The following is a 141,131-nucleotide window of genomic DNA, read 5'->3' as shown; positions in this document are numbered from 1 at the left end:
GGTCCAGGGGCGAGAGGGGGCCTCGGGGGAACCTGTTGTTCCTCCAGGGCTGGACCGCAGAACCGTGCTGGAGGGAGACAGGCACGAGACTTGGGCCTCCTGAGTGAGGGAGCAGGCAGGGGCTGCCCAGGCCATGTGAGGAGTTTGGAATGTTCTAGATTTTATCCCAAAGACACTGCAGAATGCTTGAAGATGGGAAGCCCTCCTACAACCTGCCCCCAAGCCTTCCCCTCCCGACTCCCCATTCTCTCTTCTAATAACAAGGCACCCAGATCCTCGGGTTTCCTGGTCTTTCCAGCTGTTACAGGTCTCAGGGAGCTGGGACCCCAGCCCCGGGCTTCCCTGAAGGGCTCTGAGACGAGGGACTGAGGGGTGCAGCGCTCACACAGGACGAGCGCCACCACCCTCCTCACTGGTCTCCCCTTTCTCTCCCTTCCCCCAGTCCATTCTCCACAGACCTCCCACCCCCGAGATCTTCTCACCAGGCAAACAGACCACGCCCCTTCCCATCACCCTCCCGAGGCCAGCCAGGCCTGTGTGGTCGGCCTCTGTCCCTCCCTCTCGTCCCGCCACTCTCCCCCGACACCAGCCGTCTTCCTCTTCCCCGAACGTACTGAGACGTTTCCACTACAAGGCCGTGCACGCCCATGCTGCTCCCCCTGCCTGGAACGCTCTGCCCCACCCCGAAGCCTTGCAGAGGTCTCCTTGGGGGCCCTCGGTGTCAGCTAAGCTGGCCTCGCCTCCAGAGACCAGAGGTGGCACCGCTTCCCTTGAGGGCTTGGTAGCGCAGGGGACAGTTTGTCATTATTTCGCATCTGTTTGCCACTGTTTACTGTCTGTCCCCCACACAGCAGTCCGTGAGCTCCTGCCTTTGTACCTGCAGCGTCTAGAACAGTGCTTCGCCCGGGAGGGGCCGCCAGCAAACACACGTCAAATGAATAAATGGACTTGTTCAAACCTTTCTGAGCCAAATTCTCCTCTTCCAGCAAGTGATCATCATGGCCTACCCTCCCCAGGGTTTTGGGGGCATGGAGAAACTGCATGAAGCTCTCGGAGTCAGGTATGGCCAGTGGTGGCAGCTCGGTGACCACCTCCCTTCACCCCACCTGTGGCCCCAGCTAGCATGACACTTGAGTGCAAAACTTCTGGATCCACCTGGCTTCACAGCCTGCTTCCTCCACGTCTGGGCTGGTGACCCTGCGCACTTTTGATGCCAAAGCTTCATCTGTACAAAGGATGCACTGCTATGGGGATAAAAGAAACTGATCCAATGGAGATCTTAGCAGGTGCCTGGCAATGGAGAGTGCCAGAGAAATGGCGGCTGGAGTTACGGAACACACTTCTTTCTGGCTCAGCTAGAATTCCTTGGAAAACAGCTGGAGGCAGAGCTGAGCCCTGATGCCTGATTGAGGCGTGTAGTCCCAGGCAGCAAGAGTGAGAGGAGGGAGGATGCGGAGCAGTGGCGGGCGAGCATCACCACGCTGGCCACAGCTGGCCAAGAAGATGCAGCTGCCTGCTCACTCAAGCAGGATGTCCCCAGCAAGGCCATAGGATCCCCGCATCCTGGACCAGTCCTCCTGCGGAAGGAGGCGAGAGTGACTCACCTCCTGACTCCTTCCCCTTTCCTGTCTCGCCTTGGTCAGAGGTCTGCCCTGCTGGGTGTTGACAGCTCCCCTATACTTTTCGGGTGCATCTGCCCATGGGGATGGCCACTGGAGAGACCAGAGCATCTAAGAGTCCTCTCTGTGTAAACCTGAGCCCCGGAGCAGCTGCAGCCCCAACTCTAAGGGCAAGATGGGGGCTCTACTGAAGCTGGACCCTCACCACGGGCGGGGAGGTCGGAGAGATGCTGAGGTGTGGGGATGTGACGACAAAGGGACAAGGGAGGTGGCTGGGGACTTATGATCTTGGGGACAGAATGCTCCTTTGCTGAGGAAAGCAGCTGAGGCCCAGGGAGCAGGTGAGGCCACGTGGAACCTGGAGTGACATGTAAACTGGGCTGGGCGCACACACCACGCTCCAACTCCATGGTGACCCACCCCACCATCCCCGCGACAGGCCAGGTGATCAAGCTTCCCATACCAAGCACAAGTTTGTTGTAAAAAACAAACAAATTGCTATTTCCCAAGCGCTAAGAACAGTGCCCTGCACTCAAGAAGCACCACCTAAGAGTTTGTAAATGTGCAAATAAATCTAAGTATTTTACAAGAAAAGGACAGGCACGGTTTCTGGCTTGCATTTTGTCATTTGGTGTATTTGATTTTTCCTTGGCCACAGTCACGTAAATGACTGCTCTGTCCGAGGTGAGGCAGGCGGAGGGCTTGCCAGCCCCCGCTGGTCCCCCGGCCCCACGTGGGGACCCGTCTCGCAGCCCCGCTCCCAGTGCCCTGGCTGGGCGGCTCCCGTCCCCAGTGGCTGAAGCTGCGGCCGGGGCGGCTTCGTTATTCCGGAGTCAGAACTAGTGCTGAAAGTGTAATTTAAACATAAAATAAAACAGGGGAACTCATTTATGCTGAGACTAAAGTATTTTCCCAAGTTGCCTGCAGGACAGAACAATAAAAAATTTATCCTTAATAGCATCTTGCTGAATTTTGCCACAGGAGAGCTTTTGTCTCCCCACCGGAGTTTGGAATGATTCCTGTCTGCGTTACATCCCCTTCCCCAGCCGGCCTCCTGCCCCCTCCTCCTCGTCGTCGGAGACGCTGCAGCCAGCCTGCCTTCTCTCCTTCCTGCCTCCGCCCCAGAGACTCGTCTGGACACTGGTCACTCCACCCCGTGCAACTCCGGGAAGGGAAGAGAAAAAACAGACAGCCCCATAATCAGCTTCCCCTGCCTTTCCCCGTCCTCCCGCTGAGAGATGTGTGAGAAGACAGAAAAACAGGGGGAAAAGGCCACGAAGCCAGTCAATTTCATTTCACAAAAACAAGTGCACTGAAAGATGCGAGGAGGTACGGGGAGGAGGGCGGAGTGAGTTCCAGAGCCAGGTGTATATACAGTGGTAACAACAGTTACACATTTAAAAGTCAACATATATTTATGAATGGGTATTATGCAAAAGCAGGAATTAAAATCTGGAGGGCCACCCCACAGACCTGTAACAGCGGCTCCTCTGGAATGGGGTAGAGAACGAGAAATAAGACAAGCGAAAGCGAGACTCCTGATTTGTGCTCCAGACACGCTTCTCCACTGTTTACACTTTTTATAAGTAACTCTTTTTATAATTTAGAAAAATTAAAAGGGGCCCGTCCAAACCATGACACCCACTGCGGCCTTTGAAGGCTTGAGCAGAGTTGCACACCTTCTACGGGAGGCTCTGGGTACGTGTGCTGTATGCAAACGCAGAGAAAGGCACCTCTGCGGAAACCCACCAAACGGATCTCTGGGGACGATGGTCACCACGCTGCTCTCTGAAAATTTTTGACCCACACCACTTCTTGACCGCCTTGAAATTGGATAGGGCCAGGTGACCACGTCTGGCCAGCAAGCTGTGAGCAGCAGGGCCCCGGGACCACTTTAGGCTGCATATTAATTGATGCCGGGCCATCCCCCAGAGTCCTTTTGCTCCGGCAGGACGACCAGCCACGTTCAACATGGTGGCTCCCCACCAACCTCGTCCTGACACACAGTCCCTGCCCAGCCCAGATGTCCATGTGTGGCTCTGAGCCCTGGAGAACTGGGGTCTTTGTTGTCATCCTTGTTGGAGAATAACCCAACCTCCCCTACAGGTGCACCACATCACCCCCGCCCAGGACAAAGCTTCAGGGTGGGCACCTGGGTAAGGGCCCCCGCCAGCCCTGTCTACCACCATTGGTCCCCGTTCTCTGCCTCCAACCACAGCTGCCTCCTCTGGTTCCCAGCAGGCTCCATGAGATTGAGAACCACAGCATCCAAGGTCCGAGCCCTCAGCAGAGGCTCAGTCGACATCAGTGGAAATAAATAAACGAATACATTTCTCAGGAAGCTGCAGGAATCCAAGAGATTGATGCTTCCTCGTCAAATCTGGTCCCAGAGGAAGATTTAACAAAGTTCTTTTTAGAAGATGGTATGGAGAGGTGGAGAGAAGATTCCTCAAAATCTAATGAGGCGTTGGGCACCATAAAGCCTTGGCAGTTGAGGCACAGGGACTTTCCTGAGCATGTGCAGCAAGGGACAAGTAGGGCTTACTCCGTGCCAGGCCCTATGCTGGGCCAGGGGATACAGCCGTGAACAAGACCATTGAGTTCACAGCCTCAGAGTGGCCCAGACGGGGGAGGAAGCAGGCATCAATCATGTCGTCAAAGGCATAGATGTAAAAGGATGACTGTGACAGAAGGATGTGACCTTGACATGATCAAACCTGATAAAACGCAAACCTTTTAAGACTCCACATCTGGCACAGTCCAGTGGAAACTTCATTGGTGTTTCCTCGGGCCAGTGCCAGAGAGCATTTGCATCAACTAAGGAACTTGCTTTGTCATGATTCTGTGTTCCACATCCACTGACGATGGCTTTATCTTCCAGCCTGGGGTTTGTTTAGGAGAAGAAATGAGCTGATTGCTCCATCCTCACAATAGCTATCTCTTATGAGAGGCAAGATCTGTGGCATCCTGATCTAATGTAAGAGCTTGATTAAGATGTGAGAGGAGCCAGAAGCAAACTGGTGTCCTCAGGGGTATCAGCCCACCAGCCCTGGTGGCCCTGACTTAACTCTATTTTATTTATTTATTTTTTATTTTTTTATTGAAGTATAGTTGGTTTACAGTGTTGTGTTAATATCTGGTGTGCAGCATAGTGATTCTATTATATATATATATATATATATATATATATATATATATATATATATATATTCTTTTTCATATTCTTTTGCCTTATAGGCTATTACAAGAGAGTGACCAGAGTTCCCTGTGCTGTACAGTAGGACCTTGCTGTTTATCCATTTTATATGTAGCAGTCAGTGTCTGCAAATCTCGAACTCCCAATTTATCCCTCTACTCTCCCCTTCCCACCCTGGTAACCACAAGTTTGTTTCTTATGTCTGTGAGTCTATTTCTGTTTTTTAAATAAGTTCATTTGGGTCATTTTTTAGATTCCTCATATAAGTGATATCATATGGCCTTTTTCTTTCTCTTTCTGGCTTTCTTCACTTAGTGTAATGATCTCCATGTCCACCCATGTTGCTGTAAATGACATTATTTTACTCTTTCTTGTGGCCGAGTAGTATTCCATTGTATAAATATACCGCAACTTCTTTATCCAGTCATCTGTTGATGAACATTGAGGCTGCTTCCATGTCTTGGTTGTTGTAAATCATGCTGCTATGAACATTGGGGTGCATGTATCTTTTCGAATGAGTGTTTTCATCTTTTCCAGATTTATGCCCAGGAGTGGGATTGCTGAATCATAGGGTAAGTCTATTTTCAGTTTTTTAAAGAATTTCCATACTCTTTTCCACAGTGGCTGCACCAAACTGCATCCCCACCAGCCGCGCAGGAGGGCTCCCCGTTCTCCGCTCCCTCTCCAGCGTTTATTGTCTGTGCGTCCCTGACTTACTCTAAATTCGCCCAGGTAACCAGCCCCGCCCTGGCGAGTGGGGCGCACGGGGTGGGAAGGGGGGGGCAGCAAGTCAGCCTTTTGAAGGTGGACGCTTCCCCCCACTGGAGTTACTGTGAGGATTAGAAATAAGGGGCTTGGGACACACTATGTTCCCTCCTTATCATTCCCCAGACGTCGGACCGTTTCCCAGCCTGGCTTCAGGCAAACCCGGAGCTGCAGGAAGCCCTCAGCCCCTGCGTCTTTCCAGACATCAGCTGAGGGGGTGCAAACATCTTAAGAGCAAAGGTAAACTTTGCATTCTGTGTCGCCACACGAAAAAGGAGGCCGCTGGCCCCGGCGGCAAACAGAGACTGCATTTACATGTCACCCCACGACCTCATTTCTAAATTCAAACAAGGTAATGTCTCCCGTAATGGGCTGTTGGGGGCCTCCCTGCCCTGAGAACTCATATTTTACCATCGCCTTGTTGGATCAGGATTCAGAAAGGGTGTATCAGCCACCTGACAAAGCATCGGGGCATCCCCCCTAGAAAGGCTATTGCCAGCTGTGAGCGCATCACGGTCGGTCTGGGGGGACCAGGCCATCTGCCTGCAGCTCAGCCCCATCCTGGGATCAACCCCATCTACAAGGCCCCCCTCCAGAAGGAATGCTCAGTGTAGCTGGGCCAAGGCAGGCACAGAAAAGGCAATTTCCACGCCAGGAACTGCCTCCCTTCCTCCCTGCCAGGGACCGATGTCAGAGAGCACCTCTGGTCCTGCCCGCACTTTATTACTGCAGACACTCAGGCCAAGGTTGGGGAAGGACATGGCCAAGGTCACAATGCAAGTCAGAACACAGCCAAGAAGAGAGAAACTCACCTTCTCACCACCCAGCACCGGCCAGCCCAGGCCAGCCCAGGCCAGCCTGGGGCACCGCCACCCCACCCCTACCACCACTGCCCACCACCAGCACATCACCCGGACTACTCACCTTTCAGGACCTGACGAAGGTCCTACTTCTTCCGGGCCCTTTGTGGCCATTCGGGCAGGCGTCAGGCTCCCCATCGGCCTCAGCTTCTCCAGCACATCACTGAGCCCTGTACTGGCCCTGCCTGGACACTTGTCCATCTCCCCAGGGCACAGGCCTCACAGAGAGTAGGCACACCTACACTCACAGACATGCACGCTCACACACAGGCACAGACACACACTCACACGCACACTGTGAATGAGGGGATGGATGGATGAAACTCTCACTTAGCACCAACTGCACATTCTTGATTTCACATGCCTGGATCTCTGTCCCACCTGGACCAGGCCGGCTGCTGAGAGGAAAAGGATTCTTTCGTCCTAGTGGTCCTCTGATTTGCTTTTGCTTTGTGACCCTGGCCACCCCTGTCCCCCGACCAAGGCACATTTCTTTGTCAAGTCGGCGAATGGAGCAGCCGCCCATCTCTCGCTCATGCAAGTGTTCGTAACTCCGCGCGGGCCCAGACTGCAGAGGCGGGCGGACTGCGCGGGATCCCGGGCCAGCTCCCAGCAGCTGTGTGACTCCCACCAAGTCACTCCACCTCGCTGAGCCGCAGTGCCCGCGACTGTAAACAAGGGTAGTGATAACTCCCTCATGGGTCTGTACGATGTTTAAATGTAAAATGAAAAGCTAATGAAAGTTTTAGAAGGAAACAGGAAAAATTTTAGGTTACCCTTGGCTCGGCAGTGGGCTATTAGGGAGAGCACCGGAAGCCTAACCCATGAAAGAAATCACCGATCAGCTAGGCTTTGTTGACGTTAGAAACGTCTGCTCGCTGAAAGTCACTGTTAAGGAAATGAGAAGACAAGCCTTAAACTGGGAAGACAAATCATGGAAAATATTTGCAAAAGACACATCTGATAAAGGACTGTCATCCAAATACACAAAGGACTCTTAAAGCTCAACAATAAGAAAATCAACAACCCAATTTAAAAGCGGGCCAAAAACCTGAACAAACACCTCATCAAAGAAGATACACAGTTGGCAAAAAAGCAGATGAAGAGATGTTCCACACTATGTGGTTCGCAGGGAAATGAAAACTAGAACAGCAATGAGAGACCACTACACACCTGTTAGCACAGCCAAAACCCGGAACGCTGGCGAGGACGTGGAGCAGCAGGAACTGACATTCAGTGCTGATGGGAACGCAAAATGGTGCAGCCACTTTGGAAGACAGTTTGACAGATACAAAGCCAAATTCTTCTCATGGGATCTGATGATCAAACTCCTTGGTATTTATCCAGAAAAGCTGAAAGCACAGCCACACAGACACCTGCACACGGATGCTTACCGCAGCTTTAGTCAAAATGGCCGAAACTCGGAGACAACCAAGATGTCCTTCAGCAGGTGGAAGGATAAATAAACTGTGGTCCATCCAGACAGAGGAACGTTATTCAGCACTTAAAAGAAATGAGCTGGCAAGCCATGAAAATACATGGAGGAACTTTAAATGCTTACTACTAACTGAAAGAAGCCAATCTGAAAAGGCTACATTTGTGTGATTGCGATTATATGACATTCTGGAAAAGACAAAATTTCGGGAACAGTAAAAAAAGATCAGTGGTTGCCGGGGGTGGGGTGGGAGGAGGAATGAATAGTCAGAGAACAGAGGATTTTTAGGGCAGTGAAAACACTATGCATGATACTATAATAGTGGTACATGGCACCACACATTTGCCCAAACCCATAAAATGTACACCAGGAGTGATGTGTCTACCACAAAATAGATTGGTCAGGGAAGAACTCATTGAGAGGGTGACATTTGAGCAAAGACTTGAAGGAAATATGGGGTGAACCATGCCAGCATCTGGGAGAAGAGTTCCATGCATAGCAAACAGCCAGTGCAAAGGCCCTGTGGCCAGTGGGCCTGGCACGTTCTAGGCACTGAAAGGACGTCAGTGGGGCTGGATGCAGTGAGTAAGGCATGTGTAGAAGGAAGTGAGGTTGGACCGGTGTCTGGTTTTATGGAGTCAGATCAGGTAGGGCCCTGAGCCCATTTTAAGAACTTTGGGTTTTACTGTGAATAAAATGGGAGCATTGCAGGGTTTTGAACAGTGGCTTGTTGTGCTCTGACCTATCAGTTGGATCCTAGAGGGGTGAGGACAGAATCAGGGACACCCGGGAGGGGGCCACTGCTATGGTCCAGGCTGGAGAGACTGGTGGCCTGGCCTGTGGTGGTGGCGGTGGAAGTGGCTGGCGTGGCATAATCTGCATAGATGCAGGAAGCAGAATCGACTGGATTTCCTGGCTGGGCAGAGAGGGTCTCTGCCGTGGGACGTGATCTTGGGGAACCTGCATTTCCCGGGAAGGCCCCAGCTGAGCAGGCTCCCTCAGCGTTGGTGCCCACAGCCCAGCACCCTCGGAAGGCTCCCTGGGAAAGAGAACAGGTGATGCGCTCCCGCGTGGGGCCCCGACCCAGAGAAGAGCCCCAGGAAAGGAAGGAAGCTGGTAGGCTTCTGTCCTGAGGAGAACATTCTGTGGCCATGAATCTTCATTCAGCCGTCCCCAAAGTGACAAACCTCTCCCACCTCCGGCTGCTGCCGCCCGGCAATCTCTGTGTTTACAGGATGTCTAGACAGCTTGGGGGGGTGGGAGAGCGGCGTCCCAAGGCGGTTCTCAGACCGGGCGCAGGGCTGTTTCTGCAGAGAACGACTAAGCCAAAAGGCAGAAATCTGCCTCTGTCTGGAGAGTTCATTAAATAGGAATACGCTTAATTCTTTTCTTTTTTTATCAGTTGGCAGCTTCCAGCAGATAAAGCTTATTTTATTTAAGCTTTCACACGCCTGGCGAGATAAATATCCCTGGATTCCAGTCTTCACAGGAAAAGAAAAAAAATTAAAAACGGATGAAGTCAGAATCTTGAGTAGGTTTCTCGAGACTTGAGCAAGGAGGGACCCACATGATTGGGGCTGAATTCAATCAACCCCACTCCGCCGTGAGCCTGGAGGGCCGGGCTGGGCCCGGGAAGGGTATAAGAGAACCTCTGGCAGAGATTGTGCTAGAGGGGACACGTCACCTGGCTTCTGTCCCCGAGGACTGGGAGGGAGAGAGACCAGGCTGAGGGGCTCTGGGTTCTGCCCCAGGCCGGCCACCACGAGCTGTGTACATGCCCACGGGTCACTTCACTTCCCTGTGCCTGTCTCCTCAACTCAGCTTCTCCAAGCTCACAGGCAAAATCTTGGACCAAGCCCCGGACCCAGAGAAGGCGAGCGTGTGCAGGGGAAAGAGACCGAGGATGAAGTCCTGCCGACAAACAGCACCTGGGCCCTGACCTTGGCCTCCAGCCTGAACCCAGGTGCCCCTCATGAGTCCAAGGCCCCCTCTGAGGTCCACATGGAGTTGGGGGCTGTGTGTTGGGGGAAGTTTGGGCTCCGAGCAGCAGCGACAGACCCGGACGTTGATCTCAGCAGAGAAGGAGCCTGTGGACAGGAGCCCCAGTGGGACACAGAACTCCTTAGACGGAAGGAGACTTGGGTTCCAAAAGGGAGTGGGGCACATCGTGATCCAACCACCAGGGGAGCCTGCCGAGTGACACAAGTGCTTGCCATGGGCTGGGGGGGGGGGCCTGCTGTGGCCGTGAGCGCTGGGCGGGAACCTCTGCTCACATCCTGAGCGACTAGGACGGCACCCAGGACCTTGGGCTCACACCCTGGGCTGTCAGGGCTGGGCTGGGACCCCTGGCTCATGCTCTGCCTCTAACTGGGGGTCCTGGGACATCCCCCCATCTCCAGCTCACACCCAGAGGCAAGCCCTGGACACTGAGTCCCTAGGAGATGTCCAGCCACCTCCACGGTGGATTCCCCAGATCCCAGCTGCTTTACGTCACTAGCTCCCAATCCCCAGCCTGTCAGTGGGGTCTGACCAAAAAGCAGAGCGATGCCTGCAGTGGCTACAGCAGCAGGCAGGACCCACATGTCCACCTGCTACTTACCCACTTGGAGTTTTGCGTAAAATCAATCAGAAAAAAAAGAGCCTTAAAAAAATAGAATGAGGGAGGGATGGAAAGGACAGCTCAGGGGTCTTTGCGGTGTTGGGACTGCTCGGTGTCTCGATGGTGGTGGCAGAGCCAGGCACCTGCACAGGTGATAGGAGAACGCTGATCCACACGAGTGCAAGGAACAGCATGGAATCGCAGAGCATGATGGATTCATCCCAAGTGTGATATTGCACTGTTGTTCTGCAAAATGTTACCATCGGGCAGAAACCGTGCAAAATGTACAAAGGATAGCTCTGGGTTATTTTTTACAGTTGCATTTGAATCTACAATGATCTCAGTAAAAAAAAATATATAAACTTTTGTTTAAAATTAACGCATTCATAATTTATTCCTAAGATTCAATCAAACTTTTATTCAAAAAAATATATATTAGGCATCGCGTTAGTCAGTGGGCCACCATAACAAAACACCATAGACTGAGAGGCTTAAAGAGCAGATCTTTATTTCTGACAGTTTCAGAGGCTGGAAGTCTGAGATCGGGGAGCTGGCAGGTTTGGGGTCTGGGGAGGGCTCTCTTTCTGGCTTGTGGACAGCCACCTTCTTGCTGTGTCCTCGATGAACACATCCCTTGTCTCCTCCTCTTCTTATGAGGACACTATTCCATCATGGGGGCCCCACCCTCATGACCTCACCTAACCCTCATCACCTCCCAAAGACCCCACCTCCTAATGCTATCACACTGGGGCTAGGGCTTCAACATACGAATTTGGGGTGACACAAACATCCAGTCCGTAGCAAGCACTCCCTGAACCAGGAGCTGCTGTAGAACCAGGAGGGCTAGCTGGGGGTGGACCACTGTCTCTCACGTCATTAAATCTGGTGGAGGGTGGGAGGGACAGACCTCAGACAGGCAAATAGGTGATTATACAGGATGCAGTCGCACAATGACAAAGCCTTTAAGACATAAATCACAGGAATATTTTGAAGGCTGACAACATGGAGGGCCTCCTTGAGGAGGTGACAAATGACATGAGATCTAAATCACAAGAAAAATCCAACCTGTGAAGGTTCCAGAAAGAGGAAACTGTGGGGCGTGGGCTATGAGGTGGGAATGGGCCAGCTCACCTGAGGTCAGAAAACACTGGGGAGCAGAAAGACATGGCACATGAGGAAGGCGGTGCGGGGTTGGCACGGCCAGCGCCGAGGGGTTTGCAGAGCCCAGGTGGATCAGGGGGCTTTGTCCCTGGTGACATGAGGAGTCCCCAAAGAGTTTTGGGCAAGGGTATGACATGATGAGGTTTTAAGGTTTTAAAAGATCTCTCTGACTCCCTGTCCCTTCAGCCCAGAGACTAGGATTGCAACTGGCGTTTATAAAGTGCCTACTCTGGGTCCACCCAGGGCTAGGTGTGGTCAGACCCAGGAGAGGCCCAGCCTCTGCCCCATCCAGCATCTGGTTGGTGAGACTGGACATCAATCACAGTCAGTACAAAGGGGAGAGTGAGGGTCCAGGGCCCCCGTCACAGGTCCCCGGCAGGGGGTCAGCGGCCTTGGCCCCCCAGAGGAGGGAGGACGGCAGGTGGTCGACCCATGAACACACAGGCCCCATCTGCCCCCAGCTCCACTAAAAAATCCCACCTCCCCAGGGACAGGCACATGTGGATCAAGATGCCACACACACCCCACAGGAAGGAGTCATCCCCAAACTGAGAGGTGAGCGTGGGGTGAGGCAGAGGAAGGCAGCCCCCAGCCTTCCCCATCTTTCAGGGGTGTTCTGGAGGGGCTACCCGGCTGCCCGAGAGGTCCAGGTGCTCACCGCATGGCGCAGAATTCCCAAAGTCATCCACTGGCAGCCAGATCAAAAGCAGAACAGAATTCAGACAGCTTCTCGTAGACGGTTTATTTCTAATTAATTCCTCACTGGCACATGCAGAATGTGCACTTTCTCTCCCTCCCGGCTCTTCCAACCCCATACATATTTAAGAGCTTGACAGTTTTCCTTGTGCTAAATATAAATCACGTTTTAAGCTGAGAGTTCAGTGTGAGTCGAGGGTCTTCGCCTGAGCATCCTGGGATGATTCTCCTCTTCTACTTCCTCTGGGCATGTGAAGGCTCCCTCACCCAATCACCATCGCCCAGTCTATCCACAGACCCAGGGGGTAGTGGGCATGTGTGGCTTTGTCTGTCTAGTATCTATCCCTTCTCCTCTGGGAACAGTGCCCCAGTTTTCCATTAGGCAATAGAGCTGACACCACATGTGAGTCTAAGGGTGGTGCCTGACCCAGATCTAGCCAATCAGAACACTGGATCCCTCCAACCACAGTGATTGGTTCAGGGATGTGTCCATCACCCAAAAGAGGCCAGTGAGAGACTTCTCTGGGACTTCTGCTGGAGCCAGAAGGATAGAGGCACTCTCTCTTTGCTTCAACCATTATGCAAATGAAAGGAAATTCTAAAGTTTCTGGCAGCCTTCTTGTCACCAGGAGGGGAAAGCTGAGCTGTGACTGAGACCAACATAGAGGAAAGCAGAGACAGTGAGAGGCTGAAATTTAGTCACATTGCTTGAGGTCCTTGATCCAGCCACTCCTGAAGCTTCCTCTAGTTACAAGAGCTATTTTGCAGGAGTAAATTCTCTTTCTAGCTTAAGCTAGCTTGAGATGGGTTTTCTGTTGCTTGCCACCAGGAGTCCTGGTACTACCAAGAACCACAGAACTGTCCTGTCATGGTTGTTTTGAAGGAAAAAAACAAACACAGACAATAAAGAGGAAAGTGTCTTGCACGCATGCATGCTCAATAAACTTTTCCACCCAATTTCTTTCTTTCTCCACAACAGGACTCCCAGGACACAGGACAAGAGTGGAGCCCTCAGAAGTCACATGACTGCATCTGAACTGCACACCCTGATGGGACTATGATGTTCCTGGATCAGCAGGAGTGGGAGGCGCCCCAGCCCAAGCTTCCCCAAGGCCCTCCCCAGCTTCACCCTTCTCCTCCCTCCTACTGTTAACAACATCAAACACCTTAGTGACCCTATTTGAATTTGACTATTTTTGAGCAAGGCACTATAATCAGACAGTAAACACTCACTAATCCTCATGAAATTCCAAAAAAAGTACATACCATAATTAACCCATTTCCCAAAGCTGATGGTCCTCATATTAACAGAGCCACCCTTTGATGTGGACCTACTGTGTGCCAGGCCCTTTGGTATACATTATCATGTGGGATCATCACTTCCAGCACCTAAAGCCAACATTGCCATCATGGTCCCCATGACAAGGTCAGGAAAACTGAGACTCAGAGAGGTTGAGTCACTCACTCAGAGGCACACAGCTAGTAGGGACTGAGACCTCCTTCCCTCATTTCCTGCACCTGGGCTCATGCCCACCCCCTGGTGCTGCCTCCCGTTGGCTTACCCCTAGCAAGACCCCTAGACTGGCAGGACTCAAGTTGTCCCCCAAAGAGGCCGAGCCATGCAGCTCTTAGAAGCAGCCTCACAGTGCATATTTTTAATAGTTTTCTTGCTGGGGAGGTGGAGGGGAATGTCCCAAAGTGGTGTTTAAAGTGGCCACCTGTTAGTCCAGGAGGAGACCAGGGGGTGACGTTGGAAGATTTTTCAGAACCCAGAAGAGATGAAAGCTTGAAATGCTTTGTGGGGACGGAGGGGGCGCGCAGGCCAGGGAGAGAGTGTCGACTCTGGATTCTGGGGGGGCAGAAGGTACGTCCAAACCCTGGTCCCGCTGGTGCAGCCCTTTCCGGGGGGCCTGGCCTGTCCCAGTGGGCGAAGGTGTGCTCTTCTCCGATGAGAACACCAGGTCACCAGGCAAGGGATAGAGCACGAGCGAGTTCCTCATTGCAGCTCCCAGGGAAGTAACTGCCTCAGGAAAGGATCACCGATGGACCCCCAAACCAGGACGTGAGAAGTTGCTGGGAGCACAGACTCTTGGCGAGGGACCAAAATATCCCCGTTCAGAATTATTCAAAGGGAAAAGAGAACCTTTCCCTGCAGAAAAGTTAGTGGCCACCATCTTCACGCGACCACACTCAGCATCCCCAAAAGCGGGACAGCACTTCCGTTACATTTTTATGGGAAATGAAGGAGAGGGAAGAACAAGGAAAATCCAGGATGGAGGATAGTCCAGAAGAGAGCTGGATTTGTTCACTTCAAAAAGTCGATGACGTGGGGAAGGAAGGTGGAGGGAGACACGTTCTAGGTTTCAAAAGGCTCAAGAGACGTGGAAACTAAACGCGATATGAGAAAGTGGTTAGATCCCGGTTCAAGAGAAAACCAACTGCAAGGCCACTTGGAGGATAACTGGGGACATTTGACTGTGGACTGAACAACAGATAGTAGGAAGGACTTACTGTTAATTTTCTTAGGGGAGACAATGGTGGTGTGGTCATAGAGGAGGACGGCCTTTTTTTTAGGAAATGCAGCTGAAGTGTTTAGGGACGAACTGTCACAATGCCTGCAACTTTCAGTTAATTCACACATGCACGTGTGCACACACGCGCGCGCGCGCACACACATACGCTTATAAAGATGCAGAAAACTTGGCCAAAAGTTAACCTTTTTTAATCTAGATGACAAAGGGCATTCACAGAGCCATCTTTCCAACTCTTCTGTAGATTTGACCATTCTCCTAATAAAAAGTTGGAGTAAAAACCCAGTGCCGTCACTTACTGTGGAGTGACCCTGAGAAAGTGAGTTTATGGCTGTGACTTCCCACTTCCTTATCCATCCAGTGGGGACAATGATAACCAGACAAAGCTCTTGGAAGTGTTCAGTGAGACAGTCCATGTAGAAATCTTGGTTTTAAGCTTGGCCCCTAAAAGCACTCAGTAAGCGCTAAATATTAGCGTCATTACAAGGCAGTACACTGAACTAGCCCTGGCTCTGACCCAAAGACTCCAATCAAACAGACTCAGAAAGCAGAGTAACCCTCTAAGACAGGAGGGCAGTGTTTGCACTGATCTCTTTCAACCAGTGCACTGACCCAAATTCAGTTCTCCTGGGAAACAGGCTACATGGGACCCCTGTAGGGCCAGGTCCCCTTGGAACCCATCCCTTTTTGACGATCTCCTAGGATCTTAGATTCTACTTAAGAAGACAAATGGAAGGTCACACTCCTTAAAATAATGCAACATGGTTATATGTTCAATCAGCAAAGAAGGGAAAGTTTGATCACATGTAGGGTTGGTGACCAGCAGAAGAGGTGTCCTCACATCCACTCCCGAAGGACTGCAGCCTGCCACGTCTTTCCCAGAGGGTAATTGACGGCGTGCAGCAAAATCCCTGGAAACACGCACGTCCTTTAACACAGCGAGTTTGGTTTCCAGGAATCCATCTTACAGAACGAAGGAGACAAGTCCACAGAAATACACAAGGATGTTCATCCCTGAGCCTGTTTGTAAGAGCGAAAAGCAGTAAGTGCCTAGATGCCCATTGGCAGGGAAACGCCAAAGTCAGATCCACCCAAACCACAGAATAATGAGAAATCATCAAAATGATGATGTAAAAAAACATGGATTGACCTGAAAAGATGCTCACTGTAGATCGTTCATGCGAAAAGCAGCAGTTAACAAAAGCATGTGTGCAAAGTAACATTACTATTGTTTGGAATTTGTGTGGGAATGTGCTTTTTGCACGCAGAGGAGTATTAGGAAGCTCAGTTAACCAAGTCGTGGACAGCCATCGGTGGCATATCATGCAGCTATTTTTAAAATGGGGGAGCTCTTCGTAGTGCTGACGTAGGAAGATCTCTAAGATGTATCGTTGGTGCAACCAGCAAGGTGGAGAAGTCTGCAAACATTACACCTTCTATGTATGAAACAGGACAAAAATACATGTTTGTGTTTGCCTGTAACTATACAGTGTTCCTTACCACCGAACTAATAAAGGATGTCACCTGTTGGGTGTGAGGAACTGGGCCAGCAGGACCAGGTGTGAGAACAAGGATTTACAGTACATGCATTTTGTACTGTTATTGTTCTGAACCATAAAAATTTACTACCTATTCAAAACTTGTTCTTTTGTTTAATGTGTCCAAAATAATTCTATAAAGACATATACTAAAAGGATGCTGGTGGTGGTTGCCAATTAATAAGAATCCTAGTAATTTTAATTTTCTTCCTTATGGCTTTTTAAATGTCTGCTTTTTTCCCTAATGAGCAGGCATTATTTTCACACCGAAAAACTTTTCAGACATTTCTATTCCAAAATAAAATCACAAAAACAGCCACAGCGCTTTTGTTTTTAGCATGCCTCCTACCCAAATCTGATCATCAAACCCTCCCCAGTGCACACACGCTCACACACACACTCTCTCCCAGGTTGATTTCCTGACCCCTTCGGCTCCTTAATTCAGGTCTATTTATTTGTGCGCAGGTATTGAACAAAACCCAGCAAACAGCTGGGGGCTCCCACAGCCAGGGACGAAGCCAGAACCATTTCCCAGAGCACAGGGCAGCGAGAGGAGAGCCGGACGAGATGGCCACAGGCCTGCAGAGTAAATAGGAAATGATCTCCTCCAGACAGACAGGAAAATCAAGTCCAAAACCGTGACAGCTGTGTTCCAGAAACTAATCACAATGGCGGCGTACTTTAAAAATAGGGAAACACATTTTCTAGGTCAAAGTGAAGAACAGCTTCCCCTCCACGCTAAACCATTATGGATGGAATCAGAGACAGACACAGAGAAATATTTGGTTACTTGTCTCATCTAATCCTCATGACAAACAAGTAAATAGTGTTAGAATTCTGATAAAAATAATCATAGCTAACACGAATGTGGTACTTCATATGTGCGGGCACTAGCCTAGTGTTTTAAAATACGGTAAATTTTCTAATCTGAATAATTCTGATTATTCTTAATGTATAGATATGAAAGCTAGGCACAGAGAGCTTTAGTAACTTGCCCAGGGTCACACAGCAGCTGAACAGTGAAGCCATAATTTGGCCCCTGGCCTTCTGGCTCCTCGTCCATGCTGCCACCACTGATCCACACCGCCCCCAAGTCCTGGGGAGGGAAAATGTCAAGAGGATAATTGTAAAAGCTTGCCCAACATCTCAGAGCTGGGGGTTCATGGAGCAAAGATTCGAACCCAAGCCTGTCTTACCCCAAAACCCCAGCACCCACCTGCTACATTATCCCACATTTCTGGTCCCAGCTCCTTCCTCTGTGAGATGGCGGTGACAGACCAGTTCATGTCACAGGTGCACATAGCCCCGTGGGATGTATCTGTAAGTGAGATCACTCGGTTTTATGCTCCCTGCCCCTACTGCCTCAGTACTGAAGAAAATCTGTCTTCACCGCTTTTAGCTAGGATTGGGTTCTGTTTCTCTTTAACAGGACCCGGCAGCTTCGAGTATCCCTTTTTCCTTCCTGAAGAGGATTCTGAACAGCTCATTGTCTGTCTGCCACCAACACACTGGAGTTCAACCACTCGACAAGCAGGCAACCTCCTTGAGGGCAAAAGATCGGAGTCTGCCTTGCCTCCCTGGGCTGAGAACATACTGGTCGCAGAGGGACAGGTGAATGGATCACAATGAGCCCAGAGCAGACGTGGTTCTTCGGAGAGCATCGCTCACCCGCCCTCCCAGAGCCATGGCCGCTGGCCCACGGCAGGAGCCTGCCAAGCTTGTCCTGCTCAGCCTGTCCCTCTCTGCCTCTTCAAACTCCACGCCTGAGCCCATCTGTCTGTCTGAGAAGCAGCAAAGCCCTAAAGCAGGTTTGAAGAGGTCCTTGCCACCAGCTGGCCATGCGGAGCATCAACGTGTGAAGTCAGAACCCTCCTAAGATCCACCCTGAGCTCCGAGGGTGTCCCACTGGGACAGACCCTAGGGGTGCAGAGAGGCCACCCGAGGCATGGACTAGAAAAGCCCGTGGCAGTGGAGTGGAAGGACCCACGTTCAAATACGAGTTCCAAAGCTGCTGCCCGTGAGCCTTCACCTCAGCTCAGGGCTCTGAGCCTCTGCTATGCGTGCAGAATGAGCGTCTAGACATCTGGGCACACCTGTCCCACCCCAGCACCCTGCCGGGGCACACCCCTGGCCACTGATCCCTGGAAACTCCTGGGCTGTTCAGACCTCTGGCTCTCAGTGTTTGGACCACATATCAGCACCACCTGGGAATTTGTCAGAAGACAGAAATTCTTGGGATCCACCTAGACCTCCTGACTCCGAAGCTCTGGGTGGGTCCCAGGAACCTGTGTTTGAACAAGCCTCAAGGTGATACTGATCCACCTTGGAGTCTGAGAACCACTGGTTCAGGGAACCCCTCAAGGAGAAAGGTGACAATGCCAGCTCTGTGCTATCTGGGCAAGAAGAAAGACAGAAATGTCAGAGGTCTATGTCCTGACCCGCCATGGCAGCTGCGCGGTGGGCAGGCTTTGCCCACAGAAGAAGCTGGGACCAGGCAGGTCTGTTTGAGTGAGCACAGTGGCAGTGAGGGTACCGGCATCCAGATCTCTGAAGGCCTGATGCTGGCCTGATGCTGGACTAACTGGACAGTCCGGGTCAGGCTCTCAGAGCTGATCCTCTAGTGGAGAAGTTTACCTGCCCGCTGGGCCTTGAAGGATTCTGGGACCCGCGGTGCCATCTCTGGGTGAGAGGCTGGGCCTGGGAGGCAGTCCCTGCTGCTCTCCCCCTCAAGCTAAATTAGGACCCTGTTACTTTTCACAGCCCTCTGTCGTTTCTCAGCGCTCCACGCCGCCCGCAGTCACAGACCCCACGCAGTCGTGTGCTATATCCTCCTTGACTCCCCCACGCAGGGGTCCCGTGTATCCGAGCACCCCCCGGGTCCAGCACAGTGCCAGGCACACAGAACACGCTCTATCAGTGTTTGCTCGATGCAGTGATGAGATAAATAAAATAAAGAGGATTTTGAATCTCCACTAAGCAAGGAGTGAGTGAAGTAGCAAACAAATTTGGCCAGACCGTGGGCTCTGATGGCCATGGACCCTGCAAAGCAAACCCAGCCCGGCCTGCTCGGTTGTGAGCAGACGCCTTCTCCTCAGGCTGATCCCAAGTGGAGTCGGCTGGAAACTACTCAAACCAGCCCCTCCCGGCAGACGGGAGCCATGTGACTGACATTGGAATCACTTTGGCCTTAGAGTTTTGAAAGAGGTTGATTCCGATAAACTGACCTGAATGTTAACGGCGTGGGAGTTTCATTGGTATTCAGACGGGAAGAAAGTCAGCCACTCAGAGGAGATGGTGCTGTTTAATTAGGTCTAGTAGTTAGCTTGGAATAAAGGCAACGTGCTATTGGGAACCAGGAAGGGAAACGAAATCTCCCGGGAACACACAGACTTCAGAGGAGCTGGCAACATAAGAAGCCAGGGGGTTAGAAATGATGGATTCGCTTCCTGAAAGAAGCAGCCCCGAGCCTCCCAGTCCAGTGCTGATGGCGTTTGCCCTCCTGGCTCCTGATTCAACCAAAACTGAGAAGGAGAAACTAAATAAGAAGGAATTGGTAAGAACTCAAGTGTGTGTGCATACCAAATGGGGCTACAGTTTCGGTTTTTAATCCAAGCAAGACAAACCCCTTCTAATGCTCATCTTAGCACATTGAGTCCACAACAGCCAACAAACTAGGAATGACTCAAATGCCCACCCAGGACAGAATGGATGAACTGTACACTGGAATACTACACAGCAATGAAAAAGCGCAAACCCCTGCCATGCATGAGAACGTGGAAGCAATGCAGAAAAGTAATGAGGTATGAAAAAGATGACACCAAAAGTCACACACTCTGTGGTTCCATTAATGCAAAGAAAAGAAAACAAGAGAAACTCATCTACAGTAATGGAAGGCAGACTAGTACTTACTGTGGCAGGAGGCACAAATGGGTATGAAATGCTCTGTATCTCAGTCATGGTGGAGGTTAGACGGGTGTCCATATGTGCAAAAGTTCAAAATGGAGACATGTGAGGTGCAAGAATGCATCAGGCAGCACGTTTTGCAAGACCTAAGCCCTCTGCTGTATGAATGTCATGCCTCAATTTAAATATGTATATTTAAAGAAAAGCCTGTTCTCAGTAGCGTGGCAGCTAAGGCGTGCTTCTCTGCCACAGCACTGCCTGGTGTCACACTCCCGACACGTGTCAGCTCGGCGCCCCGCATCCGCCCCACATCCCGCCCCACACAGCCGGCAAGCACGGCTCGGGTAATGGGAGCGATTAGCCTCACAATTATAGGTTGAATTCTTTGCAGTTGTCTCTCCAGTTTACAAAATAAATTATACATCCCTGCACTCTCTTTGCCCACATGGTTTAATCAAGTGGGGAGACTTGGCATTTCTTGCTCTGATTTAAGGGCTCTGAGGGGCAGGGAGACACGAAGACACTGCCGATTATGAACTGATTTGCTCCTCGTGAAATTACACAGCAAGTGTGATGCCGTCCCTGTGGCCACGCAGGCGCAGGAGGGAAAATGAATTAAGCTTCCAAGTTATAAGATGTGAAAATTGATTTGGGAACTCTAGCTGTTTTCAATTTTATATTGCCTTTTATTTTAAGAATGCTCCGGCTCTCCCAAACAGGAGTTTATAGGCAGATAGGAAAACATAATTAACACTTAAACTGACGCTCCAGGTCTCGGGAGGTGATGCTTTCGCTTGGATCTGCAGAGCGAGGCAGACGTGATTCCAAGCAGCCTTAAACAGGGAAACTATGAAACAGCGAACAATCAACAAAACATTAAAAATCTGCTGCCTTTTTTCAGTTTCTCCTCCCTAGCCTGTCTCTCTCCGAACTTTTATGTGGAAACTTCTTTCAGAAGGGAAGGAACAGTTGGTGAGACGATTCCAGGGACTTTTAGATTCAGCATTTGAGAGGAAACCGATCTTGTGAAGCAAAGAGCCCAAGGGAGATGGTTTTGTGTGTGCATCTGCAAAATGGGATGACAGCGTGGCAGGGAAATCGTGGGCTTAGGGACAGGAAGAGCTGCATCCCGGTATCAGCCTGGCCACGTTCCAGCTTGCACAAATCACTCTTGAGCCTCAGTTTCTTCATCTGTAAATTGGGGGTAATAGCGGTACCCATCTCCTAGGGTTGTTGGGCAGATTAAATCAAGTGATTCATGCAGAGCAGTAGCAGGGCTCTGGGACATGCAGCCAGTGCTGGTTCTTTTCATCATTACATCCTGTTGCCTAGTTTCCAGCAATAAACAGGTCGGGGGCCTGGTCAGAAACACGGAAGAACCAGGGCCCTGCGTATCACCTGGAGCAGGACAGCTATATGATTTGTGGGAGCCAGGGGAAAAGAAAAACGTGGGGCCCCTTGTTTGAAAAGCAGGGGGAGGTGCCGTTAAACTTACTGAAGTGCCTTCTTTTTTTCTTTCTTCTGTGATCTCTCAACTTGTGGTGTTTTCTGTTTGCTGTTCAAGGTCATCCTAAGTAAAGAAAAAACTGTTAAATTACAAGCATGACTTTTATCTTTAGATTATGCAACGTCAGTTTTACATGCAAATATAAAAGCAGCATTGAGCTCCGAGGCGGAATCACTGAAATGGTACAATTTGTATTTTGTAGCTTGGGCAGCACCCGTAGACCGGGAGGAAGCCCCGCACAAAAAGAACTCGACTGTTTTGTTTCACTTCTTGATACAGGCGCATCCTGCCCCCGTGCCAGCTCTGGCTCTTGGATGAGAGAGGAGGACAGTCTTCTCTCTCCCTTCCTTCTGTGGGTGGTTCCCAGCCTAAGTGTCTGCCGGTGCAGGGAACAGCAGAAGGAAGGGTGTGCGGGGCTCCGTGGTCGTGGGTGTTTCTCAGAGCGGCACTGCTTTCTCTCTGCGTCAGAAGTCAGTCCAGGCTCAGAGGGAGAGCCTTCTGGGTGTCGGCGCCGCTCTCACTCTGCCATGGATGGAACACAGGCCCCTGGAACTTGCCGAATCTCGCTGAGTTCCCTGGGGGCCCCAGGATTCTGCCCTGTGGAGGGGGCATCGTGAACACTACGTGGGGACGGGGTGGCCGGGAACAAGGACAGGCAGACCATGTGTGTCCCCTCTGCTCACACGCAAGCCCATTGTCCCATGAACTTCACCTACAAAACCCAAGTTCAAAGAGAAAACGATTCCACGTGTCAGATGGAGACAACAGCAGAGCATTAATCCAGGGAGGGCTCGAAAGGGGCCCTGCCGGTGGCGGCCCCCCTCCTGGGAGGCTTGCTTCACCCCTCGAGGGAAAGCCTCAGACTCCAAGCCAGTAAATGCTCGTTCCAAGGGCCCAGCTCTAGGGCCAAGGTGGACGCAGCCATGACCTCAGGTTAGACAGGCAACCTGAGACCCCCACAGGCTGTCTTGCTGAAGGTCCCACTTCCAAGGGGGCAGAAGCTGGGCTGGAGCTGCGTGTGTGGGTCCAGGGACCTTGCCTGCACCCCCAGGCTCCTTCTTCACATCTTAGGCTCCATCTTCTTTTCTTTTTAATTGAAGTACAGTCGATTTATAACGCTGTGTTAATTTCTGGTGTACAGCATAGTGATTCCGTTTCGTATATATATATATTCCTTTTCATATTCTTTTTCATTATAGACTATTACATGGCATTGAATATAGCTCCCAGTGCTATACAGTAGAGCCTTGTTGTTTATGTATTTTATATATTTTATTTTATTTTATTTTATTTAGTTATAGTCAGTTTACAATGTTGTGTCAATCTTATCTATTTTATATATAGTTGTGTGTATCTGCAAATCCCAAACTCTCAATTTATCCCTTCCCACCCCTTCCGCCCTGGTAACCACAAGTTTGTTTCCTATGCCTGTGAGTCTGTTTCTGTTTTGTAAATAAGTTCATTTGTGTCATTTTTTTTTAGATTCCACATATAAGTAATATCACATGATCTTCTTTCTCTTTCTGGCTGACTTCACATACAATGACAAGCTCCAGGTCTATCCATGTTGCTGCAAATGGCATAATTTTATTCTCTTTCATGGCTGAGTAGTATTCCATTGTGTATATATACCACAGCTTCTTTATCCAGTCAGCTGTCGATGGGCATTTAGGTTGCATTTAGGCTGTTGTAAATCGTGCTGCTGTGAACATTGGGGTGCATGTATCTTTTTGAATTGGAATTTTCAAGGAGGCACTACTATTACTCCCATTTTAAGCAAGAAAATTGAATTGCAAAGAGATGAAAAAATTAGATATCAAGAGTCAGGATTCAAACCCAGGACTGTCTGGCTCGAAAGCCCTTAAGGTTCTTGCACTTGAATGAGCTGATCGTGCAGACAGCAGGCTGCCTTTGACTCCAGTAGCCTCGGGGAGAGACACCCACCCCACCCCTCCCAGCCTGGGGACCGGCCCACAGCAAACTCGTGCCTTGGGGTGGATGACTCATTTTTTAATCATAAAAACAAACAGTGTCTGGGCCCAGCAGTGTGGCTCTTTGGGGGCGGGGAGGGGTGATGAGCAGGATGGTGTCTGCTGGGGCAGAAGGAAGGGTCCTGGCCTGGTGGCTCTGTCCTCGTTGCACCTCGACACCCAGTGAGTAATCACCCTGTGACAAAGCAAAGCTTTCCTTGCAAACAGCTGGTGGAGAAAAACAGACACAGGGAGACTTCTTCTCCAGTGTTTTCTGGTCTCTGGAGCTAAACCGGCTGTGGCTGTCCTCCCCCAGCCTCGGCAGCCCAGGGAGGGAGGGGCTCGCCTCCTCCCAGCCTCTCACTGCCCTGGCCCTCTTCTATCCGCACTCCGCGGCTACCAGCCGACCTCAGAACACTGGCCGGGTCCTGCTGCTCCCGGCTCAGACCCTCCTGCTCTGAGAAGAGGTTCCTTGCAGGGTCTGCAAGGCCCTGCACATAGGACTGCCAGATAAAATACCAGACAACCAGTTGAATTAGTTAAAATTTCAGATAAACAACAAATAATTTTTAGTATAAGTATGTCCCATACAATACTTGGGATATACTTGTATCTATTGTAATGTATTTGGCACTTACCTGAAATTCGAATGTAACTGTGCATCCTGTATTTTTTTTTTTTTTTAGTGGAGGTACGAGGGTTTGAACTTCGGACCTCATACGTGCTAAGCATGCACTCTGCCACTGAGCTATACCCACCCCTCAATCCTGTATTTTTATTTGCTATATCTGGCAACCCTTTTGCACACCTCTCTAACTTCGCCCCCAAACCCCCACAGTACTACCCACCCCACCCCACTTCTGTTCTGGAACTTACCAGGCTCCACCCACCACGAGGCCTGTGAACAGGCTGCTTCAGACTCCTCCCACTTGGCCTCATCCTTGTTAAATTCCACTCATCCTTCAGACCTCAGCTGAAATGCCACTGCCCCCAAGCAGCCCACCAGCCTCCCTGAGCCACACAAGCGCCTGGGGCGCACACAACCGCCCACCCCATTCATCACCTTCACACATCTGTATTTTACACATGGGGATGTGGTGATTGGACTCGTGTCCAGATCTCTGACCGGACATCCACTCCGTACGGGCAGGGCTGTATCTGCCTTGATTTGCTGCTATGACCCCAGCCCAGTGACCGACACACCGGACACTCAGTTAACAAGTGTGCGACACACAAATGAACCAGGACAGCAAAACTGGTGGATAAGCCCACCCAGGCCCAGGGCCTGATCCCATGCCGCAGCGTCCTATATGGTGCTGTGGCTTGCCACGTCCCGGAGGGCCATCCAGAGCCCGTAGTTTGTGTGGACAGTGTCCGAGGCACAGCGTCAACTCAACGGAGCTGGTTTGGGGAAATAAAAGGCAGAAATTCTGAATTACCACAAATTCTGATTTACTGCAATGAATCATTTTTTGTTAAAGTTTCATTTTCCTGGCAGGAAGAAAAGATGCCTTTCCCAGAGTTAATGTGGGGGCACTGGTGGGGATTGAAAACCTGGCCAGCACTAGCTCTGTGTTTCTTCTCCCACGAGCAAAGGAGAGATGCTTGTGAGAATCACCGTGGGGCCAACCTTTGGCCCTGCCCTGTAAAAACACATGCGTTTTCTCGTTTATCCAATGGTCCCTGGCATAGGGCTTACAGATGAGGAAACTGCCCAAGACATGCAGCAGGGAAGTAAGAGAACTGGCTGGAACCCAGCCCTGGAAACGTTCTCTCTTCCAAGAACCAGGTAGGAGATAAAAAGCCTCTCACGCACAAGACCCTGAAATTCAGCCAGAAGACTTCCACTCCTGGTAATGACCGAATGATTCCTTCAAAGAACATAATGATAAAACCTGAGCATAATGCAGGGAAAAACAAAACAAAACAAAAAAACCCAGCCAGCTGAAGGTGCTGGACAGGGAACGGAGAGGGTCTGGAGGGGCAGAGCCGAGGGACAGTCGGATGAAGCAAGCGCTTGTCTTCGCAGCTTTCGGCCTGAGGCTAAGTCCAGTTGGCTCCGTGCTGGCACAAGGCAGCAGGACCCCTGGGGGACGCCATCTCTCTGGCCCAGGTGACTGGAAGGCAGAAGCTGGAACACCACGACTATTTAAGAGAGCAGGGGAATACCATCCTGGGTGGGAAAGATTCAGAGAGGGAATCCTTCAATTCTGTCCACCCCATCCCTGAGGGACCCCGACCATTCCTGGAAAAAAAAAAAAAGAAAAAAGCAGCCCAAGTGAGATTAAGTTGTAAATGGGACTGGAGCTGCCGCCCTAGAAACAGAGTTTGAAGTTTGAACTCAATCAGCATCACTGCCAGCGGGGACATTCATTATACCCATGTGTATTCAATGGCTAGGATGTGACACATTACCACAACTGAGTGGCTTAAAAAACACACAGTTATTATCTCGCAGGTCACTGGTCACCAGGTCGGCAGGGCTGCACTCCTTCCGCTCCAGAGGCTCTGAGGAGATGTCTGTTTTCTTCCCTTTTTCAGCTTCCAGAGGCTGCCTCAATCCCTTGGTCCACGGCCCCTTCCTTATGTCACTCAGACTTCCACTTCCATCATCAGAATGCCTCCTCTGTCCCTGACCCTCCTGCCTCCTTACTATAAAGACCCTTGTGCACCAGGATAACCCAGGATCACCTCCCCATCTCAAAGTCCTTAATCGCATCTGCAAAGTCCCTTTCACTATGTAAGGTGACATCGTCACATCTTCTGGGGATTCGGATGTGGGCATCTTTGGGGCAAGGAGGTGGCTTCTCCTGCCTGTCCTGCTGGCCCCGCTTTCTCCCCCATCCCCTGTTGGAGTGCTTCCCTAATAAATCACATTCATGTGTATCCTTGCCTCCCCGGAGCTCCACCTAAGTCAAGGCAGTTGAAAAGGAGGGTCAGGGATGCCGGTCTCCAGCCTGGTCACCACTAGGCACATGTGACTGCTTACACTTACGTGTAAGTGCCTTACTATTATATGAAACTAAAAGTTCAGATCTTGAGTTGCACTATGGCAAATGCTCAGTAGCCTCCGGGGCTGGTCGATGCAGTGTTAGAGAAAAGAGAACGTGGTCGTTGTCAGAAGGTTCCATCGCGCAGGGTTGGTCTAGCGCTCAGGAAAGGCGTCAGGGCCGGGTGCGGACAGCTGATGGCCGTCCGTGTCTGGAGAATGAAGCCATACAGACACCCTGAGCCCCCAAATGTCGCAGCACTGGCTGTATCTGGTCATTCCGGACGCCCGGTCCAGCCACAGCATGCCTGCCTCTGCGTGTGCTTGGAACCTCTTGCTCTTTGCTAAGATGAAACAGATGACTGTGCGCTCCATGGAAAACCAGGAGGAAAGATGGATGTGCCACTTCCCCCTGCGGCCTGTCGGTCACATCATTAATATAGAGGCAGTGAACGAAGACAACCCTTTTCCTGTTGCCTGTGAGCTGACGGAGTCCGTACCTGCGAGCTGACAAGCACGTGCTTCCCGTGGCTTCCCCCCACCTGCATCCTGCTGATGCTGTCAGTCGGCGCCCGGTCGCAGCTCCCCTGACGGATAATGAGGCCACCTCGGGGACGATGGGCCACTAGTTAGAGTCTCCGCATTTGCTGATCCGTATCCGGAGCTCGGGTCCAAGGGGACTTGGAGAGAAATCAGCAGCCACGGTGTCATGGGCATATCATCTATGTCTTTGAGACTCAGTTTCCCCATCCCTGGTTGGGGGCAGGGGCTGGTACCAGAAATCCCTACCTCCCTAGACCACGATGTGACAATTAGATGAGTTGATGCGGGGAAGACGGTCACATGGCACCTCATACAACACAAGCCTTTAACAAACTGTAGTTGCCGTCGACATTGTTTAAGTACAGAAGACAGTTCACACAGAGTCTGTCACCACCTGGCCCCCGACCCTGGGGGCCCCTGAAGTCCAGAATATAACAACGCTACTTTGAATCAACAAGTTCAAATCTTCTAAGAGATTTTCCCCTAAACAAGAACTGATGCAGGAGGGAAGACATGGCTCTGGCGTCGCACAGACCTGGTACCCCTGAGTGAGCCATCGCACCTGGGCTTCCCACTTTCTTCAGGAGCAGCGACAATGCCTCCTGGGGGAGGGTGAGAGGCTCCACGTGCGGTCACCAGGGAAAGGAGGCGCTTCGTCACAGAATTCTGCCAGTGCTTTCCTGCAAGCGGAGTGCCCTCCCGTTGAGTGGGCCTTAGGGCAAACTTGCGTAAGGAAGCCTCCAGGGAACCACCGGTTCGTTTTCTGTCTGTGAGTCTGTTTCTGTTTTGTAAATAGGTTCATGTGTGTCGTTTGTTTTTTAGATTCCATATAGAAGTTACCAAAGAGGAAACGGAGGAGAGGGATAAATTGGGGGTTTGGGATTTGCAGATAATACTATATATAAAATAAACAATAAGGTCCTACTGTACAGCACAGGGAACTATACTCAGTAGCTTGTAACAGCCTATAATGAAAAAGAACATGAAGAAGAATATATATACGTGTAACCGAATCACTTCGCTATGCACCAGAAACTACACAACGTTGCAAATCAACTCTACTTCAATTTTAAAAAATTTTAAAGAAAACCATAAGAGGCAAGGAAAAAATCTCCAGGGAGCCCCTGATGGAGGAGCTGGGGCGCTGCTGGCTCATTCAGCAGAGATGGCCTGTGGCAGGAAGCCCAGAGGAAGGGCTGGGCTTGCGTGACGGCTGAATGTGTGTGCCGACACCAAGTGTAGAGGACTTGCAAAGGCAGTTCTGCTCTGTAGACTGCAGCATGGATAGAGGTGAAGAGACTTGTGGTGGCTCTCAAATCGGTCCCCCAGTTCTCCCTCCTTCAAGAGGTGGAGCTGCGTTCCTCCCCCTGGAGTGACAGCTGGACTTTGTGACTTGCTGGTAGCAGATGGAATGAAGAGGAGGTCACTGGGGCATCAAAGGCACTGCAGCATCCTCCTCGCTCTTTCTCTCGAATCACTCTGTCCGGGGTGAGATGCTGTCATGTCGTAAGGACACTCGTGTAGTCCTAGGAAGCGGCCCCTGTGGCAAGGAACTAAGTGCCGTGCCCACCTCCATGGTGTGAGCCGTCTTGGAAGCTGATATTCCGGCCCTGGTCTCAGGGGTCCGAAACGAGAAGCTTGCACATCTGAAAAACACTCGTGGCACAGCCACCGAACGGCTAAAATCGAAGACAGGCACTACCAAGTGCTGACAAGAACGCGGAGTGACTGGAGCGCCAAACAAGGGGTCAGCGTGCCCAGTGGCCGTCCACTCTGGACGACTGCTTGGCAGGATCCACTGAAGCCAAGCCTCCTCCTGCCAACAATGCCAAACCCAGGAACACGCCCGGAACAAATGCACCACCATGTACCAAAGGTGTGTGCGAGGCACGCACGGCAGCGCCGTGCGCAAGAGCCGGAAGCAACGCAAGTGCCCATCAGCAGCAGGCAGGATAAACTAACCGGGATCTGTTCATACAGCGAAACACTCCAGAGCAGGGCTTCCAGCCTCGGCTCTATTGACACCTTGGAGCGGATCTTTCTTTATCGTGAGGGACATCCTGGGCATTGTCCTCTATCTGCTAGAAGCCAATAATGTCCTCTCCCCAGTTGTGACAACCAAAAATGTCTCCAGATATTGTTCAATGTCCCCTCCTTGGGGCGGGGAGGAAATCACCCCCAGTTGAGAACCTCTGCTGTAGATCAACAAAAAGAAGGAAGGAAGGAAGGAAATTAAGGGAGGGAGGTTACACGGACACATCTCAAAAACGTTGTGTGAGCAAAAAAGACTAGATGCAAAAAATGCTCAGAAAGCACGTGGTTTCATGTATATGAGATTCAAGAACAGGCAAGGCCAAGTAATGGTGATTTTGTCTTGGGAGAGGTCACTGCCAGATGTTCATGAGGGAGGCTTCTGGGCTCTGGGAGATGCTTATACGGTGAACACATAGGTAAAAATTCATCACGCTATACAAATAAGAGTAATTAAGTTTACACTGGGTGTATTAGCGCTCAGTTAGAGACTACTTACAAAATAGACGTGGCAGCTGCAGCCATCTGTCTCCTGGGACCGCCTCGTCATTCCCAAGCCTGCTCCCTGGCACAGAACCCGGGCATCATCACCTGAGAACTCCTCCCTCCTGCTCCTCCTCTCCCATCCCTCGCCCCCATCTTGCAGGGAGCAGCCTCCCCACCAGACACAAACACCGCAGCCGAGCCGGTGCAGCAGCCGGGGCTGGGCCACAGCGTTGGCTGTATTTCTACCCCAGGAACCCCAGCACGCTCTGTAGAACCTACCTTGCCCCCTCCCCACTGGGTAGATAGGAATTTCTCCTCCTGCCTCAGACCAACCCACAGTTGACCCTGGGGGGATCTGGCAGGGTTGGCAGAGCCCTAAACTGTGGCCTGGGAGTCAGCAAGCAAAGCAGCCTCTCTAGATTAATCAAGGTGCCCTTGCAGGGTCCGGGATAAATGGCAGGTGGCCCTGTAACAAGACCCACCCACCCTGAAACATGAGAAGGTCCAACTGCTCCACTGGACGCAGGGAGTCGGGGGAGATATGTATCCATGAGGAGCACAGTGTGGACAGAGGGCCCAGAAGAGCCCGTTTATGCCCCATCCTTTCATTCAGCTGAGGTCTGAGTCCAGCCTCCATAGGAGGCACCAGGGATGCAACATCAGGGACGTCTCCAATGTCAGTATGCAAATGGCCAATGAACACATGAAGAGGTGCGCAGCATCATCAGTCCTCAGGCCAGCGCAAGCGCAGACCACAGCGAGGTGCCACGCCACACCCACCAGCATGGCTAGACTCAGAAACAGGGACGACAGCAAATGTTGGTGAAGATGGAGAGAGATCAGAACCCCTGCGCATCACTGGTGGGGACGTCAGATAATCCAACTGCAGTGCAAAACAGGCCGGCCACTCCTCAGAAGGTTAACCGTGGAATTACCGTGCGGCCCAGGAACTGCAGTCCTGGGCATGCCCCCAAAAGGACGGACACAGAGACTCACACGGAAATGTGTATGCCAACGTTCGTAACAGCATTACTCACACGAGCTAAAAGGTGGAAACAACCCACGTGTCCATCAAGAGAGGACCAGACAAGCAGAGTGTGCTGTGTCTACACGATGGAAGGTTTTCACCCCCAAGAACTTCTGAAGCGCCGACACAGACCACAGCATGGAAGACCCTCCAACACATTATGCCAAGTGAAAGAAGCCAGCCACCAAAGACCTCATATTGTGAGTCCTCTGATCCGAAACGCTCAGAACTGGCACATCCACAGCGACAGGAAGTAGACTGGTGGTTGCCAGGCGCTGGGGGCGGGGGGAGGCGGGCGGAAATGGGGAGTAAGGGCCTACTCGGCGTAGATTTCTACCTGCGGCCATGAGAACCTTTCGGAACGTGGCAGAGGTGGGGCTTGCACAACGCCGTGAATGCGTGAAACGCTACTGGGTTGTAGGATTGAAATGGTTAATTTTCTATTATGCGAATTTTGCCTGTTTTTTTAAATCAATGAGATTATCCCTGTTCTAAGGAATCCCAGAGGAAGCCGACTACTTGGAAGGCAAGGACACATGAAAGCCTGTTGTTCTGATGATTTATTGCTAAGTAACAAGCTACCCCAAACCCAGCGGCGTAAAACAACCGTCTTACTTTGCTAACAATTTATGGGTCAGAAACTCAGACAGCGGAGAGCAGGGGTGGGTTGTCTCTGCTCCACTATGTCCCGAGACTCAGCTGGGAAGACTCAAACAGCCAGAGAATCTTCTGGAGTCTTCTTCACTCACACGTCTGGCACCTGGGCCAGAGTAACTCGTAGGCGGGGCTCAGAGGGGAAGCAGAGCTCCTTCACTGCACCTCTCCACGCCACTCGGCTTCCTCCCAGCACGGCAGCCTCAGAGCCCGAGCAACCAAACAGAAGGACCAGGGCCACTTCCAACCTGCCGCGGGGTCAGATAGCATCGCTCCGCCACTCTCTATTGGCTGAAGCAGTCCTGTGCCACCCACCTTCAAGGCAGGGAACATAGACCTTACCTCTAAGTGGGAGGAATGCTAGAGAATTTAGTGCTGTGCATTTAAATCTCCACGCCCATCGCTAGTGCGTTAAATAACTCATGGCCCATGTATGCAATGGAATACTACGCCACTGCCACAGAGAGTGGAGCGGCTGCACCAGGTACTGACGAGGAACAGCATTCAAGGTGCAGATTTAAGTGAAAATAAGCAAGGGGCAGAGCAGAGTGTAAAGAACAGAAAGGAGGGGGGTAGATACAGCAGCAGCCGCCGTGTGCGCAGACTGTCTCTGGGAGGATGCACGGGGAATTAGCAACAAACACGTGTGCTGCTGGGGAAGGGAGGCGGGGGCTGGGGGCGCTGTCAGAAATGGAGAGACACGTCAGCTTCACTTTCTATCATTCTGCACAATCTTTTTTTATTTTTTTTTACTGTGTGTCTATATCATAGGTTCAAGGAAAATGTTTATAAAAATGGAAATAAAAGAATTAGATAAGTACTGCCATGGAAAGATGCCAGACATTGTTTTGAAGCTTACTTGCTTTGCTTAATATGCATAGTAGTCACATTTATAGACAAAACAGGATGATCCACGTACACACACTCACACTCGCCCTCCTGAAGGGCAGGAAGGGCACGCACCAAACTGGAGGGAGAGGTGCAGGGTTAGGTGGGGTGCGACTCCCTCATTTTACTGCTCGTGCTTCTGGACTTCTTTATCTTTTATAATATGAATGTTTGCTTAATACTTATGAAGATGTCTTAGCTAAGAAAACATCCAGCTTTAAACAAGAGACATGACCATATGGCATGATGTGTGCTAAGTGAGAAGGGATAGAGGAGGGCATCTAAAGGGAGCTGGCAGTCAGGGAAGGCTTCCTGGAGAAGGAGGCATCTGAGCTCCCAGAGGATGTTGTCTCTCCCCGAGTCAGTGGAGGAGCAGCCCTAGAGGGAGCCCCTCTGCTTGGTCTCACCTGCTTCTCATCCAAGAGGAGTAGGTCCTAGTAGGACCTGCCTCCTCTTCTTCCATTCAATGCTGCTGGGATGAGCTGGACCAAGACTGACTAGGGGAACCACTGCCTGTAAACAGGGGAGCCCCTGCTTCTTTCTCCCCTTTTCCCTGCTCTTAATAATAATAACAATAAACTCTGATTAATTAATTATCAGCACTTTGTGCCAGGTACTGCTGAAACACTTTATGTGTCTTGACTTATGAGTTACTATTATGATCAGTGCCCCAGTTTTACAGATAAGAAAATGGAGACACAGAGAGGTTAAGTGACTTGCCCAAGGTCACACAGCTAGCAAGTGGCAGAACTGGGATTTTGAACCCATGAAGGCTGGCTCCTCAATCCAGACCCTTACCCTCTCACTGGGCTGCCTTATCCTTTCAGGCACTCACGCTTTCCCCCAGTGGCCCCCAAGTCCCTTTCCTCCCCTATGTTTCTCCCTCTCTCCTCTCTCCCCACCTCCCCTCCCTCACCGCTGCTGCCAGGGTGGCACCCAGGAAGGTCAGCTTTCTTCCACAGACAACGCACATTTCAGCCAGCTCAGGTTCCTGAAGACAGGTTCCTCCTCCCAAACTCTTTAAAATTTATTTAGCTTATTAAAAAATCTCTCAGCCTCCCAACGTGCTGGAAGAGTTCATATTTAACCAGCATACACAGTCAACCCAGCCCATCCGGGCAGGGCAGCCGCATCCCAGGAGCATCACCCTGCCAGGTCTTGGGAGGCCAGGGCGACCAGAGCAGCCATCCGTCCCCGCAGAGTCAGCTCCAGCCAGCTGCGTTTCCGGCCAATGAACCTGCCATTCAAAGCCCCCTTTTTAATTAACTCCGTATCTCAGGCGGCCGGAGCACGTGGGCAAACTTCTGTCTGACTTCACTGCGCAGCCTAAGCACATCCCAGTTTGCTTTCTAAGAATAGAAGCGGGAGATGGGGGAGGGAGGAGGCTGGGATCTAAAAATGAATTTGCAGCCCAGAGCAAAACAAGCCAGCGGAGGAGAGGGGAGAGAAAGCAGCACACGCGCCCGCAGCCCAGCCCGGTGGGGGCTGTCTGCCGCCGTCCCCGTGTGAAGCGCGGGCCTGGCCGTCTGCCCGACTGTCTGGCAGGGACGGGGCGGGAGGGGGGTGCGTGCGGCGCACGCCGGGAGCAGGCAGCTGGGGACGCCCATGGGAGTCTGGATGTTTTCTGGGCTGCTTGGTGTTCCCCAGTCACCTGAAGTGGGTCACGGGCTCACAGGCTGGGCTCAGGGGCTCAGGAGAGCCCCAGGTGCCACCCAAGGGTGCGGGCATTCGGGAGCCAAGTGCCGGTGGCAGGGCAAAGAGTGAGATTCCACCATCGGGGAGACCCTTCCCCTCCTCGGGAAGGTGACGGAGAAAGGAAACCCGAGGCCCACTTAGGAGTTAATGTGGGTGGCATACTCACCTGCTAATTTTAACAAAACCAATAACAACAACAAGATGAACAGCTCCCGTTTACTGAGATGCCACGCTGTCCATCACCGCTCTAAACGCCTTGCCCGAGATAGCTCACTTGAGCCCCATGACGACCGTGTGTGGGGTGAGCTATTCCTGCCCCCATTCTACCGATGAGGAAACTGAGGCCTGGGGTCTGTTCCATGCCCAACATCCCACGCTCAGGAAGGGGTACCCCAGGATCGGGATCTAGGCGGGCCTCCCACACAGCCCTGGGTCCTTCGTCTCTCAGCAGCAGCCTCTCCCTGACAGCCCGTCTGTCTCTGGGGGCCCACGTCCCACAGCAAGGCCGCCCAGGTGTGGCCCGCCTCACTCAGGGCAGGGGTGCAGGGTGAGGGTGAGGCTCTTAGGGACCCTCAGACCCCGCATCAAATAACGAACTATGCAGAGAAGGCTCTTCCCTTTCCATCCTCTTTCCGACGAGATCTGCCCCAGAGAGTCTCCGTGGGGTGCTGGCTTGCAGCTTGTCCTTAACACCCCGAGCCCTTGCTAGGCTCCCTCCGGGGCCAAGCGAGCAGGCCAGCACCGCCTGCAAGTTCACTATACTCTGCTGCGCTTTGTGTTTGTTTTTCCATCTTTATGGAGAGTGACCCAGATTTTCCTTTTAAGGTTGTGATATTAGAGTTCGCTTTTAAGATAAACTCAGTTTTAAAAGTAAGTCAAATGTTTTAGAGACAGAGACTGAAATATTTATGGATGAAATGACATGATGTCTAGGATTTGTTTCAAAATAATCTGGCGTGGGGGCAGACTCTGAGTAGAGGTATAGAGGAAACAAGATTGGCTGGGATTTGGTTTTTCATGTGTTTTGTTTTACTTGAAGTATAGTTGATTTACCATGTTGTGTTAGATTCTGGTGTACAGCATAGTGATTCAGCTATGAGTTGAAGTTTTTTGAAGCTGGCTGATGGGTAGTATATTATTTTGTATTGTATTAAATATATTTTTCTATATGCTATGTATATAATTTTATAGAAAACATATGAAAATTGAAATATATCATTTTGTGTATTATAAATTATATATAATATATTAAATTACATTAACTATATATAATACTTATATTATTATATTATATAATTATATATTTATTATATATAACATACTGCAATAGAGTTTGTATTTTATGTATTATGTATTATGGGTACAGCGTGTTATGTTATTCAGGCTACTTTGGTATGTATTTAAACTCTTCCATAAATACAAAAGGTTTTTTAATACTATATAACAATGTTTTGTAAACTGTTTTAAAGAAAAAGGTTAAGGAATGTGTAAGTGGTACCCAGAGATGGCAAAAATTATCACAGGGAAGGGCAGATGAGCCAGGTGTACAGAACACTGGCACATGACTCTTCCCAACATTTACAAGTTTATTTTCCTCCCTGGGAAATGGGGGGGTGCCCCTCCTCCCCCAGGACGTTCCCCCTCTGGCTGCACACACGCCCCTGGTCTGATGTTACCCTTGCAGAACCTGGGAGGAAGGGCAGGAAGGAAAGCATGGCCTTTTTATCTTTCCCCTTCACGATATAAAAGTGCAATATTGCTAAAATGATCCCATCTGGAAATCCAAATGCATTAGGAGCAAACAGGCCTGGCTCAAGCGGGGGAGTGTCACCGGGCTCCGTGCCGAGGTCATTTGCCGGCCATGCTACAGGACCACCCAGAGGACCTCAGCTCAGAACTCAAGGGAGACAGACCTCCAGGTCCACCCCGAGCCCCACCCAGTGGAGGGTACAGCCCCTCAGTGGAGCGGGGCCAGGCCCTGAGAGGCTGTGGGCTCTGGGAGGCGGCCCAAAGGGACCACGCAGAGCAGAGACCATGAGCCCTACAGACAAAGGCAAGGGCGGCCTCAGAGTCCCCACCCGGAGTCCCAGATCTGCACCTTTCCCACCTCGGGCCTCCCCACCGCCCCGCCAAGTAGGGCTCCAACTGTAGCTTCAAACCCCAAACAGCTACAAAATGCCCCCCTTATCGGGGGCGTTCATTTATCCATGGTTTATTCATTCGGTTACTTAACTAACACTTATTAAGTGTCTACTGTATACAGGAGTTGTTCCACACGCTGAAAACACAAGAGGGAGAATGACACTTCGCAGGAGGCTTACCGCTTCACACAAGCCGGGAGAGCACCTCCACCACATCCGTTTTCCGACAGGGCCTCGGGCCCACCCGGAGGGGGAGGGGCCGCAGGGAAGAGAACAGAGACATGCAAGCAGCAGGGGTGGCTGACCTCCACGCAGACTGCGCCGCCCTTCCTCCCTGCAGCAGCCCCAGGAAGTATCTATTGGCGGGCGGCCTCTGCACACTGAGCTGAGAAGTGGTACAAGGCTTGCCCAAGGTCACCCAGCTGGCCCGAGGCCGGGCAACGATTCTATCTGAAGGTAGTGGTGGACCGAGGCCACTGTGCCACGCCCTGTGCATCGTGAACAGCCCCGCCGGGCTCCCATTGCGGTGACCACTGGGTGACTGAGGCAACCGAGGCACAGAAAGGAAAGAGCCCTGCTCTGAAGTCAGTGAGTGCTTGCCCTGTTCCAGGCGCCATGGGGGCCCCTTCACCTGGACCTATGTGGTCCGATGACATAAGCCACGTGTGGTTCTCAAGACTTGAAATGTGGCTGGTCCAAAATGAGATGAACCATAAATGTAAAATACTGGCTGGGTTTCCATAGCTGGATATGAAAAAAAGAGTGTAAAATATCTCAGTGATCATGTTTTATTGGCTGACACGTCAGAATGATGAGATTTTGGATGTATCAGGTCACACATCACTTTTAAGGATACTGTTAAAATTAATGTCACCCGTTTCTTTTTTACTTTTCTAATGTGATTGCTAGAAATGTAAACATTACATATTTGTCTAAGTCCATTTTACAGATGGGGAGACTGAGGACAGGGAGCAGGGAGCAGCCTCCAGGGGCGTGCCACCCCCAGTCACACAGGCCCCTGGCCCGGAGAGGCTCCATGCTTGGCTTAATGCCATGCTGTCACCGTCTCGACATTCTTAAGCGTTTGCATTTTGCATGTGTGCGCACAGAGGATGGCCAGCTGCCCACGCTGCACGGCGAGGGCGGAGCAGAGCCATCCTGTAACGCACCGGCCCAGGCGCTCAGCACCAGCGCTCCATCTGCGGTCTGGGTTTGGCAGCTGAGGGCAGCGTGACGGATGTCGCTACAGGTGGCGTCCCAGAGCCTTAACCACATTCTTGGTGTTTCCTTGACCAGGTTCCTCTTCCTGAAAAGACTGCTGTGGGCTGCCCTTCACAAGGTGCCTGCATACCTCCGGGTCCTTGTGACTTCATTTTCCCAAATGGGCACAGCTCCTCTCTGCCCCAGAAGGCTCCAGAAGGCTCCATCCAGCCTTCCAGCCAACCCCTCACTCATTCTTTGGGTCAAGAGACGTGAAGGGGCCTGACTGGGAGCAGTTTATGATAGGTGGGAATATTTTCCCAGCACTTAAGAGGTTATTAACACCTTTTATGAACCTCATTGTTTAAAAGCCTGCCATGCTTAATCATTTTAGCACCATTAAATCGGTATTAACAACAACCCCGCGACTCACACACCAAAATGTCACCACTTGATAACACTCATGAAATGCAATGCTTTGGAAAATATGGGCATAACAGGTGAGCACCCAGCTTCCCCGCACAAATGTGTCCTCTGCTTGGCAGCCCCAAACTAAAAGGGGGGTGCACCTGCTACCTGGGGCTCAGACTCTGTCCCCTACCAGGCTGCTTCCCAGCCTTTCCCCCTTCCCTAGGGTGGTCCTGGGCTCCTTCCCAGAGACCTTCCAGAAAAATCACCCATGAGCCCCACTTGGAAGAACACCCTGGGAGGTAACAGAGGGCCTGAGATCAAGAGGGTATCTGATAGGAATGTGTAAATCAAGTCACGTTTTTATCTTTTCCACACTTGTCCAATGATACAGGCATTTGTAAAGTAAAAAGTGTTTGTCCTTCCCCACCCTCGAATCCCAGTTCTGCTGCTTGAGAGCTGTGTGACCTTGGGCAAATGACTTCACCTCTCTGTGCCTTCATTTTCTCCCCTGTAAAAGGGGCATCAGAATATCACCTACCTTCAAGACTTATAAAATTAAGTGAAAGAACCTGTGCCTTCAGCACAGGGCTTAACACCTAGTTACTGCTCAGTAAAGAACATGACCTCTTAAATTCCAGAGGTAACATGACCAGCACACTGGGGTGAGCCCTTTCAGACTTGTGTGCACCTATGGAATAAACCTGCATGCATGTTTCTAGGATTTTGTTGGTCTTTCATTGTTCTTTACAAAACTGAAACCATCCTATTTATGCTGTTGTACATCTCCGCCCCAATTTCAGTATTTTTCCCATGTGACAGTCGTTGTGGAGAGCCTTCCACCCCGCTGTTTATTGGCGTAGCAAAATTCCTCTGAGAAGGGTCAAATAGTAAATACTGTAGGCTGTGCAGGTCATCTGGTCTCTGATGCAACCACTCACCTCTGCCATCGTAGCTTGAAAGTAGCCACAGACGGTATGTAAATAAACGGCTGTGTTCCAATAAAACTTTATTTACACAAACAGGTAGTGGCCACACTCAGCCCTGGGGCTGCAGTTTGCAGAGCGTTGCTCCAGCACCCCCGCTGCGGATAGCTCCCTGGCAGCCCCGTGACAGCACGTGCGGCTGTACTATTACTTCCTCGGTTCCCTTGTAGACGGTGTTTAGGGCGTGACCAAGTTTGAGTTTTCAAACAGTGCTTCCAGTTATCACAGCCAGATCTCTGGGCGCCTGCACTCAGACGACGCATTTCTCCCACTGGGATTACTGGGTGATGGGGGAGGCACCCCTTGAATGTTACCAAGTCGTATTTTAAATGCACAAAGCACACCCTTGGGCAAAGGGCAGGTTGAAAGGCACATCAAGGGGTCAATTTCTCCCACTATTGTTTTCTGGACAAAAGCAAGGCTATTCTAGAAATGTGACCTCTTCAAGGTCGTGGAGAGCGAGGCAACAGGGACCATATTTCATGAGCAGAAACTCAGCCTGTGCTGCAGGACACAGCCACCCCTTGAAGTTCTCACTCAAACAACAATGAGCGACCTCTGACAATCCTGCAAAGTAGGGACCAGTGTCGTCTTCCCTGTTAGCTTAGGGCACAGAGGTTCGGAGAGGTGGCAGCAGGACACACACATTGGCAGCCCACCAATGTATCCAGATCCACGTGTAATTTATTTTTCAACTGGCTGCCAAAATGTAAATATCAGGACATTTCACATAAAAATCAGGTTTTGGGCTTCTGTCAAATATTCCCTCTGTAAGGGCCCAGACTTGGGCAGAGGGTAAGACAGGTAGTGATGGGAAGAGCCCAGATTTGCCCTCGTGCCGTTGATTCCAGGACCCACCGTTATAATCACACATACACGAGGCGCTGCCTCTTAGGAACACCCTTCAAGGCAGCAACTCCACCTGTTGGAACTCATCCCCAAGCAAGAATCCCAGACAAAGGACGGTGTGCAGGGGTGTTCCCCCAGCATCGAGTCCGCAGTAATGAGAAACCAGAAACAACCGAAACGTCCATCCACTAGGGGTGGATCAGACCACAGATACTCCCCCCAAACCCGGACGCTCTGGCCGCTGTGAAAGATGATGAGAAATCCGTGTTCATTAGCATGGAAAGCTGTGACAGCTCAGTCAAAAAAAGCAAGCCACTCAACAGCACTCGTAGTGTGAGTCTATTTTTGCTTCAATATATATTTAAATATATATATTAAATATATATATATATCCCCATGTGTGCAAATACGCATAGAAATGAGATTGGAAGAAAACGCATCAAAATGTTAGAAGTAGTGTTTCTGGGCAGTGAGAATCTGGATTCTTTCCACTCTCTTTATGCTCCTTATAATTTTCTGTTTTCTCTATTTTGGGCCATGAGCACGGACTGCTTTTCTAATTGGGGGCGGTGGAGATGCAAAAGCCGATCTAGCACTCGGCACCGTGAAAAATGCACAACGGGCTTTCTGTACTTGGAGACCCGTCCAGGGCCCCGCTCTAGACCCACCGGTAGAAATCAAAGCCTCCTTTGTTCTTGCCGCGCTCGTTCTAGAGTCTGGAGGGACCCCTGTTTATTCAGCCATTCCCGTGGTGACAGTCAAGGGAGGGCGCGTCACTCCTGTGATCACTCGATGGCTCACGGCAAAGCCGTTGGGGTATGACTTCTGCGCTTCGTCACATTCCAAGAACCGTCTTGCCACCAGACTCACGCTACCCCCAGGTCTCCTCACGGTCTTTGAAGAAGCAAACGGCTGAGTCCTACGGCCACAAGGGGGTCATTTCTACCAAAAGCCAGGGGAGCTTGGAGGCTGATTCTTTTCCAGGTTCATACCCTGACCTCAGGTGAGACCACAGCCCCCGTCAAAACCACGACCTGAGCCAGTGAGATGGCGAAGCGGAGGCCAGCCAAGCCATGCCTGGACTCCTGACCCGCAGAAACTGTGCAGTAATGAATGGGGATTGTTAAGGAGAGTTGATTTACAATATTATATTAATTTCAGGTGTACAGCATTGTGATTCTGTATTTTTACAGATGACACGCCATTAAGTTATTATAAGATAGTGACTGCAGTTCTGTGTGGTACAGTATAGCCTTGTTACTTACCTGTTTCACACGTGGTAGTGTGAAACGGGGATTGGTCTGAGTGGCTGAGGTTATGGTAATTTGTTATGCCACAACAGGTAACTAAAACAAACTTATTATTAATTCGTTCGTCGGACTCAGCTCTGCTAGACAGGGTTGTTCAATTTAGCAAATAACAATACAGGATATCCAGTCCAGTTTGCATTTTGGTTCAGCGGTGAAGAGTTTGGCAGTGTAAGTCTGTCCTATGCAGTACTGGGGCCTATTATAAATTATTCACTGTTGAACTGAAACGCAAACGGACTAGGTGGCCTTTATTTCACTGGCGCCCCTCGGCCGACTCATCAGCAGGGGACTGGGCGAACCCTCACCTTCAGCTGGAAAGGCCCGCAGGACAAACCCAGGGGACACCTTGAGAACAAAACTCCAAGGCCAGTTAGTAAAGACAAGGACCATATCCCAAGTTCCTCTTTCGTAGCCCCAGATGTTCAGCACCAGATCACTGTCCCTAAACTGAAGCACCCCTGCATCTCAGCTCTCCTGGGGCACAACATACTTGGGACATGCCTCCAGGACTCCCGGCCAAGAACTGCGAGGGCTGGTGGCTTCAGACTTAATGCTCCCCTGTCTGGAGGAAACAAGCCACCCTCCACGCAGCGTGGCCGAGGGCTGGCCACTCTGCAGTTCCTGGTGCCAAGTTACAAAGGTAAGCAAGATAGAATCTTATCCCTCAGGGGGGTTGTGGTCCATTATGGGGCAAAGAGGCAGAGAGAAAGAAAGAAAGGAGAGAGGGAGGGAGGGAGGGAGGAAGAGAACGAAGGAAGGAAGGAAGAGAACGAAGGAAGGAAGGAGGGAGGCTGGACACAGGGAGGGAGAGAGGAAAGAGATTCAAAAATGCAAAACTGTTCATAGATGCATTATTCATAACGGCCAAATGCTGGAAAGAGCCCACACGTGCCTCCCCCAGAGGATGGGCAAACACACTGCGGTATATTCACACGTCGGAGGGCTACTCAGGACTAGAAAGGACAAACTGCCGAAGGAAGAACGAGGATGAATATTTCAATCATAAGGTCAAGTGAAGAAGTCAGATGCACAGAAAAGAACTCTAATGAAGCCCCGGAACCATCAGCTTCGTCTCTGTGTTAGGAGCAGGGTGGGGACCACTTTGAACGGGGGGCAGGACCCCAAAGGGGCACGGGGTTTCCGGGCTGCTGCTCCTGCTCCTCCACCTGGATGTTGGTTGCACGGGTATGTCCACTGCGAAAATTCACTCATCTGGTCATGTGGGATTTGTGCACTTTTCTGTATGTATGTCATATGTCAATAGATAATTCCCTTGTAAAAAAAAAAAGAGGTAGGTTTTATCAGCAGATGAATGGAGCTGGAGGTCTATCCCCACAACGGAATACTACCCAGAAATAAAAAGCCATGAACTATTGCTACACTCAGCAACATGCACAAACCTCAGGCTAATTCTGTTGAGTGAAAAGAGCCAGACCCAAAAAAGCACATACTGTATGATTCCATTTATATAAAACGCTAAAAAATGCAAAGTAATCTATGGTGACAGAAGCAGATCAGTGGCTGCTTTGTGGGAGGGGGCGAAAGAGATGACCAGGGGGCACAGGGAAACCTCGAGGAATGACAGAGATACTGGGTATCTGTGATTGTGACGATGGTGGGTACCATGGTCAAAACTGATCAAATCGCACTCTTCAAACACGTCGTTGGTCGTTTGTCAATAATGCCTCCATAAAGCTATTTTTTAAAACAGAGGCAGAACCCCAGGATTTGCCACTAGATGGGATGTGGTGGGGAGGGACAGGAGGGAGGTGTCAGAGGGATCCCTGACTCACAGGCCAAGGAAAGGGGGGAGAGGTGGAGCCCCCCCCGGACAGAGCTTTCTGGCCCCAAATGTCAACAGTGACAACACAGAGAAATTCTGATATGGAGGTAGACCTCCAGGGGGTTGAAATTCCGGACCTGCCGCTGTGGGGTGAGGAAAGGCAGCAGAGGGAGGCCTGGGCCAGATCACGCCTCCTTGGGAAGCTCACAGACAGACAGAGCGCGCACCTCCCCCACCCCAAAGGAACGGGCACATTGTCACGTGCCCCAAACACGTGTGCCTGACGGTTGCATGTCAGGAGAGTGTGTAAAATGATACACAGGGGTCTAAAAATAAATAAATAACTAGAGAAGCCCGAATTAGCCGTCTGATGGTTTTAGCACGGAGATTTGGTACAGCTTGCTCCAAGCATCCCGGTTTCCTAGGATACGTTGGCCACGCATTAGCTGTCTCAGGCCAAAAATAAAAGATTTGCAAGAAAGAAGCCATGGGACATTGTCGCTGCCACCACTGCTGTAAGGATCACTTGTCATTTTAAACACCAGATACCCTGGGCTTCCGGGACAGACAAGTGCTTCGTTCTCTCTTGGTCCTGACGGCAGGACAGTGCAGTGACTAAGGAGGTAGACTCTGCAGCCAGACGTGTCTGAATTCAAATTCGGACCCTAGTGGTCTCCAGGTGGCTTCAAGGATTTGACAACTCCCTGATCCTCCGAGAAGTCGCCTTCTCCGTTTGTCAAAAGGGAAGATGCTCCCACCTCCTAAGGCGGTACAGGGTGTTGGCACAGAGCCCAAAACCTGGGAGCCACTTCCATCACCCCCAGAGTAGCTGGACACAGGTGGCCAGCACGCAGCACATGGAAACAAGGCACCATTAGGCACGCTGTTGGCCCCCCCCCTAAGGAAACACATCCCTGGGCCGGCACCCTCCCATGCCCACCTGGCTGGAGCCGAGGGTGATGAGCCCTAGACAGGTCTGCACTCTCTCACCTGCCCACTCCACCTGCTTCTGCTCCCCCGACCCCAGAACTCAGACTCTTCCTGGGGAGCTGACACTGGCCTCACCTCTGATGCTCTACACACACTCTGGGCTGTACCCACAGCAAAAAAAAAAAAAAAAAAGAAAAAGAAAAAAAAGAGGAGTCACTGGCCCCTAAAGCAATGTTCTCAGCCTTGGCTGCTGGATCAGAACCTCTGGGAGCTCTCAGACGTCCCCAAGCCCAGGTCGCACCCTGGACCGTCGGCATCTGAGGCTGGCCCTGGACGTCAGAATTTGTAAAGCTTCCCAAGCAACTCCAAGGGGTGGTGGGAGCTGAGACCCCCTGTCCAGACCAGCGCTCGGCCAGCTGCTTTCTTAAAGCCTCGGAGAGTAAATATATTCAGTTGTGTGGGCTGTAAGATCTGTCACAAGTACTCACATCAGTAACAGGAAAGCCGCCCCAGATGAAACACAAGTGATGGGCGCGTCTGTGTTGCAATAAAACTTCACTTACGGACACAGAAGCCTGAAGTTCATGACGTTTTCATGTGCCAGGGAATGCCCTTTTTGGCTTTTTCCAAACCACTTAAAAATTGAAACACCACTCTCAGCCCAAACACAGATGGCGGGCTGGATATGGCCATGGGCTGCCGTTTGCCATCACTGGTCTAGAGGAACCGTATTGGATTTTTAACTCAAGCTATTTCATTGAGCATCTACGGTGCACCCAGCACCGAGCCAGACTTGGGGACACAGCAGGAAACACAACAAAGTCTTTCATTTACTAGCCAGGAGCACAGAGGCTGTCTTTGGCCATGAACCTGGGAGCACTGACCGGCCCTGTGGGCAGACACAGCGCGACTTCTACACTGACCAACTGAGACTGTCCCCAGAGGAACCAGATCCTCCAGGAAACAAAGGAAGTCCAGCCCACCTGCCCTCTAGACCCCCAAAAAACCAAAAAGGCCCCCAGAGGGGAGGGTATAGCTCAGTGGTAGAGTGGGTGTCTAGCATGCACAAGTTCCTGGGTTCAATCCCCAGTACCTCCGTTAAAGATTAAAAAGAAAAAAAAAAGACAAAAATCTAATTACTTTCCCAAAAATTTTTTTTAAATTTAAATTTTTAAAAAGGCCCCCAAATGGCAAACCAAGATAGCAGTTTGTTGGTTGGATCCTAGACATGGACTCACTAGACTAACAGGCAAAGCTGGGTCCCGCCAGAGGGTCCCACCCAGCTGCTCTGACCTCAGATAGCTGGTTCCCAACTCCCTATACAGGCTGTCCTGGTCACTTTGGACCCTGAGACATCACAAAAGGGGTTAAAGCAAATGGCACCCCCCACCATGGAAGAAGCCAGCAGCTCGGACATCTCTGACGCCAGTTTGCCTTCTAGGGAGGAGGCCCGAGTTCAGGTGACACACATCCATTCAACAGTTCCACTGGGCCTTCCCCATGCTGGCCGGGAAGTTGCGGTCACGCAGCGAACAAGCCAGACAAGTCCCTGCCTTCGCAGGGCTTACCGTTCGTGGGGCGAAGACATGAACGAGCAAACAAATACACACACAAATACTCAGAGGTTCTTGCTGGTGGCCAGAGGGATGAACAGGGTGAAGGGGGAGGACACAGCAGGAGGGGGCAGAAGGCTTCCCAGAGGAGGTGGCGTTTGAGCGGAGCCCTGAGTGACAAGGAGGAGCTGACTGTGAGACCATTCCTGGGAGAGGGAACAGCAAGAGCAAAGGCCCTGGGGTGGGCTGGGGGTTCACGTCCAAGGCCTTGCAGCTTTGGGTACCGAATGAGAAGCAGCAGGAGGAAATCAGACGGAGCAGGTGGCGGGTGGGGGGTGGGGCAGGTCACAGGCAGCCCGAGTGCCGTGCGCAGGGGTGCAGACTTAGTAGAGATGCAAGAGGAAGCGTCCAAAGATTGCAACAGCCTCCCCCAGGGGACTTCTCACCTGGTGCACCTGACTGTCTTGGGCTGATCGGGGGCCCCATCTGTCTCAGAGATTCAACCTGAGGCGACCCTGATGTGTATTTCAGTGGGAGAAAGGTGAACTTCCTGTGTGGGGGCAACACGTTAGTAATTTCAGATTGCTCTGTCAGGCTTTGGGTGAAGAAAAAGGGGTAAGATTTAAAAGCTGGTCCAGAATGGGCATTTGCATTTTTGTCCGTTTCCCTGACAACGTCTGCTCTCAGAGGCACAAGCAGAGTCCAGGGGACTGGGAAATCCTTTCTGGTCACCAGACCACAGGTTGCGTGAGGTCAGAGACTGCAGCTGTCCTGCCCAGAACCAAATCAGCAGAGGCCCGGACACGGCTGACAAACAGGATGAAGGAACAGTAAAATTATGGTAGACACTGTGGCTGGACTGGCATTCGTGGAAGAAAACTTAGAGACGTTTTTTCTAACACCTTTTCCAGGAAAGGGGGCCCTGAATTAAGTATGTACACTCACTGCACCTAACGTCCCGTTTCAGAAACTGAAGACTGTAACTCCCAGATGGTACCTGGTTGAATAGTGTCCCCAAACTCAGGTTCAACATTCACGTCCAGAATGTGAACATATCTGGAAATAGGGTTTTTTCAGATGTCATTAGCTAAGATGAGGTCTTACTGGATTAGGGAGGGCCCTATATCCAAGGACTGGTGTCCTTATAAGAAAGCCATGTGAAGACAAAAGAGATGGGAGTGACACCTATAAGCCAATGACACCAAGGATGGCCGGCAGCCACCAGACGCTGGGAGAGACGCCTGGAACATAGCCTCCCTCAGAGTTCCCAGAATCAACCCTGCTCACACCCTAATTTTGGACTTCTGGCCTCCAAAATCATGAGAAAATAAATTCGTTGTTTTCAGCCCCAAAAAGACAAGGAACACTGAGCGTGGTGCACTCGGGATGCCCGTGACCTGCCCTGCCACCTGCCCTGTCTGATTTCCTCCTGCTGCTTCTCATTCAGTACCGAAAGCTACAAGGCCTTGGATGCGAGCCACCCAGCCCACCCCAGGGCCTTTGCTCTTGCTGTTCCCTCTGCCAGGAATGGTCTTCTCACATCAGCTCCTTCTTGTCACTCAGCGCTCAGCTCAAACGTCACCTCCTCTGGGAAGCCTTCCGCCCCTTCTGCATCTCCCTCACCATCACCCACAGTGGCTGCTGAACCGGGGAGCCGAGGGGTCCAGATATTGGAAAAGCAGAGTTCCAAACCTCCTGTGTTCATTTCCTGAGGCTTCCCTAGCAAATTATCACAAAACTAAAACAACAGACATTCCTTCTCTCATAGCTCTGGAGGCCAGAAATCTGAAATCAGTATCGCAGGGTTGATGTTAAAGTGTCTCAGGGCCACGCTCTCTCCAGAGCCTCCAGAGGAATCTGTTCCTGCCTCTTCTGGCTCCTGGTGGCTGTCTCTATGCCACAGCTTGTGTCCGAATCACTCCAGTCTTGGCCTCTGAAGTCACATGCCTTCTTTGTGTGTCAACTCTCCCTCTGCCTCTTGGGACACCTGTGATTGCACTGGGCCCACCGGGATAACCCAGGCCAATCGCCCCATCTCAAGATCCTTAATCAGTGACATCTACAAAAAGTGGATGGACAGGCGTTGAGATTTTCTACACAGTGCGTGGGCTGGCTCCCCCAATCCAATGGTGATCCTGGAATCTCCCCCACCCAGCAACATTCTGGAACAGGTCTGTGAGAGGCCCTGCCCCGAGGGCCCAGAAAAGAGAAGTGTGATTCCTGGGAGCTGCCAAAAGTCTACTTGGAATAAAGGTCATTTCCCATTTCCATCAGGTGACCCAGCGGGTAGGCTGGGGCGATGCTCTCCGGCCAGGGTGGGGAAGTCGGTGAAGCAGGGGGAGGTACTGGGGACGAGGAGGTAAGCTAAGCCTGAGGCCCTTGCCCCCAGGGCACGGCACCTACTCGACTCTCACCTCCTATGGTCCGATCTACTGACTTATCAGGAAGAGCCAGAAATGCGGATTGGTTCACGTGAAATATTCTCATTATTAAACAAGCAATCAATTTAAAAAATTTAAAGCGCTCTGTAGATCAAGCAAGACACAGCTGATGGGTGGCCAGTTCCCAATGTCTGCTGTTGACAGAATCTATCAGAACCTAGCCAACATCTAGAAAGGTTTTCTCTGGAGCAGGATGGAACGAAGGTAACAGCTGAGGCTCTGGGGACAGATGGACTCAGGTTCAAACCCATCCTTTACCAGCTGTGGAACCTCGGGCAAATTACAACCTCCAAGCTTCAGTCTCATCTATAAAACGGGGACGGGGACATTCACAGTGAGATGCTCCAGGTACAAAGCCCCCAGCACAGAGGCTCTCACACTATGAGGTTCGTGTGTCATTATTGTTGTTGTGTTCCTCAGATGCGTTCTTTTTCATATTTTAATCATTCACACGTTCGGCTGCAACTTAAAATCATTGTGTCCATTTAACACCTGTTCTGCCTCCCTCCTAAAGTTGTTTTTAAATACGCTGTGTGACTTTAAATAAAGATGGATGCCTTCCTGTTCAAGGTGAGGAAGTTAAGGACATGAAGATGATCACGTTGGGAGAGGTTAGTCCAAGACCCGAGACCCAGGTGGGGAGGGAAGTGTTCAGGAGGAAGCACTCAACTGTCCTGCTGAGAGTTTCATCAGTCACTTAGATGGAGTCCATGCTTGTGAAGTTTGCAAGTGACCCTGAGGGGGAGGGCGAGCTCCGGGGCCAGCGTGTGAAAGTCCAGGGTTCAAGGTCTCAGTGGTGGTCAGGGAGGAACAGTCAGTGTGAGTCCCGGCGCTCGGCTTCCTTGGGTCAGTTCCAGAAGTCAAGCGTGATCCCACCAGCACGGCTGCAATGAGATGAGTGGCACTTCTGGGTGTTGGTGAGGGTGTGAAACACCAGCAAGGCGCACGTGACTGCTGGCGGGCGTGCACATTGGTACAGCCACCTCAGGAGACTGGCGATATTGCCCGAAGCCAAACACAGGCTTACCTCTGACCCACATCCCCGCTCCTGGCAGTGACCCCAGGATAATGAGCTCCCGTGTGTGGCGAGCTCGCCGAGCCGAGCCGATTCCGGAATGCCCAGGGCAGCCCTGTCTGCAACGGAACCAAAGTGAACAGGAGGATCAACAGGGAGACTGCGGTGACTGCTACAGAGCAAGGAAAAGGGACAAACCTCTCTCACAGCAACGAGGGTGAGGCGCCCAGATGTACCAGTGAGTGAAAAAGTCAGACACAAAAGAGCACATACTGGAATGCAAAAAAAAAAAAAAAAAAAACAAGACACAAATGAACTTATCTACAAAACAGAAACAGACTCACATAGAAAACAAATTTATGGTTACCAGGGGGAAAGGGGGAGGAAGGGATAAATTGGGAGTCTGAGATTTGCAGATACTACTATACATAAAATAAACAACAGGTTTCTTCTGTGGAGCACAAAGAACTGTATTCAATATCTTGTAGAAACCTAGAATGAAAAAGAACATGAAAAGGAGCATGTGTATGTACATCTATGACTAAACATGAGGCTATATGCCAGAAATTGATACATTACAAACTGACTATACTTCAATAAAAAAATAATAAAATAAAATAAAAGCACGTACTATCGGATCCTGCTTCTATGAAGTTCGAGAACAGGGGAAGCAAATCCACGGTGAAGGGAGTCAGAGTGGTGGTTACCTCTGCAAGAAGAGGGGCTGGATAGGAACCGGGGAGGGACTAGAGGGAACTTTCTAGACCAGTGGCAACGTTCTCTCTCGATCTGGGTGGTGGTTACGCAGGTGTACACAGCATAACCCAACATCCAGCTGGAGACTTCGGACTCGTGCACTTCACTCTGGGTACACACTCTATCACAACAACAGACAAAAAGGAGAGGGAGAGGGAGAGCCCCAGGCTGGCTGGCAGGTGGCAGGGCAGGATCTGCGAACCAGGCCTCCCCAAGGAGACGGAGACCACGCCTGCAGGTGTCTTTCCCTGGGCCCAGCTGGAAACTCTCCTCACTCCGTCCTGGTGCAGGCAGACCCCAGCCGGCCACGTGCAGATCCAGAAGACACTGCCAGGCTGGGGGCCACCAGTGGGAACAGGGCCTGCTCCATTGCGGGGCGGGGGGGATGGCATCTGCAGTCACATAGGACTCTGCCCTCTGAAGGGGCTCTGAGCCCTGCTGCTGTCAGCTTGACAGTCTTACTAATTTTCGAACCAGAAGCCCCACATTTTTAGTTTGCACTGGGCTCCCCAAATTAGGTAGCAGGCCTTGAATGGGAAACCGTCGTATGTGGCTGGGTCCTCAACTTCGGAAGGGCTGTTCTTGGACAGAGAAGCACAGGCATGCTGCCGGGAGCACGAAGTGACGGAGTCAGAAAGCAACCGGACCTCAGCTTGATGTCCGGAAGAACCTCCTGCCAGCGACAGTGCCTCACAGAGAAAGATCAGCAGCCCGTGTAATGAGTGCCTACTGTGTGCCAAGCATCTTCCCTACACCCTATGACCCCTCACAGAGACCTTGCAGGGAGAGACCACTGCTGTCCTCCTCGTGCAGAGGAGGGAACCGGAACCAAAGCAGGTTTTTACGGCCAAGCATCACTCGGCTGGTTAGCAGTGAAGCTGGGCTTTGAATCCAGGTTTGACTGAGTCAGAGTTGGCATCCACCACCAGAGTTTTCAGATATTCCAGCCGAGGGCTGCACCACATCAGGAGCCAGCGGAGAGCCTTTCTGCTTTGGGAGGTGCAGGAATCCAGGGTGCAAGGTGGAGACGGCTGGGATTCTAAACACCGTCAGGAGGCCACGTAAAGAATGCCAGGGTACCCACCTGAGTGTCAGCCCCGAGGAGGCTGGTCTCCGGATGCCTGGCTCCCCTTGGGGGCTTCCTTCATGGTTAGACTAGGGGACGAAGACCCTCAGGTGCTGGCGGGGACACATGAATAAAGGTAGAAATGTGTGATGCAATAGGGAGGGGTGGGGACTGAGGCAACTTAGGTTAAAAAGTTTAGAAAAAAATTTAAACATCAGGCAGGCAAAACCTAAAACACTTCTGCAGGCTGTCCATAGGTCAGCAGAAGGTGGCTGGTTTAGATTGTCAGCCCCATGAGGGCAGGGAAGGATCTGTCAGGCTCATCAACATAGCCCCTGGGCTGGGCACGTCCCCCCCCGCCCCCCGCAGGCACTCTGTTTAACCCTCCCTGACCTCTGCTGCCCAGCAGAGCTGGGCGATGGAGTGGGTGGCAGGACCCCAGTTCACTGGCTATGCCTCGCCAACTGGATTCTTACTCCCTACCTTTTCTCTCAATTCCCAAAAGCATAGGGCTCATTTATGAGAATTTTCTTAGAAAAGATAGACAAGTACTGGATAAAATATCAGGATAGTGCAGACGTCAAGACCAAGGCCTCTTGAATCCTGCTCCACCAGACCTAGCTGCAGGATCTCAGAACAGTCACCTGGCCTCCCTCTGCCTCCATTTCCACATCTATAAAATGGGAATAATAATGGTACTTAACTTGCTTCTTGTGACTTTCAAATTAGGGAAGATTTGCAATTTTGTAATGATTAAGTTAAGACATGTCATTTGGTGACTATTAAATTACATGATACATGGAAAGTGCCCAGAACACCTTGCACACAGTAGGTATTCAATCAATACTAGCCAGTTCTTTACTGCATAAACAGCTACCTTTTATCAAACCTACTAAGGGGCAAGCATTGCGCTAAAAACTGGTCTTTTTTTTTTTTAAGTTCATTTGTATCTTTTTAAACTTTTTATTATATTTTTTAATAGAGGTACTGACGATTGAACCCAGGACCTCCTGCGTGCTAAGCAGCACTCTAGCACTAAGCTATTTCCGTTCAGTCCCTGCTCTCTAAAATAGTTATTCTGCAAGCACATACTGAACATAAATTATGAGGCCGACACTTCACAAGGCACACGGTATCTCCCCCCAACACTCACTCTCCTGCGAAGCTCACATTGTTGTAGGGGAGATAGAGTGAGCGCTGTAGAGCAGAGGAGGGTGGAGGGAATGGTAAGTTACAGAAGCATGGATTCTCGGTGTGTCTCCCGTGGGTTCCACCTTATCCCATCAGGCCCTGCCTGGCACACAGCAGATGCTAGTAACCACCAGTGCAATGGATGAATGCCACTGGATACTCACAAGACCCTACATGGTGCCTGCTGTACAAACAGGTGCGGAGAGGCTGTGAGGCTAAGCAGCTGGCCTAGGCCGTAGGAGGCATGCAGCAGGATGGCTCCCACACACACCTTTCCCAAGAAGAGGACTCTCCCCGCAAAGGCGCAGCCACCCCAACCTCCGCCGCAGCCGCAGCCGCCCCGCCCTTCCTCCACCACGTGGATTTAAAACCCACGCCGGAGCCGGGCTCCTGCCCCTCTTCTGCTATTGGGCGAGGCCATCCACACTTGTGTCCAATCGAATGACTGCTCCCAGAATGCGAACTTGGGATTGGTTCACCCGCTGTGTCATTTTGAGCTGTTTCTGACGTAAGCAGTGTCTGGCACCCCCGCCTCTTTGGCGTCTTTACTGAGGTTAAAGGAGCCATAGGGGAGAAGAGGAGAGTGTTACTTCTGAGACATTTTGAAGCCACCTTTAAAAAAATTTTTTTAAATTAACGTTCATTGTAAAAAACAAAATAACAACAAACAACGAAGAGGCATGTAAATTTCATTTAATCCATTACACAAAACTAACCACTTAACATTTTGGCACGTATCATTTCAGTCTTTTTTCTAATAATATAATTTTATTAGTACCAAATTAGGGTCGGTTCTGAAGCCTAATTTAAGATTTGCTTTATAAGGGCTTCTCTCTGTATCAACAAATGACCTTTGAAATGTTAACAGTTGCATTATCTTTGACCTTCTTTATTCAACCCATCTCCTGTTTTTCCTTAATTTCATTGAATTTTGCTTTTCCAAGTGAAAATAGGGTCAGTATTCTTGTCCTTAATAATCAGTTCTTTGCTTATGTCCTTAAAATACGTTGTAGAAACAGAACTAGAGAGTGAGGATACTGATCCTTTAAGGCCTGAGACACACTGCAAAATTGTCTTGCATTCATTCATTCAGCAGATACTTACTGAGCAATTATACGTGCCAGTCTGGCTGTGTGGCTTTAGCCTACCCACAATTGTGGATACAACACAGAACTAGGCAGGCATAGCCCATGCCTCTTTCAAAGATGCAGCGCCAATTTCATCACCTCTGAAGCCAGCTCCTGGACAGAGGTCCCAAGCCTATATCTGAGAACAGGGCTCCCTGTGCAGAGGGGAGGCGGTTGTATCTCCAGCTCTGACAGAGGGGCTGCAGGTGGAAAGCACAGGGCAACTTCCGGGTCCCACACCTTGTGGGGACTGTTGGGGCATCACGATGCCCTATTCCTCTGGATTCCAATGGTTCCTGTCTGGTGTTCTGGAGGCCCTGAGGTCACCTGAGCATCTGCTCCTGAGACCAGACACTGAGGACACACAGGGTGCAGTCCAGCCAGAGACGCTGGACGAAACGACTCACAAATTCACTTACAAATGAGAGTTTGGGCCAACTTCTCCAAAGGGAAGAAAGGGATTCTACGTTTCATTTGTTTGGTGTGGGACTGGAAGCTCCAGCAGCACAGAGCATGCAATTATAACAATAATTCACTCTTTTCAAGAGTCTGTTCCTGGCCAGGCCCTATGCTGGGTGCCGAACAGGAGTTTTCCCATTTAACTCTCTCAGTAGCACTCTGACTAAGGCCCCTTATGATCTCTGTTCTAAAAATGAGGAGACTGAGGCCTGGAGTCATTAATTAATTTTCCTAATCAGGGCCACACGGAAGTGGTGGCCTGCAAGACACGGAAGCAACATAAATGTCCATCGACAGATGACTGGATAGAGAAAATATGGTCTATAGAGATAACCCATGCAATACTACTCCACCATAAAAAGAAATGAAATAATGCCATTTGCAGCAACATGGATGGACCTAGAGATGATCACACTAATTGAAGTAAGTCAGTTAGAGAAAGACAAATATCATGTGATATCTCTTATATGTGGAATCTGAAAAAATGATACAAATGAACGTATTTACAAAACAGAAACAGACTCACAGACGTAGAAAACAAACTTATGGTTACCAGAGGGGAAGGGGGAGGCGGGATAAATCAGGTGTTTGGGATCAGCAGCTACACACTACTGTATATAAAACAGATAAACAACAAGGACCTACGGTATAGCACAGGGAACTGTATTCAGTGGCTTGCAGTAACCTGTAATGGAAAAGAATTTATATAGATAGATTATAACTGAATCACTATGCTCGACACCAGAAACTAATACAACATTATAAATCAAGTATGCTTCAATGAAAAATAAATGTTAAAAAAAAAAAAGAAAGAAGTGGTGGCCTATACTTGTGTGACCTCAGTTTTTGGCATGCAGAATTTAGGTGTTTGGGGAATGAATCAATCAGTGATTGAGCCCCTAGAGAGTAAAGTCAGTAAAAGCAAAGCCTGTCTTTGCTGCGGTGGCTGAGTACCCTGGAGTTCGATGTCCACGTGGCCTGCCATATGGAACAATTTTTGTGTACCAAGCGTGGTGCCTGTCACTGGCCCAGCGCAGCCAGGCGGACATAGCCCTCCCTGCACCCACTGGGACAAGCCTGGCCTGTACCCTTAGATCCCTTCCTTCTTCTCCAGGACCCCCTCCAAACCTAGCAGCAGAGTGCCGCCACCAAGCCTGGAACAAAAGCCTTTTATGCCACCCAGAATCACACCATTACCTTATCCATCACTCCTGACAACAGTGAAATGTATCGTTCACGAGGCCAGAGACACAGAACACATCTGCTCCGGTATTCCTGGGCCATGAAATCAGCTTGAATGACAGTTCTTTCTGAAAGTGTTTCAGCCCTGAGTTGAACATCTGGAATCTTCCAAACCCCTCTCAGGCTCAGCCTGTGGTAGGAAGGTCTGTAAACTAAGCTATTTAAGGTAACCAGAGACCCTGCGTGCGAGGCCTGGGCCAGGAGTCGGGAGCAGGATGCTGGCTCAGCTCTGCCTTTCACCAGCAGCTTGACCTTGGCCAGGTTACGACCCTGCATGGGCCTCAGTTTACTCATCTGTCAGAAGACAGGATTCGGCTCCTATGTTTCCTTCTGTCTTTTCCTTCCGCCCACCACTCATCTCCCTGCCCAAGTTCCAAAGCCCTGTCTTCTCTGTAGAAACCAGTTCCCTCCTGGGAATGAGCAGCTGGACAGGAGAGGAGGAGGTGATGCCCCTGCTGGCATCTGGGACTAGTTCTGCAGGGCTCCTTTAGCTTGTTGTTGGAGTGCTCAGCCATGTGACATTTGTCCAGAAGCTAAGCTCCTGCATCAGCACCTCAACACATAGGACACAGTCAACGAAACACACAACACAGGCACCTGCACACACAACACACACCTACCTCCCACAGCACAAGTATGCACCCCACGCATATGTGCAACACATACTTGTACCCACAACACACACATGGGCGCACACACATACATTCCTCGCATCTTTATGGTTACAACTTGTGGCTCTGGTTCGGGGACCAGGCAAGCACTGTACTTCTCGGTAGGCACTGCCCAGGTTCCTGGCTTCCAGATACTTAGTTAGAAGCTTGTCATTAGCTGGCACAAGAAGACCGGGAAAAAAGAGTGTACAGGGGCGGAGAGAGAGAGTAAGCCGGGAAGACAGAACTGTCGGCCGTCAGGACCGTATTCCTAAGTGTGACTTACCTGTTTACGTGTGTGGATGTCACTCATTTAATCCACAGAGGTTTGCCAAGCGGCCGCTGCACGCCAGACCCTGACTAATGCATTCACCGGGGAGCAGGGACGACAAGACACACTGCCCTGTCTCCCTGGAGTCGCCACTCAAGTGGAGACTGACAGTGAACCCGCAAACACGTGTCTGATGCTCCCGGTCACTGCGAAGAGGCCTTGAACCACTCCCCCAGCCCCACCTGTGAAATACCATTCCTGCCCCTGGGTAGGGGAGATGTGGCTTCAGCAAGGTGACGCAGATTGCCAAGGTCACCCACGTGGGATTCCGGCAACAAGCGCCTGGAGGTGCCTCTCTTGAATGTGGTCCTCACCCTCTCCCCTCCCTGGTTCATTTCCACCCCGACCCTCCTTGCAGAGGTCAGCTGCTTTTAGCCTTTGAAAGTGAGGTTTTATGGATGAAAACCACCAAGCAGGGGGGCAGATGGTGGAGCTGGGGAAGCTCCCAGGGAGCACAGGGAACCATGTCACCCGAGTCCAGTGGGGAAGGCAGGGTGGACCCGGGCAGAGGTAGTGAGGATGGAGCAGGGGAGCAGAAAACACCATTTGCTGAGGTCAGCCCATGGGACCTGGGGCTAAAATTCCTGCATTCACAACCCACTCCACCTTACTCATGGGTCTCTGAGCCTCAGTGTCCCCATCTTTCAAATGGAAATAATATTAACTTGGACCTCAAGGGGCTGTGGTGTGACTCCGGTGAGTTGAGCTCCCTGTGGAATCCCGATGCGTGTTTGTTGAATGATTAAATGGAAGAATATGACATCTGTAGAAGGAGCCCTAACACACAGGCAGTGTCCAGTAAACGTTCATTTTTACAGTGTTTAAAAGCAAAACAAGACCAAAAAATAATAAAAACACAAAGTCCAAAGATGCTAACTTGGGAGCGTCGACAGGCCCATTAAACCACTGGCAGGACTGGAGCTGGGGTAGGGGGGGAGGTGACTCAGCTGGAAGGGGTTTCTTATGGCGGTGAGTCTGGAGGAGAGCTAGGCCAACTGCTTCAGGCCGCGGGAGGCTGCTTCTGAAAAGGCAGCTCTGTCCCGCGGGCCTCGGGGTGGCAGGAGGTGAGGGGGTAGGGCTAGACCTCAGAGGCCCAGATCTGCCTTGTCCCCACTGCCCGCTGTCCAAGCAGGCCCCAGCGGGCACAGTCAGGACATGGCCAGCCACCCTCGGCCACAGCCAAAACCCATGCTGGCTTCCCTGGTCCCTGACTGGCTCCCAGTGAGCGCCTGGCACCTGAGCAGGACCCACTGCTGGATTTGCAGGGCCCATCGTTCAAAAGTTATCAATTATGAAGAATTTCAAGATGGTGACAATAGAACATCAGACTAAGTGCGAGGCCCTCCCGAGTGAGGCGCCCGCCTGGATTCTACACCCGTGAAGCTGGCCACACAGGGAGCCCAGCCCAGGAGGGCTGCGCCGTCGGGAGCGAGGCCTTTTACAGGCTTGGACCACATCGTTTCTATCTAAAGATCCCCCAGCTGCAGATCCAACCCCTGCTCAGGCTCAGGGCAGACGGGAGCACGTGCTGTCTGGAGGCCCTGAAAGTCCTGTGCCCAGCGGTCGTCTGGGGACACACATCCATTTCACAATCCCATGACCTGTAACCGGGTTGGGAAATGTGTTCCAAGTCCCAGATTCCCCTTAGTTCCCCTTCCACCAAGGGCTTTGGCCTGGGCACCTGCTGCCCCCAGCCTAAGACTCCCTCCCTGCTGTCTCACCTCCCCAGAGAGGCCACTTGACCCCTTGGGCTCCAGCCGCATCCAAGTCAGATCCCTTCGTTTGTTTCAGCTCTTGGCCCTCTGAAACCATCGCCTGGACTTAGATGTTTATACACCTGTCATCTGTCTCACCTGCAGGAGTGTGAGCCCCAGGAGGGCTAGGGTTTGTGCCTGGCCCTAGGAAGATGCTCAGTAGAGATGAGTTGAATGAAATGCCACCTCCTCGCAGTGGGCCTCCCTGATAACCAGCCCAGCCTCCAGCTCATCATGACTGTGTCTGAAGTTTAGCTGCAGGTTTGCACGCATGTCTGTAGTCTCTCCTGCCGGCTCCCCTGAGATGCCACATGAGGGTGGGTAGTTTGTTTTGGTTGTTGCCCTGTGCCCAGTACTCAGCACAGAGCCTGGCACTGAATAGGAACATAGTATTTACTGACGGAAGGAAGGAAACATCTTCCCCTGACTTTCGGCCTCCTTCATGGACTCAGTCTGGCCCAGCAGAGGTCCACCCCCCAGTACCTCCACTCCCAACAGACTGAGCTCTCCTACCGTGGCCCATATCACCTCTTCCTGTGCCTCACCTGACAATGAGCTCTGTTCCTGTCATCACTGAATTCCCAGCACCACGTGGGGTCGTGCCTGGCACACACCGGGTTGGCAGATTTAGCAAATAAAAATACAAGACATCCAGTTAAATTTAAATTTCAGGTAAGCCACACATTAATTTTTAGTATAAGTGTGGCCCAAATGTTGCACAATACGAGAAATTGTTCATGGTTTATCTGACAGTCACATTTGTCCGACAACCCTAGGCGCACGTGAAGCCTCCCATGAGTGTGGGCAGTCAGGTGTATGCTTCTTCCAAAACAACTTTGTCCTTTCCTGCTACCCACTCAGCCAGGGGCCTTGCTGTTACACGAAGCCTTTCCGATTGTCAATACCCTCATCTGTAAAACGGAAAATAGTGTGAAGCCGGTTTCTCCCCTCCCTGGGTTCCAGGAGGACTAAATAGCCTGGCTGCTAACACATACTCAGCACTCAGTGTGTACTTCCAAGACACTGCCTCCTTCACCCCCTCCCAGTCACCCCAGGCAAAGGCACCGTTAGCATCCCTCATTTATAGAGAAGGAAACTGAGGTTGGAGAGGGGAAGGTATTCATCAAGGTTACATGCCTGTGTCCCACTCATCTTTGGAGGTACAGCTGCCACCACCTACCTGACACCCCACATTAAGCCTCCAGGCAGAACCAACTTTGGAACCAGGGCGGAGACCACTCACTAGTTTCAGGTGCCACCATCAAAACAGTGGGGTCACAATGTGGGTGCTCATTGCATGTGGCCAGTGTTGTCCCAGACAGAGCAACCAGAGGTCAACGTTGTGGGTAGTTCTGGCTTTTTTTTTTTAATCCACTGAATTAACTGGTTATTTTAGCCTGCAGGTGGTTTAACCTGGATTGTGTAAACGCTGCCTCATTTCCAAGACAATCAATCTGTGTGATTCTTGCTACCAAACCAGCCAGATCAGTTGCAAGAGACTTTAGGAGGGCAGTGCTGCCGCTGACCCCCTGAATTCCCGGCACTCGGGGCTAGAGCTCAGTGGAAGTTTGCTGACTGAATGAATGAAAGAATGGCTGAAACGAGGGGCCGTGATGGTGGTCTCCTTTGACCTGGGAGATAGTGGGACTCACGGTCATCCCCAGGCCCAGCCAATGTTCCCAGGGCCCCACAAGGAATGTTCAGGACTCTCCTCCAGCTTTTTCTCCAAGCTACAGAGGCTAAACTACAGCAAGACCTTCCACCCTTCCATGGACCTGCTGGTGAGATGGTCCCCTCTAAGGTAGGGGCTGAGACTGTCCAGCCCACGGCAGAGGCACCCTCCAGTGTAAGCCCTGAGCGTTTCCCCCTTTCCTGGACCCTAGACTTGGGCTCTGTGCCAGGCCTGGCCCTGAGTTCCAAGGGTGAGGTTCTCTTTCCAAGCAAATGATGGTCAGTGCCTTTGAACCTCCCTCTGTGTTTAGAGGCGCCTTGGCTCCTTCACCAGTCAATCACCCCTGAGCTTGAACCCTCCAGGAAAAGTTTCTGACCCCCCCTCCTAAGACAGCAAGAGGCATCACTGTGCCAGGTTCAGGAAGCGGACTCACCACTTCCTGGGCTGGCTTTCTCTGAGTTCTGCAAAATTTTGCTCAGGTTCCAATCTATAAAAGGAAATACCAATAACTTTTAAACCCTTTTGTCTCCTCTGAATGCAAAAGTAGTCTCTACTCATTACTAAAACTCCAGGCATTACAGGGATATGTGGGTATTTAAAGAATTACAAATATATGGGGGGGGGGTAGAAAACCCCAAGGACCTGGGTTCAGCTCAGACTCCATCCTGTGACCCTAAGCAAGAGACCTCCCAGCCCCGTTTCAGTGTCTGTAAAATGGGGATAATAATATTCCTGCCTCTCAGAGGAGGTGTCAGATTGTGTTCGTGTTTGGTAAGTTGCTGGCACGCGGTAAGTGCGTGCTTGTTAAATAAATAGAAATTTAGGGCAGGGTCTGGAACACATCGAATTGCTGAGAGGATAGAGATGTACCAGGGAGGGGGGCCTCTTACGTAATATTTTAATATCTTTTTAATTCCAGGAGAATGTGTTCTTGTAGCACTTGTGTAATTAAAACTTGAAATAAAAGTCCACCCCCGCACTTCCTCCCCCATCTTCAGAACTCCGGAGCCGCGCTCCCCACAGCTGGTGGCCCCTAGGGCTGCAGACATGGGGTGTGGATTTGCCCCGGGCCCCGCCGGCTGGGACGTTGCTTGTCCCCGACACGTATTTACATGACAAGGGCTCCCGGGCGTCTCTCGGAGCTGTCCGGGGCGTGTCTACGGGAGTCCCAGTTTTCCCCAGTCGATCTCCTCTAGGTCGGGTTAAAGTGCGCGGGGGGGCGCAGTGGACTTGGGGCCTCTCGGGGCTAAAGATCTGGAGTTGGGGAGTTTCCTGCGAAATCAGGTAATGGGTGATCTGGAGGACTCCCCTCTTCACTAATTTCCCCTGCCCCGAGTCCCGGGGACCTCGTGCTCCTTTGTTGGGGGTGGGGGTAAGGACGAGCTTCCCCCAAACCCAGGTCAAGGACCCTCGGGGCCAGGTTTGGGGGGGGACGTACCCGCAACGCGCGGGGTGCGGCCAGGACCCATTCCAGCTCCCCTGGGCCTCGTCGATACTAGGCACAGCTTCCAAACCGACCCCCGTAGGGGAGGGGACGCTGCGCCCTTCTTCAGCCGCGCGGGTCCCGGGTCTACGCGGGCTGCCTTCCTCTGGCCCTTTAAGAGCCCGCCCCCTTCCCCGTCACCCCGCCCCGCGGTCCGGGGAGGGGGTGCGGGGGAACCTCGGCGGGGATTGGCGCAGCGCGCGCCCCCTCCCCGGCCCCCGCGCGGTGGGAACCGGCAGCCCCGTCTAGCGCTGACGTCAGACCGTCTGCCTGCCTCCGACCGCGGTCTCGGAGCGAAACCCGATCTCCTTGGACTTGAATGAGGAGGAGGAGGCGGCGGCGGCGGCGGAGGCGCTCGGCTGGGGGAAGCCAGCAGCAGAGGCTCAGCCCCGGCGGCAGCGCGCGCCCCGGCTGCCAGCCCATTTCCCGGACGCCACCCGCAGACACTGCCGACGCCCCCGGGGCTGCGGAGGGGCAGCCGGGGGGCGCAGGGGAGCGCGGCCCCGAGCACTGAGTCCCGCGGCGCCCCGGGAACTTGGCGGCGCCCTGAGCCCGGCGAGCCGGGGCGCGCCTTCCCCGCCCCGCTCCTCCTGCATGCGGGGCCCGAGCGCCGGGCGCCGGCCGGAGCCCCCCCCGGCCGCCCCCGAGCCCTCTGCGCCCCGCGCCGCGCCGCCGCGCCGTCCATGCACCGCTTGATGGGGGTCAACAGCACCGCCGCCGCCGCCGCCGGGCAGCCCAATGTCTCCTGCACGTGCAACTGCAAACGCTCTTTGTTCCAGAGCATGGAGATCAGTGAGTGACCCCGCGCCCCCCTCCCGGGAGGCCCCGTCGGGCTCGGACCGCGAGTGGAGACGCAACTGCGGGCTGGGACCCGGGCCGTGCGCGCCCCCTCGGCCGTGCGCCCTGCGCCCCGGCTGCGCCCGCCGCGCCCCGGGCGCGCCCTCCCGGCTCGCGGCAGCTGGCGGCCGGCCCGGCTTTGTCCCGCGGCGCTGCGAGCCTGGCACGGCCCCCGCTGCCCGCGCCCCGCCCGCCGGGACTCGGACCCGGGGCCGAGCGACGCGGAGGGCGACGGGGCGACGGGCGCGGGAGGACTGGGGCGGGTGGATCCGTGAAGTTTCCATTTTATTTCCCTAAGGGGCAGTCGCGATGGAGCAATTAGGCCGGCTCTTTATCAACTTTGGCTTGGGGGCAGGGGGAGGGTGTCGGGCGTGTGAGACACTGTCTGGCCTGCGCGGTGTCTGGGGCTCCGGGTGTGTGTCTGGAGTGTGCGTGGCGCTGTGGGTTTCAGTCTGTGAGTGAATTTCCGTGCGTCTGTGGAGTGTGCGTGTCTGTATGTCTCTGTCTGGGTCTCCGCGTTCCTCTCCTTGTGTCTGTGTGTCTGGCTTGAAGTCTGCCCCCCGGAGTGTGTGTCCCCGAGCTTTCTTGGGTCTCTGTGTCTCTCTGTGTCCGGGTCTGGGTGCCTCTCTTGACTGTGCATCTCTCTGGGGGTCTGGGGACCGTTTGTGTCCAGGTGTCTGAATCCAGGGCTCAGCGCTGGTGGGTCTGGCCGAACGTGGATCCTGAGTGTGTGTCATTGTGTGAGTGTCTGTGTCCCCGACGCACCTATAAATAGCCTCTGTCTGGACAGCTTGGCTCAGTCTGGCTGGGACGGTGGTTACAAATGAGTCAAAGTTTGGGGCTGTCTGTATTTGGGACTGCCTTGCTCTGAAAGGGGGAGGTAGACCCAGGGTGGGTAGGGGAGTGTTTGAAGCTTGGTGCTGACTCGCCCTGTGCACGGAGAAGTTGAGACAAACCTCGACTTCCATCATGTATAGCCCACCCAGGTGGCCATTGGGTCTGGTGGGGAATTGACTGCTGCCCCCTGGGGACTTCCTTCTAGCCTATACCCCGTTCCCCCCAGCCCATCCTTTTGGGGACCTCTTGCCTCTCTGAGCTTCAGTTTCCCCATCCTCACCCCTAAGCACTCTGGGTCCCTGCAAGGGCCAGCCTTCTTCCAGCTGGGACCAGGAGTCCAGAGGCAGCCGCCACCAAGCGAGGGCAGTCACCGGGTGACTCATAAGCCAGTTTCCGCAGGCGGCTGCCACAGTTTTCAGCCCCTGAGCCTGTACAGTGAGGCACAAGAAGTAAAAATAACTCATGACCGGCCCTGCCGGGGCAGGCTGGCTGGCTTCGGTGGTGGGTCCTTCCATCTGCCGGTCCCCACTCCCTCCAGTCCTGGAATTGAAAGCCTTGTTCACCTCTGCCCACCCCACCACCACCAGCTGCCCCTCGCCTGGCCAGTGAGATGCCAGCAGAACCTGCCCAGAGCCAGCATTTGTGGAACTGAGTTGTATTAAACCAGATTGCTTCCCAAAGGCCCTTTGTGAACTCGGAAGGCTAATGAAATGCATGAGGATATTATTAAAATATGTTCGCACATGTTTGGAGAGTCTCCCTGGTGCTCAAGGACCCTGGGTGCCTTATTTGTCGGCTCCTGTAAGGCTGCCCACCTGGGGGGGTCCCGAGTCCGTGTGTGGAGCTTGCCCATTACAAGGGCTGGGCATGGTCTGGCATTCTGCTCTTCTTCCTTCGTGTTCAGGACTTTAAAAAAAAATTCATTCTCATTTCTGTGCCTTCTTGGGCTGATCAGCCCTGACTGTATTTTGGCTGACACCAAGGTGCGGTTAAGTCTGTTGCCTGCGACCATAGTGTTTCCCACAGACGGCGGCATCTGAGTGGGTCCTTTGAGGTTAGCGCCTGGAACCCTGGCCTGCACCAGCTGGCCCCGAGGTGGCCCATTAGTCACCATGCTCAGTGTATCTTTTACACACGGCCCTAACTTCCTGGAAGAAAGCCCAGGGCAGAGAGGGAAGCGGTCTTTAAAAGGCAGGTATAATGTAACTGCTATTGCAAGTGCTAATCAGATTTCCCGGAAATGGTCCGATGAGGAAGCCTTAAAGGCCTGGGGTTTCTTTATTTTACAAAAAAAGAAGAAGAAGAAGACAAAGAAGAAGCAGGAGGGAAGGAAAAATTGAAGGAAGGAAAGAAATGGATAGTGACCACTGTGCATGTCCCATGATCTGAGTTGGGGGTTCAAGTAGAACTTTAAAGTTGGATTTGGAGCTGGGCTTCAGGGTGTTGTTCAGATGGCTTCTCTCTAGAAAAGGAGAGATTGCCCTTGGTAGGTCCCTTAGGTCCCCTGGCCCTCAGTTTCCTCATCTGAAAAATGAGACCATGATGGTGGAAATAAAAACAAAAAAAACTCTACCATCTTTCAAGATGGGACCTGTGCCTCCTAAGTCTGGCTGGAGGATTCCGTGCCAGAAATGGCTCCCCATGCCTCCAGAGTCTGTGGTGTGGTCTCCAGTGGCCCCAAACTTCAGACCTGAGTGGAGCCTTGGCCAGCCCAGGGTTCATGCCTTTATTTTATAGCTGAGGTGAAGTGGTGATGGAAACCTTTGCCCCCTGGTCCCCAACCCGTGCTAGACCCAGACCCAGGGTTATTGCTCATGGAACACACACATCTTGAATTTGAAATGGAGGCCCCAGAGGACGTCCACCTTGAACCTGGGGGCTGAAGGAAATTAGCCTTTCTGCACCTGGGAGGGTAGGGCCTGGCTCTGATATCTGGGATGGTCTTGACTTTGACGAGATACTGCCAAGACCCACTAGGGGCCCCATCCTTTCTGAGTCCAGAGGCAAGGGCTGCTGTCTGATGGGAAATCACTCTTCTCAGAGCACACCCCACAGAAAAATACGCCATTCTATAGAAGAGCCAGGGGTCTTGGGATTGAAAGCAGCCAGGTCAAGTGACAGACCGCTGGAGATGACAGCCAGGGAGCTCAGTACAGAGACTTTTGAGGAAAGGATTCCTCCTGGCACCTGTCTTCTTGCTGGCAGTCTTTGACTTCTTTTCAGTCCTGCGGCATCTCTTAGAAATTACTCCCCGTCTTTCTCCTCCAGCTTCTGCTTGAGACTTTTGGGGGCAAATAGATGCTAACTGTGCTTTCTGGACAGACTGAACTGTGGGGCCAGACAGCCATTGGCCCTCTTGGCTGCATGTCTGGAGGGACCTGGGAGGCGTCCCCTGCCCTGGCCGCGCCGTACGCCTCTGTGGGCAGTATCTACAGTGATGGTTTTGTTTTTGTTTTTGTTTTGTTTTTTTTTTAACACAACTGGAGTCACTGAGCCTCTGATTCCTCTTCTCTGACCGATTCCAAACAAATATTCCCCAACACTGGAGACTCGGCTTTCAGAACCTACAAGGACACCCAGTTTTCTGGTGGTTTGTTGGGCACGTGTGCGCCTCGTGTGTAAAACTCGAATTCACGGCCTCTCAGCCTCGGCACCCGGACGTCTGGGCCAGATCATTTCTTGTTGGGGGAGGGGGAGGTTGTCTTGTGTGTTGGGTGTTTCACAGCATCCCTGGCCTCTCCCATCTAGATGTCAGTAAGAATAGAATCCTACTCTCCTCACCAAGCTGTAACAACCAGGAATGTCTCCAGACGTTGCCAGATGCCTCCTGAGGGGCACATTGACCCTGGCTGGGAACCACTGTTTTAATCAGTTACTGGTTTTTCCAGGGGAGGTGGGAGGGCAGATCTGAGTTGCCAGAAGACGGTCCTCAGTTCCCTTCGGAAATCAGCCCCTCTGAAGGCTCGAGTTGGCACCTGCCACTCCTCTGCTTAGCCTTTATTGAGCGCCTGCTGTGTGCCCTGCAGGACGGACTGGGGCTCCCTCTTGACGAAACGTCTGCTTTTCATCTCGGTCTGGTGCCTACTAGGAGGAACGGCTCGGGCCGCCGTAAGGGCTGGTATTTCAGGTTTCGGCTTCAACCCCGATGTCCAGCCGGCACCGCGCCCCGCCCCCCGTGGGCCCTCTCAGCTGGGCCTTTAACCTACATGTATTTTGACTGTCTGGGTTTTAGGTTAAGGTGCAGTCAGAGGCCGAGTTTGGACTGGATCTCAGGTCAGGCAGTTCGCCACCGCTTCCCAGGAGGTCTGGGTTAAGCCAGCTACCCCGCCCAGCGCGACCCGGGGTCAGGGGTGAGCTTAGTGTTTGTCAAGACTTGAGACACGGAGTAACTGATTGCTCTTGTGCACACACTCATCTACAGACACACACATGCATGTGCACACACACCCATCCGCATACAAACATGTACACGGGCACACACACTCAGCTGCTACTTCTGCCTTTGCTGCAAGCTTCTCTTTGGGTTGGGAATGGTTACAGCTTCTCCTGGGCACGTAAGAAAAATAAAAAGGAAAACTGCACACACGTAGACTTTCTCCCCCTCCAAGTTGTGCGAATCTATGCACCTTCCCTTCGAAAGAGAACGAAATGGAGCTGTGTGCGAGCTGCCTGGGAGGGGAGGTGGGCGGGGAGGGCGGGGTGGGAGGGGACCCGGGGGCTGCTTATTTTCAGGACTGCAAGAGGCACTTGACCCCTAGTAACCCCAGAGTGGCTGCAGATACCTGCCTCTGCGCACCTGCCCCACCTGTCTTGTCTAGCCTAGGGCCAGGTTTTTAAATATTTATGGCTTTGTCAACTGTTAAAACCTAAGAAAATGTTGGAGAGGAGGGCACTGGGGGTCGGCCCAGACCAGAGGGACCGTGTGGCCCTTTCCCTTCAGGTGTTATCATCTGGAGGTAAGTTTGCAGGCAGCTTGGCATCCTGCCCGAAGAGAAGCAGCTCTTACACATTGAATCTTAGAGACTCTGCCCTCCTGCCAGCCTTGGGCTCTTATTTGGCGCACGTGCTGGAGAGGAGAGCAAAGCTGAGGACCCGTTCTCTGCTTTTTTTGTTTTGGGTTTTTGTTTGTTTGTTTTTTGTGGGGGAGGTAATTGGGTTTATTTGTTTTTTAATGGAGGTTACTGGGGATTGAACCCAGGACTTCATGCATGCTAAGCAAGTGCTCTGCCACTGAGCTGTACCCTCCACCCCCCGTTCTGTGCTTTTTGAAAGGTGTTGTGTGCACACATGCAAGGTTAGGGGTGGGAGTGGGTGCCGTGTGTGCTGCGTGCCCCCTCCCCTTTGGGGGATGCCACATTCAGAGTGGTAAATAGCGTTCTCTGGAGGGGGCTGCAGAGACCAGGGGTGCGTGAGTCCTGCCTAAAGGGACCACTGCTTGATTTTGTTGTAAAGCTCCGAGATGTTCAGTACTGGCAGTTCCTTTTTTCCTCACCTGCTCGCAGACCCTCTCCCTCCTGGGGGCTGCAGTGTGTTAAGAGTGTGACCCTGAGCTAGAAGGATGGAGGCTCAGCCCTACTCCAGAACCCGCTGTCTCTGTCACCTCTTGCTGTCACTTGGTGCATCTGTAAGGCTGGGTGACAACAGCCCCTGTGTGCTGGGGTGTTGTGAGGATTCAAAGACTATTCTTGGGGAGTGTGGCCTGCTGTCTGCCCAGCTCTGTGTTCCTGGGGTTCAGTGGTGACAGTGGGATGGACTTGGGCCAACGACCCACTTCTCCTGTCCCCTTGTGGTCACACTTGGGCACATCACCTGTTGAGTAGGCCTTCGGAAGAAGGTTTCCCCACTCAGGTAGGGTGCCAGCACCGGCTGGGAATGTTGGCATGGACAGGCCCATGTAGGGACCATGACCTTGAAAGTGGAGGTAATTGAATATTTGTGTGAGTTTCCTTGTGCCTGGCTGGCAAACCCCCAGCACATCTGCCCTTTGCCCACGAAGCCTCAGGCATCTCTTTTGGGATCCCACTGGGTTCCCATAATTCACCGCCGCTTTGGAGGACAGAGGGTGGGTGGGGTGGAGGTGGGGGGTGAGGTACAAAATGTAGGCTGGGAAGACAGCACCACCCTGACACCACAGACCCCACTGAGTCCGTTCCTAAGACTGTCGCGAGCACAAAGCCCAGAAACTCTGAATGGTTTGAGGCTCCAATTTTGAAACTTAATTTCACTGTTGAATAAGTGGGTGTATGGTGCTGGGGAGGGAAACTGGGGGTGAGGGTGGGAAGGTGAACCATCAGAAGAAGACCTGGACCTTTGTTTTTCCCAAGTGGATTTCACTTCCCCGAGCACCTGTGCCTTCGCTTCTGCCCTTCCCCCTCCCCACATGGGCTGCACCCCTCACTTTCCTTTGGGTGACACTACAGAGCCCAACCTGAGGGTCTTGGCACAGCCTTGTCAGGCATGGGCAGAGGTGTCTGTCACCAAGCTGGGAAAGGTCCCAGATTGCTTGCCAGTAGAGGCGGGGGCTTGCATGCTCTGGAGTGGGCCTGGAAAGGTTTGGGGCATCCCTAGGCTTTCCAAGAGACACAGAACAGCTTCTGTCTTCTGTTTCCAGGGTGACTGATGGATTTTTGTTTCCATTCCCTTTCCTAGTTGGATATGGAGAGCTTATTATGTGCCAGGTACTAGTGACGCATTTTCTTAGTCTTCAAAACAACTCTGTTGCGAGAGCTAATGCTGTCAGCGATTTGCAAATGCAAAAACGGGATCAGAGAGGGTAAGACACTTGCTCCAGGTAACACAGTCAGGAACTGATGCTTTGATGGGTTTCAGACCTCAGCTCCCTGACCCCACAGCCCACGTGCCCAGGATTTCTTCCCTGTGACACCACACCGACCCCTATTCGTTAGGGAAGAACGCTAATAAATCTCAGAGCGCACAGTCAGGTCCTTCCCCTCGGACAGCATACTGGCTGTCTTTCATTGGCAAGATCTCCCCCAAACACATGACCCTTGTCAGGCTGTCTCTGTCTCCAGCTCCTTTCTGTATTCCCAAATCACCACCGTCAGATGTTGCAGAAGGAGCTTGGTAAGTGGTCCAGGGCTGTTCCTGGAGGGACCCTATCTGTTAACTTTCCCATGATTTCCAGACCATCTGGGGTCTGTGTCCTGCCCATCTTCTCACCAGGGTGCGATGATGACAGTCTAGTCTTTACAGGGGACAGAGAGCATCCTTTAGGTACCTGGTAATTCAGCAACTTCATCACTCACCAACTGTGCTGTTGAGGGCACTGCTCCGGGGCACAGCACGCAGATAAGCCCTGCCCCCTGAGAGTTGGCACTCTACAGCACCGACAGGAAGATGAGTTTGTGTCAGGGAGTGGGGCTGAGAGGAAACCAAAACTGGGGCAACCTCAAAGCCTCTTTTGGGGACGCCCCCCACCCAGGCTCCCAGGCCAGTCATCCTGTTTGGGCCCCAGGAGCACCCCGTGGATCTCTCCTGCCAGACCTGTCACGTGGTATTGAATAGTGTGCAATTAGATGTGTCATCTCTCCTCCCTCTGGTCTCCCGACGCCGAGAGGTTGGGGACTATGTCCGTTTTGTTCATCGCATCCCCCGAGCCTGGTTGGTACTTTGCGTGTGAGGAGCAAGGAAGTGGGCAGGCTCCTAGAAGGTCCCCGGCGGGACAGGACGTGGTCAGGATGCAGACTTGGAAAACCATCCTTTTTGGGAATCCCTCCTGAGCCTCCACTTGCTCTTCTGAAAACAGGGGAGATTGACACCCGCTTCATCGGTTGTCAAGACAGTTACCCAGCAATAGCACAAAGCATTATTTTGATTGCTCCAAACACATCCCCGCTGTTTTGGGCAGGAGGCTGTGCCTCAGCCCCCTTCCCGCCTTCTCTTCTGGAAACGTCAGAACCATCCTGGGGTGCAGAGGGGTCTAGGTGCAGAAACCCGATGCAGACACGCCCCCTGCCTCTGCTGCAGTCATTCAGGGAGGTCGGGTGCCTCAGTGTCACCTTAGTGCTCCTCAGAGCATCAAAATGACAAAAATGTGTCACCAGGGCCTGCCCCCAGAAGGAGGATTTCCAGGGCGATTCTCTCCTGCACACACTTGCTTCCAACTTGGAGGATTTTTCACCTGTCTGTTCATCACCCCCAGTGGAGCTGGCATCTGAGACCCACACTCTGGAAGGAGTCAGGCAGCTACTGCAACTCACCTTCCGAGGTACCAGGTGGCGATCAAATCCTCTTGGTCTTCCCGAAAAGTCTACTGTGAGTTTGTTTTCCATTGGGGTGGGAGCAGGAGAAAGAAGGGGTGGGTCGCTGAGCTTAGACTTGGAGCCTCTGCAGTAAACCTGTTAGGATGTCAGAGTGTCAGGGAACATGGAGTTTAATTCTTCCCTTCAGATGGATTTTAACTCCAGTCATTTATTGTTGTATCAGTGGGTTTGGGAAACAGCTCTCCTGGCAGAAAAGAGAGTTTGAATTATTTGGTGACAAGTGTAAAATCCCAGTGGCTGTGGGATCTGAAAGTTGGACCGAGTTTGCTTCTGGTCCCTGGGAGCCAGCTCGGGAAGTTCCACTGTCCTCTAGAAATGCCTGCCAGGGCGCCGGCGCCGGGCTCCCCGGGGCTGCACAGGTACAGCTGAAACCACGGAGCAGTTACATGGGTTCAGGACACAGACTTGCCCTGGAAGTGTGGAGAAATGGTCCTGAATCCTTTGTCCCTGTTATGGGCTTTGGTGGTGGCTGGCGGGGGGAGGGTGGCTGTGCCGGGTCCGACTTAGGACTGATACAGCCATTGCATGATCTTGGCACAGAGTAGATGCTCAGTAACCAACGAAACAGTTGGTGGAAAAGTGGATTTATGGTGTTCCTTGGTTTCCCCGTGGCTGCTGGGAGCTTGCAGTGAGGTGCTGGGAGCTGCTGGTCATCTGCCTGTCACCCTTTATCATCACTGCTGGGGAGTCACTGCAGGTCACACCAGGCTTTGGGATGGGAGAGGCTCTGTTGGTCCTTAAGGTCTGCAGACAGTGATGTTTCCATTCCTGGCTTTGCGGGTGGGAGCAAAAATGTCAAATCCAGCCATGGATCTGTTTAGGTGGCAGTGTTTAAGTACACAGAAGTACGTGCTTTAGTATATAATACCACAGATTGTGTGGTATTAAAAGTATACGTATGTATTTTATAATACGGAAAATGCAGAGTATTTTAAGATGTGAACGTTCCACCCAAGGCTGGGAGACTTCTCTGAGGTCCTTGATCTGGAGGCCACGGCGGAGACCCCACCTCTCGCAGGTGTGCTGGGACTGAGCCGGCGCCTCCCCCGGCTTTGCTCTGGGCTCCTCTAGGGAGGTGAGGTCAGGGTTCCCAGGCTCTGTCCTCAGAAGCAAGAGAAGTGGGAAGCTGAGCCAGTTTCCCTGCACATTTTGGGCAAAGCAAACTGCCCCTGCCCAAAAGAGGTCTTTTCAGCCCCGGTGGTCTCGGGTACCTGGTCGCCAACTGCCCACCTGGAGTCGATTCTGTAAGATGGCCCCACCACCCGCCTTGCCTTGCTTTGCCCATGGCGGTCCAGGCAGCTGCTGGTAGGCGAGGCTGCTGCCTGGGAGTGAACCAGGCGTAAGCTCACTTCTGTTTGCTCACCAGGGTCGGGCATCCCTGACCGGGATGCTTTCAGACTCTGCTGAAGCTGCCCTATAAGGCTCAAACGCCTGACCAGCAAGCTTCAGCCCAAGCCGTGTGGGGTGATTCATCCCGGAGGCCACACTTCCATGGGGGAGGCTCAGAATTTGCACGTGGCCACGGCAAACACTATTTCTTCTTCAGCCTCAGTTTCATAGCAGGTAAGATAGCTTTGATCTGACCTCCAGTGGATGTCAGTTGAGAGATGGCATGAGAGTTTGGTCGTTGTAGGGATGTGTTTTGAAACCCCAATCACAGGAGGGAGAATCTGTATGGTCTTTTGTGGCTGCTACACTTAAGGGAAAAAACTTAATACCAAGATGTTTAGTAAAACTGAGTACATACATGCTTACTTTATATCACTCATGTGGCTGCACTTTCTAAGAACTTCCTTAAGGTCTTAAATAACCCTCCAGAAGAAAACAGAAAGTGAAGGGGGGGGGGATCCTTTCAGCCCTGCAAGAATTGGGCGCCTGCCCCTACCCCGTTTTGCAAATTCCCAAGTCGGCAGGCCGAGGTGCTGTAACTGGTCACAGGTCCGATTGCCTTCCTGAAAACAATTTAGTCGGTAATAATTCTGTAAACCTATGAATCAACTTTGCGCAAACACCCTGAGTAATTTCTTTGTTCTTTTCTCTCGGCTTTGTAATTGGTGTCTGTGAAAGCCAAAGGTTTGGTCTTGTGGAAGGCATGATTCATTTATTGGTGTCTGTGCTCCGTTATCATTCAGTCGTTTCAGAACGCGGTTGCGGTGAGCCAGGATGATTCACACGGGGCTGAGCTGAGCAGCCGATGGGGTCATGGCCATGGGGGAGAGGGTTTACCCGAATCTGTTTATGGTGGGGGAGAAAGAGGCGGATGTATGGGATGGTGGAAAGGGTGTTGATTACGTCGGCACCAGCCAGCCCTCTGAACAGCCCTCCACTCGCTGCTGTTGGTGGTCCTGAGAGATCAGAACTGAATGCACTCCTGTCTCCGGTGTCTCTCTCTCGTGTCTGTTGGTCCCGATCTCTGAGCAGGTTGACATGCGGAGACACCTCCCGTAAACCTGGAGCAGACTTTCAAGCCAAAAGCCACCAAGGCAGGGGGTGCAGCCTTTTTAAAAAGTTTATCCCCCAGGTCCACCCTGGGACAGTTTAAAGATCCAGGCTGAAGGGTCGGGGCCACTCCCATCCCCTCACTTTTCAAATCGTGACAGTACTAGTGTTTGCACTGGTCAAGTCTTTGCGTTAATCTGTAGAGTGTGTGGGCTCGCATGTGGAGCTGCTAATTTTGTCAAATTTTATTAATTACATTTGGCCCTAAATAAAATTGTAAATAAAATCGTCACCGTCCTCCCATCTAGAGGGTAATAAGAGTTACCTGCTACATGGCCCAGAGATGTAATTTTGAGTCCAGCTTCCAATCGTCCACGTAAATCTAGGCCCGCCTGCAAGTGCGTAATCCAAGAGTTGCTTATGGTAAATTGAGGAATCTTCCTGTGGCCACGTCTCCACTGAAGTCTCTTCCTCTGCCTGATTCTCTGTCCGTGTGACTTGCTCCACTGTATCCTGTCCTGCGTGTCACTGACTGAGGTCTTGGCTCGGGTGTTTGTGAATCCCCAGTTCCTGTAACTCTTGAGTTAGAGGAGAATCTAGCTGGTACTTACTGTGACTCTCAAGGTGTGAATCAGGGATGCCTGTGTGGCATGCAATCCAGGGCTCCCCTTCCTGCCCATGGCAGACATTGCTAATCGATCCCAGCATCCACTCCTGCTGGGCTCAGGTTCTCCCTGAGGCAGTGCTCCCACGTTCAGTCCCAGTCAGGGTTCAGAGTGGACTCGAGTGGTGAGATCCCTGTGATGTAGAGGATCTTCACAAGGAAAGCCAGGACTTGTCTGTGCAGAGAGATGACCAGCTGGGAGAGTGGTGAGGGCCACAGAACCCCTGGAAGGGGAGGAATTGCTCCTGCATGTGGCCAGGACTCCCCGTCTGCTTGTCATGTCACGTGGAGGCCCTTGGGCTGCCTGACAAGTTAGGGACAGTACCTATTGTGACTCCTAAGGCTGTGCCACCACCTTGGAGTGACCCAGCCCCTGCCTTAGCTATCAGGCCTGGGTCCCTCTCAATCCTCTGGGCTTGCTTGCAGTGAGACCTAGAGTCAGATGCCTACCCATGTTACTCTCAGCCTCCAACAGTCCTTCACTTGTCTTCCTTTAAAATTGGGGACACCAACTCAAATGCCACAGAAGTCTCCATTTTCACCTTGAGTGCATGTTGTGGCATTCTTTTACACTCTAGTGAGAGTGAGCTCTGGACAGTTTCCTGGCATAGACTCAGGTGAGTGGGGGTGGGGTTCAGGAAGAATAGCAAGAAAGGAGAGGGGCTGGGGGGCAGTCAGTATTCAGGACACCAGCACTGGGCGTCCAGCAACTTTGACCATTTTCTTGATTGCCATAGTGGCACTGGGGCCTTTCGGACCCCAGCCATGCCTACTGACAGTCACAGAGGCTTTCCTAGGAGGCAGAGCTAAGGCGCGTGCCAGGGTGCCGAGGCCACCCAGCCGGAGCAGAGCAGGATTTGAACTTGGGCTGCAGGGCTCCGAACCCTCTGCCCCGCCCACTGCCCCCCAACAGCTTCAGAGCCGCCTGCCACGTGTGTCTCAGGTGTGGCTGATTTCGGGCTTCTCTGCCTTTGCCCTCGGGCTCTGGCAGCTGGGCCATGTCCTGCCGCCCCTCCTCTACGCACTCCCCTTCTTGGAACGGTCACCGGCGGTGACCCTGGGCCTCAGGAGTCTGTCCCGTGTCAGGTTGCAGCTGAAGGGAGAAAGGAGTCGTGGTGCCCTGGGGGATGCTGGACAGGGCCTGGGCTCCCTGAGGGGGGGTGCCTCCCGAGAGGGAGGGCTGAGGAGAGATTCCAGGGAGCATGAGGACTGAGGGCCGGCTCTGGCCGCCTTCTAAACGCAGCCCTTCTGGGTCCTGGCTGAGCGTGGAGGCCCCTGGGCTCTGCAGCCCTGACCCTCAGGTGCACCTCTGGCCGATTACTGGTGATGAGGCGGGCAGCAGGCTTCTTAAAACTCCCCGGGTGGTTCCAGGGTGCAGCTGGGGTTAAGCCCCGCTGGGCTGGCCCCAGCCCCATGCTTGCCAGTGGATAAACCGAGGTCCGGTGAGAGAAGGGAGGAAACCTGGGCCCGTTTTCAGCCTGAAGGCTTTCTGTCACTAATTGGAGGCTGCTGCTAATACCGCCATCATCGCCAGGACAGCCGCGCTGGTGGGGGCCCGTGCGAGCCAGGCCGGTGCCCACACTTGCGCACATCTCTGTGCGTCGGGCAGCAGGACCACAGGGCCCGTGAGCCCTGGTGCCGGCCTCGACTTTCAGCGTAGGGCTCGCCTGTTGTCATTCCAGACCAGGTGCTGGTAACAGCCGAGGGACCCCTGAGGCCTCCTGCCAGCTGTGGTTTTGGGGGGATGGCCTGGGGTCTGGTGGGCGGAGTGATAACCCAGGCTACTGTGTTCCTGTGTCTATTTTAGGGAGCGGCAGGGGCACACGGTTTCATCAGGATCAGGATGGGTACCCAGCGTCCTGGCTTTGTCTTCTGCTGCCCCCGTGGCTGCTGAACATGACCTTGAACCTGGCCTTAAGCTGAAGCCGCCCCCTCCCTTTGCCTCCTGCGTTCCTGGCACCTACGCATGGCTTTCTGCTTCACCGGGGTGGCACATCATTTCTTGAAGGGGTATCTTGCACAGAGGGGTGTAAGGGAGAGTCACACAGAGACGGGAACAGGGCGCTGGTGGGCTCGCAGTCAAAGACAGAATGTTCCAGACACAAAATTCTCTCATCCCTGATGCCCCAGATGAGCCCTGCTCACACCAGTCTCTCCACCACCTCTTCCCCTCTCCTCGCTTCTTAATTTTTTTCTCTGTAAAACGGGCTTAATCGAACCCCAGGGCTCTTTTGAGAAGAAAGAAGACGCGGCACAGGCCGGGTCAGACCTCGCCAGCTGTCCCTTCTCGTCCCTTCAGTTGTTGAACTTGCCCTTGGAACCTGCGTCTCCCCTGCTGCGATGTGTTTATCGAGGTGTAACTTACAGACAGAAGTGCGCAGACGTACGTGTACATGGTGATGAGTTTTGGCAAGTGTCTGTGTCTGTGACAACTGTCCAGATCGAGAGGAAGGACCCTCCATCTCCCCACAAGTCCCCTTGCCCCTTCCCCTCAAGGCCGTTGCTGCAGATTCAGTCACAAGAGATGAAATCTTCTGAGTGTGGAACTTAGCATAAATGGACTCGCACCTTGTGTTCGCTCTTTTTTGTTTGGCTTCTTTCGCTCAGCCTCCTGACTTTGAGATGCATCCGTGTGGTGTGCCTCAGTAGTGATTCTTTTTTATTTCTGAGTAGCATTCCATTGTGTGAACTGAACCATGGGGCTGCAGTTTCAAACAAGGCAAAAGCAAAAGGGCCATGTGGATCCAGAGGAATGACTATCTAAGGGTGGAATTCCAGGTGCCTCCATGGGGAAGAGCTTTTATAACCTGAACCTGGGTCCCATAAACGGGCCCTCAGAACCTGGGCGTCTGTCCAGCCTAGTCAGGGGGACTCAGGGTGGCGGCAGAGGCTTTGGAGATAGAGCAGACTGCACCTCTGCCGCCGCCTGGCACGGCTCCGCCAGCCACCAACCGATGCCAGCCCGCCTGCCCGCCTCACCTGGCCTGCATTCCTTTGCAGGGAACGAGGATGTGGGTGACCCCAGACAGGTATGAATCATGTCTCGGGGAGGTGGTTACTCAGAGGCGGAGAGCACCGAGGCTGAGTTCCTGCCAGCTGACGGACGGCCTGGCCCTCGGCATGGAGCCATGCATGCTGGGCGTGGGGTGTGCCTCACTGGGGGCTGTGGAGCAGCAGACGGAGTCCCTGACACTTGGACTTGAGCATTCCCTGAAGAAGAAAAGGATACCCGCAAAGTGGCCTCAGTCAGGGTGCCAGTTCAGAATCACTTACCAGCTTTCTGGCCCCCAGGCCTCAGCTCTTCATCTGTAAAATGGGGGTGTTAGTAAGTGTTCTGACTTTTGAGGCTGTGTGTGGCACACATAGCTCAGTATAGTGGTTTGCTGAACGCTGGGCACCGTGCTGCACGCAGCTTTGCAGGAGCTTCGGTTACTAGACCTGTTTTTCAGATGGGCAAACCGAGGCTCAGAGGACAAGAATCGTTTGCCCAAAGGCACACGATGATAATTGGCTGCGCTGGATCTGGAACCCCCTGATGCACTTGGGTCATAACCACTTTACCTTGTAAGGTCAGAAAAATGGACAGACCCAAAGCCAGCTGGGAGCCAACAGGAGGATTTCAGATTGCATGTGGACGGGCATTTCAAATGTAATAGCCATGTTTTTAGGCTCATGTATGTTCAATGTAAGTTAGGAAGAACAGAGCAAGTGCACCGTTGATTTCATGAGTATTAGGCCTAGGCTAAGTAGCAAAAGTGAGGTGATTGAATATTTAAAGAAAAATACCGAGGAATTTTAATTCCCTTAATGGGTAGTTGGAAAAGGCAAAAATCAGGAAAGCTGGTTGAAGTAATGTTTAAGATGCACGTCCCCAGGAGCCCTCAGGGGTCTTTAATAAGCAATTACAGACTCCTTTGCCCCTCGAAGGTCACCCGGCCGTTTGAAGGTCAGGGTCAACTCGATTCTAATGAGATCAAGGTCATGGGGTCACATTGCGGGTAGGAACCCAAGGGGGAAGTTCATAGGCGGGGACTTATGGATGGAGGGGGAGACTCCCATCCTTGCCCTGGACAGATAGCTCCGAGCAGCATCCGGCAGGTGATGGGCTCCAGCTTTATCCTCAGGATGTCCTGCTGGATCTCACAGCTGCCACTTGGTTTGCAGGGGAGAGCGCTGAGGCCGGAGTGTCCGTGACCAGCACGCACCCCCCGGCACAGCCGTGTGTCCAGATCTCTGCGTGTGTTTTAATCACGATTTCGACGTTCTTTGTCATGAGAAAAACCTAAATTTAATTGCCCTCTGGTGTCTGAAATGATTTGATATTTTGCAGACTAGACCTATGATTGCTCATATAGCCTCCTAAGGCACCTTTTTGGCTCTGGGGAGAGGGAGGCAGATCGGAAGCACTGGGCTGGGTGTGTCCCCGCTCCAGCCCGGGCCTCGCAGGGGTGCGTGGGCTTCTGAGGGTCCCGCGCCGTCTGCCGGATGCTGGTCTCCAGACCGCGTTGCCTCCACTGTCACCTTGTCACTGCTGGGACATGTCCCAGCATTATAGGACTTTCTGCCGCCTGTCTGGCTTGGGGGTTGGCAGAGCTGTGCTTATTTCTACTATTTTCAAAACAGTTTGCCTGTGACAGGCGGTGAAGGAAGCTGTTTGAAGACCCCCACGGTGAGGCTGGAATTGAGCCTCTTCGTGATATCAGAACTCCCTCATGGACCCCACCTGGTGAGGCTGGTCTGGCTTCTTCCCAAAGAGCCCCCGACACAGAGACCTTTGTGTACCTGCACCCAGGTCCCAGATCCTCATCCCGGCCCTAGGGAACTCAGAGGAAAGGGCAGAAGGGTGGCTCCTTCCACCCACTGGCCGTACTGGTAGGGCAGGTGCGAGCACACGGCCCTGGTTCCCCTTCCCTCTCTGCTCATCCGGGGGCCTGTCTCCTACCTGACTACCTGTCTAGGAATTTTTATTGCAGCCCACGGAGGCATGGCAGCTTGGCTGGAATGTGAAAGATCCTGGCCGTGCAGACGGGCGTCGGACGCGGCAGTCCCGGCCCCTGGGCGGGAATGGAGAGGCGGGGAGGCCCCGGAGAGTGTGGCCTTCGTGGTTCCGCTGCTTCAGGGCCTGTCTGGTCTTTGTGCTGTCTCTGTGCCCTGATTCCACCTGGTTGATTCTGGGTAGATTTCGGTTTGACCACTTCCCCTGAGACCTCAGCCCACAGCAGGCACTAGTCAGCAGTTGATGATGACCAGGTGTGAAAGCCAGGAAGCAAGTCTGAGAGTCGCGGCCCCGCTATGTCCCTGGGGACGTGGCCTGGGACTCTCCCTACGATGTGGACTCCTTCCCGCTCCCCGGCAGGACTTACAGTCGTTAGTCTTGGACAGATGCGCACACACCGAGGTTGAGAGAGCGCTCGCCTTAGGGCTTCTGGCTGGTGGGTTGCAGAGCCTGGACCCAAACCCCAGCAGTCTGGCTGCAACACCACTTATTTATCTGAACAGCTATGGGTTCAGCCAAGGGACAGTTTTGGCCCCTGATGGGTTTGATCAGCCTTGCCGGTTACTAGGAGAGATGCTGGCCCAGGGTTCCCAGAGCTCTGCCTTTTCTCTCCACCCTGGTGAGGTGAGGAGGGAGTGGACGGAGGGGCCCAGACTCCAGGCTGACTGGCCGCAGCTGCAATGGGTGCCAAGCAGTGGCGCCGGCTGGCGTGGGGAGCAGTTCTGCCTCTTCCCTGCCTGCAGCCTCAGCCCTCAAGGAATTCCGCCCCAGGGCCAGGAGTGGCCATGCCTGACCCCCGCTGGGCACAGGCCAGGCGGAGATCAGGCTTCTCTGCAGGAGCAGAGGAGGGGGTTTCTGGGGGAAGGACTAGGCCCTGTCTCCTGGCTGCCCTGTAGTTGTCCGCCCCCGCCCCCACGAGTCCATGGCACACCTGATCTGCACTGAAGCCCCTGCAGCACTCAGGACCCAAATCCAAGGAGCCGGGCGCTGGAGCTGGAAGGTCCAACTTGCACAACTTAGGTGTGTCCTTGGGCCGCTGCCCCACTCTTGAGCTTCTGTTTCCTCATCTATGAAATAGGGGTTGTGGGAGTCACCCACTGCATGAGGTCATAGAATTACATGAGAGCAGATGCGCTTAGCTCAGGGATGGGCGCCTCGTGGACGCTCCAAAAGTACAGCCTATTCTGTGATTAAGTCTTGGTCAGTATTGAGGGAGACGTGGCTACACCAGCCCCAGCGACCTGCTGGTGAGAAGAGAGGGGAGAATGAATGGCATGGAAGCCCTTGGCTCCAGTGGGGAAAGTTGGAACAGGGCCCTGAGGTATGAGTAGGAGTTCTGCCCAGGAGAGGTTTCTCCCCTGAGATTACAGGCACTGCCCCCACCCCTTGTCACACCCGGGGTGCTGCTCACACCACTCCTCAGATGGAGAAGCAGAGGAACAGTTGTCCAAGGCCACACGGTGGGGGTGGCTTTAGAACTGAGGCTGTGGCACCAGCGAGGTGAGTCTGAGCCCCTCTGTCATGCGGACAAAACCTCCACCTGGAGACGTGGACCTGGCCCCAGCCCACTGTGCAGCCTCGGGCCGCTTTCCTCCCAGCTCTGGGAGGGGATGAGGGTGAACTTCTGCCCGCCTCCACTCTGACCTGTTTAATTTTCTAAACAAAATTCCCCCTTACCCCACCCCTGAGGGACCAGGAGAGGAGTTCTGGGGAGTGGGAGCCGCTGTCAGCAAGGGAGCCTCTCCAGACCCTGCCCGTGGGCCTGCCAGCCTGGTCGCCCTGGACACCTCCCTCACTCTCACCTAGTCCAGCCCAGGGACCCTTGGTGACCCAGTCCTGTGGCAGCTGGGGACCTTGACCATCCTGAATCCACCCCTTCCCACTCAGAGCCTGCCCAGGACTCCCGCCCAGCCCCCCACGCGAGGCAGCTCTCTGGACGCCAGGAGGGAGCCCTCCGCCCATGCTAACGGGGCTGCTGGAAGCCTGGGGGCAGGGTGTCACCTGTAGTTTTGTGCCTATGTGGGAACCTCGCTGCTGGGTGCTTGGCCTTGATATTTCATCCCTTCCTTCATGAATTCCGGGGCTCCTCCTGTGTGTTGGGACTGATGTTCTGGAGGTACACAGCCATGACAAAAAGGCAGGCACCCTTGAATGTGGCAGACAGGAAGGAGGAAAACTAACGGGTGTGTAACCCAGCTCTTCTGAAGTCCGACAGGAAGAGGGAGGCGAGCAGGGGGTCCGGAGACGCCTCTGGGCCCCTGCCTTTTCCATCAGCCTTGTGAGCTGGGATTATCCCCTGCTACCGGTCCATCCTGTTCTATCACGTGCACTGGTTCTTAGCTCAGATATGGAACTGAAAAAAAGAAACTTCTCGACTTTCCCGCTGGGGCACTGATCCAGAAACTTAGGGTGGGCCAGGAACCAGCACTTGTATGTTTTCTTGTAGGAGATACAGATTCGAGAAGCCAGAGTCCTGTATTCTAATCAGCTGGCCCCCAGCAATGCTGACGCCTGGGGCCCACCCCCAGGGCTCTGGTGAGTCAGGGCTGGCCTGAAGCCTTTGTCCCCTCTCTGCCCGTTTCCTAGGACAGATGCTAAGCAGTGGGATCATGGGGCTAAGCTGTGCGCCTGTTCTTCAAGCTTCCAAACCCCATCCCCTCGGGACGCCCATAGCGAAGTGTACCAGCCCTAAAGAGAGAACGCTGATTTCACAGTGAAAGCAGCCTGGTTCTCCTGATAGTGAATAGTGATACAAGCTCCTTGTTTAAGAAGAATTCAAAGAATTTGATAAGTGACAGACAGACGTCTGAATTCCTGCAGTCCTGTCACGTGGAGATTAGTTTATTAGTTGATTAGTTTATTCTGCAGACTGGTTTCCAGGCATCTGCACTAAAGGCTGATAGAAAGGGCTGGAAGCAATGGTGAGAGAGATGGGTGCAGGCCCTCCGCCCCGCTCTCCGCCAACAGTTTTCGGGAGGGGGAGGGAGACGTCCCTGCCAGGTTATCTGTGCCCGGCCTCCTCCTTGGGACCTGGGGTCTGAGGCTCGCGTGGGGACCTCCTGCTGATCCTGGGTGTCTGGACAGCAGCCTGTGCCTTCACCTCTGTCAAATGGGCTGGTGCCCGTTGGAGAGGCTGGACCAGTGCCGGGCACGTAGTCAGCGCCCGGCAGACCTGGGCTGCTAAGTGGGGGCTACAGCCCCTTACCTCCAGGGCTCGCATCAGCCAAGCAGTGCTGCTTCTGTGTCCATTTAACACATCCAGCTCTTGAGTCAGACTCATTCAGTCGAAGGCCTTTGCTGGTAAGATGTAGTCTGAAAAACCACAGATCTGATTCGAGCCTCCCAGAGTGCGTGAGTAGGGAGCTGGAGTCGCACAGCCAGCGTCCACCAGCCAGGTGTCCAGGAACATGTCCCCTCCCCCGCTCAGAGCAAGGCCTTCCAGACGCAGGAAGACCCCAAGGTCACGCTGGGGACTCGCCACCCTGGTCACCTCAGCCCAGAATCCACATGAAGCCTCTAATTTGATCGTCATGATGAACGGCTGCCGTTTATGGATGCGCCCAGATTCAGGCACCGTTCCGAGGGCTTCCCTTGAATTAGTTCCTTGAATGTTTTAGTGACGGGCTGAGGGATTCCCCGCATTTCATTTGGAGACGGAGTGTCCAGCCTTGGCAGCCACGCAGGCTGAATCCTCCAGGCTGGGCTCTGGCCGCGTCTCCATCCTGGGAGGGACAGGCGGCCCAGGGAACCTGAGAGGTGTCGGGCCCTCGCCACGCCCCTCTGGGCCCCATCCCTGCGCTCCGACCTTTCTGCCTGGGAGGCCAGGCCCCCATCCCGGTCACACAATGCCCGCTTCTCACATTCAGACGGCGGTCTAGACACTCACACTCCCTTTTGTTCTGGAGGGTCAGGGGTTGGGGAGAGGCCCCAGAGAGTAGGATTTGGGCCGAGGCAGGAAGAAATCGTCTCCAAAAGAAGAAAGGGGTGGGGGTGGGTGAAGGGACACCCGTTTTCAAAGGAGGCGGCCCATTGTCTCCTCTGCTCAGTGAGTGACCAGCCTCCCGGCGAAACATGCACGGATTTCTAATGACAGAGGCAGCTTCCGGCAGAAACGCGCTGTGCAACCCGATGGAGCTGCGCCCGCTTGGGCCTGTGCGCCCAGAGCTGCCCAGCGGACACCGTCTAAATAAAACCCCGCAGCCTGTGCCAGGAGGTCTGGGCCAGGCTGCCGGCCGGAGCCCAAGGGCAGCGGCGGCGCTCAGCCCTGCCCAAGCCCAGGAGGCCCCATGGGAAGAGATGTAGCCATACCACGTCCCCCGGCTCCACCCGCACGGGATGCTCGCGATGTCTGGGTGCTTCGTCAAGGACAGGGCAGACGGAAACACCCCTAAGAAGTGAGCCCGAAGCCACCTTGTCCCGTGGCCATTGGTGACAGGAAACTCAGGGCATCACTGCCTGGGAGCTGGCACTGGCCAAGGAGGGATGCAGGACTCTTCAGTCTGAAGCTCTGGTTCTTGACTAGCAAGATCTGTAACCTCTTAGAGCCTCGGTCACCTCGTCTGTAAAATGGGGACGTGCCAGCCACAGTAAGTCTTCGCAGGGAGGAACCAACATGGCGGTTTCGTGAGATACTCCACGTCCCCTGCCTGGCACCAAGTGAGGTCATCCCTCTCGCTGTTGATGATTGTGACATTGTTCAGTCTTAGGGTGGAGCCCTGTCCCCTGCTGAATTCAGAGCCAGTGGAGAGCCTGGGCAGAGGCCATTGCAGGGCCAGCCAGCTGCCAGTTAGGCAGAGAAACACCTGCGGGTGAAGGTTGGCGCTGGGAGGTGGGGGCAGGCATGCCCAGGATGGGAGTCAGGCCACAGGGGCCACTCGGCTCTGCCCAAGACTTGCTGCTGTGTGATGCAGCCAGTCTCTTGCCCTTTCTGAATGGCCTGTTCCCACCAGAAGGCCTCTCCCAGCTCTGGTGTGCTGGGTAGAAGCCCCCAGAATTGGGATGACATAGGGTGCTCCTCACCACTCAGGCCCACGGTATTGTGGGCCCAGCCTTGGGGAAGGAGAGGCAGAATCTCATCTCAGGGATGAAGACTTCCTGCTGAGGCCAGAGAACGTGTAGGGTGCCTTTGGGACCTTCGAAACCACCAGGGTGGCTGGAGCTGGGTAAAGAGGGGCCCAGTAGATCTGGGAGGATGCAGTCTGATCTCGCTGGGCTTCAGAGGAGTTTGGAGTGGATGCTGGGGTATTGGGGAGCCCTGCAAGGGTTCAGAGCACGGGGGGGGGGGCGCGGTAACAGGGTCCAGTGGCGTCCATCTCCAGCTGCAGAGTGGAGAAGGGGCTTGAGACAAGGAGGGCAGCGAGGGGCAGTCCTGCCGTGGTCCAGGGCACCAGGGATGGTGGCCGGACTGGGTGGAGGGGGAGGGTGGGTTCAAGGTTATGGTGAAAACAGCGATTACAGAAGGACCTGGACCACCCAGCCTGACCTCAAGGTGCTCACTGTGGGGGGGGAAGACAGACAGACACAGAACCGGGATGGTCGAAACAGAAGCCATCCCCAAGCCTCATGAGGGGAACTTGGTTTCCGTCCCTGGACACTTTTTTGCTTGCACCTCTCAGGAGCCGTCTGGGAGGCCCGGTGGGTTTGAGATGAGTTTGGGACAGCAGAACGGGGTGGAGAAAGGAGCCTGGTGTGGGAGAAGGTGCGGAGAGAGGCTAGACATTTTGTGGACGTTTGAGATGCTCCTGGGGGCTCAGCCCACCTGTTGGTCTCCCAGCTGTCCTGGAGCTTGTCCTGCAGGACTTCTCCTGTTTCCTCCTAGTATTTTATCATTTCCTTTCAGGTCAAAGACTCCCCACAACTCTGTTTGGAGGAGAGTTGGTAGAAAATATTTCACTTGCCTGATGGGCAGAGACTTCCTGGGACACTGGGGACAGGAAGCTCCCCGAGGCCCGAGTCGGGCTCGGAGAAAGTGCAGTTGTTGGCTAGTAATTTCTGCTGTGGTTGCCAGATGAGAGTGGCAGGAGGCGTGTGTCAGAGGAAATCACATGTGCAGAAAGCAACTGGGGTTTTCTAGTCCCCACTGGTCACCCGGGCAAGTTACACCCCTCTGGCCTCGGCCTTCCAGCTGTTAAACAGCCGTGCTGACCCAGCTGGCCTCTCCTACCCTTGCAGAGCCTCAGCCCTGTCCCAGGTGCAGAAGACCACAGACTCCCATTTCCCATTGCTCTAGCTGAACCCCTCGGCCAAAGGGAACGCTGTTCTAAACCTCAGTGTCGTCTCCCCTGCCGCAGTGGACGTCTTCCAGAACCTCCGCATCCGTGTGTCTGGTGAGACCAGAGGTTCTGCCCACAGACAGTGGAGCCTGTGGGCTTTTCGCTGTGGGAGGAGTAGAGATTAGAAGCAGCCTCTTAAAAGCAGTTATTAAAAATGAGTGTGAAAACCAAAAACAAAAAGGGGGGAGACACTTGAGTAATCTGACATAGAGCGCACAGTCCCCCCTTTCTTTGAGTGAGCTGGGGCCCCTGTAAGGACCCCCTGGGGAGGGCTCTGCGGGTCTGTCATCTGCACACTGAGCTCCCCAGTGGACGGGTGTAGACAGCTTCTGTCGGTGGGACCCCTCCTTGGCAGTGTTTTGTTCATGGGCCGTGCGCCGTGTGTCCAGCCTCCACACGTGTGTTCTCACTGCCTCCTCCCCGCTGCTACCCACTTCACAGGTGAGGGCAGGGAGGCTCAGCGCAAGGAATGGGCCTGCAGGGTGCCAGGCTAGTGGCACGTCTCTCGGGGGCATTTAATCCTCACAGCAGCCCCTCCGGGCAGGAGACCAGGACCTGGATTCCCAGTTGGGGCAGTTGAGGCTCGGAAAGTCACCCCGTCTTGGGCTGCATAGCCTGAAAGCGGTGAAGCTGGGGTTTGATCTGTGTCTGTCTGGCTCCAGGGTCTGGACTACACACATTTGAGAGAGGATGGGAGCGAGGACGAACAGAGGCTCAAGCTGCCTCCGACAAGGGGTGGGTGTGCAGAGGAAGTGGCCGTTTGGCCAGGATCCTGGCAGAGAAGGCAGTGAGGATTTATGGAAAGAATGACCCCTCACTGGGTACCCGGCAGGCGCCAGGCCTTCGTCTAGAAGTTGGCAAGTCTGAATCAAAGAGACCAGAGACCCCACGTCGGGGACCCGCCCCTGTCTGGCTGCTCCCTCAGGTTCTGCACACGCCCTGGGTGGGGCCCACGAGGCTGGGTGTGGTTCCTCCTCTCTCTGACCTGGCCTGGCAGAGTAAAGGCACATCCCCTGGCTTAGGGGGTGTAGGAGCACACTGATGTCCCAGGGGTGCACCCCTGAGGCTGGCCCGCCCCCACACTGTCCTTGCCTGGGAGGACATATTGCTGTACAACAGGGGTCGCCCCTATAAAATGCAAAGTTGGAGGTGACACCAAATTCCCCCATTTATTCTCAGTGCCCCCCAGAGGCGGGTGGAGACCAGTTCTCACCCCACCTGCGCCCATGCATTTTAACTGAACCTTTTTTGCCACCCCTTTAAGTGCACAGCGCGACGCAGAACCTGCCCAGACTGGGTGTTAGAAACGTTTGAGCAGCCGGCTTCTTAGAACAAGAAGAGCGAGAATTATTTGCTGGGCGGCCACGTACCGTCCTATTTTCCGAGCAACCTGGAGGGCAGCCCAATCAGAGATGATATGTTTTCTGTTTCTCCGGGGCAGCCTGAACCCCCGCCCTCCCCCCGCCCCGTCCACTGGCAGACCCCAAACCAGACCGTTAAGTTAGCATTTTCATTGAAGTCCATCTGACAAATCGTTTTAGACGGAGAAAGCAATACTGCATCTTTAAATGGCTACTTTGTGAGCGCGTCTCTGGGCGCTGTAAAAAGTCCTTTGTTATCTGTGTCTAGACAGCTCGCCAGCGGGATATTTGGTCTGCGTGAGCAAGAGAGATCTGACAAGGTTGAATTCATTTACCGGCTTATTTAAAGCAGAATTTCAAAACACTTGCTCATAAACTGTTTTCGGCCCAGACTCCCCCAGCTCCCCGTCCCCCCCACCCCCTGGCCCACACTGGCTTTTCTTGTTTTTATAATTTTTTGCCTGTTGGGGCAGTGAGCGGGTTGCAGCCGGGTGCCCTGGCGAGGAGGAGACAGGGGTGACTGCGGCTTGCAGCTTTTTCCTTTCTTTAATTGTCCTCTTTATGACTGTCTAGACGCCCTGCAGATGTACGTTCGCAGGGAAATGGCTTTTCCCTCTGGTTACGGGACACTGAGTGCGGAGGCTGCAGGCGGCGCCCCCTCCCACCCTCCGACCGCCCTCCCCCCTCCCCAGAACCTTCTTCAGCCCGGCTTCCCTCCCTGAGATTCAGGCACTTTGGCTTCTGGCAGCGTCTTTGTGTTTATAACACGTTGACTTGTCTGTGCTAATTTTATACCGTCACCAAAAAAAGCGAGAAAGTGCCATCCAGGTTTTCTGCTCTCTGAAGGGGGGGCAGAGACCCCCGCATTCCCTCCCCACAACTTCTTCCCCTACTCGCCACTCTTGTACGTTTCCTTTTTTTTTTTTTTTTTTTTTGGTGGCACACAGACTAATAAAACAAAATGCCAGAGGTTGTCTTTTTAAGGATGAAAACATCAGGGCAGTTCCAATGGGGTCCAAGGAGGTTTTGGTTATTCCAAATAGATGCATTCATTAACCTTGTTGCCATAGGGACGAGGTGTTGTTGCCTCAGTGTAAAGGGGGCAGGCCGTGGGGTTGGAGGGTCTCCAGCCCCCCAGACACCCATCGTCATCCCCGCGGGACCTGAACCTCCAAATAGACGTTGTCCTGCCGGTGACAAGAGAGTGGGCACTTTGGACAGTTTCTTCATCTGTGTAGTGCGGGCCGGGGTGGGGGATGTTCTTCTCAAACTCCCCTCCCCTCTAAGGCAGCCCCAAGGCCCTGGAGTTAGGAAATTGCGTTGAGTTGCAGTCCAGCTGTATGTTAAGGCCGAGAGGAAGGCAGACACCCGAGCTCCCCTCTGGAGTTGGGGCTGCGGGATGGAGAGACGGCTGCCCTGCCTCCCTGACCTGCCAGCCAAACCCCACAACCTCCCCGCCGCCTCCTCCCTCCCCACCCTGCCGCATCTAACCACCACCAGAAACTATTGTCATCGCTGTTGACCCGGCTGCAAAGCCATAAATTTCCACCCTCAGCCCCACAGTCATCAATCTGCCCTCTGGGTTTTACATGGTAGGGGGCACAAAAGGTGGGCGGGGTGCAGGCGGCCGACCAGATGTCTCCTGGGATCTCTAAGCTGCATCTCACTTCTGCCGGGCCAGGCAAATCCAGCGTATCAATCTGCCTCCTCGGGCGGGGGGCCTTAGACGGCTCATCTGCAGGAGATGGGAGATAAAGTACTCAGAACACTGGGCTTCTTGGCCTAAACCTTTTATTTCTCCTCCAAAACAGACAAAACCCGCTGGCAGGAGTGGCCTGTGACACTGCTTCTCCCATTGTGCCTGGCACTGGTTTATTACCGGCTTTGTGCGGGCAGCCGAACAATGAGGCGAAGGCAAACCGGGGAGCCGTGGGGCTCCACGCCTTGTCTTCTTCCGTCTTAGCCTGAAAATCCGTTACGTTCTCATCTGTAAGTTCTGCTTTGCGGTGGAATTGTAATCTTTTGAGTCACAGTCGTTGGGATCTGTCCCTCCTCCTGCATTACACTAGCCGCCGTCTTGAACGAGAATAATCCACAGTGAAGTATTTTGAGGGTCAGGGGCCTTTTTAAAAAAACAAAAGTGAGAGCGGGAACAAAACTGTATCACCAAGTTTGTACTGCGTGTAAACGCGCTGCGGGCTGGCCCCACTCCCTCCACGAAGCTCCTGAGCAGGAATGGCCCTTAAGAAGGATGGGCTATTAAGTATTGGATCCTCAGGCTGGCAGACGCGTCTGCACTGTAATTGGGTCTGTCTTGGAGTAATTAAAGGAAAATGATTATATTAACCCAGTCACCAAGCCAGCGTGGCAGAGAGAAATGAGTGTCACCAGTACTGATGTTCCCTCCAAAAACTGGCCTTTTTCAGCACGTCAGAAATGCACTCTTGGCTTGAGTTGGGGGGGACTTTTTTTTGCATTTTTTTTATACTTGATCATATGTCTCTGGTCTTCTTTTTCTTTTTCAAGAACAGCAGGGAACCCCGTTCCCTCTAATACAAGCAGTTCTGCTTCGTACAGGGAGATGTGAGCTTTGAAAGCTGAGTTTAAGGATGTGTGTGGCACAAACGCCCCAAGAGTCTGCAGTTTGAGAGATGAGATTGAAAAAAGTCTCTTGTTTAAGTCTCAAATCTGGGAGGCCTGGCTTTTTTTTCTTTTTTTTTTTTTCCTTTTCTTTTATGAAGAGTTGGAGACACTGGCGTTTCAGGACGGCCTTGGTATGCTGCCTTATTTAGGAGGCGAATTGCTGCTCATTTGTCAGGCAAAACAGATGTGGCAGAGAGACAACATCTATTTTCATAATTCGAAACAAATCTGGTGGGCCGCCTTCCCTTTCAGCGCGGCCTGCTCGTCCAGAAAGCTCAGCTCCCCGGCAGCTCCGCAGGGGTATTTATAGCTCGTCAGTTGAACTTCCCTTCCTCCAGGAGGAGCTAGTTTCTGCTGGCGACTGGGAACACTTGACTCTTGCAGGCACTTTGCAAGGGTTTTTCTTTTTCTAATGGAGGAGTGGGGGGTCCCAGCCAGTCGGCGCGGCTGTGTGTCACCCCATCAGTGGGTTCTCTCAGTGGGGGGGCTCTTGGCTAAGGAGCCCTGCGTTCCCACCACTGTTGGCACCTCTTTGTCAGGAGGGGCAGTTGGAGGCTGGACTTGTGGGTGGGCAGCTGGTACCCCAACACTCCAGGAAGACCCAGGACCTGGGCTTCCAGTCAATGGGGAGTCCGTGCTTAGGTTTGTAGATGAACATGTGTGTCGGTTCCCCATTTTATGGATGAGAACACTGAGGCTCAGAAACAGCTTATCCATGGTCACGGGACGAAGTGGTGGTGGAGCGGGTCTCCTGGCTCTGGGGCAGGGTCCAGAAATGACCCGGATTGTATGGACTCTGCTCAAGCATTCATTCCCAACTGCAGCCTTTGAGGTACTGGAACCCCCAGCTCAGCGTAGCCAAGTGTCTGCACGTGCAGTTCATGTGGGGAGGGAGGCTGGGGTGTTGGACATTGTATGTTCATTCATCAGACAGTTGAGCTCCGACCGTGTGCCCCTGAGGGAGCTGGAGATGGATGGCGGTGACTGGGAAGCGTCTGCCTGGCCTTCCTGGCTTCCTCTGGTGGGGGAGTGGACAGTAGCTTCAGATGCTGGTGATGCCAGGGAGGAAACAAAATGTGACCGTGCCTGGGGTGGTTGCTCTGGGCGGGAGCTGAGAAGGTCTCTCAGAGGGGCTGACACATGGGCTGAGACTTGAGGGATGAGAGCCAGCCAGTGATGGGAAGATGTGGGGCAGGAATCCCCGAAAGAGGAGGGGAAGGTGGGGGCGTGGGGGGTCTGCTGGCTGAAGCACCTGGAGGAGGGACTGATCGGGTTTCAGTCCCCTTGGATTGACCGAAAAGTACGGAAGTTTCTGGCTCACGTGGGAGAGCCACAGATGGCGCGGTTTTGCAGGCCGCCACTGGGGAGACGTGGACGAAGGGTGTCTGGGGCTCTCTCTGTAGTATGTGAATCTAGAATTGCCTCAGAGTAAAAATCTTATTCTAAAAAGTGAAAGGTCTGGGAGGACCCCTTCCCTTCTCGTGGCTGGGACCACCCTGGTGCAGGTCCCTTAGTCTCCTTAACGTTGTAGCTCAGGGAAGGAAAACCCAATAGCTTCTCTCTTATGTTCACCTGCAGATTGTAGGGTCGAGGATGGGGGGCTCGGGGGGGCTTGCACACTGCCCCTCATTGCCCTGGCAGGAAAGAGGCCCATGCTGGGTGCAGGGTGCCCTCTGTGTCTCAGGCAGGCAGCCGGGTCTCAGGGAGACAGTGTTTCTCACAACCCCCAGAAGTCAGAAACACACACATCTCTTGTCTGTCCTGCCGGTACCTGGGACAGACATTACTAATCAATCACAGCACACCTTCCTGTGGGCCTGGACCCAGCCTCATCCCTGTCGGTGGTGGAACCTGGGGAGGATGAGAGGGGGCTCTGAGGTCCAGGAGAACTGGGATGAAGACAGCCACGCAGAGTTTCTCAGCCATTCTCAGGGCCCCAATTTGCATCCGGAGGCTACTCCCCCTGCTACCTGGGACATGCAGCTCTCTGTAAAGATCGAATGAAGACACTTGGTTTCTTAGAGGCCCCTGAGCTCACAGTTTCTGTGTTTGGGTCAGAGGGCACCCAGAGAGTGACTGACTGCTCTTTGCACAAAATTGCTGTAGACCCCAATTTTCCTACAGATGGCCACCCTGTTCCAGAAACCCCCTTTCTCACTGATCTGGGCCCCTACATGGTTGGTTTTCATTCTCCTTCCTGCGGAGGAGGACCTGTAAACAGTGCAGGGGCTGCTCTCCCTCACTTTCTCTCGTTTACGCCCTTCTCACGCATTTATGAAGCACCTACTGGGTGCCGGGTGCACAAGGTGCATCGCGTCTGTGGTCAGGGAGCTGCAGTAGCAGCAGCTCCAACCTTCAGAAGTTTGCGGTCCAGGTGCTGAGTGAACAGGTGCCTTTGCCCAGTTTCTCTGCTTTCAGATTAGGTTTTGAGAGTGGGATGTTGTTGCTCTGTAAACCAGCTGCGTGTGACTGATCGGAGTCCTTGCTGGTGTCTTCATGGTGAGACCTCATGAGGACTCTCTGGTTGCCTGACTGATGTTCGTGCAGCAGGTTTTATGTCCCAGGCACTGGGCGTCAGATACTACCTGTTGTCTCATTTAATCCCGAGTGTCTGTGACCTCGGCACTAGTGGCATTTGCAGACTAGTCCGTTTCTGTGGGGCGTTCTGTGTGTTGTAGGATGTTTAGGGTCCGTCCCTGGCCCCTTTACCCACAAGATACTGGTAGTGCCCCCTTCCGGTTGGGAGGACCACAGTGTCTGCAGGCGTTGCCAGATGTCCCCAGTGGGCACAGTCATCCCCAGTGAGAACCACTGCCTTAACCCTAAGGGCCTGCCCTTGAGGTCACCATGTAAGCGCCAGCAGGCTGGCAGTCTCTTCATCTGTCAAATTAGGTGGTGACAGGACTCCCCACAGTGGCTGTTCGGGAGGCGTGGGTGATAGAATGCACTTAAAACTCTTAGCACAGCCCAGCTAAGCTGAAACGCTCCCTGCTGGTGGGTCTGATGGACAGAAGTCATTCCTACCATTTACACATCCAGCCAGGCTTCCCAGGGCGTGCGACTGTGAGCCAAGCTCCATGCCACGTGCTAGACCCACCTCAACAAGACAGGCAGGGCCCTGGCCTTTCCTTAACCCCTGGGGTGGCGTGACAACCCTGACCAGGTTCGCCAGTGTGGGCAGCCAGTATCCAAGGGGTCAGGAGACTAGCACCAGCTACCCAGGCTTTGCCCAAGGTGCTCTGTGACTCCAGGCAACTCTCTTCCCCTCTCTGGTCCATCCTTTTTGTATCTGACCCATGTCAGGGGGTTTCCAAGCTGCTGCCTGCCCCAGAGACAGCATCTCATGGGCTTGTTTTGTTGCCTAACCTCATTCATAGTCCCTATCACTTCCAAAGTCCCAGCTGTCCACCCCCTTTCTCTCCCTTTCACCATAATTAGTTTAGATGTCAAGCCCCCACATTTGCTTTTACATCCGGGACTTGAGTGTAAGAGTTTATTTGAATAAGTGGTTCCCCCACTAAAGGAGTGGAAGCCTGGTAGAGCTCGGTTAATCCCCAGCAGGGTGAGTGTAAGAAATACCAATTCTGCAGGTCCCTGAATCCACCCCTGAAAGATGTTCGTTCGGTCCCCGGACGCAGCAGACGTGGGCCCAGGGCGCTGGAAGCCTCCACTGCACTCCTGACGTGCGGCCTTGTTTGAAAAGGGGGTTGTTTAGAAGCTCACACGCTCTGTGCTGCCTCTGCTTTCATGCACACAGACACCCCCAGAAAGTCCGCTTACGCTTGCCGGGCCCCAAAGCAGCTAACTCCACCCTGTGCCCTCACTCCATGTCCCGGAGGCACTGGTCTTTCTTGCCCTTAAATGTGACAGACGTTCCTGTCTCAGGGCATTTGCACTGGCCGTTCATTCAGCCGGGAGTGTTCGTTCCCCAGCTTTCCTCATCTTTCAGGTCACAGCTCGAAGGCCACCTCCTCAGAGATGCTTCCCTGACTCCCCATCCGAGGAGCCTTCCCTCCCAGGTGCTCCTTCCATCACCCTCTCGTGTTGTCTTCCTATCAGTGCTGAGCTGCTGGTGCTAATTTGTGTATTTATAGCTCCGCGTTGATCCCTCGAGCCCCATGGAGACAGACTTCGCTTCTCCTGAGCTAGCACAGGGCTGGCCTGGACCCCCAGGTGCGAGGGACCAGCACTCGTTACAGATCAGCTCCGGTTCCATTCAGACTTCCTGAGAAGACAGGTGCGCGGTGCTTGAGGGGACACTCAGGTGTCTTCTGAGATGCCCATGTCATTGGAAGATCCCCGCAGCTCCTGACTCCTCTGTGCCCGAGGTAGTGACTGGCAGCAGCAGAGCTTCCGCTTCATCATGGGCGATACACTGACACTCACCAATGATGCTTCACCTCGGGGACACGTGGCGCTTTGACCTGTTGTACTGGGGATATTGGATGATCTAGGGGATACAGTGATGCTTTGGGGAACCCAGGCTGCTCTGCCTCCCTTTGGGAAGGAGGTGGGAGGTGCTTTGCTCTTTGCTAGAGGGTAGACAATGCCTAGAGGTTACTTCAAATCTTCTTTCTTCGTTTCTAAATTTTAAATGGCATGCTTAGAATTTAATCTTCAAACCTGGGAGCCAGACCTGCAAGTTGAAAGATGACAGCCGAGAGATGGTTTCATTTGGCTGGCTGCAGCAGCCAGATGGCAGATGCTGTGAGCGGGAGACGGAGGGAGGCTGGGAGAGGGGGAAAGCGGCTTCTGTTTCGGCTCTTATCCTCCCTCTGAAGTCAGCCACCCTCCCAGCACCAGGCCTGGGCAGTGCGTGCCCCGGGGGTGACTTGAGGCAGCTGACCTTGCCCTCTGCCTCAGGAACGGGGCCCCCCATACTCCTAACTTTTCTTTGTAAACTTTTTATTTTGAGCTAATCGTAGATTCACATGCAGTTGTAAGAAATAATACGGAGAGAGGTCTTCTACGCGTCACCGGCTGCCCCCAGAGGTGACACCTTACGTAGCGATGGTACAGCACCCCAGCCAGAAATCGACGTTCAGTGCAACCCACTGGCCTTAATTTCATTTCCCCAGTTCACACACCCTCATTTGAGTGAATGTGTATGCATGTGCGTACGTGTGTGCCTGCTTAGTTCTGTGTAATTTTATCAGATGAACCACTGACAACCAGTAATCTGTTCCTCTCTGTAATTTTGTCGTTTTGAGAATGTTATCTAAGTGGCGTCATACAGTAGGTAACCTTTTGAGATTGGCTTTGTTTTTTTCACTTGGCCTGATTCGGAAGATCCACCCAGGTCATTTTGTGTATTAGCAGTTCATTTGTTTTCACCATCTTCCGTGCCACAGAGGTAACCCCATGGGTTTAACCATCTACCTGCTGAAGTACATCTGGGCTCCTTCCAGTTTGGGGCTATTACAGAGAAAGCCACTGTGAACATTCATGCACAGGTTTTTGTGTGAACATAAGTTTTCATTTCTCTGGGCTGAATGCCCAGGAGTGTAATTGCTGGGTCGTACGGTAGTTGCATATTTAGTTTTTTGAAAGACCTTCCACTTTTCATCAGCACCCAGCCATCCTCTGGCCTCTGGCGAGTGGACCTTGGACGTGAATTCCTTCCTTCTTCAAATATTAATTGAGAGCAGCATATTGTGCCAAGCACAGTGTTAACCATCAGGGATTCAGTAAGAACAAGATCAACAAGGGCCTTCACATGGAGCTTTTTTGCTAGAGAGGTGAAATCAGCAGTAAATAGGCGGGCAAATTAATAAAGAAGACAGTTATTCCTCATAGTGAACTCTGACATGGGGCTGACCCACATGCCGGCACGTTCTCGGTACTGTACGATCTCCAAGCAGGCCAGTGAGGCGGGGTTATCATTTGCAGAGAGAGAAGCAGAAGCACAGGGAACCGTGGGACAATGTGGGACAATCCAGGCTCTGCTAGATACACTGCATTGCCCCTCAGGGCCAGGACAGGCCATGAGGAGATGCAGTGTTGGGAGAGGTGAGTGTATGTGGGATGGGGCGACCGGGAGGCCTCCCCCAGGTGGTCACATGAAATATCCCAGGCCAGAACTGCACGTGCAAAGGTCCTGGGGTGGGAACAGGAAAAAGGCCAGCATGGAGTGGGGTGAGCATTGATAGAAAGTGAGAGGTACTGAAATCAGGTTGAGCGGGCCTCGTAGAGTTTGGATTGAGCGTGAGTCAGAGATTCATTTGGTGTTTTTAAAAAATGACTCTGGCTTCTGGGTGCCAAGTAGACTGCAGAGGGGCGTCAGTGTGCAAAGGAGGAAGCCAGGAGTTGAGGGAGGACACACAGGCAAACCTTTTGTTCTTGAGGGAGGACCCGTGAGTCTCCCCCAGCCCTGGCCTGGGAAGACCCCGCAGGCTCCCCATGTGGCTGGTGGGTTCCCTCTGGAGCACAGCGTAGGGCAGAATCTCCCATCTCCTCGTGGCTGGATCTGCCTCCGACAGCTGCGAGGGCAGGAAGAAGACGCCCAGCCGGCCACCTGCTTTAGTGTCTGCGCCTGGACCCTGGGCTCCCATGCGGGTCTGTCTCTCGCTGACTTTCCTGGTCTCCATCTCTCTTGCCTTTTTCTCTTCTTCTATCCACACAGTTGTGATCCTGTAAGTTGAAATTACCTGCTCAGCATCAGCCCTGCTGGATCATTAACACACCTGCGCGGGTGCCCTCGTATCCCTCCTGCCTGGTTAGGCGGGGCCCCTGCTTTTCCAGGATGGTCACCATTTATTATGCACTTGCTGTCTAGTGTTGGGGGAGCTGGTGCATATCTACTAGCTCAGGGAAGCCTCAGTAGCCCTGGGAGGTGATACTGTTACTGATCCTTGCTTTACAGTGGGGAAACAAAGCCAAGTAACTGCCCAGGGTCACACGTACAGGAAGTGGCGGCGTCTGGACTCGAATCCGGAGCCGGGCCAGAGCTTTGCTGTGTCTCCATCGCAGTCCCCGTCACCAGCTTCTGCTTCCCTCTGAACAGAACTTGAGTCTTTCCATTGTTTGGGACTGTCTACTGCTGGAAGATGTTCAAAAGGAAGTGCTCCCAAGGGCTGGACTAGCTTCGCCCATGGGGTGGGGACCGTGGGGTGGGGACCGGGAGAGGCGTCTGGCATCTGGGAGGCTTGGAACTACCCTCCGGGAACTTGTTTTCCCTGTTAGCTGACAGGGAAAGAGGAAGGGACTCAGAAGAGTGTCAGGGAGAGACGACAGATTTAGACCTCAGTCACACACTCGGGAGACACCCAGGAAGGCAGCCTGAGAGAGGGACGTACGTACACAGACCATCAGAGATGGGAGACAGGCGCTCCCAGACAGACCCAGACTCCCCGGCCCTCAGAGCGAGGCAGACAGATGTTGGGGCTTCCGCCTGCTGGGGGTGGGGGCTGCAGAGGTGACGTCGCCCTCCCCATGGAGCGCCTCCCAGCCCTGGGCCCTGCCCGGCCAGGGCATCCACTCAGTGGCCGACAGTCAGTGTGTCCAGCCTGATTTCCTAAAGCCTCTCCCCACAAACCTGTAAATAAACAAGGAATTCCTCACCCTGGGCCAGGGCTCTTCCTCAGGACCACGAGTCCACCATCAGGTGGACTGATGGCCAAGGTCAGACACCAGAAGAGGCTGGAGATGGTGTGAGGGCTGGACAGGCTCCCCTGCACCCTCTGGATCCCAGGAACTGAATTTGATTCAGCCAACACCCAGAGAGCAAGGTCGGCCGGTGGTTAGCGAGACCTCTGGAGCTGGCCTGCCTGCATCCAAACCCCATCTCCACCCGTGGCCAAACATGTGGCCTGAGGAAGTTATTTCATCCTCTGTGCCTAGTTTCCTCGTCTGGAGATTCAGGGCACCAGGGGCACCCAGCTCGAGTCATGCAGATGGTGTGGGGTGGATGAGTACGTGTCAGGTGGCCCGTAAAATCGGCTTGTCATTCACAAGGGCTACTTGTCAACACACAGGCTCTCCCAGGCCCCCAGCCTCCGACTCTCCCTGCTACATGCCTCCTGATCGTCTGCAGGATCCTCACAGCCCGGCAGCGTCCTGGCTGCCCTGTGGGCAGAATCTCTGCTTCCTTGTGCTGGGCCTTTGCCCAGACAGATCCGCCTTCCCAAGATGCTCTCTCTCCTCCTCCGGCGGCCAGTCCTTGGTGGCCAGCTTCTGATCCCATTTCCAGCTGCCCCAGCCCCTGCAGCCACTTCCCTCTCTGGTTTTCTCTGGCAGTTTTAAGCTTTCCCATATAACTTGTGGTTAATTTTGTAAACATCACCCAGGATCTCTGATGTGACTCCCCCCAGATGTATGTGTCATGACCCAGCCTTATTTGGTCAGTGTCTTATTGTCACTGCTAGTCTGGCCACTCGGCCAGGATGCTATCTCCTTGTCCTGTGGCTTCCTCACAGCCTGCACCAGACTGGCAATCAGGAGCCCTTCTGCGCAGTCTTTGGTGGACTCCTCTTCATCCCTCAAAGCCCAAGAGTACAGGGGAGCTTGTCCAGCCCTCACACTTTCTCCAGCCTCTCCTGACATCTGACCTTGGCTATCAGTCCGCCTCCCCACCTCTGGCCCGAGTGAGAGCCCCAGAAGAGCTGGGCCCCTCGCGGTCCTAAAGGAAGTGGCACAGCCGGCCAGCACCAAGACCCCTCCTGACAGGGCTGGTCTCGGCCGACCCCGAGGCCCTCTAGCACGTGGCCGGATTGATGGAGGAGCTATTGAGAAGTGGTTCAATACTGGCTGCATTGTGGGCCCGATTCAGAGCTGAGCTTTTTTGTCCAAAAGGCTTGGAAACGGAGCCCCGTTCACTTCCCCTCTCCTGGCGCTGCCCTCCGAGCTTATGTGGGGAAACACCAGGCTCTTGAAAATCGGTAATTGAGACAAACATCTGCTGGTTTCCAAGGAGCACACAGTGACTCCCGAGTGGCGAGGGCAAGTGTGAGTTGCGTTGTCAGCCACGTTTGGAAACACACACACACAAGCACGCACACGGCTGCGTCTCTCTGGTATGTTAATTAAGATTGGTTAAAGTTGTCGATACTGGTTATAAAAACGCAAACAGTATAGAAATAGAAAAAGTAAAAAGGATAGACTCCACCTTCCAGAAGTAGCCAATTTGATTTTCATCCTCACTTTTGCTATAAAAATGTGTCCATAGTCTGTGTCCTGCTCCGGTTTCATTATTTCTGCTCAGCCATAATCGCAAACATCCATCCATCATCAGACCTATAGACTAGCGGTTCTCAGCCAGAGGTGAGTCTGCCCCCAGAAGACAGTGAGCTATCATGTCTGGAGACATTTTTGGTTGCAACTTGGCAGTGATGGTGCCACTGGCATTTAGTAGGTAGAGGCCCCGGATGCTGCTAACCATTCTGTGGTGCACAGACCCCACCACGGAGAATCACCCAGCTCAGAACGGCAGTAGTGCCAAGGTTGAGAAACCCTTCTGTACATTTATGTATCTTTTTAGTGGCCCCCTCATATTCCATAGTGAGCTATACCAGGGTTTGTCTAGTGGGATTTAGATGGTCTCTGGCTGTTGACGTTCACAAAAAACTCTGCAGAGGTATCCTTATACATATAAGCTCTCTGGTCCTTCTGTGTGAATTTTTCTGTTGGATACAGTCCTGAAAATTAAAATCGCTGGTTTGAAAGGGAGCGTGCATTTTAGATTTTGACAGGTCCTGCACGATGCCCTCCGAGATGACTGTGGCCATTGACACCACCACCACAGACAGACCCTCCCAGCCACACCTCCTCTCCTCAATTAACAAAACTCATTTGGTTTATTTTAAATAACTTCCCAGGGCACCGCCAACGTGCCCATTGACGGAGACGGCCCTCTCACCGCCAGTTCACTCCATTCTGCCAATAACTCTCGAACGGTGATTGATATTTTGCTGACGGTGTTTAAAGATGTTCGATGTCGGTGACAATAGGGGAAAAAAAATCCCATTAGCTCTTTCCATTTGGATAATAGCAAGAAAGATAAAAGGCACGGCTTTGTCTTTTCTTATTGAAGGAGCATTTAATCATGAGGTTCTCCAATGATGACACAGGCCTCTGCTCTCCCTGGAGTTTATTCTACCAGCCATTCCCACACGCACTTTCAGACGCAGGGCCCGCCCGTCACCCAGCTGCGGCCCCCTCTGAGGCCACCTCCCGAAGGATGCCCTCCCATGCGGGGCGAAGCCTCCGACGTGAGTGAGGCCCTGCACGCTTCTGCCACTTGGGTATAAGGAAGCAGTTCGCCTGTAACCAGGACGAGGTATGTTACCAGTTACAAGGAGACACAACACACGAGGAACTACGTGGAGTTAATGATTTATCATCAAGATCCTTCCAACCTGGCCCTGTATTCATTGTCTCATTAATGCACTGTGTCCCCTGGGCTTCTGGATGCTTCCACCGCCACTGGGATGGACGAGTGCGGTGCCTTCTCTGCTAAGCTCTGGCTGGGGCAGCGGTGATGGGGGTACAGAGCTGAGCCCGGCACTTGCTTCCTGAGATGCTCTCACCAGAAGGGGTAGGTGTGTAAGAGTTGAGTGGCTGACGCCTGAGTGCTTGGGAGCCCAGAGGGGAGAGCCAAGCCCAGCAGGGCAGTGTGTGCTCATGTGTGTGCATGTACACACGTGCCCAGGTGCAACCCAGCAGGGGAGGGAGGGAGGGAGTCAGCCGGGCGAGAAAGGCCAGAAGTGGCTCAGCAGCGGGGATGGTGTGAGCGTGGACCGTCTCCTGTCGTCCCATTTGCTCTACGGCAACACACAGCTTCCTCCCTGGAGCAGCCGTCGGTCCAGCCAAGGCTGAGGAGAGACAGGGAGCCACAGTCTCACAGGACAGCCTGAGTGTCAGCCCCATGCATGTCCCCTCCCGGGGGGAGGAGAGGCCAGGGCCACCTGGAGGGGCAGTCAGGCCCCTCCCTGCCCCACCAAGGGCGATCCCAGCACAGCATCTAATCTCCCAGGGCCACGCAGAGGCCACCTCGTGCCTGGGCTCCACTGCCCTCTGTCCCACACCGAGGGGCTTGACCAGAAGTCTGCCAGCCCGGTACAGCAGCACCTCCCAGGAGACACCTGGGAAGCCCCATTTCGGGGAGCGGCTGCCTATTTTGGATACTGACAGGTGTGCCTTACATCCTAATTTTTCTCTTTTACTATAAATGTAATTACACGTGCTCAACAGTGCTGAGCATGCAGGAGTGTGTGGCGAGGAAGGGGCGTCCCCTGGAGGGCACACTTGGGGTAACCACACCTGGCCCCTGGTCTGTGCAGACGCACAGTCACTCATGGACATATGGACGTATCGTAAGATTCACTTTGATTTTAAAATACACACTTTTGTTCTTTTTTAATCACAGATGGGCTCGTCCTATTTCGTGGCTTCTCCTCTTTGTCTCCTCTGGGCGTCTTTCATGCCAGTGCACACAGATCTGCCAGCTGTGCCTCCGTGTCAGCCCCTTGCGGAGATGTTTAAGTGGTTCCCAGTGGTTTTGCCTTTTTGTGCAAACCTGCAGTGGGCCTTCCTGACCCTCAGCTGTGTCCATAGAACACTGTGACCATTTATTCAATGTATTTATTGTGTGCCTGCTCTGAGGAACGTGTTGGGGACACAGAATATAAGCAAAGAGTCACACGACGCAGGCCTTCTAGGAGAGAGAGAGAGGAAATAAGCAGTTAGGCCACATAAATTGCCCCTGATTAGTGCTACAGAGAACAGTCAAACAGGCACGAAGCTCGGGGTCCTGGGGACTGGGACAAGCACTGTTTGAGACAGAATGTTCAAGGATGCTTCCTGAGGAAGTGACCTTGGAACAGAGACCAGAAGGTGAGGCGGGAACAAGCACATGGATGTAGGGTAAACATCATTCTAAGCAGGAGGGGCACGTGCAAAGGCCCTGAGGTAGGGCTGTGCCTGGGCCTTTTGTGGAACACAGAACTCTTAGAGCAGAGTGAGCTGAAGGTAGAGAGCCCTAGGAGAAATGCACTTGGCGATAAATGCCCAAGTGATTTGCCTGGTCGAGGGTTCTCACTTGAAAGTTTGGAGAGATTGACATTTCGCCCTGTGGAGATGCTCCCAGTTTACAGCATCCCTCAGCTACAGCGCTGGCAGAGGGACCCGCTTTGGTGGGCCTTCTCCAGCCACTGGCTTCGGCAGCCCCAGCCCAGGCCTGTGTGTGGGGAGGGGACAGGTGTGGCCCAGGGCCTGGAGTTCTCGTGCCCGTCAGGAGGCTTCCCAGGTGGTCTGCCTGCGAAGTGATGTCGTCCTGTGTCTCACAGGCCTAACGAGGTTAGATTTTTCCCTCAATGAATTCATTTAGTTCTTACCACAACCACGTGAAGAGGGGACTGGGTCACCCCGCTATTTTTTGTCCCAGATAAGGACACTAGCGATTTACCTATGGTCACAGGTTAATTGGCAAAGTTGGGACTCGAACCCAGAAATCCAGGGGGCCAACTTTGTGTTCTGAGTACCCTAAATTCTGCCATGAGCAGCAATGTGGGGAGCCCCGGGCCCTCCTGCACCCCCTGGCTAGCCAGCCTGGGACTGGTTCTGCCCCCCACCCGCACCCCGACACGGGACAGCAGTGGACAGTATCTCACGGTTCTGTCTCGCGTACTGGGCGCCCGACACGCAGCTGCACGCTTGGCACCGAGAAGGCGCTGGCTAAGCAGTGCAGTCTGTCTCTAAAAATGAGAAAACTGGCCCAGATTTGCTGCCCACCTCCCAAACTTGAAGAGAAAGAAAGATCCTTTTTTTTTTCAACTTATAAATGGTCTCACCCTAAGAAATAAATGTGCCATCGAGGGTGTTTGAAATGGCACCAGGTGCGATCAGAAAGTTATCCCTTTGACGTCTGGTTCAATTTTCTTTGAAATTCCAGGGGGAGAAGGAACTGGGTTCTTATTCAAATGCGGTGGGGGTGGGTGGCGGAGGAGGGGCCGCAAATGAAGTGGCAGAAACTCCAGGCAGGCTGGGGCTCCGCGGAATGATAATGAGGCCTGCCCCGGCCCGGTCTCATCCAGGCAGGCCTAACGAGATTAGATTTTCATAAATTTCAGACAGTGCCAATTCCTAATTCCTCGGTGTGCGGCTGGGAGGCCAGACAGGGCTGCCTGCACGGCTGCTTGTTAACCAGGAAGCTCGCCGGCGGCCCCTCCCCCCGGAGCAGATGCAGGGGGTGCGGTGGGGGGGGGGGCCGTCTGGTCTGGAGGCCTCCTGTGGGCTGGCAGTGCTGGGTGGACTCTGGCCCAGCTCTCCAGCCCAGGAGAGGGAGAAAAGCTCCAGCATCCGGCTGCCGCTCCGAAGGTTAACCCAAGACCCAAAGGCAGTCGTGCCCACTTAGCGCCCCTGCTCGGGCAGGCCCGTTCTTCACACGTGTCTGTGACTCCTACACCCGCCCTCTCCCCATGTACAGCTGGGAAGTGCCGGACAGGGGTTTGAACCGAGACTCCTATGCTTGGTTCAGGGCTTGGCTCCATCACGAAGGACGGGGGACCGTAAACTTAGATGCGAAAGAATCGCATCTTTACCTTAACCGTCCGAACAAGAACACGGCACCAAACCACAGGGCCTCAGCAACACCGCCGATGCGGTCACCAGCAGAAACCACAGTTATCCTATCGCACTGAAACCTGCCAGGTCCTATTTAATATGATATCCCTGGGTCACGCACGTAATCCTCTGTCTTCTTCCTATGTTGCAATTTGGTTAAGAGTTTGATGACTATTTTGCCCCAGTTGGCTTCCTTTTGGAGCCACAATTTAATTTAATTTTTATTTTATTTTATTTTAAAACTGAATTCTGAGAGTGCATCTTGGCTCTCCCAGCCGCCGGGGGCTCCACATCCGGGAGGAGGTAAAGAACCCGGGCCTGGAGGTGGTGGAGTCAGGACTGTTCTCTGACTCAGCTCCTGGCCTGATGGGACTGATGCTGCACCTCAGGGCTTGTGGTGGGGGTTAGGGGAGGGGAGGTCCTGTCCTGGGCAGCAGAGGAGGCGGCCGCTGTGAATATCTTCACGCAGTTTCGTGGGAGGTGCCCAGAGCTGCCCTGAGTGCCTGGCGTGAGGTCCTTCTAACTGTTCTGTGACTTTCCTCTGTGCTGGTGGGGAGGTGGGTACCACTGGCCATGATGCTGGCTTCGTGGACCACATGGCAAGTGATGATCCAGGCAGCCCTGGAGGCCAGTCAGTCCCGGAGGCCAGTCAGTCCCATTCCACATGACCACCTGGCTTGAATCCACACTGGTTCCTGGCACTCTGAGGCCACGGTACTCAGGACCGATGGGTGTGGGGCAGTGGACCTAACCTGGCCCTGAAGACTGGGGGTCTGGGCTCTTGGGCTGTGTGGCTTTTGGCCAGTCACCTCACCTCTCCCAGCCTCAGTTTCCCCATCTGTAAAGTTGGCGGCAGGGCTCACGTCAGTATCTACTTCACAGACTGCCCGTAGGGATTCGGCCGGTGCCTGGCCTTGAGGGGGCTCTTGGCCCACGCTGCCTCTCTCGTGTCAGGCGAGCCACGAAGGGGTCAGGGACACCAGGGCACACATCTCAAAGTGACTGCGTCTGTCTCTGGAGGAGAAGACGAAAGGAGGATCGGGCTGCTCCAATGAGGCGGGCAAACCTGTTCATTTGAAATTACTCAAGAGGAAAGGATGCTCAGATAAATTAAAGTGACCTTACTTTGCATGTGGAGGATGGGCTTGGCCACCCCAGAGAGCCTGCTGCATCCGTCACCCGCCCCAAGGGGAAAATTACGAAGAAAAATGGCACAGCCCTCCCCTCCTCTCTGCAGCCAGCAGACTCCACGCCCGGAACAGAATGAGGGAAACGTGGTGTTTCTTTCCCAAAGGCTCCTGCTCTCGGAGCCAGGTCCTCACAGCCAGGACCAGTGCCCAGAAGTCCAGTCACCACCCTGGGTGACCTTTTTGGACTGACCCTGGGGCAGAGGCCAGTATTCCCAGGACATCAGCCTGTGGGAGGGTGCGTGTTGTTCCCAAAGGTGTGTTGGGGATTGTGACAACGGTGACGGTGGAGCACCCGCTGCCTCCTGCCCTGTCCTGAGCTCTGAGCCCCCCCGGCTTGTAACCGGAGCCCATGGGGGTTGCGTGCGCCTGGGGTCCCACAGCTAGGGCTGACAGGTGCAGGGAGGCAGGACCAAGCATCCTCAGATGTGTTCCCAGCAAACTTCGGGAAAGCTGGGAGAATTTAGCAGGAGATCAGGCCCCTTCCCCTTCTTGCTCCCTCAGGGAGGCTCTGGGTTCGGGACCTGGCCCACCCTTTGATCTAGAGCGAATTTTCCCTACACCTCAGTCTGCACATCTGCAGAATGGCCATGGTGTTGGTTTGCACCTACAGGCTTGGAGGAGGCAGCTCAAAGCAGGGTCGTGCATGTGTTGTAGGTCTTAGAATCCTGACAGTCCCAGTGAGTAGTCGCCATGAGGATGGAGAGTTTGGGCCCTGGACCAGCCTGCTACCTTCTCTTGCTCTGTCCCCCTTTGTCTGTGACCAGGCTTTGCTGAGCGTCCTGTGGTCACAGGAGACTTGAGCGGAGGTGGTGGCGGGTGCAGTGGGCAGCGGTAAGACCCATCCCTTCGAGCACCATGCTAGGCTTAGCTTCATGTCCAGGTGAAGGCAGATGGGTCAGATTGGGGACACAGAGGCAGGATCAATGTAGTTCCACATCTATCATAAGCGGCTGGGTGACCTCTTGGATTGGACCTCTTGGAGAGGACCTCAGGCTCCTCTCTTGGACTAAAGTCCCGAAGCCACTCGCCCTGCAGGCTTTGGCCTGCCTGGTCCTTTTAAAACTCTTAATGTTTTGCTAGTATTAAAGGCCAGGCAGCTTCACCGAGATTTCTGGGTTCTGGAGAGATGGGGAGGTGTGGCCGCACTGGGCTGGCCTGCCTGGGAGCTGTTCTGTTTGGCCCACTGGGGTTTCAACTAGCAATGCCTGTGGTGAGGAGGAACTCCTGCTCGATTAGTGATGCCTGCTGGGGGAGCAGGAGTGAGGAGTTGGGCACGGATGCTGAAGCCTGGGCTGCCCACTGGGGCCAGGCAGATGATGTCAAGCAGAATGGGGACCCAGGTGGAGCTTGAGTCCAGGCAGACAGCACAAGCCTGTGTAATGAGTGGGGCTGGGGACGGTGGATGCAGGGGCCCTCGGGCCCCGATTTGGCTGCCTCTCCCAGCAGGTGCTTTCATGATGCACTTCCCAGAGAAGCGGGCTCAATGTCCCCGGGAGGCAGCATCTCCCAGAAGGAGGACCCTGTGTGTGAAAGTTCATTATGGTGCTGTCAGCTGGACCAGAGCCCCCTCTCCCCACGGCCAAGGCCAGAACACACAGCCCAGGGTGTTCTCTGCCTTATGGGCGGGGGTGAACCGCCTGCTGCCCGGGAGGGCCTCTCCTGCACGCCTCACTCCACCCCTCCCCACGACGTGCCTCCCTGTCTTTGCACAGCCTGGAATGTCCAGCTTGGTCCTGCTCAGCCCTCTCTCTTCAGGCCTGTGGGTTCAGGCTGTTCTTGTTTTGCAGTAGCCAGGGTGCTGGGTAGCCCCACTCACTCCCTCAGTGCTGGGGACATCGTCCCCACACCGCCCCCTCCTTTTCCATGGGGAAACTGGGATGGACTCAGGTGAGTCAGAGGCCCAGAGCTGGCCTGGGGGTCCTCATGGAGCCGCTGTGCCAGCCCCTGCGCTGCCGTGGAGTCTCCCTCCTCCTCTGGCCGAGACCCCAGGCCTCTGACTTCCAGATTAGAGCCTAGAAATGAGTCGTCGTTTCTCTTTTTCTGAGAGTTTTCCCTCGCTTCCTTCACGTCTGTCTACATGGGGTTGTGGCCCAGGAACCAGGATGGTCACAGTGCTTCCAGAAGCCCTGGGTTCCTTTCTGGGGGTGAAATCACCTCATGCTGAACCCCAGCCCCCAGAAATCAGGTCCCCCTGCCTTTTGCGGGTCAGGGGGGCTATGGGGTTTGTTCACAGCCCCTGGGCCTGGCCAGGGCCCTGCAGGCTGCCAGGGCCCAGGACGGGGGCAGAGGCAGCCTCAGACCTCCCTTCCTCCAGGCCTGGCATGGGTGGGGCCCCTGGAGACACAGGGGAGGGACAGAGGGGTGCCCACCCATGGTCCCGGCTGGGGTGAAGAGTGGATGAGGCTGGGGGCTGGGTTGCAGTCCCCTCTGAGGGGGCGTGGGTGTTGCACAAAGCAGGCCTGTGTGTCCTCTGAATGGGCAGCTTTATCCCAGGCCCTGACGGACAGGCCCTGGGTCCTGCAGAGCCAGGCCGGGCTGCCTAGGCCCTGGACCAGCCTGTCTGGAGAGGCAGAGGGTGCAGCCACAGTTACTGGGTCCAAGGCCAGAGGCCCAGCCTTTGCTCAACCCAGGCCCTGCCGCCCTCTTGGTGGGTAAATGACTCCTCCTTCACAAGGTTTGAGACTTATCCAATTTCCAGCCAGGCAGAGCCCAGCCTTCTCCAGGCTCAGGAAGGTCTCACCAAGGTCCCTGGCCAGTCCATCCTCCCTCCTGCCCCACCCAGGAAGATGGGGATGCAGTTCCCCCAGGGGCCAGAGCCAGGCCCAGGCTCCAGATCAAATGCAGAGGCAGACATGCAGTGCAGGAGCCCCCAGCGTTGGGCCCTTGGGCTGCATGAGTCACTTGACTTCCGGACCTCGGTCTCCTCACTGTTAGGTGGGATGAAAAAGAACACTCTCTGTACGTTCAGCCCTGAGTAGGGATCATGGACCCTGGCGCGGTCTTTGTCGGGTGTTGTCCTGTGCACTGTAGGCTGTTAAGCTGCACCCTAGTCCCCACCCTTGAGATTCCAGGAGCACCCTGAGTTGTGACAGCCACTGATGTCCCCAGACATTGCCACATGTCCCCTGGGGGCAGACTCACGTGACTCACTGACGGCATCAGGCAGACTGGCACAGTTGGGCAAAAGCTTAACGTGGGTGAGAAGTGGGTGTCCTGGGCTTCAGAGAGGATGTGGGGGGTGGGCTGTGTGTGGAGGGGCTTCTGTTCCTGTACAGACAGGAATGTCCGCCCCGGATGCATCCTTTTCCCACCGGGCTTTTGAGTCCCCACCTGCGGCCGCCCCCACTCCTCCAGCTTCCATGTGTCTGTCTGGGAGGAGGAAGAGCTGAGTCAGCTGCCCTGAGCTTGAACCTGTGTCCCTGGGGAGCCCTGAGCTAATGGCGTGTCATTTGCTGGGGTGGGGGAGCTGTCTTCCTGCCAACCCCCCGGGGTCTGGGGAGGCACCTTCCCCAGGCTCATCCGTCAGTGGGCGGCCTCGGGCTGGGGGCAGCTGGCGGAGCTCCAGACCCAGCGCTCCTGGCTGTGTCCCCTCTGTCGTGTCCCTGCCCAGGTCCCCGGCGGGACAGGCACCGTTGCTGGGGGCCCTGCTGGCACCAGGCATGGCCAGCTGCCCAGCCGCCCAACGCAGACCCGCTCGAGTCAGCAGAAACCACCCCGGCGCTCGCAGGATCAAAATAACCTTCCTTTTCCAGCACTTGAGGGTTTTTCCACCTTCTAGGGGAAAAAAACAAAACAAAACCAAAAAAAAAAAAAAAGAAAAGAAATGAGAATTGCAGCATCCGTGGCCGCCCAGAACGTGGTTTTTCTGAGGCCTTTTCACTGTGCGTCCTGTGCGTGTGATAGGTGTGTGTTTGCAGGGGTGCGCGGTGCGTTATCTGTGTCTACTTGTGCTGGTGTGTGTGCGGGGGTGTAGGCGTGCTGGGTGTGTGTAGGGGCGGTGGGGTGTCTGTGTTGGGTATGTGTATGTGTGCAGGGGTGTAGGCGTGCTGGCTGTGTGTAGGGGCGTTGGGGTGTCTGTGTGTCGGGGATGGGGGCGCTGGGAAGGGCCGGCCCCAAGGCCTCACATGTCCCCTTGGTCTTGCAGCGGAGCTGGAGTTCGTTGAGATCACCATCATCGTGGTGGTGGTGATGGTCATGGTGGTGGTGATCACCTGTCTGCTGAGCCACTACAAGCTGTCCGCCCGCTCCTTCATCAGCCGGCACAGCCAGGCCAGGAGGAGGGAAGACGCGCTGTCCTCGGTGAGCGCCTGCCCCTCCCGTCCATGCCTGGAGCTTCCAGGAGCCGTGGATGCCCCCACCGAATGCCCGCGGTGTCTGGGTCGGGTGCTTATGGGACCTGGGAGACAGTCTGTGGCAGGGGTGCAGTGGGGGAGGGTTCTAGGTCCAGGCAGCGACCCCGATGGAAGGAAGGCCGCAGACCAGTCCCTAGTCTGTGCGGTGGGGCTGCGGACCCCGGTCATCGTGTAAAAAAGGCCAGCGCTTGGGGCCTGGGCACTGCTGGCTGGGACTGCGAGCACTTCTGCTCCCTCAACTCTCCACCTGTCCGTCCGTCCATCCGTCCATCCATTCACCAGACAGGTATCTGCTGAGCACCCTCCGCGTGTCTGGAACCCTCCCAGGCCCTGGGGGGAGATGGCTGTGAGCAAGTCCTGTGGGGTTGCTGCCTGGCAGGCTGGGTCTAGACACACAGGAGCAGCGGGTGCTCTGAGGACTGAACGGGCGGCCACTGGGAATCCAGGGTGCCAGGTTTACCCGGGACAGTCAGGGTGAGCCCCTGAGGCCGAGCTCTAAAGGAAGAAATGGGGGTGGGGTGCGGGGGGGTGGGTGCAGGGAGGCTGAGGAGGACGTATACTGCCCTGTCCTCGCTGTCACCTAGAAAACTGCTCTCGGATGTGTTAGAATTGTGGACTTTGTTGGCCGTTCTGGAAAACCAGAAATATCCCCTCAAGCAGCTCTTGGTGGGGAGGGAGCTCGCCTTCCTTCACATCTGAGCACTGTGCACCCCTCGTTCCCCTGCGCCTTCAGGGCCTACCCTACCCTGCTGCTAAGGGTTCTCTGGCCAATGGCCCAAGGTGGGTGCAGAGTCCATCACTAAATGGTTTCCATCCCCACGCCTTCCACGTGTCATTTGACAATCTGGACAGAAGCAGCTGGGAATCCAGGGACAAGGGGGCACTTGGGCAGCCCCAGGACTGTGGGAGGGCACACATCTCTGAGTCCGTGTTTGCCGGATGCTGGTAGGAGGGACAGGACAAGGAGGCAGCAGGCATGGCCTCCCGGCACTGGGGGACGCCTAGGGCTGGTGGCGGTACCCAGAGTCCGTGGGGCTGAGCCAAGTTGGTCTGGCAGGCCTGTCCCAGCAGGTTGGGGCATTTCGGCTTCCATCAGGCCTCAGTGCGTCACCAGGTTGCCAGGGCATCCACTCTGATCCCTCTGATGGGGACTCTGGGTGCCCCAATACCTGAGGCCCAGAGTGTGTCTGGAGGGCACTTGAAGCTCTGAAGGAATCCGCAGCTTCTGCTGCAGGACTCACCTGTGTGTTTATTTACTGTCGCTGTTGCCTGGTGACAGTGCCACCCGCTGCACTGCCAGCACCTGCACTCAGTGATTTCCCCCTTCAGCAGCCAGGGAACCCCAACTCACAGAAGAGAAACTGGGGCTCAGAGAGGTGGCAACATTTGCCTGGGGCCACACAGCTTCTCAGTGACAGTTTGAAGAGCTCAAAGCCCGTTTTGTCCTCCCTCTGATGCTGGGACAAACGAGAAGACACCAGGCCGAGAGCATGTGCTCCAGGCTGGGACATCTTGCCCCCACTGAGCCTTAGAGTTCACGTCTGTAGAATGGGTGGGAGCTAGCCTTTCTCCATCCCGCCCCGTGTGGTCACGGGGAGGGTGGACTCAGTGCTGTTTCTGGTGTGAGGGAGCCCTGCTACCACAGGTGGGGGAGGACAGCCCTGAGGGCAGCCTCTGGACTTTGTCAGGTGGAGGTGAGGATGCGGGCTCTGATCCTTGAACATCCGAGGCTAAAAGTCCCCCACCCCTGCCATCTACCCAGCTACCTGCACAGGCCCCCGGGGGTGCCTGGCTGGGTAAACACAGAGGCCTGTTAGGCCTGAAGTAAGTGTGGTAGCTCCCCTGGGGGCTCCTGCCAGACAGGGCATGTCTGTGGAGTGTCGGGGCCCCGTGACCTCCCAGAGAGGCCCAAACACAGCCGCTGTCTGCTTGCAGCTGGACCCACCCTGGCCTGGCTGGCCTGCTGTGGCCCCTTTTCAGGGTGACCCCCCCTGGGAGTTCATTTCCCCATGACCCTCATCAGAGGGTCAGGTTCCCATGCAGGTAAACCCTGTGGCCCCGAGACTTCACTTCCCCGTCCGCTGCTGCTCCCAGAGTAGCTAGAAAACACCGCGTAATGGGAACGACCGTGGCAACAACCTAGCCACTTCAGCGGCACGGACCATGGCTCAGAGTCGAGTTGAAGGCAGGCCGGGAGTCTCGCAGGTGTAGGCCAGGAGCTGGCTGCCTGCTCTGCAAATCAGATTTTATTGACTCAGCCCCGCCCATCCCCGTGGTGTCCTCTGTGGCGCGTTTGCCCTGCAGCAGCCTTGTTAGTGGTGTGACAGACTGTCTGGCCCATAACACAGAAAATACTTCACTCTCTGGTCCCTCAGGGAAAGCGTTTGCAGACCCCAGGTCTAGATGGGGAAGCCATGGGCAGGCTGGGCCAGCTCTCCTCAAGGAAGCTTTCAGAAAGGGAAGGCAGTATCGAGGAAAGGAGGGGGACGAGAGAAGGAGCTGTCAGGAGCAGCCCTGTGGGTCTGCCGTTTGCACCTGGAAAGGTGTTAGGGCCACTCCCTGAATTAGGGAACAGGGTGAGTTAAGACACAGACTGTGGGCAGGTGCAGAGCAGCCACTGGGCGCTGGGGTGCTCACAGCAGGGCCAGGCTGATACAGGAGCTGGGATGCTGTGGGAGCCTGGGGAGGGGCATCTGGTGGGGTTCTTGGAAGCCTCCCTGGAGGAGGAGATGACTCCAGGTGCACACGTTGGGAGTAGTCAGGTGACAAGGATGGCAGTGATTCTGGGGTCCACGGCGGGACCTCCCAGGCATTGACTGGCATTTTCTTAAGCTCCCTGGGCGGAGACCCCCTGGGCAGTGGTGGGAAGAGGTAGATGGGACCCGGGACGGAGGGCCTCATAGGAGGGTTTGAGGCAGGGGCTTGTCTGGAGCACGTTTATCCAAGCTGACCTTGGCTGCTTGCATCCCTCCCCAGGGCTCCCGACTTTTATGGGCAGCCGGTGGATGTCCCCCCGCCCCTCCCCCCGCTTCCTGGCACACACCTGGGCAGTGCCAGGGACCTGAGTGAGGCCCACAGAGCCTGCCAGGGCCAGCTTGAGCCCGAATGCGGCGGGCGAGGTTTGGATCCCAGCACTGCCTCTTACCAGCTGAGCCAGCTCAGCTCAACTCCCTGACCTCAGCCTGCCTTGTAGGTTTTGTCGGGAGAGTTGGGTTAGTGCTTTAAAGGGCTTAGGACGGTGCCCAGCACAAAGGCAGCAACTGAGACGGCACTACTAGCATCAGTAACAAAGCGGCCCAGTAATGTTCCAGCTGAACAGTAATGGCGCATGTCTGCCCTCTGCGTCCCCACGCCTGGAATAATCTAGACCCCAGTGAGTGGGGTAAACGCATTCCCTATGGGACAGTTTTGAGAGAGACAGAGCCCCCCAGTGGCCGCTTAGGAAATTGCTGCCCTCCAGGCAATTCCTCCCCAGACTGCAGGTGAGAATGCTCTGAACTGAGAACCCTCAAGAAACCGTCCCCGAGGAAACTTTTAGGATGATAGATACGTTAATTGCCTTGGATTGTGGTGATGGGCTCCTGGCATATAGCTTTGCCAAAACTTAACCAAATTGCGTGCTTTGGATGTGTGCAATCGATTGTATGTTAGTTACATCTCAATAAAACTAAAATTAAAGGAAGGAAGACATCCCTTCCCCTAGGTCTGGGGCTGGCCCTGCATGTCACAAGCATGGGAGTGGAGCTGCATTCCAGGTTTGTTGAGCAACTGCCTGGGGCCCTTTGCTGATGAACTGTCTGTATTCCATTTATAACCTGGGCTCACAGTCATAAGGGGCAAGACAGACTAAAGTACTCAATAAATATGTGGACAGATGCTTTGAAGGAAATAAGCAGATGATGGGATTTTTAATGGGAGGAGGCCCTTTACCTGATGGTGTTAGGGGAAGTCTGCAGGGGGCACTGTACTTGAAAAGCAAGAAGGAGCCCAGCTGTGCAGTGGGGCAGCCAGTGCAAAGGCCCTGGGGTACACACTTAGCACTTCACTGCACTAGATGGCAGGTCGGCGTGATAGGAGGGAGAGTGGTGGTAGCACCCAGCGCTTTTGTGAGCTCACTGAGGGCCACGTGCACCCCAGTTGGTTTGCATGTTCCCCTCCTGAAGTCCTTCAACAGCTCCAAGAGGCAGGTACTTGTACTGCAATTATCCACAGTTTCTGATGCAGTAACTCGCCCAAGGTCGCACAGCAAGCACCTAGGCTTTCTTATCAGCCAATTCACCAGTTCATTTGATTTATTCTAAGGTCCACGGAAGCTGCTGGAGGGCTTTGAGAAGGGGGGGCCCGTGAATCAGATGTATGTTTTGGAAAATGTAACTTCGGAGGGTGCATTTTCGGGAGACAGCTGGGAGCCAAGAGATCAGTGATGTGGTCCTGTCCAAGGGAAACGTCCAGACCCGGGCTGGGGTAGCCACGAGTGGGATAGAGGGAGACGGATGGGTGTGAAATCTCATTCCAAATGGCAGCTCTCAGAGCCCAAGCCGGATTGCCCCTTTTTTGTCCCAGCTCTGCCCAACCCACTGACCCTGTCCCTTTCCTCCTCATACAGGAAGGATGCCTCTGGCCCTCGGAGAGCACGGTGTCGGGCAATGGAATCCCAGAGGTGAGACCAAGCACTGCGTCCCTGCCTTCTGCCCCTGCCCTGCCGGCCCCCCACCCCACCTGCACCTCAAGGCTGCTGTAGTGGACGTTGAAGGACCTCTGCCCAGCATTTCCCCTCCTCCAGGCCAGAGGCCCTTCCCCTGCTGGAAGAGTGTGGCTGCCAGAGCTCACACCTGCCCTTCTCTGAAGAATTGTCCTTGGCTGTGGGGACCCCCCCCCACCTGGACATCATATGCTCCCTTCCCCCAGGGAGCAAGCAGCCCACAATGTCCGTGACACTGAAGGACAAGGCTGCCCCTCTTTGAACTCTGTGACGTTGTTCGCACTCCAGGGCTCTCCAGCCATGAGATGTCTGGACTCTGGGCTCAGCTCCTTCCCCCCGCATCCTGCTACGGCCTCTCCCTGTCCCCAGAGAGCAGAGTCACGGGCAGCCCAACCCCCGTCCCCGGTCCTGCAGCTGGGGGACCCTCACTGTGCTCTCTCCCCTCCAGCCGCAGGTCTACGCCCCGCCCCGTCCCGCCGACCGCCTGGCTGTGCCCTCCTTCGCCCAGCGGGACCGCTTCCACCGCTTCCAGCCCACCTACCCGTACCTGCAGCACGAGATCGACCTGCCTCCCACCATCTCGCTGTCAGACGGGGAGGAGCCCCCGCCCTACCAAGGCCCCTGCACTCTCCAGCTGCGGGACCCCGAGCAGCAGCTAGAGCTGAACCGGGAGTCCGTGCGCGCACCCCCAAACAGAACCATCTTCGACAGCGACCTGATGGACAGCGCCATGCTGGGTGGCCCCTGCCCCCCCAGCAGTAACTCGGGCATCAGCGCCACGTGCTATGGGGGTGGCGGGCGCATGGAGGGGCCGCCCCCCACCTACAGCGAGGTCATCGGGCACTACCCTGGGGCCTCCACCTTCCAGCACCAGCAGAGCGGCGGGACCTCCTTGCTGGAGGGCACCCGGCTGCACCACTCACACATCGCCCCCCTGGAGAGCACAGCGGCCTGGAGCAAAGAGAAGGATAAACAGAAGGGACACCCCCTCTAGGAATTCCTGGTGGCCGGGGCTGGGGCAGCAGTAGGTTAAAACAAAAAAACAAAAACAAAAACACTCCGCACTTCTTGAAAGAGAAGAGAGGAGAACGGGGCGACACACAGAAAATGCGACGCATAACCATCCTCTCCCCACCTCTCTGTGTATAAATATTTACATGTTCTGTCTGGTCTGAATGCACAAGCTAAGAAAGCTTGCAAAACAAAAAACAAAACAACACACACACACACAAAACACGTTTCTTTGTTGAGCTGTGTCTTGAAGGCAAAAGAGAAAAAAAAATTCTACACTAGTCTTTTCTGTTTCTAGTTGAGCTGCGTGCGTGGATGCTTTCTTTTGTTTGTTTATGATGATTTCACTTAACTTTAAAGACATATTTGCACAAAACCTTTGTTTAAAGATCTGCAATATTATATATATAAATATATATAAAATAAGAGAAACTGTATGTGCGAGGGCAGGAGTATTTTTGTATTAGAAGAGGCCTATTACAAAAAAAAAAGTTGTTTTCTGAACTAGAAGAGAAAAAAAAATGGCAATTTTGAGTGCCAACTCAGAAAGTGTGTATTACCTTGTAAAGAAAAAAGAAACTACAAAGCAGGGGTTTAGAGTTATTTATATAAATGTTGAGCTTTTGCACTATTTTTTAATATAAATATGTCAGTGCTTGTTTGATGGAAACTTCTATCACGTCTGTTGAGACTCTTAAGGGAGATGCGGAATCTCACGGTGGACGTCAGGCAGAGGGTGGGCCCCGCGCTGAGCCTGGAGAGAGGCTTCCGGGGGTGCCGGCTTCCTGCAGAGCAGCAGCTTCTGTCTAGCGCTAGGTCGGTACCTCATCATACATTCCCGCCCGAGGGAGACGCATTCCCCCCTCTGGGCCAGGACAGCCTTTGAATCGCAAACAACATAGGAAAATTACTCGAGGCACCAAGTTCCAGGTTGTGGGCTTTGCTTTTCCCGAAATGAAGACAAACTGTTACTGAAGGAATCTCAGTTTTCTCTCTCTCTCTCTCTCTCTCTCTTTTTTTTAACCATGAAGGTCCCCGTAGGAAGGGGCTGATTAAGGTGCTCCTCGCCCCCCGCCCATGTGGCCAGGGCCGCTCCGTCAGGCAGCTTGTGTGCGCAGATGCAGCGGGTGCCGCCGGCTGGCAGACAGGAAGGGCCCGAAGGACTAGGAACGTGACCTCATCCCTGCCTTTCTCTTTCTGTCTCAGTTCTCACCTAACAGGCGCGTAACCAGAACACCAGAGGTGAAAGGGTGACATGCCCAGGTTTCTCCCAGGACATTGCGAAAGGGTTAAAATGAGAAAAACAGTCCCATCAACGCGAACTCGAGCATTCAGATGTAGAAGCAGAATTCTCTGTCTCCTCCTCTTCCGCGTTTTCTTTCCCTCCCCCGTGGAAACCATCCTGTTTGATGTGTTTCCGTATCTGTTTTCACTAAGCGTTTTTATCAGACAGGACTCTTGTTTTCCAGGATTCTAACGAGTAGATTTCAGCGGGACCCCCTTGCTGGTGATGTGCGGGCGGGCACACGTGTGTGCAAACACAGATGGCAGGGAGAGAGTGGAGTGGGGGTCCCTCGGGATCTGCCAGGCACGGTGGCTGGAGCCCCTCTGAGGACGGGCTAGTATTCCACGGGGGTGACGCTCCCAGCAGAAGAGCAGCCCCCCCCCCTCCGCCATCCTCCATTCCGTGGAGGTGTCTTTTCGCCGTTGGCAGAATGCTAACTGGCAGGTTAACTCGAGAGAAAGGTATGAGGCAATAACTTGTTTTTAAGCAACTTTTTTATGACTTGAAAAACAAAACCTCGAGAACAGTTTTGACGTTCTGACCATTTGAACTCTATTTCTATATATATATACCTTTTAAGAACATGGTGACCAATCTGACCAAGGTCTCTGAGTGTCCACTCACCAGCCTGGCAGAAGGTTCTGGTACCTTGACGATAAAACCTGTCTGTCCATGGGGTCTTCAGCCTAACCTTTGCTTCTCCCCCTCGAAGATGCTTTTAAAAGGTCTTGCAGAGAAATCCATAGAGTCTGTCCTGAAAGGTACAGGGACACATTTGTAGATAAAATTTTTAAACGTAGCTTTCCTTTACGTGAAGCGTCTCCCTAGTGCCTTACTGAGGAAGCAGTGGACCCCTCTTGTTCCCAGGCGGTGGCGTTCCTGGACAGTGCCCCGTTCACCTGGGCCTGGCCTTCCCGCTCGTGGTGGGCAGAGGGCTGCTGCTGCTTTAAAAACATCCCCATCACCCTCGCGATGTGTCCCGCCTGCCCCTCTTCCACCTTGGATGTGCCTCGCTTGGTCAGGCCACCCCTCCTGCCCCTCCAGCCTCTTGTCAGGAGCTTGTTCAAATCCCATCTGGGTTGGAAACCTGGACGTGGACCTTATTTGCGTGAGCAGCGTCAGCCGAGAGCCAGGCTGAAGTGTCCCCGGGCCCTCTGGAGCTAACCTTGAATCTTGTTGCTTGGCGGTGTGGTCTGCGTTTGCCATATTGGCAGCAAGTTAGAAGGAGGTGGGGGGTGGAGAGTTACTGACCTCAGCTGGCTTGAGGCCGTAGCAGCCCCCCATGACACCCCAGGATCGCAGTCCAGGCTTCAGCACTGCATCGTCCCTGGGCTTTGTGCCTGGCGGGTGACGGTTGCAAATGTTCGTGGCGGAGTGACTTGTCAAAGCCAGGGTGCCTCCCAAGAAAACCAGTGGGGTGTTTCTGCAAAGCTCTTGGTTTCTCTGCTGGACCCAGAACCCCGAGGGTTGTTGTGCCAGTGTCTTTGAAGAGCCTTTGAGCACCTCTAGGGAGGCCCTCTCCGTCCAGTAGAAAGTTGGGGGTGTCCTTGGCAGTGGCTGGTTGGAGGGGGACCAGGCTGGGCTCGGAGAAGGTGGCAGACCTCGGCTTTTCTCTGCTCCTCTTGCTGTTTCCTTGCTTGTCAGTCATCCCTTTTCCTCCAGATGAAAACCACTTCCCCCACAAGGCCCAGGTCTACGCAGACGTCCACGCTCCAGTGTCTTTGCCAGGAGCTGAAAGCGGCTCCCGTCCCCACACCCAGCGACGTCCCGGGCAGGGCGAGGACTGAACCCATTCCCCTCCCGTGTCTGTCTGCTCTGTGAATTGCACGATTCGGAGAATGTGCGTTTCTCCCTACGTGCTGCACCAAGCTTCTCGATCTGCAAAGCAACACACCCCGATAAGGAAGGAGAAGGTTCCGTTCGGCTGGGTTTTCCGGAAACTGCGCTTCGAACTCTGCTGTACCATAGAGCTCAGGAGGACCCGCTGCGCTCTCGTTCGCCTGCCTGACTCCCTGACGGTTGTGCTGATGGCGACGCTTCCACGTGGCTCCCTTGGCGTTGGGACCGCTCTCCGCAGCCCTGTTCCCCAAGTTCTGTTCAAGTTACATGTATGTAAACTCTCCGTGGCACGCTGGGCACAGTGCCCACGCTGCTGCTGCATAGGACTCTGTGTTTGAATGCCAATCCACAGGCCTGATGAAACCGCTTGTTGTGTATCAATAATCATTAGTGGCAATGATGACATTCTGAAAAGCTGCAATACTTATACAATAAATTTTACAATTCTTTGGAACAAGGCTCTTCCACTTCCTGGGCTGCATCGCTTCCCTCGGCCACCCTGTCCCCCCTCCCCTCCCCTCAGCAGCAGCCCGGGGGTGCGTTTAGTGGGAAGGAAGCCGTCAGTCAGAGCTGCTGTGTGGCCTTGAGCAATTCTGTCCACCTCTCTGTTTTCATTCAGGCCGCATTCAGGGAGCCCAGTGAAAACACTTGCACAGGCGGGCGGAGCATGGGGTGGCACTGGCAAAATCTTGCCTACTCGTCTTGCCTCTTGGAAAATCATCCACCAGGGCGTGACAAAAACTCTGATAAGATCTACAAGAAAGAAATGGTCTTCGGTGGGGGTCTTCCAGGGGCAAACACTGAGGCGTGAACTTGTGTGAAGGGTATATCGAGGTTGTGCTCCCAGGGGAGACAGTGAAGGGAGTCGGGAAGAGGACCGAGAGGCAGGAGAAGTTGTGCTGGGGGACTGTTTTAGGCGAAGTCCCAGCCTCAGGCTGATCCCAAGGGGACTTGTGGGAAGCTCCGGGTTGCAGGGTACACCCGGGAGAAAGGCAGACTCTCAGATGCTCCTGGCTCTTCCTGCGGGGAAGTGGAGCAGGGTGGGGCGTCCCACGAGCCCCAGGGTGGGCCTCTGAAAGTGTCCCCAGGTGCCAGGCCTTAGCAGCAACCCACATGGAAGCCAGGGACAGGATCCCAAGGGGTCAGGTGGGACACTCAAGCACCCTCTACAGAAACTTTAATTTCTCTAAATAGAATCATTTTTCATGTCTGATCAAGGCTCTTTAAAAAAAAAAAAAAATCAGCCAAAACAGAGTTGATCCCCAGGGACGATCACTGGTTGGCCTCGATCCCAGGGTTCTGTAAGCTTCTGGATTACAGACACCTATGATCGGGCAGAACCCGACACACATCTGCCTCACCTGTTCCTGTCTCTGGTGGACAGACCTCAGGGATTACAAGGAATTGGGGAGAAACCAAAAGAGCTCATCACTCTGCAGTGGTGAGAACAGGGCACCACGGGGCTGTGTCCCAGCCTGGCTCAGAGCCCGAGTGCCTCTTACTTGCGGTCACTTCCCTGGCTGGCCCTCGTTCACCTGGTCTGTAAAATGGGTTGACAGCAGGCAGTGGTGGCCCCTGGTGTCTGATTAGACAATGCCAAAGGGTGCCTGGCTGACACAAATAGTAGCCACTCTCAGTAATGATGGATTCTCAGGGAGGGTTTTCGTTTACTTAAAAGTCCTCCAAAGCTTCCGGATGAGTTTACAGTTTCTGGGCTGAGCACACAGGCAGCACCACCACCATGGAGGGCAGTCATAGGTTCTGATCCAAAAGGAGACACCCCAACCCCCAGCGCAGACTTTGAGTACAGCTCAAGCGGCCAGCGCCGCACCAGTCCAGAACAACAGCTGAGATCACCACGGCTGTTTGAGTGAATTTGGCAGCTCATTTCAGGAGGCCTCACCCTGAACTCCTTGCATGTTGTTTTGAGCACAACCAGCGAGGTGCATTGAACCCGACTCTGACCTCGAAGAACTCGCCTTCTGGTTTTAGAGACCAGCTCACAGCTTGTGACCACAGCACAACACGATGAGGGGAAGGAGAGAGGGTGCTAGGAGCCAGGGGGCAGAGGCCGAGAAGGGACTGAGCAGGGCACCTGACCGCTGGCCAGGCGATGCCCTGGAGGGGAGGCTGAGCCCCTGGAGGGGTGGGGGTGGGGGCACAGAGGGGCGCAGTGTGGTTGGAACCGCAGGTAGGCGATCACGCGACCAGGAGAGGGTAGAAGTCTCCATTTAGAGCCGACCTGATATAGAGGGATCTCACACCCACCATGGGCCAGCATCACACCAGCGCCAGGGACACAGGGTGACAGGCCAGGCCCTATCCTTCCCCCCTGCCGCAGCCCCCAGACTGGTGTTTGCTGCAGGCGACAGGCAGGGCCCCACCTGGCCTCCCTCAGGTCCGACCCTGATGTTGGGGGCAGCCTCAGGCTCTCTGTGAGCCGGGAGCCCCACAGTTAGCTGAAACTCCACGGGCTGGCGGGGCTCCCCACCTCCCTGTGACCCGGAGCCAGGTCCAGCAGACAGGGCTTCCTGAGAGAAGTCTGGAATCTGGCTGGAGCAACGGGGCTTTCCTGTTCTCTGTGGTGGCCGCTGTCCGCCTGCCAGAAGCCCCTTGTCACCTACCAGGTGGCTCCCCTGGGCCCCACTTCCCTCTCCTCCCTGCAGCCCACCTGCTCGTGGGGAGAAGGGTCCTTCCTAGTCACCTGTGCCCATGCTGCACCAGCTCGGCGACCACACTGCCTCCTGACTGCCTCCCACCCCTCGGGGGTCAACCTCAAATCTGGCAGGGGCTCAGAATCTTCCACGGCTCCCAGGGCTTCAGGAGGAAGCCACGTGGCAGGTGCCTGGTGACACTTTCTCTCTCCCACTCACAGCTGATGCTCCAGCGGCAAGCACCCTGCCGGCTGGCCGTCCCTGTGTGCCCGCTGCCCTTTCTCGCCCTACTACTGTGTCGCTGCTGCCCAGAACCCCCTCCTCCAACCCCTTCACTCTCCTGACCTACATTCAAGCATTATGGTCCAAGTCAGATAGTTCCTCCTCCAGGAAGCCTTCCAGCATGCCCCCAGCCTGGGCCGGCTGCCCTCGTCTGTGCTTCCCTGTGTCCTTCTACTGACAGTTACTGCATCACATGTGGAGTTCGTGGCTCATCCCCCAGGAGACTGAGCTGCCTGAGGTCAGAGGCAAAGTCATATGCGTCGTCTACGGGGTGTAAGTACTCCCAGGAGAGATGGGGCCTGCATTTCACAACAGATTTCATTCTCACAACACTCCCATTCTACAGACATGGAAACTGAGGCACAGAGGTCTGCTGGCCTCCCGTGTCATCAGACTGCAAGAGTTATCACACCCCACATTCCAACCTGGGATCCTCTGATCCCCTAAATGATTTTTAATTTATTTACATGAAGGTTAATTCTTCGTGTTGTAAAGTTTTGGCAAATGCACCATGTCATGTCTCCACCACAGCAGGATCACACACGAGAGGCTCACTGTCCTGAAAAATCCCCTGTACCTCACCTGTTCAATATTCCTTCCCACCAGGGTCCTGCAAACACGGCTGGTTTTGCCAGCGCTATGATTCAGCCTCTTCCAGAAAGTCATGTAACAAGTATCATGCAGTTTGTAGCCTTTTCATTTGGGCTTCATTCACTTAGCAACGGCCCAGTCTTCAGCCCACCCCCTCCTTCTCCCCTCTCGCTTCCTTTCTACCGGAGTCCTCTCCACTTTTACTTCCAACTTATCGAGCCCAGTGACACTGCTGTTCTGCCCTGTAGCGTGATTCAGCCCTCTGTGCCTTCTCTGTGAGTTGGTCCTGAAACTGAAATCCAGTAGATGCTGATAACATTGCTGTGACTATGTGCATGCTGTTCGTTGCCTTGCAAAGCCCGATTCAGTATAAGGAACTGAGTTTTGCTGTTGGTTTTTATTGCACAGTGCAATGGACTGAGCTGTGCCCCCACCCACTGCCTGCTTCACATACTGAAGCCCTCACCCTCGGTGTGATGGCATTTGGAGACTGGGCCTTTGAGAGGTACTTAAGTTCAGGTGAGATCATGAGGGTGGGGCCCCCACGATGGGATTAGTGCCCTTAAAAGAAGAGACACCAGAGAGCTCTTCCAAACCCCCACCCAACGCTCCACCCATCCGCAAACACAGCTGAAAAGCAGCCACATGAAGCCAAGAGCAGCCTTCTCACCAGAACCCAACCAAGCTGGGGCACTGATCTCAGGCTTCCCACTTCCAGAACTGCGAGAAAATAAATGTCTGTTCTTTAAGCCCCTCAGTCTTTTGCGGCATTTTGTTCTGGCAGTGCTAGCGGGCAAGACACACAGATAATCCTTATTCTGTATTTTCTCAAATACAGAAATACAGAATACTAGCCACCTGTGTGCTGCTAAGAGACAACCCATGCTCTGTAAGTATTTTTCTGTGTTACACACAACCACGTAAATTCAAGTCATACTCTAGCTTTGTAAGAATTGTTCCCTAATAAACTTTGAACACCTTATCTTATTCATAAATGAAGGTCAATATCTCTTCTTTTTTTCATAGCTTCAGAGCATTCCATGGTGCTGATTTCCTAATTTACTTAAGTGGTCCCCTTTGCTTGGACATCTAGGTTGTTCCTAATCCCTTCCCCTTTCTGAACTATGCTGTGATGATGCCCCCCCCACACACACACCCATCCTGGTACCCAGGTGACATCACCTCATTAGGCTAAAAGGAAGAAACCCCAAATGTAAATGTGACAGGACACAGAGTGGCCCAGACCAAGTGCGAAAAGGCAGAGGCCACGTGCCAGGACCGTGGCCGAAGGATGTGGTCCCTCTTACACGCTCTCAGAAATGCTTTCCTTCCCAAGGTGTCTGCTGAGTGACCTTGAATCAGTTCATCCAATATTTTAGTTTTCTGTCTGACAAAATAAAAATGTACGTTTCCATTAATTCTTTATGTAATAAGTGACCCAAACTGACTCAGACTGGCTTCAGCAGTAGAGGGAATCACTGACTTTTGTCCCCGAGAGGCAACTGGCCAGGAGCTGGGCTTGACCACACCCCTGGTCCAGGCGGGCTCCCTGCGCCGCTGGGAAGGTGTCTGCCTCCATAGAACCGCTCATCTCTACCAGCTTCCCTTTCAGGCAGCTTCTCCTCCCCCGGCCACCTCCTCTCCGGGTTCATTTCCTGACAGCTCTAAATCCAGTGGGAAGGAATTGTTCCCAGTTCTTCCATCACAAGTCCCAGAATGCAATCCCACTGGGCTGGCTTAGGTCGTGTGCCCATCCCTGAGCCAATCACTGCAGCCACAAGAAGAAAGGCTCTGACTGGCCTGGCCTGAGTCGCATCCCCTGCTCTAGACCTGGAGGTGGGGTCCACCTCCTCCCACCCCTGTGGACTGAGCAGGGGGAGAAGCGGTTCTCCAAAGGAAAATTGGGGTGGTGGTGCCAGAAGAAGAGGGGGCTGGGTGCTTGACAGCCATAGCCAGCAGGTGCCATTACACCAGACAAATAAACGCGTTAGCAATGAAAAAAGAAAGCTTTGTATAAACACAGCAACACTCTTGTCCACGCTGTCTCCCCTGCACCAGGCTGGGGAAGGCAGCAGTGGCTGAGGCAGCCCTGCCATTTTGACTACTTCAAGTTGGTTTAGAGTTGATATTTGTTGAAATTTTTTCAGCATGTGTGTCTGGCTTCCTGTCTCAGTCACAGGCATAGACGGAACGTTCAGAGTGAGGAAGAATGTGTGAGCCAACGGGGGAGACAGAACACACAGGAAGTCTGTGCCAAATCAGCATTGCATTTTCCTTAACACTTTGTACAGTTGTCCCGAAGTAAAAGAACTGTTTCTAAAAATAAAACAAAATATTATAAAAGCTTCACAATCAAACGATTTGGAACAAATGATGGTTTTAAGTGCACAAGTAAAAGTTTAAAATAAATACCTATCCGAGCGTGTGTGTGCATGCGTGTGCACAGGTCGCGTCCGTGTGTGTGCTGGCGTGCCCCGCCCCTCCCCCCTCCGTCCCCTCCCCCACTTTCCCTTCACTCTTCACTTTGTCCTCCTTCCTTGTCATGACTGATAACCCTGAAAGCAGAAGGCTGAAATCATCATGTTCAGCTTATTAAAAGCCTTTTTCTTCAGCTCAAAATAATTAAATTTGTCTTTAAAAGCATCTAACTTGATTGAGTGAGCAAATGTAAAAATGAATTTTTTAAAATTCATGGAGTTAGGCTCCCGCCTGCTCTTCACAGGTGTGGGCAAATGCAGAGGAGGCTGCAAAGGATGGGGTCAGGACCCCGATTCTGTGGTCATTTGATCTGGATTCAAATCCTCCCCTGTCCCTTTCCAGCTAGTTAACCCCTCGGGGCCTCAGCTCCCAAGGGGAGTAACTTGTGCAGAGAACCGTAGCAAATGCCTTCGGTGCCCCACCCACATCTCCTTGGCCTTTCCATTTTTGTCCACAAGGGTCCAACTTCCAGCTGAAAGCACCTAGGTCCCACTGCCTGAGGCTTTCTCTGGCTTCCAGAAGCTTCTCTGCCCACTAGGCAGCAGGCCAGACACTCTGAGGGAGGGACCCCACTGGGAACTCCAGCAGTGGGAGTGGAGGCTGAGCACACAGCGAGAAGACGCTGTCTGTGAGCTGGGAAGTGGGTCTCACCCAATCTGCTGGGACTGTGACCTCAGGCTTCCAGCCTCCAGCACTGAGACATAGATGTTTGTTGTTTAAGCCATTTGGTCGATGGCATTTTGTTACAGCAGCTAAGCTGACTCAGACAGGCACACTCAGTCAAAGAAACCTTAGAAAAACAATTAAATATGGATTTTTTTTTTTTCCGTGATGGACCTGGTAAGTCCTACTCACGGCTCTGAGCTGTCCAGCCTAGAAAGCTTATCCTGGGGCATCAGGACAACCTACCTGTTCATAGAAATTACTGCTAAGAGCTTGGATTCTAGAGCCTGGGTACTGGGTTTAAACCCCATCAAGTTCACCCCCTAGCGCCGTGATCTTGACCAGATTACTCAGTAATCTTTCTGGACCACGATTTTTTTATCTGTAAAGTGTAAATTTAACATGACTTACCTGCCTTATAGGATTGCTAGAAGAATTGACTAAAATAATGTCAAGCACTAGAAACAGGGTCCACAGGAAGCTCTAAATAAATACCAGCTGCTATTTAGTCACTAAGTCTTACTTTTTTTTTTTAACAAAGGCCAGACCCACGTTGTCTCCTCTGTTAGCACAACCACAGTGCTTGTCATTTGTTTGGACCTTAGTCACTAAGTCTTTTTTGTTTTGGTTTGTTTCGTTTATTTATTTATTTATTTTTAAATTTTATTTATGATTGTATTATTTAATTATTTCATTCTGGCCAGGGGGAGGTAATTACGTTTATTTATTTATTTTTAAAGGAAGTACTGGGGATTGAACCCAGGACCTCACGCGCACTAAGCATGCCCTCCACCGCTTGAGCTCTACCCTCTCCCTCCTCACTAAGTCCTTTAAGAAACATTTTTGGATCAAATCTTAGAGTATGATACCCATCTAAAATGAAAAGAAGTTATGAATTAAGATGTAAAAATATTCTGATGTTGCCCCGTTTCTATCGGACCCTTTGTAACACCCCAGCCACAACCCACCCTGGGCTACGACCCCCGGGAGAGCAGGAGCTTGGCCCCCACGATAGTCTTCTCTGCATTTCCCCACGTTATCTTCCAGGTGTGGAAGCCTTAGCATCTCAGGCCTGTGGATGCTTCCAGAGCCTTTGAAAATGTCTGAGCTCCAAATTACAGTTGGGGGGTAGGGAAACCGTGCAAAATCAGAATCAATAAATGCTTAATTAAACATCCAGAGAACCCAATATTATGTCACGTTCATTCATTGTTCCATTCAGTCATGAAAACACCATTCGCCTTCGTTATATTTGACGTGAATTTATAGGTCAGATCTCTTCATTTTGCAAGAGCTCCCAAGAATACTGGACCCTCAGTGGAGGAATTGTGCCCGATCATAATTAAATGAATTTCTCTTAGGCAAAGAATTTTAGAAGCAACATTATCAAAAAGCTTTTTGATTATACAAATGAAAGTTAGATGTGAATTCATTTCAGTCTATTTTGGGGTATGTGGGGAAGGGCTTTCTAGAAAGAGTTGTGGGGGGGGGGAGGTGAAAGCAGCCTGGCGCTGGCCACATCCCCCACCCCTCACTTCCTGGACACCACACAGCCTCCCTGCAGCCATATCCCCTCCTCCCCTGGTCAACCTCCCGCCAACGTTCTCCAGCCCGGAGGTCGCCTCTCCAAATCCCCAGATCACTTTGGATGAAAATCTTCCAGTGACTCTTCCTTTGCCCTGAGGGGAAAATGTCAAGTTTCAATCAAGGCCTTCAGTGCCCTGGCCCCTGCCCACCCCTACCCACTCCCCACAGGCCCAGCACGCAGCCTGGGATGGAGAAGGCACAAGGGATTATTTGGTGCAAGTCTAGGTGGCTAAATGGGACGGCTTTGTCACCTGAGAGAGGGGCAGGCGGGGTCACACACTGATGATACGACAGAGCTCTGTGGGGCGCTTCCGGGCACGATCCCATGTGAGCCTTGCAACAATCCCAGGATCGGAGCTGCTGTGATCACCTCTGTCAAAGGGAGAAACTGAGGCTCAGAAAGAGCAGTGACCGGCTCAAAGCACAGAGTTAAAAGGTCGGGCCACGAAGATCAGAGTCCCAGGTCTGTTTGACTCCAGAGGACACAGATGACGCATGGAGACCCACCAAACTCTGCCTTCAAGGGCTGTGACGGGAGCCAAGCAGACACCCTGGGGGACAGATGCCTTTGGGGGCTGCAGCTGAGAACCCGCTGCCTTCCCGCAGCCCTGGCCTTGGTCTTTGTTCCTCACTCCCCACTGGTAGCTCTTGTGATCCTGTGCAAGCCTTGTCTCTCTCTGGCCACCTTTGCTTCTCTGACCTCTGCCCCTGGCCAAGGACACATTATTATCCACATTTGGGGCCCTGAGACCTTTCCACTCCCTCCCTTGAGGTGAATCCACAGAGGAAATGTGATAATAGCATCCCGGCTGCCTGGGAGAAAGAAGACTGGGTTTTGCCAACACGATGTGCAGTAAAAATATCACTCTTTTAAAGAGAGAGAGAGAAATTTAAAGACTCAAGATCAGTAACATGCAATTATCATCTGGTTTGGGCGGAGAGTTCTAATAGTTTCCAGAAAAACACAAGCCAAGAAAAAGAAGCGTGCTTTCCAGGGCAAAAAGGGATTTGGGTTCCAGCGGGCCGCGGTGCCATCTTGAAATTCCTGTGGCCTTTGAGGTCCTTCTCAGGCAGAGTAGGGCGTCACCGGCGTCCCTGTCCCCTCCCTCTCCCCTGTTGTCTTCCACTCTGGGCAGGAGGCTCTAAGAGTGTGAAAACTTTGAACTCAGCTTCAGACCTGCTCAACACAGAGGCTGCTGTGACTAGACACACTAAAGGCATAGAGAAGGTTTCCTTTCCCCTTTCTTGCGGGGAAACAGAGCCTCAAAATGGCAGGAACTGCTAAGCATCCTCCAATATCTGTCATCCCCTATTTGGGAGTAATAGAACCCCCAACTCTAGCTGGGTACATGGTGGCCCAGAATAAAGACCATCTCTCCCAGCCTCTCTTGCAGGGCCATGAGACCGATGGATGTCAGGAATGTCTGTGCAACTTGTGAGTATTCTTTAAAAAGAGCTACCTGCTCTTGCCTTGCCTCCTTCCTGCTGTAAGGAATGCAGTTGTGATGGCTGGAGCTTCAGCAGCCATCACAGAACATAAGGCCAACCTGGGAATGGAGGCTTCAAATGGCAGAGTAACAAGATACAAGGGGTCTGAGTCTCAACAACATGGTGTGCCACATTAGATGTGGACTGCCTACCAGACTTTTACAGGAGAAAGAAAGAATTGTCCGTATTGCTTAAGCCACTGATATTTCAGTTAAATACAATCCTTATAGTCTGTATTACCTTGAAAGTCTCTTAAACTGAGAAGAGAAAATACAAGATGATTCAAATTTTATCTTTTGTTTTTTGCCTTTTGTTTTTTATTGAAGTGTAGTTGATTTATAATGTTAGTTTCAGGTGTATAGCAAAGCGATTCAGTTCTATATATATATTTTTTCTTTTCAGATTCTTTTTCCATGATACGTTATTACAAGAAATCGAAATCAGTTCCCCATGCTGTACAGCAGGTCCTTGTTGTTTATCTGTTTTATATGTAGTAGTGTGCATCTGCTAATCCCAAACTCCTAATTCATTCCTCCCCGGCCCCTTCCCCTTTGGTAAACATAGCTTGTTTTCTATGTCCATGAGTCTGTTTTTGGTTTGTAAATAGAATTTTTATCTTTTTTTTTTTTAGATTCCACATACAAGTAATATCATATGATATTTGTCTTTCTCTGTCTGACTTAATAATTCAAACTTTAATAGTAAGAATCCCACTCAGTGTGTTGAGATTCTCACAGCAGGTTCACAAGCCTCCATGAATTCCAGACGTGCCACGGAATGCTATGGAAGGCAGAAACCACCCACATTAAATTGTTTTTTCTCTTACCATGCCCGCCCCCTTTTTTTGGCCTAGTGTCTAAAGTTATATTACAGAGTTATGGAGATCAGATCTGACACATCACATTTCCTAAATGATGCAAATTTTGTGATCACCTACTAAATGTTGGATAGACATGCTTTTTCTTATTTATCATCTGTTTTATAATTAAAGAAAGTGAGGCTGAGACAGGTAGGGGCACACAGCTAGGAAGGAGCAAGGCTCAGAAAGCCAGGCAGGGTCTTTGTCCAGGAGGCACCTCCCATGGGCACCTGGCCTCCCAGGCAGAGTGCAGGAGCCTCGGCAGGCTCCTGAGGCCCCCAGAGAGCCAATGTGGGTGCCCGGGGCAGCTTCAGACAGGAGTGTGTATGGAGGGGGCAGTGATGGGGGCACAGGGGGATGGGGGCACAGGGGAAAGGGAAAGGGCCATCCAAACATGTCCACATGGGACACAGGCCAGAAGCAAAGCTGACCCTCACATCAAGCATGGGTCCCTCAGCCTGGCCTGCGAGCGCACCAGGCACCCGGGTGAAGGCCAAAGTCAGGGCGTCCACACTAAGAGGTCAGCGGCACGCAGGGAAGGAGCCAAGGAGCCTGAATAGGAGAAGCCAGGGGGAGTGGAAAGAAGCCAGCGTGGGGTCAGATGGAGTCAGGGCCTTCCTAGGATGGGAGACAGGGAACAGGCCCCCCTAAATCAGAGGGATCAAGCAAGGTGGGCCCAGGCCCAGGCTGGTGAGCGGGCGCCACCTGGTGGCCAGTTCCTGCATGGCGCCTCCCAGCTGCCCACGGGGGTTCGGTGCTCCCAGCCCGCGGGGGCTCGGTGCTCCCAGCCCGCGGGGGCTCAGTGCTCCCCACCCAGAGGGAGCCTCACAATCCCCCTCAACATCCCCAGTTACTCTGCATTTGAAATTAGCATTGTCAGTTCACATCGACATACACTTTTCTTCAGTTTTGCATTAAAAAGGAACAAGAGCATCATTGCGGCTTCCTGTTTTTATTCGGTCGTCCAACACTGCACTTTGGGTTCGAACGAAATCACCGGGGACTCTTGGCTCCGCCTCCTGAGATTGGGATTTAATTGGTCTGAGTGTGGACTGGGGATCGCGATTTTTCCTGCTTGCTCTGCAAAGACAGCTTGAGACACACCTCGGGGACCCTTTCCAGGGATGTAATTGTCCCTAAGCCCCTCTCTTTGCAGAATGCTGGGGAAAGGGTCCCCCAGGGAGCGTGAGCCTCACATGCCCTCCCTGGCCTCTGCAGCTGGGAGCCCGACTCCTGGGACTTGCTGGGCTGAGTTTCTGACCCTCTGGGCTGCCTCACACAAAGCCCTTCACCTCCGTAGGCTTCAGCTTCCCCTTCTATTACCTGGACCAGAACAAGGGCTCTGAACTCGGGGCGTCAATGACTCCTTTGAGAATGTACAAAAGCGATAGGTCCTTTCTTCAGAGACAGGTATGCGGGTGCCCAGCTGGGCTCATTAGTGTAGATGGCATCTGGATTAACCTTTTGAGTCCTCACCACGACCTCCTGAGGTCGCTGGTTTTATTAACCCATTTTAGAGACGTGAAAACTGAGGCCCAAATAGGTTAAATAACTGGCCCAAGGTCCCACAGCCAGTAAATGGTGGAGCTGGGTTAGAATCTAAACATCTCTGTAGCTTTGGACAACTGGTTTCAGTTTCCCCTCTGAGAAAAGAGGCCAGTACCAGCCCCCACCCTGGTGATGAGTCAGCAGCACATGAGACTAGGAAGTACATAGTACATACTCGTTAAAGAAGGCTGTCGTTTTGACATGCACATGGGTGATCACAGGGCACTCACCCATCCACCCACCCAGGTGTCTTGGCCTGTGTGCGGGGGGCAGGGTGGGCAGCGGCCCCAGAGGATCCTGTGATCTTGCGTCTCAGCCCCTCCCTACCAACATCCAGTTGGAGGCTGGACCCCGTCTTGCTCATCAATTCTGCTTTCAATTTTGTTTCCATCAAAAACCACACACAGAAGTTTCGTTTTCTTTTCTTCCAGAATTCTATAAGGTTGGGCTGGTCAGGGCTCTGCTTCCGGGGTGTGAGCAGCTGACAGCTGCCCGGGTGAAGCTGCAGTCGCTTCTCAGCTGCCGGAAGCACCAGGCCAGGCCACAAAACAGCCTTCCACCGGGCCCACCTCTCAAGGCCACGGAGTCGGAGCCTGCCGCTGCCCTGCATCTCCCGAGCTCCCAGCAGCTGCCATCAGCATGGCCGAGGCCCCTGCCGACCCCGGAGAGACAGGTACTCCTTTTCCCAAGGAACAGTGGGAGTTCTCAGGTGGGACTTGCACTTCTTTCTGGTTCTTTTCCTCCACCCGGACTACAGCCCGGCGAGGACAGTATCTGACCGCACAGCAGTAACAAGAAAGGCAGAGCGGGTGGAATCTGGCTCAGAAGCCTTGCTCTGCCCCAGGCATCTTGCAACAAGCTTTGTGTGCATTTTGCAGTCACCTGCAGGGGCAAGCGTGATACCACCTTACATGTGAGATCCCTGAGGCCCTGTGGGTGAAATGACTCGGATTGCGGCTGAGCCTGGGGCTGAACACCCATCTTCATGCTCATTTTGAGGAAGTGCGGAAGCTGCTTTGATAAGAGGGGCATCTGCATGTGTGTGGTTTTCCTCCGGCTGCATTCCTTCCTCAGATAACACTTTACTCCTGGAATTACGTGGTGAAAGTTAATTATTACTGAACAATTGCTATTTTCGAGGGTCCTCATCTAAAGCTTGTGGGCTGTGGGCTGAGGGTTTTTTGTTTGATTTTGTTTTGTGACCATTAGTTCGTTTACTCCTCACCACAATCTTTGAAGTCGCAGCTATTAACATCATTTTGCAGATGGAGAAACTGAGGCTCAGAGAGGTCACAGAGCTAGGGCTCAAGCCCAGGAAAACAGGGTGTATCACGGAGGGAGGCCGACTAGGTGTGGCCCAGGGAGCCTGGGGGTTCCCAGGTTCCTGTTCTGTTTCCCCAAGGGAACGTGCAGTGACCTTTCCAGGGCACTTGGGAACCAAATTTAACTTCCTCCCCGGTGGGTTTTCCTTCTTACCAACTTGTCGCACCTTGTCTATTTCACACTTCCCGTTCACCAGCCTGAGGACTCAGTCAGTGAGGCCAGCCCAGCCTTCACTGCAGGCCCATTTCCTCTTCAGGGTCAGGGGATCGGAAGAGGAGAGAGGGGAAGAGGGTTATCCACAACAGGCTTTTCAAGAATCAAAACTCTTTTCAAGACTAGGCAAAGCCACAGTAGGCTGGGTGGGGATCTCTACTGCAGGGGGTAGAGTTTGGTGGGTGAAGGGGGGAGACCCCAGTGTTCTGTCTACACCCAGCAAGGATGCAAACATTTTGACCACAAGAGCAAGCGACAGCGCCCAGCGCAGAGTTAGCAAATAGATTGTCCCCTCACCCACTAGTGCTGCCTTGAAAGACCCTGGGAAAAACCCAGAAGGCAAAGGATCGGGTCTCAGCCCTGGAAGCGGACCCAGGTCTTCCCAAGAAGGGCCTGCTCTGCATTTCCCTCGGACTTCTCGGAAGGAGACATTTCCTCTCTCCAGCTCCCAGCGCTGCCAGCCCCGGGTCTACTCAGGCCTCTCCCTGCCCACAGAGCAGCTGGTTTGGGTTTAGGGGACCCTGTCTGGGAGGAGCAGGGGCCATTGGGAAAGTACCTCCTTGAGCCTCAGAGGGTCCTGCTTAGGGCCACTAAGCTCAGGTGGGGAAAAGAGATTCAGGAGGAGCTGTCTGTCCCTTGTCCTGGTCATCTGGGCGGACACCTACCCAGCAGAGGACATGCACTCATTCATCCAGTGACTCCTCCATTCAAATGCCATCTCCTGAGACCCTACTGTGTGCCCAGCACTGTGCTAGACCCCAAAGGCACTACAGGGAGCTGGGCAATCACAGCAGGGGGTCCTTGAGGACATGCTGCAGGGGACCCACACACAGACAGCACCCCACCTGCTCAGGGCATCCAGGATGGCTTCCCAACCGTGAAGTCTGAGTGAGACCTGAGGTGGACAGGTTGGGGTTGGGGGAGAATGGTCCTGACAGAGGGACCAGCATGTGCAAAGGCCCCGGGGTGAGTGGAGCTGAAGGGAATGCAGGCAGCTTGGCACTTGAAGGGAAGCCGAGGGTAGGTGAAGATGAGGCTGGCAGAAGCAATGCTGCCTGCTGAGGGGAGGGTGGCCCAGAGCAAACCTGACTGGAGCTGGTGGAATCGCTGGCATCCAGGAGATGGTGACAAGGAGCAGGGAGGTGGAGGCAAAGAGGGGAGAGCCAGGAACAGTTTTTCCAGGACTCCATGACTGGGTGTCCAGGAGAAAGAGCCATTTCTGAAGGTACAGTAGGCTTCTGGCAGGGTGCATCGTGACGTCACTCATGTGGATGATGAGCCCAAGAGGAGGGGCACATTCCGCAGGGAGGAGGAGGACCAGGGTCAGAGAAAACCAGAGGCAGGCCTGTCTCCCCGCCCCTCCTTCCTCCTGTGCTCTGCCCTCACCCTCCTGCATCCTAACACCCCCACTCCCCTCTGCTCTGAGGACATCTGAGACCTGAGTGTTCCCACCTGCCCTCGAGCACTCACACCAGGCGAGGACACTCACAGGGCCTGGGCACCTCCTCTGGCCACCAGGCTGTCCAGCCAAGGTCATTTCTGACCAGCTCACTGAACAGAAATATTGTTGGATGTCTGCTCAGACCTCCGCCCCTCCCTCTGCCCTGGACCCCTCTCCTGGGGGGGCCTCCAGCCCAGGCTGGATTGTCAGGGGAACCCAGTTCTCTCTCTGCCTCTGCCTCTGCCTCCCTCTCCCAGACCTTGAGGAGAGGATCCTGGAGGTGCTGAGGGACGCCGGCTCCCCTGTGAAGACTGCCCACCTGCTGAAGAAATGCCAAGTGCCCAAGAAGAAACTCAACCAAGTTCTGCACCAAATGAAGAAGGAGTCGAAAGGAGGACTCACCCTCGTGGGCCCCGCGCTGTGGTGCTTGGGCGACAGTGGGACCAGAGAAGTGGTTCCCACAGAGCCGGGTAACCTGCCATCCTGGGGGCGAGTGGGACCCAGCACGAGCAGCCCTGGCAACGGCCAAGCCCAGACTGGGGCCTCGGTTCCTGAAGTCCCCTTACTGCACCTTGATGTCTTTCTCTGGCCAACGGAGATAACAGTAGGGCTGCTTCACGGGGTTTCAAGAGGATTCAACGCAAAGGGCTCAGCCAAGCGCCAGCGCGTAGAGGTGCTCGGCCAAACAATAATGATGGCGACTCTGACAAGGGTGGTGACGGTCACAGAACAGGCTGAGCGTCGCGCGGGGGCCCCTCTCTAGGGCTGCAGCCTGTGGACCAAAAGAGCCCGTGTGTGTCGAGCACTTACAGGGGGCCGATGCGGTGCCCGGGGGTCCCTCAGCCCACACACCACCCAGAGGCAGTCGGCGGGCTTCTTCTCGCGTTTCCCAGAGGGGTTAACGAGCATGGAAACCACACAGCTGGAAGGGGCGGGGCAGGGTTCAAAGCCAAGTTTGGTTCACTCTAGAGTCCGTCCGAGTTGGCAACGTTTGTGCCTGGGCGCCCCTCCTCCAGAGCCACCCGCCTTTGTCTGTAGAGTCCCCAGCTTCTCTCCTCTTCCTCTGCCCCTGACCTGTCTTTTTCCCTCCAGCAGAGAGGCCCCAGCAGGACACAGTTGCAGTTCCCAGGAAGCCTGGCGCGGAGCTCAGTGAACGGCGTAAGCACCCTCGCTGCCTCTCAGCCCCTGTTCTCTCTGACCCCAGACTCTCTTTGGCCATTTGAGATGTTACAAGTGTTCAGAGGCCACGCCCCAGCCACTGACATGTTCCCACAACGTGTTCGGAGGCAAGACTCAGTCTTTTCAGGAAAGAAGATAAATGGCTGAGAAATCATTGATCTGATGGGTGCTTGGCATTTATTGACCACGTGCCAGGCACTGTTCAGAGCCCTTGATCCCCAGGACAACCTCTGCAGTGCATAATTTTTTTTAAATCATATCTGCTTTTATTTTTTTAAAGATCTGTTTATTCTTTTTTTTGTCTTTGGGGGGGTAATTAGGTTTGTTTGTTTGTTTATCTTGAATAGAGGTACTGAGGGTTGAACCCAGGACCTCATGCATGCTAAGCACACGCTCTACCACTGAGCTTTGCCCTCCCCCGCCAGTGCATTGTGATTATGCCCATTTTACAGATGAGGACAATGGACAGAGGGGCTGGGTCTGCCAAGGTCGCACGCAGGGGAGCAGATTCAAACTCTGGGGTCCTCCTTAACCACCTGCCTCCTGCCTCGCAGAGGAAGAGATCTACAGGTTTCTGGAAGCCCGTGGGCCCCATAAGGCCCTGATCATCGCCCAGGCCCTGGGAATGAAGACAGCCAAGGAAGTCAACCCAGACTTGTATGCGCTGAGGAACAAGCACCTCCTGCATTTAGACGAGAAATCACACTCATGGGCGGTTTATCGACCAGGTAGGCCCCCGCCTGCTGCGCCGCCAGACAGGAGAGAGGAGCAGAGCGGTGACGAGAAACCGCAGCACCCAACACCTGGGCCTTGCTGGGCCAAGCGCTTTCCCTGAGTGGGATATTGTTTTGCAGAGGGTCCTAGACATCAGCCCACCGCTGTCATTTTACAGCAGAATCCCATCAACATGATCTGTCAGAAAGGGCCCAACAGCCACATCTCCATTCAGAACTCTGAAGGCATCCAGATCGGACATGGGAACACCATAGTAACGGCCCGTGGGGAGGATGGTGAGTCCTCTGAGACGCCCAGGAGAAACGGCCTGTCGGGGGCACCTGCTCCATCTGGGTAGGGGCCGGGGGTAGGCGGGCAGCCAGCCCTCCGGGTGGCTTTCAGGTCTCCAAGTCCTTTATGGCTTTCCCGAGAAGGACAGCTCTCCTTGTGCCTGGATCAAACCTCTCCTGCTCTCCCTTTATCCCAACATCTTCTGCCTCATTTTCAATGAGACCCGATATTTGCCCACAAGAAACAACTCAGTTCGCTCTCCCTCAGTAGGATGTCACAAGGAGTCATTGTAGTATTTCGTTTGTTCTGAGACAAACAATTTTTTTCCACATGTTAACATCTCAGCAACTGGGATGCCTTGCCAGGGGCATGCTAGCTTTGATGAAATACAGTAAGCAAACGGGTGCCTGCTCTGTGCCAGGCACTGTGGGAAGAGGGCACAGGCTCACCCATTAGTCCAGCCACAGGACACAAGCAAGAGCATCACCCAAAGCTGGCACACTCCCTGTCACCTGGAGGGAGCCCTTTTCCGATCCGGGCTTCAGTTTCCCCAACTGTGAAATGAGGACCTTTGTTCTGGAATCTAGAGCCTCTTTCCCCAGCTTGGGTCCCTGAGCTCCGCCTTCCCAAGTCTGGCCACTCCCATGGCCGATTATGTCCTCGATGTCCTTAAACAGTTTACCTTTTTATTCTATTCAAATTTATTTTAAAGTGAATTTTTACAGCATTACCTTAAGTTGAAAACCACGAAGGTCACCATAAAAATAAATGCTGAGAAAATGAAACAATATCCGCGGCTCTGAGGGCTGGGTGCCAACACCGAGCTGGCCCCAGAGGAGACTTTCTCCTGACGCAGTCAGACGGTTGGGAACGGCTACGAGGCAGACGTGCTCGTTGCTTGGGTTTTCGAGTGCCCCAGTGACACCCGGGCACCAGTTATAAAAACGCAGGGCGCCCCCTGCTGCCCGCTCTGCCGGGCCCACCTGCTCTCCAGTCCAGAGCCTGAGTCATCCCCAGTCTGACGGGGTCCAGAAAGAACTCAGAGGCCTGTCTCCTCTGTCCTGCCAGGAATCACGTGTGTGCGGGGGGGGGGGGGGGAGGTTAGAGGGTGCCGGTCAGAGGTCGTGTTTCTGTGTCCCCTTCCAGGCTCCACGGCTCCGCTTTACCTCCCTCCAAGGGCACCAGCTGATCCCTCAACTCAGGGTCCCCTGGCTGGATCCTTGGGGCCCCAGGACATCCGCATGGAGGAGTCTGTGCTCAGACGTGTACAGATGGGACACGGCAATCAAATGAGCCTTCACAGCCACCCGGCCGAGAGCCCCGCCCACAGCGCCCACAGGACCCCCCCAGGTAATGGGAGAGCAGGCAACATCCCGCCCCCACCCCACCCTACTCGGCTCTGGGCTAGACAGAACTTGAGCCAGTCCTTGTGGGAGAGAAGCATGATGGGAAATTCCTCCCCTTTCACCAGGAGGCTGTACCAGAGTAGAGCAGGTGGGTCTTTCAGAGCTGGCACTCGAGTTCCCATCCCCTACCATCCTCCTCGGGAAACCTCAGTTTGCTCATCTATACAATGGGCAGGGACCATTTCCTGGGCCAGCTGAAGGAAGGACAACAGAGACGGCTGGACTGGGAAGGTGTCTAAGGAGGGCGGAAAACAGGAGCCGCCTAGGCACTGTCATCAGTGACCAGAGGGCCCAGGCTGTGTCCTCCCTGGCACTGGCAATCCAGAGACAGGCTGGGGAGACACAGTGGAGAGGCCTGAGAGAGAGGAGGAGAGCCAGGGACGCCAGGGGACGAGTTTCCAGAAGAGGGGAGGCCAGTGAGGTCAAGGGAGGTCCATGGGGCCCAGCAGCAAGGGGTCGGTGGTGACCAGAGCACACAGAAAGAGAGTGGGGAGTGGAAGGAGGGGAGACGGAGTGTGGACAGCTCTGCTCTGAAGTTTGGCTGGGAAAGGCGGGAGAGGCACAAGGGAGGCTGGGGACTGGGCTGGGGACCACGTGAAGATTCTAACCAGAGATGGAGAAGGTGTTCCAGACCTGCTGGGAAGCCGACAGCAGACAGGAGGGGAGCAGGAGGCAGCAGCAGGGACTGTTTGAGTCCCAGGAGAAGGCGCAGAGGACCAGGTCAGCTGTGCCAGGCTGCAGGAGGAGAGGGGACCCAAGCTGGCAGAGCCGGGGGTCGAGACAGCTGGCAGCCCAGGCCAGTGAAAGGCATGTGCAGAGGTGCCATGTGAGGCAAGGCCTCTGCCATGGACAGCGTGGGTCACCACGAGGAGGTTCAGGGAGGAGAGCCACCCATGGAGGACTTGGAGCCAGGCCAGGGCTCCAGCTGCTCACACACCCCTCCCAGCATCTCTCTCTTTGGCTGACCCACAGTTTCTGTCCCGACGGCCGGCCCAGAAGCTTCCATTGAAATTCAGATCCCTGAACCAGGAGCTCAGACTGAAGGGGTCATGTCCCAGAGAGTCCACATTCATGCGTGCTTCCTTGAGGACACCACGGTCGGCAACAACAACAGAATGACCATCAGCCCAGGGGCAGGTGGCCACGGAGGAGTCGCAGGGCCTGAGGAGGGCAGGAGGGGCCCTGGGGAGCCAGGAGAAGGCGCAGGTGAGCCTGGGGCACAGTGGGGCCCCTGCCTGTTCTCTCTCTCTCATTCATACATTCATTCATTCATTCAACACGCACGAGTCTCCGGGTTCTCCCTGAGAGGCAGGAGAGGGCCAGAGCAGAAGCGGGGCTCTAGAGTTAGAGTGTGTGGGGTCAGCCTAGCCCGTCACTCAGCCCTGAGCCTCTTCTTCCCCATCGGTAAAATGAGGGCGATTAGCATAGCCAGTAGCTCGCAGGCCGCGGTGAGGATTGGATGAGCTCCCCTCGCTGCTGGGACAGCTGGACAGGACCAGGCACGTGACTTGTGGGGGCCGGTGTGACATGAAACAGCAAGACTCCATATTCGCAACTTAGTGAGAATTTCCAGACAAAGGCAGCAGAGCAGTGAACTGAGCACACGCCCCTCTGAACGGACCTGCGCAACGGCCACGCGCCTGTGAGGCTGACCCTCCTTGGAGCCTTCTGGAACATGATCCCTCCTCTATTCTTAGTTACCCAGTTCACTGATTCTTCCCCAAAATATTGCTGTAGTCACACCACACTCCTTCCATCTTCCAAGGATTAGGAGAAGGTCATTTATTCATTCACCCACTCTGGCTCCACTCACCCTCAGTCACTCCCTCCCCTGGAGATACAGCCACGAGTGAAACAGACAGATGCTCCCCAATCATGGAGATGAGAGTCCAGCAGGGAACAGAAAACCCATAAGCAATCAAGCCTTTCAAGGATTTCAAGACCAACACTGGAAAAACCAATAAAACCTGGGGCCAGGGGGCAGTGCCATAGTGGGGGGCAGAGCTGCCTTAGCCAGGCAGTCAGAGAAGCTCCAGGAGGAGGTGGCATCTGAGCTGAGGTCTGTGGGCAAGAAGAGCCGGCCAAGCACAGATGTGGGGCCAGCACTGCAGGTGGCAGGAACAGCAGGTGCAAAGGCCCTGAGGTGGGAGCAAGGGGGACGTTCAGAACCACGCACAGGAGCCCAGGGAGCAGGAAGGAGTGGATCTGCCAGCCAAGGACAGGTCTTTCTGTGCCAAGAAACCAGAAAAAAGGTCTGGATCTTACCTGAAGTGAGCTGGGGAGGCCTGGGGGTTTGGGCAGGGACAGCATGATGTGGTGTAGTATTTAAAAGTCTGGCCAAAGACAATATGGGGAAAGCAAAGAGGGCTGAGAAGTGGGAGCAACGGTCCAGGGGAGAAAGGAGAGGGCCTCGGAGGTAGAACATGAGGTCGTCCACCCGGGGCAGCATCTCAGTCTTCATGAACCAAATCACCTCGGTTATTCGAGGGGAGGCGGCTCATGTGTTCCTCGGTCCCCGTCTCTTCCCAGACCCTCCCTCCAGAGCCGAACGACTGACAACCGAGCTCCCTCCCGACGGTGGTCAAGCTGCCCCCATCCACGATGAGACACACATCTCCCAGCTCGAAGCCATGACTCTCAAAAGCAGGGGCCCCAGGACCCCGGAAGACGGCCCCTGAGTGCACAGAACTGCAGACGTGGGGTCCCCAGGGAGGTGGATCCAGTGGCATTTCCAGGACCAGGAAGTCGGGTGGGGACAGGGGTGCCTGGGAAGGGATGCTGGGAAAAGGTGGAAAAGGATAGACAAGGGTGGCGATCAGCCAGGCAACGCCACTCTGGAACAGGACTCATGTCCCCCACATGCACATACACAGGCACCTGCCACTCAGTGTCCACACACCAGGTCTCCCGGTGCCACACCCATACCTCAGGTGGGCCTTTCTCTCACTCCACTGTGTCTCCTCCCCTGGACCAAAGACGTTCAATGCCCAGGAGCCACGTCCCCCCAGGACTAGTGTCTGCAGGGGGGAAGGAGGGCCTCAGTGAGGAACATCATTGAACACATTTTTATCTCCTTTTCCAGCTCAACTGTGAGCGTCTTGAGGCATATGCCCTGACGTGTTGGTCAGTGCCTGGACCAACACACAACACTTACAGTATGTCCCTTAAATGGGAATCCTAATTCATTGTTTGAGCTCCTGGATCCAGTCATTCCTGAAGCAGGATCTATTGCTGCAGTTGTCCATTAGGTGAGTCATTAGGTTGTAGATGACAGAAAGCTGGGACTTGATTCAGCACAACAAGGAGTGTATTGGCTCTTCTGGTATAGACAACTCCAAGCATAAATCCTGCTTCAGAAATGCCTGGATCCAGGAGCTCAGACAATGTCTTAGGACTCAGCCTCCTCTCTCCATCTCTCTGCTTTCCTTTGTATTGGCAAAGATGGCTCGGAGTCTCCGGGCTCCCATGCCGCCAGTGTAGCTGCGCAGAGGAAGGAGAGCACCTCTTCCTAACAGCACAAGTCATGTTGGATGGCTTTGGTCATGTGCCCGTCCCTCAAATGATCATTGGTCAGAGTGACAGAATGCTGCGAATGGCCAATGGGTGCCACATGATCTATCCCTGGAATCAGGAGGAAGGTCAGTCACGACCAGTCACATGGCTTCAGGGGGAAGGATGGCCATTCTCTAAAGTTACCAGAAAAGGGCTGCCTCGAGGCAGGCAAGAACCTCAGGAGTCGGCTGCATCTCCCCCAGGATCTGGCAGTGAGCTCACTAGGCACAGAGGCCCTGACTTTCATTCTGGAGCCCTCAATGTGTGCCGGACAGGCCCCTCTGCCGACCACTTCTGAAGGACCATGCCCTCGGGCTACAGAAAGAGGGAGGCCAAGCCCTGCCCTCAGCGAGCAGTTCAGTCAGTGGGAGCACTGGGCCCGGGACACCAGCAGGGAGTCCTGAGCCGCGGTGATCACAGGGACTCAGGGGAGTGCGGGACGGGGGCCCAGACGCCGCCTGGAGGGCCAGGAGGCTTCCCGGGGGAGGAGAGAGGCTAGAGCTCCTTCTCAGCAGCTGGCAGGGGGCGGGGGGAGGGTGGGGTGGGAATGGTGTCCTAGGCAGGCTCACGGCCGGGCGAAGGCATGATGGTCAGAACTAGACGACTTCCTCAGAGCGGCACAGCGATCGGGTGTTGTTCTCGCCATGCGAAGGACACAGAAGAGGAGTTTGGCTGGAGAGGAGTTTGGACTTGCTGAGCTCTGGACAAGCCCGGCTCCACCTGCACAAATGTTCCAGGGAGAATGGGGCAGGTCCGTGCAACAAGGAAGCTGGATTCGTTACAGGGAAGGGAAGGTTTTGTTCCTTGGGCTGGAATTGCCTGACCTACAGGGGGCAAAGTTATCTCAGCACCACAGTGCCCTGAGGCCTCCGAATCAGCCTGGCATGAGATATCCGGTTTGCAAACAGGCCAGCAGGTGGAAGGGGCTGGAAATCGGGTTTGGCTCATCGCTGCTGGCATGGTCTTCCCTCTGGGGTGAGCTGCAAGCTAACTGCCTGCCTCCAACTTTGCCCAAGGTCTGTGGTTAACCAGGCCCATATCAGCAGGCGATCAAAATGCATCTCAGAATCCAGCCTCAGCTCCCACCTTCAGCCCAAGCCAGAACAGTCATTTTTCCTGAGGGATTTCCCCTCTCCATATAATTAATTTGTCATAAACACGCTGACAAAGCATTGCCAGCAGTGAACGGGGGCTGGAGGTGAAGGTCAAAGCTGGTCTCTTCAGGAAGGAAATTAACTAGCTTCCATTCAAAGCAGAGAATGATTAAGTCCATCCATCCCCCAGCCCTTAGCCCTCACCAGCTCACCCACCACTATACTCCCTTCTGCGGTGATATGTGTGCAGAGAACTTGCAGCCCCTGGAACTGGACGGCGTGGGGATAGCAGAGGGGGAGAGGGACTTTGTCTCTTGAGTTGGAAGCGATTTTCCAAAACCACTGTGCCCTGCTCACAAATGCAATTCTGTTTTCTCATCCCAGCCCCTTTACTCCTCTCAGGGTGACCCCAGACAGGACGCCTCACCTGTGGGGCTTCAGCAGACGCTGAGATTAGAAGAAGGGAAAGAGTCTAGGGAGCAAGTCAGGAGCATTTGGGTTGCAAGTGACAGAAACCTGGAAAAGGGAATCTATTTGCTTTTTCATTTAAAAAGTTATTTTCACAAGACATTTGAGAAAAGCTTCCAATATGATGGCCAGACGAATAGCTCTCAAACATAAAAGGGAATTACGAGGAACTAGAGAAAATGTAGTGAACAGAAGAAAACTTCGAGGCTCCATCAGTAACGCCCTCCAAGGGAAGAGAGGAAATCACAACTGGAAAACAAGAATGCTGTGCTCAAATAAAGGAAGTCTAGGAGAACGAGGACACGCTCCTCGACATTTTATGTATGAAAGCTGATTGTTACTTTTTTAAAAAGCAATAGAATAATTGGGAGAAAATGTTGAGAAAAAATTTCCCAGACAGTAGATAAAGCTTTGTTATGGATGGCTGGGTGAAGGTGGGAATGCAATTTCTATGGGAAAAATAAAACTGTGATTTTTTAAAATATATTTATGCATTTTTTTAAAGAACTGAAGATTGGCATATTGAAGATCTACTGAAACTTTTGAATTTTAAAAAAGCAGTTTAATTAATTAATTAATACTGCCTCTTGTAAACAGACTTCAGGTAAGCCCTCATCCAGCAGCTCATTGTGGCCAAGGACCTGTTGTCCCTCCATCTCTCAGTTTGGCTTCCCACAGACTCAGCTTTCTCAGGCTCCACATGGAGACTCTCCAGCCACAAGGAGTTCTGCCCTGGTGGTGACAAAGTGGCTGCTGTGGTTCCAGACCTCACATTCCCACAGGAGACAAAAGTAGCTTCTAAACCACCCGAGGATTCACCCTCTCCAATTGGCCATGGGAATGAGAGACATCAGCTGTAGTCAGTCCGGGTCCATCCATGCAGCTGGAGGAGCCTAGACCCGTGAAGACCCACTGAGCACCTGGCACTTTCTAAGCATCCTTTAATCCTCCTTTTAAGCAGAAAAGGAAATTAGGGCCAAGAGAGGATAAATGACTTGCCCAAACTGGTAGTGCCTGGGGTTGAGCCTTCTAGATTCTGAATCAGATTTTTCTAGCCCCAGTCATAAACCCATCACCCAGAGGCACACTCACGTCTTCCATGCTCCTTGTTCTGGTGGATGAGACCAGAATGCCACCAATGCATCCGATGAGAAGAGGGACAGGCAGGACCAGCGTTTTGTATTCAGTGAAAACACTCCTCCTGCAAGAGGCTCTGTCAAATAACATTTCTCGGCGGGGGAGGGGGGGGAAGCTGGAGATACAGCCCTGGGCGATCCTCAGGGAGCCCACTCCCCAGAGAGGTAGACTGAGTCTCAGGAAGGCTAAACAACTGCCCAAGGGACAGAGACAAGATTGAACACAGTCCTCTGGGTTCCTAAGCCAGTGTTCTTCCACATGGAAGACAACCACCACCAGCCCAGCTCTCACTGCCTGGCCCCACTTTTTGTGACTCTCTTGCTCGTTCCCCTCCCACCCCCCATTGGGGACCTTATGGCCTTTGCCATCATCAGCTGCTGGAGAAGCAGCCCAGCTGGCAAAAGGCCGTAGCCCAAGGGGGCAGGGGTGTCAGATGGTGAGTGGGGGCTGGGCGG

General features: G+C 53.5%; 2 protein-coding genes across 9 annotated transcripts; both read left to right on the top strand.

The window, feature by feature from the left end:
- Nucleotides 1-60,115: 60,115 nt before the first annotated feature.
- Nucleotides 60,116-116,165, top strand: PMEPA1 (prostate transmembrane protein, androgen induced 1). Of its 2 annotated transcripts, none has more exons than XM_006186130.3 (4): nucleotides 60,116-60,241; nucleotides 106,664-106,818; nucleotides 111,478-111,531; nucleotides 112,022-116,165. In XM_006186130.3, exons 2-4 carry the CDS (start codon nucleotides 106,708-106,710, stop codon nucleotides 112,565-112,567), a joined length of 711 nt encoding a protein of 236 aa, XP_006186192.1. In that variant the 5' UTR covers nucleotides 60,116-60,241; nucleotides 106,664-106,707; the 3' UTR covers nucleotides 112,568-116,165. The 2 variants fall into 2 exon arrangements, with proteins under 2 accessions (XP_006186192.1, XP_032317323.1); XM_032461432.1 differs by lacking the exon at nucleotides 60,116-60,241 and adding an exon at nucleotides 60,726-61,232.
- An 11,883-nt stretch (nucleotides 116,166-128,048) lies between these two features.
- Nucleotides 128,049-138,493, top strand: ZBP1 (Z-DNA binding protein 1). Of its 7 annotated transcripts, XM_032461429.1 has the most exons (9): nucleotides 128,049-128,104; nucleotides 128,290-128,531; nucleotides 131,093-131,305; nucleotides 131,928-131,993; nucleotides 132,569-132,742; nucleotides 132,869-133,024; nucleotides 134,166-134,369; nucleotides 135,398-135,631; nucleotides 136,955-138,493. In XM_032461429.1, exons 2-9 carry the CDS (start codon nucleotides 128,498-128,500, stop codon nucleotides 137,101-137,103), a joined length of 1,230 nt encoding a protein of 409 aa, XP_032317320.1. In that variant the 5' UTR covers nucleotides 128,049-128,104; nucleotides 128,290-128,497; the 3' UTR covers nucleotides 137,104-138,493. The 7 variants fall into 7 exon arrangements, with proteins under 7 accessions (XP_032317320.1, XP_032317319.1, XP_014415911.1 ...); XM_032461428.1 differs by lacking the exon at nucleotides 128,049-128,104 and having other exon boundaries at nucleotides 128,220-128,531; XM_014560425.2 differs by lacking the exon at nucleotides 128,049-128,104 and having other exon boundaries at nucleotides 128,221-128,531; nucleotides 131,931-131,993.
- The last annotated feature ends 2,638 nt before the right edge of the window (nucleotides 138,494-141,131 follow it).

The sequence above is a fragment of the Camelus ferus genome, chromosome 19 (genome assembly GCF_009834535.1).
Source record: "Camelus ferus isolate YT-003-E chromosome 19, BCGSAC_Cfer_1.0, whole genome shotgun sequence".
In the NCBI taxonomy this organism is placed as follows: Eukaryota; Metazoa; Chordata; class Mammalia; order Artiodactyla; family Camelidae; genus Camelus; species Camelus ferus.
This window is presented reverse-complemented; position numbering and strand designations above follow the sequence as displayed.

Bases quoted from the DNA above. Each gene is read 5' to 3' on its own strand.
- PMEPA1 (XM_032461432.1), top strand. From the start codon at position 61,124: ATGCACCGCTTGATGGGGGTCAACAGCACCGCCGCCGCCGCCGCCGGG. The intron at 61,233-106,663 runs GTGAGTGACCCC...TTGGTCTTGCAG, and splicing joins GTTCCAGAGCATGGAGATCA to CGGAGCTGGAGTTCGTTGAG. The intron at 106,819-111,477 runs GTGAGCGCCTGC...CTCCTCATACAG, and splicing joins GGGAAGACGCGCTGTCCTCG to GAAGGATGCCTCTGGCCCTC.
- ZBP1 (XM_032461426.1), top strand. From the start codon at position 130,966: ATGTCTGCTCAGACCTCCGCCCCTCCCTCTGCCCTGGACCCCTCTCCT. The intron at 131,306-131,927 runs GTAACCTGCCAT...TTTTCCCTCCAG, and splicing joins AGTGGTTCCCACAGAGCCGG to CAGAGAGGCCCCAGCAGGAC. The intron at 135,632-136,954 runs GTGAGCCTGGGG...GTCTCTTCCCAG, and splicing joins GGAGCCAGGAGAAGGCGCAG to ACCCTCCCTCCAGAGCCGAA.